The sequence below is a fragment of the Varroa jacobsoni genome, unplaced genomic scaffold (genome assembly GCF_002532875.2).
Source record: "Varroa jacobsoni isolate VJ856 unplaced genomic scaffold, vjacob_1.0 contig00558, whole genome shotgun sequence".
Lineage (NCBI taxonomy): Eukaryota > Metazoa > Arthropoda > Arachnida > Mesostigmata > Varroidae > Varroa > Varroa jacobsoni.
In genome coordinates this window covers 1-141,494 of record NW_019214487.1, presented here as the reverse complement: position 1 = coordinate 141,494, position 141,494 = coordinate 1, and the positions used below count along the sequence as shown (strand labels likewise).

The 141,494-nt window shown below is 37.7% G+C and overlaps 6 protein-coding genes across 6 annotated transcripts; 3 read left to right on the top strand and 3 right to left on the bottom strand.

Moving 5' to 3' along the window:
* Positions 1-11,711: 11,711 nt before the first annotated feature.
* Positions 11,712-17,112, top strand: LOC111271369 (cuticle protein 10.9). Its single transcript, XM_022852113.2, has 3 exons — positions 11,712-11,866; positions 14,369-14,615; positions 15,854-17,112. The coding sequence occupies exons 1-3, from the start codon at positions 11,858-11,860 to the stop codon at positions 15,997-15,999; spliced, it is 402 nt and encodes a 133-aa protein (XP_022707848.1). The 5' UTR covers positions 11,712-11,857; the 3' UTR covers positions 16,000-17,112.
* A 331-nt stretch (positions 17,113-17,443) lies between these two features.
* Positions 17,444-19,397, bottom strand: Smn (survival motor neuron). Its single transcript, XM_022852112.2, has one exon. The coding sequence runs from the start codon at positions 19,350-19,352 to the stop codon at positions 18,567-18,569; it is 786 nt and encodes a 261-aa protein (XP_022707847.1). The 5' UTR covers positions 19,353-19,397; the 3' UTR covers positions 17,444-18,566.
* A 4,242-nt stretch (positions 19,398-23,639) lies between these two features.
* Positions 23,640-38,639, top strand: LOC111271365 (ecdysone 20-monooxygenase). Its single transcript, XM_086972891.1, has 5 exons — positions 23,640-24,733; positions 36,999-37,196; positions 37,810-37,987; positions 38,115-38,241; positions 38,550-38,639. Coding segments are annotated over exons 1-5 (555 nt in total). The 5' UTR covers positions 23,640-24,683; the 3' UTR covers positions 38,552-38,639.
* Positions 38,640-41,353: 2,714 nt separating this feature from the next.
* LOC111271360 (GRAM domain-containing protein 4) lies at positions 41,354-122,423 on the top strand. Its single transcript, XM_086972890.1, has 10 exons — positions 41,354-41,436; positions 61,734-61,878; positions 92,092-92,410; positions 106,626-106,954; positions 107,279-107,403; positions 109,329-109,354; positions 111,607-111,905; positions 113,761-114,025; positions 121,271-121,547; positions 121,670-122,423. The coding sequence occupies exons 2-10, from the start codon at positions 61,792-61,794 to the stop codon at positions 121,908-121,910; spliced, it is 1,968 nt and encodes a 655-aa protein (XP_086829016.1). The 5' UTR covers positions 41,354-41,436; positions 61,734-61,791; the 3' UTR covers positions 121,911-122,423.
* On the bottom strand, positions 75,921-79,791 carry LOC111271366 (uncharacterized). The gene is made up of 3 exons (XM_022852111.2): positions 79,192-79,791; positions 76,097-77,126; positions 75,921-75,991 (listed from the first exon to the last, which is right to left on the bottom strand). Exons 1-3 carry the CDS (start codon positions 79,413-79,415, stop codon positions 75,953-75,955), a joined length of 1,293 nt encoding a protein of 430 aa, XP_022707846.2. The 5' UTR covers positions 79,416-79,791; the 3' UTR covers positions 75,921-75,952.
* A 5,559-nt stretch (positions 122,424-127,982) lies between the features above and the next one.
* LOC111271363 (angiotensin-converting enzyme) lies at positions 127,983-139,261 on the bottom strand. The gene is made up of 6 exons (XM_022852103.2): positions 139,121-139,261; positions 134,392-134,562; positions 133,590-134,018; positions 133,120-133,306; positions 130,266-130,899; positions 127,983-130,032 (listed from the first exon to the last, which is right to left on the bottom strand). The coding sequence occupies exons 1-6, from the start codon at positions 139,208-139,210 to the stop codon at positions 129,615-129,617; spliced, it is 1,929 nt and encodes a 642-aa protein (XP_022707838.1). The 5' UTR covers positions 139,211-139,261; the 3' UTR covers positions 127,983-129,614.
* Between the last annotated feature and the right edge of the window lie 2,233 nt (positions 139,262-141,494).

Sequence of the window (141,494 nt, the reverse complement as noted above, 5' to 3'; positions counted from 1 at the left end):
ATTAGGCGTTATTAAACCACATCTTTCGACGGTTTTTTTCTTAAATGTGTCTATCCGTCAAATCAACGATGTCGTTTTCTCTAAGTCCAAAATTTTATAGTTCTCGTTAAATTGTGTGCCAAATAAAAGCCAATATGATGAAGAGGTTGAAGACTGCCTAGATATAATACCTTAGAGGAATTACGCAGGGACAGCTCTAATTTTGCAAAACTCACGCGACCTTATCGGTAAGACTGAAATGGCTTGTTAGGCGCTACCCTTAGCTCACCGTTTTATAAGGTCAATAGAAAGCTGCAAAAAAAGATCGCTGATCTCTACTTCCAGACTAGGCTTCTAGCTGCAGATCTTATTCACCATATACTTCCAAGCAAGCTGGACACCTACTGCTTGACGACGGTAGACCAAAACCCTCATTGTCGTAGTCACAAGAAGCAGATGAAGCTGTAATATAAAGCACAGTTGCCGGGTTTTGGGCTTGTTGAATGCACAATGATTCGTTCAACGTTGTCAAGGACCTTAACACAACAAATAATGAATTGTTTTGGTTCAAATCTCTTGGTATTGAGGGGATAATTCCAATTCAAACGGCTGCGATAGCTGTCAATACAAGAAAAAACAGAACTACGATCAACACGGTGACAAGCCTATTATTTGTCGGATCTCAACGGAAAAGGATACGTAAACTCTGAAACAGCCTTTTTTCATTTGCAGTTGGACAATAATTATGCAATTCAAGGCGTATTTATGTTTGAAAAGTTCAATATGTAGAATCAAGTGTGTTAAATGTTTCAGATTTACTAACGAAAGATTCCTAGAATGTCGCAGTGTGCATATATATATATATATATATATATCATTGGCATGATATATCATATGGTATAATTAGATATTTGATTTAATCCAGTTATATTTAAAAAAAAACTGAAAAAAACGGTTTAGCTTACAATATGTTGCGCATTCGGTCGTACATTTCGTCTTCTGTAATGACAAGAATGAGCTTATTCATTATTCGTAGAGACACTTCATATAATAACACTGATTGATTTGGACTCGAAACTTGTTGATTCTTTTGTGACTAGACTATTGCTGAAAAAATCGTCTGTTAGATGTTTATGCTTGCGGGCTTTCTTGACTTGTGTGCGAGCCTTGTATTTTTGCCATACTGGCTTAACTGCAGAATCACGCTTCTTTTCTACACCTAAAGCTTCAGTGGGTTTAATAAAATTCGTTACGTCTGATGAATGCAAAGTCTCCAGCTTTAGGAATCAATCTTTGGCATTATGTGTCATGCTAAATTATTGCTCCATTCAAGAATCTCGAAGTCAGCCAGGAATAGTAACATTTTCATAAAGCAAAGGAATTCCGTCCAAATAATACGTTTCAGAAAAACCTGAGCAGAACTCACTGTTTTGGGGTTTAAATATACCATGTTGATTCGTAATGTAGTCCATAACCTGTTCACTAGTTTAACGTGGGCACCTTTACGCGCATCTACAAAATCTTCAGCTAGTCTATTAGGGTTTAGACGACGTAGTGAAAGAATACATTGTGTTTCGTAGAAATCCTTGAAGTACCTCGAAGTAAATCGGCTGCCGTTGTCTATAACAATACATTTGAGCATCCGAATTATGAAGAAGTTCGTTCAGATCGTTTGGTTATAATATGTTGCTATACTCTTTGGTTACTCGTTACTTCGAGTAAACATCCACAAAGAGCAGGCCCGTTTTAACTGAGATCTTTGAATTTTCATTTCGACAAATAGGACTGATTTTTTGAATGTCCGACTTTTGCGAGTAAGGTTGGTACATAACATTCTACATCATAGCTCCTTCTATTGTTACTAAACTTTGTGTCTTTACTCTGTGTGCGCATAGGAGGCTAAACGTATGTTCGATTGCGTAATCTTCCTCTAACTTCAGTATCTTTTTTGCTTGGTTGAAAATCGCATAGGCATATCCTGCACACACACCATACAACTTTCAATGGCCTTGCAAAGCCGTAGCTTTTCTAGTCCTTGAAACTCATGACAGTGAAGTCGCTACCGGTGTTAACTTGCACCTTATAATTTTTCGATTAATTGCCGTCTTTATATTGTTTGCCTACAACACCGCTTCGTATATCCTCGGCGCTTACATATACCGCGTACGTATTTTTGAGACTGGTAGTAACATGACAAGTGATGTCCGCTACATCTAGGATACAGCCTTGGCTACGTAGTAGCGATAATCCTTCTTCAAACAAGCTTATTACTCATTTCCTCCAACAAGATATTGCTCTTGGAACGTTGCTTGTTTGAGGAGATCTGAAGATAAATTCTAGCACATTATTTACGTATTGATATATTCTTCAGAACAATCGTCTCCCTTCTCATATATAACTTGGCACGATTTAGCGAATATGTTACTCTAGACTTTTAAGCCATATATCGAAATGACGCACTTGATTTCGTGAAACCAAATATTAGATATCTTTCCCAGTTTATATCTTCTATTTGCAAAGCCAGTACTTCAATTAAATCCACCACCAGTGTCGCTCTAATAGCGCTATTGAAAAAACCTGTAAGGTCGCTTGAGAAAGCTCGCTAAATCATTGAAAAATTTTCTGAGAACGTGAAAAATTTGCCAGCCTTTGGTGCAATCAGGCGTTATATTTTTCATCAATCTTTTCCATCGAAGTTTAGGATATTTTCGTAGCGATCAGACCAATGATTGAAAATGAAACAATCCTCTGCTAAATTTATGAGTCCGATATGCATTGTTTAGTCCTTACCTATGCATTGTTGTAAAGAAGCGTTTTTACCTGACTTTGTAGTCTCAGTTCCCTAAATAACGTAAAGACTCAAACTAGATAGCTAAAAGAAAATACATGTAATGTCAGTGTTTCGATGACGCGCTAGCCCACTAAACACGTGTTGATTGTGCCTTGATGATTTAGTTCAGGACAAGTAGACACTGCATACTAAAGCAAAAATCATTAAATTGAATGGAAAACTGTGCAAGCAATGGAATCATTAATAAGTCATCTCAGTAATCTAAACTATGTTTCTGTTTCGTGTATAGGATATACCAACAGTAAGTCATCTGTACAACCAAATATAATGCCCATATAGTACTTTAGACAGCGGTATACTTTAAGGTCCGCTTTGATGTTTTTGATAAAGTTGCGTGTGAGGTAACACTACTAGCATGTGGAGGTACATGCTAAACAACTATAGATTTATATTCCAGCACTAAGCAAAAACTACTAAACTTATTAAGCTTTAAGTTTACTGGCGAACACATTCATTCGTTTAAATGAAAATGTGAAACCAGCGATTCTGCATCCACGGGAATAACCTAACTCACCAATTAACATGCTTATACTAATTGTGCCGGTAGGTTTGCTGGCTTAAGCTAGCCGCATGATCTGTGTATGCACAAAAACTAAAAGGCATATTTCATCCCAGGCATTGTTCCCAAAAAATATTATTATTAACTGGATTACTAAATTGAACCCACTATCTAGTATATCAGAATTTTAATTTCTTTCACATGTTTTTAGTTACTTCATTCTTTTTAGCTTTCGAACAGGTGAATGTGTTTTAGTCAAAGTACTATTTTTGCTTCCTAGGATTCTCGCCCACTATTCAGGCAGCTGATGTGTAGTTATGGGAAGCAATTTATTCGTCGACCCATTTATGGGCTTCGGTCTGTCTTCTTCTAAATGGTTTCCCTTACAGGCTACGCTTCTTTGACCGAAATAAGAATCTAATGGACCGAATGTCCAGGCTGTAGGTCCGGGGAGGCAGGGAAATCTATTAATACTCGCCGGTTCACCAAGGCAGTGTCGGTCTGGCGTCGTTATTCAGAAACAGCTTTTTGCGTCGCCAGCTCAGGGCTTCCTCATGCCACCATATGCATAGGTGCGCTTTTTGATCACTGATATTTCTTCATGGTGCCGAAGCAGGGGACTCTTCTGGGCCTAACTAATCGGGCTTCCGTTTAGGGATGTAGTAAAAGATTCATCATTCATCGCCGTCATCGATTTTGTATAGAAATAACTTTTTCTCCAGTCGTGTAAGCAACGAGAAGCGTGTTGTCATATGCTTCGCAAAGTCATTTTTACTGGGCTTATTAAAGTCCATGTTTGTTGTTTTGGACCTTTCCTGTTGCATACATTGTTTTGTAGTAGTACACCGGCCACGATCGTTAACCTCACGTGGGTTCCAGCTTCAAAAGCTTTCTGATGCCATGACACGAAACTACTCTCTCGTAGGAACACAACAAAAATTAGCCTCAAACATTTGGCCGGAACATTTTGTTTCTAGACTTCTCTATAGGTGGCTAGCTACCAGCCTACGTTTCTTTTTATCCACACTCATTCATGAATCATTTACAAATAACTTCAAAGCGTGCGCGTATTCGGAGATATTTCTATACTACCACTGCAACCTATGTTTAAAAGTATATAAAACAAGGCCGTTTTGTCATATAAGTAACCTTAAAACTGCCGGTGCAATTTATAATGAAGCCTATTAGCTCACACGCCAAAAAAAATTGGCAAATAGAACCGCAGAAACACAATACGGTTGGTGTATTTATTGAATCCCGATGGTGCTCACCGACCATTGATAACGTAAGACATTCTGTTAAGCAATGCATCAACTAAATTCTGATAAAAATTCCACCTTGCAGAGAAGAGCTCAATAAATCCATTAATAAATCGTTAAAACCACACGATAATGAATGATGTAGCGCTCGCAATAAAAATGAAATTGCCTCACAAAAAACATTACACTGCCAGGAAGAATTTTAACAGATTTTTATAATGCAGTACGGTGCTAAACTTTTTGGATATTTCTTATTAGAGCACTAAAGTGCACACCGTTTTAACCTTCACGCGGATCAGGAAATTTCTGACGATGTAGGGATTGTACATTAGGACAATAAATAGATCATATGTTGACGATCGTGATAAACCACTCACCCATTCTTTATTCTATCGGCAGAACACGTTTGGGTGATCACCAACCTTAAATTTACGTAAACTTTCTATTAGCTATAACTACATAATGCGACGTAAGTTAGGATAATATAAGCTGATATTCGGAAACGATGGACTTTGAAGGTCCGCTGAAAGTAAATGGTAAATAATATGAAGATAATCAAGAGGTTTATTTTCAGCTGCTCTCAGATTACAACCGCGTAAATTCAAAATTCACAAAGGCAGTGATATTGATTCTGAGAACAATAAGAACTATATCCATGTATACTTTAAACTTCCTAAACAATCCAAAAAGTTTGTAAAGAATTTCAGAAGCAATATGAACCGGAGGATCATACGAGCCTAAAATCGATTTGCTCACAGTTCGTACGTTTAGATGACAGGATATTTTTGGTTCTAAGTAGACCATCTTCAAAGATATTGACAGTCCGAAAGGACACTGATTCGGCAGAAACACGAAGAAACGCAATTTTCGAGCACCCAAACGATAATCAAAAATATTTTGTTGAGTCGATCATAAGCAAACTTGATGAATTTGCTGCTAATTAGGAAAATGTGTAAAGCGTTTTTGTGGAAACCCTCCACTATATTCCATAGAAGCGAAATCGTAATGCGAGGCGCGTGGTTCTTCTCAACGTAAACGTTCCTACCCGACGGTTGCTCAGCGCTTGCGTTTAATTGGCGGGTAGGTCAACTCCAAATGGAAACAGCTGAATTCGTTTAGGTTATATTTCTCATGTGGCTAATATGCTTTCAAAATACGGGTTATACAATACGGATAAATTGTAAGTTAAATTATATTTTTTGGCAATGAGACATTTGTTTTTTGAGCGGCAATTTTTAACGATATGTACCCGTTCAGTCAAGAATTATGCGAACCAGACTGTTCGATCAACATTTCAGTAAAACAATGAACGAAAACATTAAAAAAAAACTCTTGGGGCTTTTAAAAAACATGTGGGTTGATCGAGAAAAGCTAGAACTCGCGAGACTTGTCTCCAAAACCAAACACGAATTGATTGAAAGATTAATTTAAAGAAAATAAAAAAATTAATAGACAGTACTTCCAATACTAGCTTCACTACTAAAGATTTCGGCAATTTCGGTAAAGACCATTACGGCAAGCATCTTGAATAGTGATGGGAGAACGATTGATATGTAGGTCCTTAGTAGACTATTCATGCAGTGCAAAGGTTATATAAGATCCGATTTCGCTAAAAAGTCACCACAGAGTTCTTTTGCTGAGTCATCGAAACTTTTGATTTTTGTTCATTTAAGTTTCAGTTCAATCTTAGAAGCGCCAGCATTTACGAACTTAATGGTCTATGCAGTATGCTTTGAAATAAAACCTAATACCAACCCCGAAGCAAAAGAAGGTCACTTCCTCATCCATAAAACAAAGAAAGAGCAGAGATTAAGAATCATATGCCGGAATTGTTGAATGGGTAATATTTCAAAATATCATCCACTTTTTCTGCAAACAGATTTTTATTATTTTCTTTTTGTGGCAGAATAATAGACTGTAGTGTTTACCTGACTTAGACACTTAACGATACCAGTTATAGCAATTTTCGTATCAAACAGTCAGTTTGTCGATTGTTTCTGTGTACTTTGGATTGGATAACGCTTGAGAGGAATTAGCTTTTAGATTTGCCTTTTTATTTTTTGTCGATTATCAGTCCCATTTTTAAACATAGACATGTCAAAGGCACTATAGGATCTTGGAAAAAAAAATCACATTTGCTACATGTGCATATCGCCACATTGTGGATGCATATTGTCCGCTTTACAAATGATTTGATGGCGAGGCGCCTTGGGAGATCATTTATTCGGATGTGGAGTAAAACCTAGACAAGCGGCCTTCCTAGGAAAATGCATTGCGTACTCTAGGCCAAATATAGCGTTACTTGTCGTTAATTGCTTTCAGTAAGTTGTATGACTTCTTCAGAACCCTACTAATCATCTTATTGTTAATTTCAACGGATTCTGTGTTTCGCGTTGATATTTTTTCTTAAATTGCGTTCACTCTTCTAGTTCATTGATCCTTCGCAGATTTCGCCTTCCTTACCTACGTACTCTATGGTCGCGCTTACGTTCCCCTAGAAGGAGACCGTCAGGGTAGTTTTTAAGCTTCTTCGTCACGTTGTTTACCCTAACGGCTTCTGAAACTTCATGTGATTTGTTTCAGTCTAATTATTTTTTGTCACGAACTTTACATGGCTTCGTTGCCTCAGATAATTTTGCATGGCGCAACGTATTATATTTCTTTTTTCGGTGGCATTTCTAGGCCTGTGCCACTGCGACGTTTCTCAACATGGAAGGTACTTCGTTGCTATCTTTGCTGGGATTCAACAATTCATTCGAGGCAACTGCTCCCATATGTACTTACGTCTAGCCTGCTGCAATTTTTTTGACGTTAACTCAATTGAAGCCATGAATTACTGCTAGTTGAAAAGGCACCGCCTGCGATTATTCGTCGACCTCCATCTTTACCCTCAGACTCCCATGGTCGGCCCGGCACTGTTCTATTCACCCACAGTGTCTTACTGTCATCTCCTATATTACAAATAACCTATAGACAATACTGCTAACTAGCAAATCCCTCTAGTAACGTAGTTTGTGCACTCCTCGAGTGTCAACTATTAACCGGTTGCCTTTCGTCCATCTCTGCCTTTACTTGTGTACGATTAACTTATTATGCTTATTCATATGCCCGACTTAAGTTTAAGGCTTTTACTAGCTATGCGGCGTTGATTAATACCTGGTTCCGTAGTTAGGTTTTTGTCTCAATCATAACCAGCAGGCCTTTGACCATGCGCTCAACCGAATTGTGGCCACCCGTTTTGTTGAGCATTTATAACCATGACAATTTATAGCATTATTGTACGCAACAAGGTGTCTTCATTTTCTGAAATTTAGATTCCGCCAAGCGCTTGGTCTTTCCGCCCTTTTTCCAAAAATTGAATTTAATCGCCTTGCGTTGCTTTTCGAAGACCCGCTTATGTTTGTACAGTAAAGCTTAAAGTAGTAACTCTGGGTGTCATTTTCTTCATGTAATTTCTCTTTTATGTGCACTAAGCCACCAAAAAAAGTGCACCAAGACATTATGCCTTAGACTACTTCTTCTTGCCGTCGATTTTTCTTACGTTATTAGAAGCGCCACTGATCTGGATTGTCCAGCCTACTTTTTTATATTCCGCTGCAACTCTTTAAATGGCCTAGATTGGTTTGACCAATTACCGTTGAGTGTGACCCTCGCCTCCATCGCAGTGGCTGCCTGTTTTGCATGCTGAGTGATTATCGTTAAACCATTCTTGTGCTTTAATGAAACAGCGTTCTTGCACCTACGTGAATTGACCATTCCCTACCAGGCCACGCCAAGGTTAACTAATATCACACTAACTTGGAGCTCGCACGCAAAGGAAATATAAAACTATTAGCAGGGTTAATAGCAGTTTCTATGGTGGCCTTGCCGTTTCATAAATCTTTTAGAAAACCTCAGATAGATCCAGCAAGACCACTTCGGTCAAATCCCAGGTGGAGACCAGTTCTTGGTCGGTACATACTCAGGTATGTTTTTACGCGCTGCTGGGATTTACTCATACAGAGCCACCGGCTCTGTCTTATTGACCTTCACCGGTGAGCCATATTGATTTCGATGTCCAAGCTATAAATGTTTCTAAATGTTACGTCTGATACTGCCGTTAAGCGTTGTGTTAGACGGTTGGCTTCAAGCACGAAACGAAGTGTGCTCACGCCCTGTTTCGAGGCTTACTCATCATGTGTCCTTAAATACTGTAGGCAAACAAGCCACCACTGCACCAGCAAGGGGACAGCCATGCTCGTCTGTCCTCCTGATAGTGCAGCATTATGTTTAGGTACTTGACTTAACAACACGTAAGATGGCTTAGGTTTTAAATCAGAGACAGACCCATTCTGCGCTTGAAGCCAACCGTAAAGCGATGCTTAACGGCAGAAGCGGGCACAAAACTCAAAACAGTTCAATTAGCTATGCATTGTCTAATTCCATCTCTATACCTCGAGTCTGTTCTTAAATAGCAGTTGACCAAGTGTAAAACCCACCAGACCCTGTTTAGCCAGTCTTTTTCATTGCTCCGGCGGCCACTAATCGCTACCAAACTTGGCACGCTTGTCTAATGGTGCATTTATTAATTTCGTAAGTACCACATTATTGCGTCGACTACACAAATCCAGTATAAAATACTAAGACACACCCGTTCTTGCCTGAGGCTCAGATCCTGCTAGACGATGCTTGACTTTAAGTCGAGCATCGATTTTTTCTTCATTTGCAATCAACTAGAGTCGTCTCATCTAGATTAAATGTTTTTTTTTAGATTTAAATGCCCATCAAAAGACCGGCACAGTTTATTTATTTGCATTCACTGACCAGAGAAGTTCAGTGGTCAATAATTATATGATCGGTAACATGTTCAAGAAAAGTGGCTCGTATGATATACGGAAACCTCATGCAAATTTTAAGGAAATCTCTTAGCAAGCCTCTCTGCGGGCAAGTCTGCTACTTACCGGTATCGGAGGGACATAGGCCGCTAGGAAACCAGTGTTGGGGAGTACAATTAGACGACACTAAAAGAGTCGAACATCAATATAAGAAAGGTATAAAAGGCAAAACCACATGTAGATTTACATGACGTATTAAAGCAAGTTCCCTCCAGTCAAAACTCAACACGAACAGTTATTGGCTGAGCTAACAGGTACAGTGTTGAAGACAAGCCATGCAACCAAAAGTAACGACTGTCAACTCTCAAAAAGAGAGTAGAACAGGAAAACATGCATCAACACTGGTATTAAAGGTAATGCAATGAACAGCACCTTAGTTAATAAACTTAAGTTAAGAAAGCAATCATTTTAACTTGGTTATTGTATTAAAAATGGACATAACGTCACGTAAATCAAATTACTTTTACGTGTATGGTTGAAGATAATTAATTTGAAGAAGTTCGTCATTTCTGGCAATTATTGTTTGTTGCTTGTGAACTGACAAAAACTTGATCATTTAATCGAATTATGGTGTATACATAAACGAGAGATATTTTTTTAAATAAGCACATTTGTTACTTTGGGCTGGACAGAAAACCAGGTAATGTTTGGAACTTTATTACAGACAACGCATCAATGAATCTATTTATTCAATCTTACACACGTACCAATGTGACGTAAAGTACCGTGAACCCCCCCCTCCGTTCCTGAATATTTCTAAAGTGCAGTCACTGTGGAACCCTTAAATAGGGTGAGCAGTTTCATATTGTAATTTTTTAGATGAAATAATACTACTTCACTGGCTTTGTGCGGATATAATTTTAATGAATATCCGATGCGTTCTATTCAAATAATTAGTAATTTTTCCATTACTTATTATAATCAAACAAGGTACTTTTCTAAAGTTATGTTAATAAATAACATAATTAGCTGCGAAAATTTTTTACACGAACACTACGAAACACGGATACACAGTAAATGTGGGGTGGCATTACATAGTCGTGACTCAACAGCAATCAGTGCGACCTCTCACATTCCAGAGTAAAAGCCAAACTGACTTTTGCCTTCCTTCGCCACCAGAGCGTCCCGGCCATTGTACAAATACTCGCACCAAACGACTATGAATTGACCAAGCAAGTAAACTTCTGCGCCTCTTGTGGATGCGCATCTGACAAAGAGACCTACTTGTATCAACTAGCTTCGTAAATGCAATTTGTCAAAGAAAAATCAGGTTGATTTCTAGAACAAGCAGTTTAACGTCGCCTAATATGGGACACTAGAAATTTATCAAAAGCATTATACCCAAGAATTCTCGGTCTTCTCTCACTGATGTTCTGTAGCATAACGGAAGCCCCACAAAATGATTCTCATCTTTGTGGATTCAAGGAATTCCTTGAAATCAAAAACCAGTTGGACATTTTATTGAGGATACCGCTGTTATGTAGTGAGAGCGACCCTCAACTATTTAGTGCCCAGAAATAAAGTAGAGGTAATAGCAAACGACCATGAAGAGGGTTGCGATGTAGCATAGTTATAGATTTGGCAGGTTTTGTAGGTGAGGGCTCACGCTGATGCTGTTCTTGGTATCTCTACACATCGTATAAATGTTGATATGATACTGCCTTTCTTGCTCCTCTTAACTCTTCCTTTTTTTCCAAATGTATATCTAATTCTCTCTGATTTCGTTCGCAAAAATGACTATCTACTGAGCAAAATTTTTCGTTTAAGGACGGCCTTTTTCCTCAGACTGATTTTGTTTTGACCCTTCTGGTTCTATCGCCCGGCAGGGTCTTCTTCGTTGATTCGTATGTAGTCTCCGAAAGCTTACTTGCGCAGTTGGAACGAACCACCGCATGTCTAACAGTCTCGGATACGCATCGAATGAGGGGAGGATCTCGGTTGTCTGAATTCGATTCCAGTCAAAACTATCTTTACTCAACATTAGAAACATATTTATCAGTATAAACAACGAAATAGACTATAAGTGGATACATTAGAATGCTTTTTTTATTTGATGACTGTTTAAGTCATTGTCATAGCAAGCATAGTTACCATGAAGGCAAGCTTCATCACAATGGCCGAGTTGCCGCATTCGACACTTCTGCTAAATAAATTTGAACGAAATGCATCTTCCTGAGGTGGCAGCCAATATATTCTCTTCTATTTTCCCGTCAATGGTCACCCTTTCTCTCAGAAAAGAGCTGAGTTCACTGACGGCAATAAATCCGCTGTGCAGCTTAAAGGCGTTGCTCTAAGAGGCACGTGCTTCAGTTAGTGCTTGCGTCTATGAGATTTAAAGGAAGTGAAAAAAAGATTTACGAAGGAATACGTTTTAAAAGAGAATAACTCTTTCAATATGCTCAAGGTATGTAAGTACAAGGTACTATAATTATAAAACACAGCCTACCGTTTATTAGTAGTTATTTCACACGTAATTTCTCTTTTTTTTTGACACTATAGACCACTTAGGTGAAACATAAGATAGAAGACGCTCGATTTAGTTACTGTAGGATTCTGATTGCACTTCTCGTTGAAAGCATTGAGGAAACCTCTCTGATCTAATATTAGGTCCTTGGATTAAGTGCACAATAAGAAAACGGTAAAAAATTAAAAAAAAAAAAAAAAAAGTAGTAAAAGAATGTCCGCGTTTCGAATACGCGTGTGGAATTATTTACACTTTAAGTAAGCTAAGTAAAAGGGTTATTTTTGACTGATCCCGCGGTGGCGAGATATCATGGTGACATGGATGTCCACCCGTAAACGTAGGTTTTTTAGTATTGTCAGCCCGCATTTCGACGGGATAGTTACTTAACTGAAGATAATTTTGAATATTAAAAAATTGCTCGATACTTACAAATGCTCGATACTGAAGTTGCTAGCCACAAACCGAAGTGATGGAACCAAAAGTCATATAACACTTTTTATTTCTATATTCTCTTGTCCAACTAGATTTGTGCCTGCACAAATGTGAGGCCACTCTACTGCGGAGTGCAAGCTGTATGAGAGCAGAAAAACTTTGTTTTCTCAAAAAGCTCAAGGTGTAGGCATACTCTGAGATAACGGTCGAGTGTGCTTTAATTTTGAGAGTCAACCGTAAACCTAAAAAGTGCACGGAGAGTACGTGAAAGTAAAATTTTGAAAAGTGGATGAGCGTAGATGAGCATTAAGCTATCATATAAAGGCCGAAATACTTCTGTCTCCTGTTTTCTGGTTTTTCTTGTTGCTAATTGTTGATTTTTCAGTAAACGGCTAAAAGCGAACAATTTTAAAAGATCTTGAAAAATGGTGATTCCATTTTTAAAGAACTTTTAAAATCGATTTTGTTGCTTGTGGGAGTTTCCTTTAGTCTAGCTTGACGGGCATTATAGAAACGAATGTAGTACAGTTTTAGAATCACAATTTCAATTGACAAAGTAAAGATACGGTCGTGGTATGAGAGCGTCAGTCATTCCCACACTTTATTTTGTTTCAAATGAGCTAAGTGGAAAGCACTAACCAAATTACAATATTAAGATTTTAAGCGTTTACTTCAACTACCTTTAAAATATACCGCTAATTCAGAAAATTTCAATCTTCGTTTTCTTTGGTACTTGCCAAAGTGACTGTTATTAATGAAACATTAGATATTAAACCAAAGTCCTTTTTTGTTTTACTAAGAAATACCTACATGTTTACGTAGCGTGATCATCAGAGTATTAATATTACAGTGTGATTACTTCATTGCGACTGCAATAATGAACTAGGATTAGCTGATCTATATGGCATATGAACTCCCATATAAACGCGCAGAAAAAATACTAGTTGTGGTAGGATTAGAGAAGTAAACAGTCTCTATTCCATTTTATGGCACATTCTCAAAACAGTCATATAATAAACCTATTTTGTATGGCCAATAACAACACAGAATAAAGTGATCCATATTTTAGACGACACCGACTTTTTAAGCAACGTTTTAGTTCCTCTCGGTTTTGAAGTATCTCTGAAACAACGTCAAGGATGAAACGATACCCTATCCATATATGCTAAAATAGTTGACAAAAGGCCAGCTGCAGGACATTCATCCAGTGTATGATGCTGGGTGTGCTGTGAAGTCAAATCTGTATTGAAATAGTGTTTAGAAAAATTTCTGAAAGCCGTAGTTGCCAGAGCGTGGTACATTTCAACTTCGATAGAAATATGGAGGTGTCCTAACTTCAATTTTAGACAAACATTTATGTGCAGTGATCGATGTAACCTATCAAGTGAATTTTTGTCTATATGCGGTAACGAAACCCAATTCGTTGAAATAGTAGCCTTACCGCTGTATAATCTAGGTCATGTCTGGAAAATGATAGGTATACTGCTTTCATACAAATTACAATAAGACAACGTTTAAGCCGCTTATACCTTTACCTTTATTTTTTTTGTTATTATCTAACTATAATGCACGTATAATGCGAGACCACATACATAATGACCCCGAGATAATTATAGGTGACGTGAAGATCTTCCATGCTTTACATAATGAGGACTTTTTCGAATATATTCGCATCAATCCTACAGTCAGTTCAGCGCCTGGCTTCTTATTGATTCCCTTAAATAGTGACCTAATATTAATATTTTTTTGGAGCCCTCCAGGAAGATAATTGAGTTGATAACTTGAAAAACAGTTACATCTGTTTTGCAAATACCATTTTTTAACGTACACAAGTGCACACGCGATTTGACTGCCTTCATTCTTTAAATCTATGATACTGACACTTAAACATAAGCAAAAATGAGAAAGTGCGCTATTAGAAATATTTGTTTCTAATATGTAAGTGCTTTATGCATTTTCTATTGATAATTTAAGTTTATAATGGTGTGTTGTGTTTGTATATACACGTAGGTGCTTGTAGTGACGTGTTTGGTAGCGGTTGCCTTATGTCAGAGCAACGAAGGCCCGCCGGAACCGTACAGTTTTTCTTACACATCCCAGGATAAGGAAGGCTCGTCGAGTCACGAGGAGTCCGGTGACGGCAGTGGAAAAATAACTGGAAAATACACCCTTATGCTGGCTGATGGAAGGATGCGCGTTGTAACCTATTGGGCCGACGAAACTGGCTTTCACGCGGATGTAGTTACCAATGAGCAGGGTAAGCTAACTGTAAATGTGTAACTATAATGTGTAATACAATCTTCAATGTTCCACAAGATGAGAAGTTTAGTCGTCAGGCAACAATATGGTAATTATAAAAATAAAGCAATTTCTACCTTTTCTATCCTAAAAAAGCACTTTTATATATCCGCAAGTATATCGGCAATTCATGTAAATTGTTTGGCCTTGAGTAAAACGCCTTATAATAATGCCTTAAGGTATTTGAAAGCTATTTTCATATGATACAAACTGCCTACTGAGATGGTTTTTCAAATTAGTTTTGAAAACCGTGATGCATGAAACAAATCGTACTAAACATCGATTAAGACGAACTGGAAACGTATCTGCTAGTCGATTCTAAGCAGAAATCAATACTATGCTTTTTCCTTGTAAACTTTGTATTTCTGACTCCGTAGGTTCGTTTAGTATTTGCCTTGAAATATACTACACGAAGCTTTACTTTGCTACACCTAATAGCAATTTTCGCAAGCTCAACGTAAACGCAATAGCGATGTAACATTAATGTAATGTAATAGTGTTAACAGCAGTTTTATCTATTTAGCGTTTTACGTTTTTGGAGTGTATTCAAGAACGGGTTCTTGTTTTGTATAAAAACACAAGCACAAGCTTACAATCTAATGTACAGTTAATGTATTCTATTATATTACATTAAAACGTTCATAGTAAAAAAGCATCAACATCCCTATGATTCGAAAAAAAAATACTATTTAGTTCTGAAGTGAGGTACATAGAGTAGTAGACAAATCTGATTGTAATATCGCTTTATGGGATGAATAAGGTTTTACAAGACGTTCAAACAATGCATACACATAACTAATAGCTAAAAAGAAAATAATTAAATTGTTAGGTTCAGGCATGACCGCCGCAATTGGGCGATGAAAATCTAAAACTGCTCAACAAAAATAAATCCAAAATAGCTTTTTGCTAAAACGATTCCATCCTAAGGAAGTGCTTTAAAGAACTATACAAGAAGGAGCTTGAAATAATGCGAGCGATCGGAATGATCTTTACCATTAAAGACGACTTATGGCTTTTTTTCGTATTACTGGTGTTGTTCGGAAGATCAGACTAGGACACTTCAGTATCATTGGCAGTTTGTTTTTGACAGCCATACATACGTAGCACTTGGTACGTATTTTAATTGCCATATCCAATATATAGAGGAGGAAAAAAGATTACTTAATTGTCTTTCTATATGTGTTGCGTTTTGCACAGGTACGGAATCGAAAAATCCGGCCGATGTGACAATCCAATCCACAGCCCCGACGGGAGCAGAAGCTGCGCTGGCTGCTGGCTCGGAAGTCATTGCCACCATTGTGAAAGCTCCTCGCCATATGCTGAAGCCAGTTCATGCTCGTTAACGAAAGTTGAACTTTAGAGCTTATTATTACCATTGAAATAACACTTCCGTTTTTTGATGTTGAATGTTCTACGCATTTCCGTCGTTATAGAGGATCGAGCCAATTATGTACTTTGGAGAATCTTTTCTACGGCAAGGAAATATATTATTGAGGATTCCGCCAAGGCTTTGAAAATTGGCGTTGTTGAGATCTTCACGACGAAATACACATGCTACAGATTATATTGAAATGCACGAAATGCCCATTAACCATGGAAGAAATGACATTAGTCGTTTTCGAATCTAGTGGTGTTAACTATTTGACTTACCGCGCTCGAACCTTTATTGATAATAAATAAAAGCACTTACGTAAACATATATGTACGCATATAACGATCTACCACGCATGCTGGAGATAGTCCTAATTCAAAACGCTTTATTAATTCTTATAAACCATGTGAACCAATTGAAACATTCGCCGGTATATAATTATAGCTTTTAAAACATTTAACCATTTGAAACTGCAAAACAAAAAACGAAGATGTATGTTCCAGTTTGGTGTTCTGATCGACCCATTTAGCAAGCGGCATAATGAGACTTCGACAAATGCACTGCTATCCTTGAGGATTTCACATGGAAATTTCAATAAACTATATTGCACCAATTTGAGACGAAGAAGACAGGACTGAACAAAAACCTCCCATCCATGTTAATGATAGGTAAAGGTGATACTAACTTCAGTATAGATAACCATTTCAGGTTCAAGTCATAACTGATCCGGCCAGAACTGACGCCGAAAACATGGGCAGCAGGGGTGAAACAATCTTTGGTTATGTGCGAGTTTAGATTCGCTTTCTAATTGATAATCTATCTGTAATTAACTCACCCATTCGTTCAGACCGCAACCTCGTTTTATCAGAAACAGTCACTGGCTTAGTGAGCCTGCTGATTTTATACAAAAATAAATCTGATTACCAGGCGATAGAAGTTTTTGTTAATTTTGTTAAAAATGTTTTGTTAATTTGGCTACATTCTCGAGTTTCTGTTTGCACCTAGTAAGAATTGCGTCTAATAAAAATGTTTGTACTTGCGCGAACCAAAAGGACTCAATAAAAAAAATTGCATCAGCAGTGAATTATAATCCCTTACTTGACATCGGGTCTAAGTCGAATAAAATTTCCTTCGAACTTTTACAACCAAAAAAAAAGTAGCAAATGGAAGAATAAAAGGTAGCGAGGCAGAGGATTATTCTCCAATCTCTGATAACCTAGTCGAACCTGAAGCGTTTAGAGAATGATAGTAACTTCAACTACAAAGATGGAAACACCACATATTAACTAAGATAACTAGCCCACAACTTCGTGATAAAACACACTTCGTCAAGATTCCATTTTAGTACGCTTAAAAGTAATTTGGTTATGTCTTTGAGCAAAATCTACCTACGCATACTAAAAGAACTACAAAAATTGTGCTTTATCCATATTTACTTTTTGGTGTACCTTAATTTACTAAACGTTTGTGTCGATACGTTCTGATGTAGGTGTGCTACATAATAACAAATTAATATTGGTATGAACGATATAGTCTTAAGTGCAAGCGTAGGATCAATATCAACAGGCTACTCTTTGTTGAGATCTAGGGTGGAACTTTAGGCATGTGGAGCAGTATTTCCACTTTGCACTAAGCCAACGTGCACTTTGAACTCTAACTACTTTTAAGTTATCTATTCAGATATTGCATTACAAATTTCATCATATATTTGATGCGGGTTCATGGCCAGTGCGACCTATCCTATCGACCGTAAAATAAGTACATCGTAGCAGCTATGGAAGAACAGAGGTTGAATCTGAAGCCATGCTTTTTATATAGTCCTTAGTTGATAAAATGAATCTATTTATGATTGGACAATCTGTTTATTACTTAATATTTTATTTTTTATTTCTTACTTAATAATTATTTTCCATAGTTCCCAATGTCACCTCCGATTGTTTTGCCTGAGCTTTCTGCACGTATATAATTCCAGGCTTGTTCTTATGTCCTTATACTTAAATCTAAGAAGAGAAGCATCAGTATGGGCGCGGCTACTACCGGAGGCAATTATCTGACTCTGAGTTTATAGAGAAGTATAAAGATTCACCGCCAATTGAGAAATTTTACATTCCGCGATGAACAATTAAGTGGCCTACAGGAACTTGGCAAAGCTTAAATAGAATCGAAAAAAAACATTTTGCGCATTTATTGACTGCCATCTAACAGTTCTTCGCTGTTGTAAAACGTTGAACTTCATGCTATCCACTATAGTAATTTTCGTTTGCAATTTCTTGCTAGGTTGCAGAACATTTTCTAATAGCTCTCCTAATGAAATTCCCTACGATTAGTATGAGATGAACAAGAATTAACAGGACAACGTTGAATGCAATAAATTACGCAGACGTGCATTTGCATATGTACATGTACTGTTCATGTTTAGTGAACCGTAGGTGATTTTATATCTACAGAATTCACGCCCACTTAATTTGTAAGCTTGCACCAATTCGAGAGGAACAACAGTCGCACCATGTGATGTGGCATCATAACCGCAATTCTGAATCAACTAGATCCACCACTTTGTCGCATGGCCTGATAGTATCCTGTATGATACCCGGAAATGTACCACGACATTAACATTGCAGCCAAAGCTTCATCGCTACTGCAAATTCCGTCAACGTGTGGCGGGAACGGAGGCGGTGGTGGAGGAAAAGCTATACCTGGACCACTTTCATGTAGAAAAGCTCCCCGCTTCCGTCGTTCGTGTTCGTTATCTTTTAACGATCGATACTGAAGAGAAGATGTAGCTGGTTGAGCTTCCTTCTCGTCACTGGAAATCAAGCGGTCTTTCAATCCACTTGTAGATGGTATAACGTTATCTTTAGCCTTATTGCCTAAAGCACTGGGCTTCGAGAATGGGTATCGAGATCTATTGCGATCTGTTGCTGCCTCCTTTACAACGTCCTCGAATCCGTTAGCCTCGGAAATCTGTAGTTGCCTGCTTGTGTCTCCTCGGCTCTTTCTCAAACTGTCTAAGCTTTTTTCCTCTTCATTTAGGTAACCAAGATACTGCACAGTACACAAGTCACCACAAATCGACAGAATCTTTGCTTCATACCACACTCCATCTTCGCTATATTGAGACCGGCAATACTCGCCAGTTCTCCATTTTAACGAAACACTTCCTTTCCTGGACGCCTTACGCTTGTCAAGCTCCTTATAAATGCAGCCAACAGCTCGATCATAGGCTTCGATTAGTGCTGTATCGTCCCAGTCATCCTCAGTACCAACGCCAGACTGACGGCAGAATACTACTTCACCTTCGCTACTTAAATTACTTTCTTCCATGCTGATAGAGGCCGGTTAGCACGCATTTCGAATATGTATGAACCTGTTATTGCGTCCAATCGGCCGTCTGCTTCCAGTGAGAAAGCGCAACGAAAGGGCGCCAAGTTCAAATTATGGCGCGAAGAATATCATGTTGAATATACTCTTGGAATATTATAAGAATACATGTAATTTATTAGAGGGTTTAATATAAATGCATACCTTACGACCGCGTGTTGCTATTTTTAATGTGAATTTTATGTAGATATCAAACATTATCCATTCCATCAAAAACCACACAAATAATAAAGTATTTACTCATTTGTCATTTTGGTACCAATCAATAGTCATTCACTTTTATGGTGGATTTATGCGTTTATAACTAGTCCTTACAAAAATGTTTAAGGAAAACATAAGAAAAATCAACTAACTTTGAAGATAAGTAATTACTATTAAGAAATAGACGTTTACGGCCGTAGCACTATCAGTCTGATGCTACTCGACAGTTTCGTGATCTATAAAACTAAAGTTATTTAACCGAACCGCAGCGTTTGGGTGGATCTGTTTGTGAGGTTGGTTGGACTACTTTGATAATCAACTAACTTAATCAAATAATAATATTCTTTCCAAAATCATTTAGCAATATAAGATTATAATAAAGAGTATAATAATAATAAATTGAGCCTGTTTAAACTGATTCACCAATAGAAGAGTGTCTATTAAAACTGATACAACCAATGTGTACCATAATCAAGCTTCGTATATACGAGCTAAAAATAGTCTGGCTAGAAAACACCACAAATTGAAAAGGCTGCTTCTTCTACCGATGAAACTAAAGCACAGTAAATTTCCATAATAAAATATCACTTAAAATAGCCTAACTAGTGATATGTGTATGGCTTTGGGTAAGGGCATCCGTTTCTTTCGTACACGCACACGCTTTCACCGCTTTTTTAGCCTAAATATCAGTGAGAATAATTATAAAGCATTATGTAATATTTGAATTTAGATTCTCATTATTCGAGTAATAGGTATATATGAAAACTTTTAACTACACGTTTTGTGCTTAGGGAAACAAGGGTAAGAGGCGCGTATTAAAAAAAATGATAGTATTTGAGTAAGAATTTATATTGCCCAAATATTTCGATTATCTCACAAATCGCAATAAACAATAAAAGATGAGTGCCCTGTAAGTTCGATCCTAACTACTTGATAGAAATTGGCGCTTATACCGTTTCTCAGGTGAGTTAGAAAAAACTAAGATTCTACATTTATTATGATGAATCATAGAATTAATGATTTATCAATAACGTTCAACTATATGATAGCTAATAATAACTAACCATTATAGCATGTGGAACACATAGAGCTGAACACACAGAATTCTACAAATGTGCACCCAGTGTCTATTTATCCTTCTCCATTTAATTATCTATCTGCTGATGGTTAAGTTGCCATAGGACGGTAAATAAAAGTTACTAGTTTGAGACCAAATGGGGGGCCTAAGACATTTAGCCTTGGAAATTTGATGTTGGCTTTAACAATCAACTTGTGAATCAAATAAGAAAAGTAACGCACATCATTTGCTAGCTTATATAAACATAGGTTAATCTTAAAGTACTATATCAATACATAGCAATTAAAAACGAAAAAAAGTTTACGTACAGGTTTTATGGTTTTTACTAAAGTGAGGTATGAGGCTAGGTTTAAGATACATCTGGCTAGCTATTATTGAACGATGCCTTGTTCCTAAGAGCTATCCCCTATGGCTTTAAATAGAGTTGTCCTCTGCCAAAGAAGATATGGCAGTCTATATACTGAGGGATACATATATGAGGACAACGATTCGCACGTGCTGGCACGCAAGTGGTCAGTCAATACGGCGGTATTTGAAAACATCAGTAACATTGCCGTATATATATATGTATATATATATATATATATATATATATTTTATATAGATATTAGGAAGAAATGTCATAAAGCTGGTCACGTTTGATCTACATCGAAAATTCAAAAAGACCTAAGTGATTTTATTCGTTGTATGATTTCTTATCATGTTGAGAGGACTTGCATTGACAATGTTGGGTCATTTCTTATTGAAAACATACTGTGATCCTTGTAGACTATATTATACTCGTGACTTTATATGGTTAAATCTCTAAAGAAGCGGACAAATTTTACTTGGAGATAGTTAAATATTTGCAATTTTTAAAACTAGGCTGCCAATTCGATCTTTGAAATTTGCCCTCGGAAATGTCAGTCTTTTACTATTCGTAACGAAAGGTAATTCAAAATTCAATAATAGGGTTTGGAAAAAAGTAGGCTTCTTTTTAAGAAAAATGTGTATTTTTTGTAACGGGTGTTCTTCAATTGCAAGCCTATTTCTTTCGTCAGTGTAAATTAATTATAGACAAATGTCTTAGCTAATTATAAATCTGTTCACTGAATCCTTGCTCGTACGGTTAAAGCAGATTGCACTTTGTTCTGGCAATCGGTTTGTTTAACTAAATTACAGGAAAAGTGGGCAAGGGGTGAATGCATAGGATCCACGCTGCCATTTTTCTTAAATTGTTTTTAACTGACTTTTTAAGTCTGTCTTTATCTCTTGTCTAATACTTGATCAACGCATCTACCTTAGCATCCAGTCAGCCTGATTTCGCCACAGTCGCTAGGGGATCAACTGCTCAATTTGTTGGTATATTTAGGAAGAGCGACTACCCCAGTCAGATGCACAAAGAGCATACGATGGCTCTCTGCGAGAGTTCACCACCTGGCTATCGTTGAGACTTAAAGAGAAGATCTCATTGATAGAATTCTAGGGAAAGGGTAGGCTTACGAAGATCGGCTTGTGGACGCTTACGCTCGTGCATGGAATCTGTCGGTTACTGAACTTGAGGTCTCGCAATACCGTATTAGCAGTCTTCTTGAAGATCAGTTCAACTTGGACGGTTGAACCACACTTCTATGAGTTGAATCTTATCAGAGGTGTTGTTCCGCAATACAATATAACGATTCATCTCGTTTTGATTCTATAAGGTAATTTTCGCCTGTATGAACTCAAGGAAAACTATAGACACCATACGGTTCTAATTAATTCTTGTTTTATCAAACACGTCCGTAGAACAAGTAAGTTCGTCATAAATCAAGTTTCGTAATAACATAGAGCGTTTTATTATATATATTAAAATTGTAGTATGCTCTTCTGAAATCGCAGTTTACATAAGAATAAACAATTACTAACAAAGAAAAATAATTTAAAAAATACAATAGTTATAAAAAATAGTGCATGTCGTTCTTTTATACACTGACACGTCTAGATAAAATCTTCATATTAGGTATAAAATTCTTGAAAAAACAGTTGTAGATATATTTACCGTGTTTAGACAGTAAGCTTAATTTTAATCTCACTCTTAAACAGGACAACTCTATTCCTAATATTTGTCACAATGAGATTAATTTGAAGTTTCAATAACAGTCTCTTGAATACAATTTAGCTAGCCTATGATAAGCAAAACGCTGTGCTATGTGTTTATACACTAAGACTAGCACGAATACTTCTAGAAAAAAAAAGGTAGTCCATGAAAACACTTCACAATTTATGCCTGCGTGGGATTAATTGGGTCCGGTCGCATTTTAACCGTCGACAACAACGTCGTCAACAGAACGCCATATATTCCGCCACAGATTTATTTGTGAGTGTTCTTTCATTCGCAAATACGCAATCGATGATTACGTATGGCTAGTCCAGAAGTGATTCATAAATTTAAGGCTTGCCATCACCAATAGCTTCAGTGTTCTAAGTTTGCATTGCCTAATCCAAGTCGTGCAAATACTTCTCATTCAACTTAATTTACAATGCACCACGAAGAATGAGCTTACAGCATTGGCGTCCTCGAGAACAGAAAAAAAAACAGAAAAAGAAGACAAACTGTAAGCTTATATAGTCTAAGTTTCCTTATTATAAAGGCGGCTCATACTCAAGCATGTCATCTTCTGTTCACGTCAGATATGTACACGTTTTGTGTATTAAGAGGATCTCCTCATCATATTCGAATTTATATCCATTCGCATCCAAATAGAAGCCATCCAATGAATAAGTATTGTCTAGTTGGCTGTCCGGCCCGCCGGCCGGCCGGCTGGCCGGGTGATGGTGATTGTGCTGGCTGCGCTTGGAGGGTTGCGCTCCGCTCCGCTCCGCTGTTGGTCGTAGTACTGTGCTTTTGTGTCTGCCCTCTCCCAGGGTCTCATGGCTCCTCCCTCGCGCCCGGTGCGCCACAGTTTAGGTCCATCTGTCCTCTCTACAATAGATAGCAGCAGGAGCACTCGCCTTACAAACCATCAGTCGCGGCCACTTTCAGTGTCGGTTATTACGCTACGTGTAGCATGGTCGTCTAAATGAGCGACTTCCTCTTTTGTTGCAAACATAGCACGCATATGCATCCGACCAACGATAACAACAACAACAGAACGAAAATATCACCGGGTGTCATTTAGGCAATTGCCACATTGTGCATTTGACCCTCACTCGATGCTGCTGAACACGAGACATTATGGTTTTTTGAAGTCTGAACGTTGCAGTTCTGTTTTTTCCGGAACAGAGTTAAAGTAAACGAAAGGTCGATCGGCGGAAAGCTATAAGGGCGACATCATCCAGTCGGGCACTGCGAAGGGAAAAGTCCACAGACTCATCAAAGCGCAACCGGCCGGCCGGCCGGCAGATCGGTTACCACTCCTGCGACAAATCCGGTGTTTTTTTTCTAGCAACGCGCACCTCTTGTCAAGTTAACCAGAGGAAAACAGCGGAGTGAAGTCACGCTTAAGAAACAAGGTGCATTCGCTGAATGGTGTATCAGGACTCAGAAAGCTTTAGGAGCCGTGCTGACGGTCTAGTTCCTGGAGAATAAATCGCCCAAAGCAGGGCATTTTCCTGAGAAACTCAGGAGAAATTAATAATTGCTTAATCGTTTGATATATTTATCTGAAGTATAGTGAAACTGTATTTATGATATCGCTAAACAGAAGCATTATCGCGTTGTAGGCGCGTCATTTGGTGCTCGACAGTGGCTAAGTTCGTGACAGTGACCCCCTTCTCTATCTAATTGCACGAAAGATTGACACCATCACAACTCTTTCCGCAGAACTACAAGACTACCGGACCGCTTGATGACAACGAACTATTAAGCAACCGTATTTCTTATAGCGTTACTGTGTAGAGCGTGCAAGTGTCCGTTTGCATGAATGTGTGCAACTACTCGTGTGTCTCTAAGCGATTGCTATAACACGCAAGCACACACGCCGTAGGAGGTACAGAATATCTGGGAGGACCTACACGTGACTGTTTCGGCGGCCATGGCTCAATCTGCAGCACTTCAAGCTGTCCGTAAGATTCGTCAATTTAGGTACGTGTACACTGAATAAAATTCTTTTTATTCGCGGACGAGCAGGTTAAGCATAAAGCCATTTTTATGCGTATGATTTACTAGCGTTGCTTGAATCTCCATGAGCATCACGTCGTCTTATGGCTATATGCTGTTCAAATAGCAATATTGAGAATTCAGATTTCAAGTGGCGTCTCTTGCTAATCTGTTTTTGCAGCATGATCTCGATAACAGGAAAAAGCTGATTGCAAATTGATGCATAATTTTTTTAATAACTTGATTGTGCACGGATTTAGAACTCGGGTAGAAAGTATATGATTAACATTAAAGTTAATTAATATAATAATTAAAATTAATTTATATTGCTATATAAGGAAACAAAATCGTTTGAAAATTTCAAATAAATTTTGAAAAATAAGAGCCGATCTTCGGTGTCTCAATCAGTCACGTAGCTAGCCACATATCTTATGAATTTGTTGCACCATGTGTGTACCGTCTACAACACGACGACTACAATTGTGTAAATGAGCTATTGTCTTTAGATCTTATTTCCACTCTTCTATGGCAGAAGCGATACTGTTGCCGTTGGGGCTCGTCAAAAAGCCGCTTTTCAGATTTCTTCCTTCCGATTACGAATGGGGGTCCGAGAGTTTTGCATAAGCATTCTAATTGTCGTCTAGTCATGGCAGGATAAACAGCACCACCCGTAGGAGGCGTAGTACTTCAATGATCCCGCTAGCACCGGGGCCAGAACCGTCCGTGACGTCAGATTCTTCCGACGGATGGTCGGACCCCCTTCCCTAAACGAAAATAGTTCGGATATCACTAGTGAATGAAGAAGCAGTATCATTATTTGAACTGGAGACGGTGAATAAAGATAGCGCGCTATCTATGTTCTAGCCCTTTCGCTGTAGACCCCACTCATTTCGGACAGGTGTGTCTGAAGCCATTGCTCGCCCGTCAAACATCGCAAGATGATATAAATGGTAATGGCTAGAAAACAGCGTTGTGCTGTCACAGCTTCCACAGATGGTCGAAAAAAGCAGCTCCAGAAGATTTTTCATGCACTAGCAGAACTGCATAATTGCTTCACATTACTAGCAGGTATCTTGTGGCTTGATACGGCGGCAAGTTCTATGAGAAAATATCAGCTATATGCTAATAGATAATTTTCTCCCCGACTCAATTCATTTGAAACTGAAAGGGTTGCATCATGGAAAATGATCCCGAATGGGGCTATTCGTGAAATGAAATCAATCTTCGAAAATTTATTTTTAGTGAATGTAAAGTAGCGATTATGACGCACCATTTGCTTTTTTCTAACATTATGGCCTGGGAGTTCTTGCTTTGCAATATTCAGATTATAAAAATGTATCTTAGATTCTTAAAGTTGCCTACGAAACTACGTGTGCTTGCCGAAAAATTCGAGTACAGTAAGTGATGACGTTTTAGGAACTTCAAACAGCTCCATATCTCGGCGATTGCAGCAATTCAGTGCAGTAGCGCTTGATCGAAAACTCAAGCGTTTGTCCCGAGAGGATGGATACACTTGTCTAAAAAGTTGAACCAACGCAGCTGGACGGTTTCGCGTGGAACTTGTTGAAAAGCAATATCTAAAAAATTAGGATTTTTTCGTTTTGGAAGTTAAAAGAGTGTACTGACACCTGACTTATCCAAGCTTCTCCTAGAGCCTGTAAAGAAATCTCAAAACCATTACAGTGCAGATTATTTTAATAATATCTTTACATTATACAATTTCGACCCTCAAGAGGAAAGGGTCTACATTTTACATAGAGTGCAAGCCGGGGCCCCGGATTGTGCCTTAGCAACAAAGTAGTCCTTTATGAAGATCGGTTACAGTTGGATGCTTCGTCTTATTTTCCAGCGTTAAGCTTGTTGCTTTTTAACCGTATATCCATTGAAAGTAAAATTATCAGTGGAAATAAGTTGCACAGACACCGTCCAGGATCGGACTTGTGAACTGATGAACATTTCAACAGTAGTGGGAATGGTACGGCAAAAGATTCCCGTTTTTGGACTTTGTAGAGCAAGTGCCAGTGACGACGAGCATTGTCTGGAGAAGCCCAACGTCTTTCAGGCTGCTGATAAAAATAAACGCGGCTAGACATAGGATTGATTTAAGATCAGTAGATGAGCTTAAATTATTAAAATATAATAGAATCCTGAATTCCACAACGGCTATATGCGCAAATTAACACGTTGATACAGGGTGGCCTATGTAACCTCGGGCCTCTTCGATTTAAGCTCACGAGTTGTTTCGAAGATTGAAAGACAAATAGAAGTCAAGATTAGTTTTCTATATAATCGCCATTCAAGACGATTACAGGGATCTGTCACAGGTCCATTTCGAATGTTCATTCTGCAAACATCTCTTTAATAGCACGATTGAGCGAGTCAACGTACGTCATGTTCGTACTTATGAGACCCTTGCTTAACGCTCAATATACATAATTTACCGGGTTTCAATCTGGGATGTACAGAAACCATTATGTGCCTGTTCCAGAACATGCTTACGTCCCCAAGTAATCAATCCTGCGTAAATCTCGTGTGTATCAGACAACATACCGTCTTGCTATAGGACGCATAGTTTTTCCTCAAAAACCTTAACCATCGACGATAGCACAACAATTCGTACAACATGCGAACAAACGTTCTGGGTAACACGTTCGCTTTTCTGGAAGAAGTATAATGGCATTACATTTATAAATAGACACATTTTCTGGATCACTAGCAAGCCAGCTATCGTTTTTCCAGTTGATTTTTGTATCGATACATCGCAGGGCAGCCTAATTCACGTCAAATTTCTGCGATCAGAATCTGATATAAACAAAAGCAGCTTCAAAAATGCACATTTGGACGGTATCAATTAACTTCCGAGATTTTGTAGTCGTAGATTCTCCTGTGATGTGTTGGAACCTACTCTCACTTATTCTGCAATCGCTTGATTATTTTCGATGCTGTCGATTTGGGATAACCCATTTCGTAATTTTGTGGCGGGTTCGAAAACAGCTCGAAAACACCGGATTATACTTGATCTTTGCTCAACGTTCGTAAACGAAACATGCTTTTCGATGAGCTTGTAGTGATATTCCAGAAAATACTGATGTACTTCTACTGCGAAGACGATGAGCGGATGTCCGCTTTGACAGCTCAAAGTTTGTCCGAATTTAGATAAGCCATGCTTTAGAGCTGTGCATATATAATGATGAAGACACTCCGATTAAATTTATGCTAACCTGAAAAACGCGTAACTTTAAAATCTAATGGAATTGAAGCTTAGGATGAGCAGAGTCTGTGGTATAGGTACGGATAGGCTTGTTCCACAAAAGGCATGTCGAGCATATCATATATCTCTATATTCTTCTAAAACATGTATTTATGTCAGAATTACTTGCATGTAAATTATTCCGTATATAATACTGAAGGCTTGTAAATAGCTTCATCTGTCAGCAAAAGATTTTTGTTAGTCGGAAGTACAGGCTATAGCTACCAGAGCTTCCCGCCGCGTTAAGTTAATAATCCGCCCTATTCAACGCACTACCGGAATAGAGAGCAACATTGACCTTTCCGGTAGAACGCTTTTTTCGTGGCCTCACAAGTTGGTCAGCTGAACAAGACCTTTGCTCGTTGCCCACAAGCTCTTTAAATTCAGAACATGTCAGAAATGGTAACAATATCTCTAGCTGGGGTACCGGTGCTATGAGATTTGGCTTTGAAAAAAATTTTGTACGGCTCAACTTGTAACTGCGAGAATCGTAAATGCGCTGGGTACATGTACTTGCAATCTCTTGCTTTTTTATTTTATTATGAAAGAAATAAGAAATTTTACTTGAAGGAAGCTCTATTATAGAAACAGTTTAGAGCGTATACATTTACACCAATTGGTCCATTCCCACTGCAAAACAAACTGTTGTGTATATACGCTGCTTGTTATGCATACAATGTGTGATAATTTAAGTAAAAATGAACAGATACCGGTGATTAATTGTCTTGTGTATCTCCTGCATTTGCTGTTCTGATAAGAATCTTCCGACATTCCCTGCAGTTTTATAGGGATATATCTTATAACAGACCGCCAATCTTTTGCGAATCTTTTGATTAAAGTGGAAACCACCGATTGCGCCGCTCCTTTTGGTAAAACGCCAAATGAGTTACGTCTCTCCGATTTTTAACGGTCTAAGGTTAAACGAATTGTTGTACCGTAGCACGGCTTCAGAGACTGGATACCGTCGTAAGTATTGCAACGGGCATTGAAACAGTCTATGGGAGAGAAGAACAGGTCAAGAAGCATTGAACTAATAATAAGTGAGAGCATGCAACAAACAACAGAAACAGAGTAAAAAAAAGATTAGCATCAAATGCGAAACGGTAACATCAGTTATATAGACAGACATATAGCATTGATTTCTAGATAAATATATTTCATGTCATATATACTACGTGTCTTTCCTTATCAACAAAATAACTGTTTCATTCTTACGCTAATGCAGGTAGAATGCCGACACATGGATGGCCCCCAACATAATCAAGTGGAGACTAAACGTACACGTATTCCTTTGCTATTTAGAAAGGCATAGGATAGTCGATTGTATTGATTTCAAACAAAAGGCGGATTCTGTCGCCGTTCTCCTCAGTGAAATGCTACAAAGCAGTTACATGGCAATCAGCTGGCGTATATCCTTTGACCTTGTGTACTACTCGCATGCACCTACCCGTCGGCATATGGAGATGGATACGTTAAATAGACTAGATATAATTTTTAACCTTACTACTGAGTTTTTGCTCCAGTAAAAAGGTCAGTCCTGAAACTTCAGCTCAGTAGAGCATGTCTAGCTGTCGTGTCTTTATTTAAATAATCGTTGAAAAATTAATTTCGAATAAAAGGACGGCGATTAAACAGTATGAAAACATTTGAAACAATTTTCTCTGACTTCATACGCTATTATTTTTGTATTTTAGTTTTAGATGCGTGTAATTATGATAATCATGATAAAACACAGTCAGCACTGCACAGTGTAACTTCTATTCCTATACTTATGAGATATATATGAGCTTTTTGGTGAGTAGTTTCATTGTTTCAACACCGCCTTGCTGGCTATTGAAAAACGAATAGTTGAGCCAATTACTTGGTCGCTTCATGTTAAGACACATTGTTATAATACAAAAAAATTATGTACGCTTGTACCAGTAATGTCTTCCACTCATCAATTGCAATGTTTCCTTATATGTGATACGTAATCTTTAGATAATTAGGAAAACGTAAACCATGCTGTACGTTTTTCCCATATTCAGTTATCAATATATCAAACTACTTGCTTCACAAAAAGTATACTTTCAAGCTTTTTTAAGTTAAATCATGGAAACTTAAGTGCTGGAAACTGCATGTCTATCAGGTGAGATGGTATTTTCTATACGGCAGTTTTTAGATGCGTGTAAAGGTTACACAGACAATCAATCAGATGATCTAGGATGGCCTAAAGTTATTCCGTCACCCCTGTCCTGTCGTGCGGTAAATGTCAAACATTTTTGTTTTGCTTTTCTTTTTTCAATTTTTGCAAAAAATATTTTAAGAAGTGATTCAATTTGGTGGGATCCCGCGGTGTAGTTTTATCGAGCGAAACACCAAGTTCTATAAAAGGGTCGCTTAACAGACGGAAGAGAACTACCGCGGGGGAAAAAAGCGGGGGCATACCTACATAGAGGAAAAATAGCTGACCGTTAATTAATAGTAGCAGTAATAAAGCGAATAAGATCATAACGCTATAATTTGAGAAACAGCCAACTAGTTTAGTTGATCTATTTAGTAATAATACAATGGTTGTTGAAAGCGCTTTACAAGATGCTTTGTGTTTTGACAAAAAGATGTTTAAACTTGATGGCTTATCAGTTAGACAATTAGCTTTCTACGCGGTGCAATAATTTTGAATGGGCACGTACGACGGTGCCAAAATTAGTGGAAACAGTTATATCTCGTAGACCCAAACCTGTACGGTAGATCTGATCACAGCTTTCGATAATGCGCAATGTTATTGTATCACGTTTTTGGTCGGTTTTTGCTAATTTGAACACGCTGTGGCACGCCAGCAGACGGAAGGGGAAAAAATGACTATCTCTTAAATCCTGACAATCTGATTGAAGAAGCGATCCCTTCATTTCGCGCAAGTAGTTCTGAGTCCCTCAGTAGCTACTAGGAGGAATGGCAGGTTCTCCTTTAGGTGTTTGTTTCATTTTCTATAATAACGCGAAAAAGATGATTTTATGAAAATAAAATCATCTTTTTCACACAGTAGATGATTTAGCAAATTACGAAGTGGAAGAATGGAAACGTTGCGGCGTGAAGAATGCTTCTTATTTTTCTGTCTTATTTTTTACTCGTTTTGTATGTATAAACGTTTTTCTGCATGAACTGTGAAACAGCCCGTATATATAAAGCAACATAGTGATAGCGTCAAGTAAAGGTCTGTGCTGGAGATGAAACTTTTATCGGTTGACTATTATTAGATTTACATTTTCACTATCGCATAACTACTGTCCTTGCAAAAATAGTTAAATGAGAAAAAGTATCTGCGTGTCGCAAAGAGCATGTGGTCCCAGGGCAGTTACATTAAATATATGTCAATGCGACCACATAAGAAACTGCAATAGCAACTGTAACAATAATCACGAAATTGTGGACTTACTGTTAACTTATTTTGTATTAAAAATAAACACTTATTAGTGTTTAGACATCTGGTATAACAGTAACGCCAGTTGACGCCGTTGCTATCGTCAGTTTGATTCTATGGTTGTTTTCGCTTTCACGGGCAAGGTCAAAGAAGCCTGACGAATGTCTATTATCGTCAAGCTAGCGAAGTTGTCTCTCAGTCTAGATCGAGTGCCACAGACGGTGTTAGCTTTGAATTACGCCCATGTTGAAAGACTTTTCGATCGCTTCGGGCATAGTTCTATCGGATTATTCAAAGAAACAACTCTCGACAAAGAAATGTACCACGATCTTGCCTCGCAGTTCTTTATACTGTTATTGGGCATATTTTGTAGATATATTTAACGGGTGTGATGTACTATTATCACTCGGCAAATCTTCGAGCGCTCATTCTCCAATGATTTTTAGCCTGTCAAAGTGAAGTAAGCATTGTATCGGTGCCATTCATTTATTCGATGCGTTATTAATTACATTTGCAGCTGTGAGATCGGACATCTGTGTTTTAATTTATATTGATCGATCTTTTATGTCCGACATTTAGGTCTGCTTGACTTTAACAAGCCATTATTATTATTACAGTTATATCTCATATTATGTAATACATGATATATCAAGTTATTCTCCAACGGACCTATGAAACGGCATGGCAAAAAGCTACAATAACAATTTGCTATTTGCTAACGCGGAGATCTGAACCAGCGATGGCCGCATATTCATTGCCATAAGGCCAACAAAAGGCTCTGTATAATTAGTGCATATAATAAAAGCTCCTAATAATTCTGCAATTTTGTAAGGTATAGCAGCGATATCTTGATTTACGTTAGATACGTTCCCCTTTTTTTGCTTGCGCATTATAGCCAGCGCCCTGGGAGTTTTTCAGTAGATGTGCACTTCGATCTATACTACCATATTGAATTTAGTCACGAATGGCTCGTTTAGAAGGATGGTCGGCAGGACACGCTACATCGTTCACCTCTCACCTCACTACGCTTAGTTATCACCCTCCTGAAAACTTGAATCTGAAGTATATGCGGGCTGAAATCATCGCTCGACTCCGCTTCCTTCGACATGATCGGAGTGTGACAATGAGGTCATACGTTATCCTCGAGTGACCACAAGATATGCTGCCGACTGTTAGTCCATAAGACTCTGCAAAAATCAGAGATGTTTGGAAAGGTCGCTTTCGTTTCTAGCAAAGTCTCGAAACATCTCATGATTCTTATATCCATTGAAACTGTCAGCTTGTGCCCAAATCTAATCGATATTATCACCGAAGTCTGTTTCTAGTATATCCGCTGGGTTGGTTTATTTTTGCTGGGTAGTGCAGATTGACACATGTCTCATTAATGACGACGATACTCTCCGGGTATACTTTTTGCGGTAATGTCGTCTGACATCTGTCCCGGACTCAGTTCCAATTGTCTGTTTTTCTTTTTTTTCGTCCGTACCTTCGCTGCGATTTCTTAGGGTACGCATATTCTAATTTGCTTTGAAGCATCCGTGCTTACAGAAATTTGTTTTTTCGTTCGAAATGTGGTCATCTTTTCCGTGGTTTTCAGTTTTCCAATTTCCGTATATGAAATGATTGTAGTAATAATAAACCGATATTTCGCATCATTGCCCCTATTTGGGTCAGTCTTAAGTAGATTTAACTAGCGCTTACATCTTAGAAACAGACTTCACCACCGAGCGTCGATTATTAGCGTGAAAGGCTAAATTTAGATTAAATTTATCCTTTTACGCTAATAATTTAGCTTAGGGTGAAACTTTTTTTTTTTTTTTTGGTAACTCTGAAAATACTAAATTTAGTTTTATAACGGTGCATAGTTTTAATTATCTGAGAAGTTCGCAACAGACTAATAATTCAAAAATTTTTTAAATTAAAAAAAAAAATTTTAATAATTTTTAATAGAGTAGAAGGAAAACATACTTGGCGATTAAACGTAAATTAAAGGATGCATAATGGGCCTTCTCACGACTTTTAGAAAAGCAAAAAGAATTTAGGTAGCGCAAAGCTGATGCGCATATTTAAAATAATTTTTTTTTAATTTTAAAGAGAATGATTTTATTTATTGTGAGTTTTGACTCAAAACGACATATGATGTAAATTATATCACCATGCATTTAGCTGTCGCTTACGTATCGCGACCACGGTTATGGATAATGATAACAAAAACATATTGGATATGGAAAGGCTGCTGATGTTACTAGCCTGTGAATCGAAAAGGGTCTGATGAATCAGCATGTTTGAACGGCCGTAAAACTATAATAAAGTTGAGTTGATGCACGAAGTGTAAATACACAGGTATTACTACAGATGTAAATCTTTTCTGGGGCTTGCAAAGAATGTATAATAATCCGAGGGTAACATCAAAACAGAAAATTTTTAAAACATTCTAGTTAATTTTTTAGCATTTTGCGTCCTAAAATGGCGTCTCTGACACATCGCGTGTCACTCAATTGACCCGATTCGTCCGAGTTATCCTCTTTAAAAATTGATTTCAGTTGAATATTTTCAGTCGGTTTAGAGAACATAGCTATTTAACACTTTGGTAAATATTTTTGGGTTTCTCAAAACGTATTGCCAAAAAAGCAACAAGGGTGAGCAGCTTATAGCAAAGTAGATTTCAACAAATCCCTTCCCTGCTTAACATAACGGAATATGTGGAGAAGAGTCAAATATTTTCCTTTTCTGAGGCCTGATTAATCTATTGAACTTAAGACGCTCTTACACATGAGTATTTATAGCTGAATTTTATTATTTCATAACTTTTTCGTTGCCTTTTTGAGTTTATCTCAATTTTAGAACCAGGACTAAAAGTCAGGTTTAGGAATCAAATTCACATGTCACCGTTAGCTATCGCTATTGCCTATTGGGGCAGACGATCTCTTAGCTTCCACCTTTCTCTTCAGGTTTATTTTCTAAATAATTATATTTTTTATACTCAGCATACGCAGTTCACTGGCTAAGTGGCTACTTGTCGCGTCGACTAAGTAGGCACTAGTCGCGCGATGGCCTATCAAAGCAAATGGTAAGTTCAAAATCCACATACCTGGGAGATCTGCGTTCTGGCAGTTCTCCGTGTTTCTGGGCGTGTGGGCTGTACGCCATTAGATGACATCAAGGTCAAATGTTTTGAAGACCGTTTTCAAAATCTAAAAATTGCTGCAAAACGCTATTCGATATCAGCACGTCTCAACCCTTAGGGTCTCCTATTTTCATAATAAAGAGTATAATTACGGTATAGTCTTCTGAGACTACGCTAGTTCAATATGCACTAAAAATAATGCGAGAAAAAGGACAGTATGCTCTTACAGAGTTGCACCGCACAATATAAGAATCAATCCAACGATCTTTCATTTAGAACACTCCTAAAGCCAGTGATTCTCAGTGGCACACCGCGCAACAGAAATGCAAGGGGTGTTACTGAATCATTTAGTGTTGAAGTAAAAGCAAACAAATATGGTTAATCAATATAGTTTATTCGAATGTTTTTGTTATTGGTATCATTATATTAGTTCATTTTGTATAATAGCTAAATTTGCATTCGAAAAAATAATTTTTAATATTACGAAACATGTTGCAGAGAGACAATGCAAAGATCAATTGGTATCTTGGAGTCTTCTGGGCAAAGGAGCGCGGTTTTTTGAGCAATTTGAGACTCGAATGGCAAGAAGTTGCTCTTGCTCCTGTGACTGTCACCTGGAGGCGCCTGATTCAAATCAATATAGCAGCGTTTTCCAGTGCACTTCTCACAATGAATACTATATTTAATAGCCAGCTTTGAAGGCCTAGATGAAAAGGTCCAGTGAAAAACACGAGGCATCATCTCTTGACGGTACCAAGTGCAAACGCAATCCACACAAGTATGTTCTTAACCCAAAAGTATTTCTAAAGGCCTACCAGTTGGCAGGAGTACGTTGTGTAGTTATGAATGTATCTTTACGAAGCATGCACAAGATGTTTGATTTCGACAGACGACAACCTATCGAATGGAACAAACACTCATTTCATAGATGTGCTAGCTCGTCGGAGAAGCACTCGTGTGCATTTGATTTATTCAGTTGAACAGTTATTCAGTGGATAATCCGAGCTGCAAGATATATAGCTCGTTGCCGGCCAACAACAATTCGAAGATAGCTAATGTGTAAATGATGTGAGCTCTAAAGGTTTGTCGCCATTAAGATCAGTTAATAGAAAATTCTTCATGGATATTCTTAGATGTGTCCTCATTAATATAACTAAAGAAAGGCCACGCACTCCACTTGACGCTGAGGTAATTTTTGCCATTTTTCCATTATTGTGCTGTGAGTAGATAATTGATTTATTGATTCACAACTATACAATTGTGGGTTACTCCGTGTGCATTCCATATATTGGAGAATTAAGTATAAGGACCGATATCATACTTTTTTTTTATTGGAAAGCATACAAAAAAATAAGCAATCTAACGGTCGTTATTAGGCACAACAAGGAGATAGCGCGAATTTATAAAAAAACTCTTCCGACATCTTATGTCACTATGCATAGACTGCAAGTACGTGTCTGGTTGAAGATCTGGAAGAAAATCTCTAATCGCACACGTACTTTCTTGCAGTCATGTTTTTTCGCGTTTTTTTTTTTTTCCTTAGGAATTGACGCCCACTGCTCAGAGGCCGTAATTCGTCGATAAGTAGGTGGCGTTTATTACGGACATCTAACAAAAAGTCGAATCACACGTTTCTGTAAACGGTTCGGCTTTACTTAAATATAATAGCGCTATTATCTATGAGAAAATTCCCTAACGGAACGGAAAAAAATAAGCTTACTCTTGATATAACTATTGCATCTTATAGCGGGGTTCTAACAGAACCTTCAAGTATATATAGATATAGATATATATGTATGTAGTTATAAATGAAATTGAGATGTGAACGAACGCCCTGCACGGATGCAGCTTGTCGAACAAAACGTAATGAATAAAGAAGTTTACGTGCATTATTACTTTTATTAGTTCATTATTTATTATATTATGATATTATATTTAGTATTCTACTTAAGGTAAAGAGAACACTAGTTAGAGCTTGTAGCCAAGTGATCGTAGGGCTTTTCACTTTCTGCCTCCGTACGAGAGTGCAACTGCTTTACAGGCAGACATGACAGACTTGCCAGAAATGTCTTGTTGCACAAGCAACCATCTTGGTAATAAACTCGTTCTTGATCATTTTCTTTTACGCTTATGCTTCTGGTTCTATAGCTTCATTAATATAGGTAACGTTCGACAACTCCCTTGTCAATAATTGAATAACGATAGTAATAATTCTGTTTCAATCAACTATATACAACAACGAAATCATTTTTTGAACCTAGCAAAAAGTATGCCTGAATGTTCTTTTAAGTGAAACTGTAATCCAATCGTGTGGATAATAGTAGTAAACGTCGCAAAATTAGCTTTCAGTATATATTAACTGTCGTTATAAAGTTTTAGAACAACTTCAACAATGAGCAGCTTTGTCAGCCAAGTCACTTTTAGAGTATTAATTGTGTGATTTCACATTTATTTTCGTACTATCCGTTTTCAGCGAAATTCCAGGTCCATGGCCATCGTTACCAGTTGTCGGCACCAATTGGCAATACTGGGGCCATAAGCAGGACTCCCAATTGCATAAGGCTTTTGAAGACAAATTACAAAAGTACGGGCCCATTTGTAAAGAGGAGTACCAATTTAGAAGGCCCGTCGTTCATCTGTTTGATGCGGAAGATTTTCCCGCTTTATTCAGGTAGGCTTATTTCAATTTGTGCGAATATTGTAATATATATATATATATATATATATATATATATACGGGGAGTTTACCTAACCTCATACTTGTTAGAATTGTTTGAGAAAATATATTTCAAATAAGTTGTATGTGCTCAAAATGTCATTTCCACATTCATTTTTATTTTACTTAACTACGATTTACCGCTATTACAATTTCATTTCCGAACCTAACCACTCACTATGCATTTCTAAAGATTGTTTGTTTAATCTGGAACTACTAAAATAATACTAGTAGGTATAAACTCAATGTAAGTATCGCTCAAATGCGCGCAGTACAAAAAAAATTCCAGTAAAATTAAATTTTTAAGTCAATAACAATCCAAAAGACAAAAAGATGCGGAAGGCGCAAAGTTAAAGAAGGTAACCGTTAAAGCTTATCTGAACAATTTAATTGGTATTCTCCTATTCAATATGGCCGTAAGTTTGTCTCAAAACCAAAATGTAGATCAAAAATAATTTTTTGAGCCTTTTGAATTAGCCCTAATTTTATTATCCCTTAGTTTACTTATAGTCCTGTACATTGGCCAATTTTTCTATTTTTCGTTTGATTTCTATAAAAAAAAATCTAGAGCTCAGGGAAGCTGCCCGATTCGTCCTCCCGTAGAGTTCGTTTGTAAATACCGTCGTGAAAATTCGGATCGCTATCCGGGGGTCGGCCTCAGTAATGCACTCGGCGAGGAATGGCACCTTCTTCGATCAACATTGGCTCCTGTTCTTAAACAAATTGGAGATAAAGCGACCGTCAAGGTTAAATTTTGACACGCATTTTATACATTCACAATGTCAGACAGATTTTCTACGACGGCCAAAATCAGCTAATGGAAAACTGAAGTAAGCTGTCTTAGTTAAGTACTGTCCATGTCCTTATCTGCAGGATACTTACGGCGCGCTTCAATGGGAAATTTGTCAAGATTGGGTACGGCACCTTGAAGATCAAGCTTCTAATAGTGGAGGAATCGTAGCAGATATACAAGACTCGTTATACATGCTTACACTCGAATGTTCGTAACCCCACTCAGATGTCTATTCCAAAATCTTTAAGTAACCGTTGCACGCACAAATGGCTGTTTGAAATTTTATTTTTACCTAATAATTTCTAGCTTCATTATTATGATGTTCATCGTACAACTAAACGTTAGTCCCACGACAGCATATGAGAATATATTCAAGATTTAGTTTAAAAATTTGAGAAGACCGAAAAGCCCATCAAAAATGAGCTGCAACACAAAATATTGAGGTACATGTAATCACGTGGCATTTCCTCGTGTTTTTTACTTGCTAATTTCAGCTATATTTGCTATGTGTTTAGAACGTCGATTGGGGTGCCTTGCTGGTGACACGAGAGCAGTAGAGCTCGTTGAAGCCACTAAGAAGCTGTTCAGTTCATATCAAAAGCTCACCTATGGAAGTCCGCTCTGGAAAAAAGTGCCCTCTTATCGGTATGAAGAGTACACAAACACCGAGGATACGATCTACGGGTAGGTGTTGCTTATGATTTTCTGTCCGTGAATCAGATACACTCTCACTCAACCTAAGGGCGTCACAATATATATATAACAGTATATACATATAATAATAAATGTATATATAAACGTAATAACGCAATATTATTTAAAATTAGGATATTTAGGGCCTTAGGTTCATGATACCTTTGTCCTAGTCCTTGCGCCAATAAGTTTTTGAAAGCCAGATTGAAAGTTGTTTGACAAATGCGCTTTTAAAATATTTTCTTTTCAATGTTTTAAATTATATTAAAAAAAAAAAAAAATAATATTCCACTGAAAACTCAAGGAAAGTAACCGCATGAATAAAAATAAATGTAAACATTCAAGTAGGATAAATAGGACGCAATACGGATCAACCGTCAGCCTTTGGTTGAATTGAAAGGCCAACTTCAAGCACAGAACAGAGGTAGAATCACATCAGGACTGGTCGAACTTCAGGCCGATTTAAGCGGTGCTCTATTGTTGTGGTGGTAGAACAATATGAGAACGTGTCTTTTGTGTTGTTTTATTTAAGCTAATTCCGGTACTCCTAGTTTTTCTTTATTATAGCTAGTCACCAGGAGATGATACAATTATCTGTCCCAGTAATAATAGTACAGGGATGTTTTGTCAATAAACATTACGTACATACTAAATGTGGGTCATAGAGGTGGCTTAGGTTTCAGTCCTGGCGTAAACATACGTCGATCCTTAAACAATTGGAAGAACCATGAACATAATTGTCCCTTTTTTTGCTTCGTCCCTTCTGATTGCCTCTATAGAGCAAGCTACCCAGACAGAATTTTATGGCAATATATAGTCTAGCATATATCTATGCTTCGATTGAAAGAAACCGCGAAAAGTCAGCTATGGAAATTTCCTTTTTACCGAGGTCGCGGTTATTGAGTAATGTAATAATAATCAAGTAATGGATGTATTTTAGAGACAAGTTGAGTTTTAAGCACTGTGATACTCTACCAATTTCGATATGCTTGAAACTATGTGTATGTTAATAACATATCACTTCAGTCTAATCAACCCAAGCAACAACTGAGCTATAACAATTCAAGACTTGCTCTATTAATATAGCTAGCGCAGAATGTAAGTTAAGCCGCCGCATCCGTACGTAAAAGTATTTAAGGTAATGCACACTTTACGTGTAGAGGACGTACAAGTCGAAGAATTTATTGATTTAATCTGTTAATATTCGAAGGTAAGCTTTTGCTATGAACCAATAGAAATATGGCATGTCATTTAGAAGAGTAGTAATCTGAATTGAAACTACTGTTATTAATAGACGTTCAACAACAGTACTTTTGCTGACTCTAGGTATTTCTTTTCCTGAGAAAAATGATGTTAGCTTTTGTACAGCATAGTTTTGTAAGATGAAAGAAGATAGGTACCTCTAAAAATGGATAGGTATCTTAGTTACTGTACTTTGCAATATGCTGACAATGAGAGGTAAATAGTAACAATGGCGCAGCGGGGCGGTGCAGTCGTCCAATCGGCCAGTGATTGGAGGCAGCGAAGCGATATTTTGCTGTGATTGTTGAGGATCAGTGGCATATTGCGATACAGGGACCTCCGTTGGACGGGGTCTTTTTCAGGAATCATAGCTACGTAAGATAATGCTGAGAACAATAAGTCCGGAAACGTCGGATTAGTGTTAAAAACCTGTCCCATCGACGCCAACACTGCTAAATTTTGTTACTATCACAGGTTGTCGAGTGCCGACAGGCACTTGATGACTCTAACGCGGATAACATTCATCGCTATCACAGGTCGCGCTGATGTCAATCACTTGGTCGCTGTACTAAGGATGATATAAATCTCAAGATTATGATTAAAATATATATTACGTCTTTGCGTCTCATATATGTTAGCCAGAAAGTATTTAGAATTAAAACCCAATCAGAATACTGTAGCTCATAATCCTATGTCTATATCTAAGCTTTTGTAGTTATATTACTAATAGAAAGCACGAGATATTGGATTGGGCGCCATTGTACACCAGTTTAATATCCCACTTTCAACTTCTTCCAGGTTGACATCGGAATTACTGGCGGAATGTTCTGCTTCGGCAGAGCAAAGTCTACTCCTAAAATCATTAATGTCCCTGCCGAGTTTTACATGGAAAGATATACAGTTGACGGTCATGGACTTCATAGTCGGGGGCATTTTCTCCATGACCCAAACCTTAACTTTTTTCATACATCAGATAGCCGTGCATGAAAATGTGCAAGCGACAATCTACGATGCTTTACAGGACCAAGAAAATAAGCCAGGGGAGTCACTTGCTAGCCACCCTTATATAAAGGTATTAACGACAAAGATGCATTTTGTATTTGAGGCAAATGTACTGATTCGCCTAGCCATTAAAATCATTAGAGAGATACAAAATGTTTACATTTTACATTACAAGACTTCATCCGGTTATATTGGTATGATTAGATAATTCAACGTTAAGTTTATCTGAGCAAAATACGATATCAAAAGAATTACCACTATTGGGAAGCTTCCCTAACAAAAGTTTTTTTTTTTATTTGATGTGTATTTTGTGACCCATAGGCTTGCTTGAAAGAAACGTTTCGACTTTCGCCGTCCGTGCCCGGTCTGATGAGGATTCTTCCACAGGATACCGTACTCTGCGATTATCATATCCCCGCTGGAACAGCCGTCTTTGCAAATTCAATGGTCGCCTGTCGTAGTGAGGTATGTCAGCTTAATAACCGGTAGACTAAAATTCTTTTAGCTGTCAATTTTTGTTAAATGGTGCAGTAAAGCGCCATCGAGACAGTAAGCATTGACAAGAACGATAAATATTAGCTTTATTAAGTGGCAGTTATATATCATTTGTACCGCTTATATATCCTTCGTTGAAAAATGATTTGAGTCATTTATTCGAGGTTGATAAGTATTTATCTAACGGTTTTCATTGAAATTATCGCGTTTAAAACGATCTCCGCTGAACTCAACACACTTGTACAACCTTACTGTTTGTTCCTGTCCTCAAAACACTTTAGATTCGATCGTTGGGATTGACCTTGACTTAGTCCGCAATTTTCCTTTAATTTTTTTTTCTATGAAGTAAAGACGTTTCCGGCTCAGGCTTTCTTCAAATATTGGAATAGGAAAAAAAAAGCCGTGGGCGACAATGTCCAGCAAATACGGGGTTTGGTAACATATACACCGAATTTTTCTCTAGCAAAACCTGATGTACGAGTAGTAGAAGTACAGGCCAATGCATTGTCGTGTTGACCGCAGTTCTGGTCTTTTGCGTCAGATAGACTCGCGAAATCTTCCTAAAGCTTCTCGATAAAACTCTTCGCTGATAACGGAACCGGAGCATGAGGCGTAGCGTTCAGCTAATTTCTATCCATATAGTTTAAGATGCTTCGGTAAGGTATCTAAAAGAGGACGCGGGCCTCATCCTAATCTTTCACTTTTCATACATTTTTTTGGTTGGACGAATCTTCTGGATAATTTATTAAATTGAAGACGGTACAGAGCAGTTGGAATGTTTTACTCTGATCTGCGTAATGAAATCGGTGAACGAAGGAGGACGCACGTTTAATATAACGTCAACATCTATATATAAAAATGAAAATCAAACGTCCGATTTGCGTCTACAGTAATACAGTAGTACAGGCAAAATTCACGTTGATTTTACTTCACTTTGGATCTTTTTTTATTCGTTTGAACCGTTTTTGGGCCTTATGTTTTTCGATCATAGATCCAGCGATTATAGCGTTACCTCGATAGGATGATTTTGTTCTGTCAGACCCGTAATGAATCTGTCTACTATTTTTTAAAGAAGAGTAGCGAGATTTTGTCTAATGAGTCTGTTATACCGATATAGATATTTGGGTGCATTGATTGTTAACAGTGCCTGAGACTTCGACGTTTATTTTCCAATCAGCTTCGGCAATGTCTATGGTAACACAATATTTATATAAGATACTAAAAATATAATTTGACATCTGGATGGCTTATGGTGATCTTCCAAAATTTCATTCAAACCCGCTGAACAATCCGCACACTACTTTATCTCCTTCGTTTTTTTGGTACTACCACCGTTTGAAGTCGCGCGTTCAGTAAGTGTAACTTATTACGAACTGTTTTGCGAGTGATTTTACAATATAATACTTGCATCTAATTTGGAATGTTGTCTAAGGATAACTACTTAATTCCGTATAAAAAGAGCCCTATTATTTCTATCACAGCTATCCCTGTTATTTAATTCTAGCTGCCGCTTTTGAGCTACAGGACCTGGATCATTGGGTGCTTTTCCATGTTATTTCCCTGTTGGAGCCGTTGAAACGGATTATTGCCTGCATTGCTTAGATATTCAACTATTAGGTTTTGGCGGCTCTCTTGACCCGTTGCATATTGCAATTCTCACAGTCGTTGTAGACGTTAATTTTTAAAATCCCATTTAAGTAGTAGATCGTTTGAGGAACCAATTAGGACAGCAACGTAAAAGCACCGCTGAAATTTCTCCATATCTCTCAAGCACTGCGCTGGACTAATTACGTACAATACCTTTTCTACTTTATGGCAAAAAATTAAAAATATCAATTTTCGGTCCAATCAATCTGAAATCAATTATGCAATTAGTATGTGGAACTTTGATCTCAAAACGTTTCGCAAAGCCTTAACGATGGTCGAACATATTGTCCAAAAGATCACCTTTTTCTAGATGTTTACAGACTTTCACACGATTGTGTACAGTCAATGTTGCCCTACGAGTGTCTCAATAGGCGTGGAAAACGTCATGAGAAAAAAAGAACGCGTACTTTAATGAAGAAAAAAATGCAAACGGTGAATATCGACATTACTGAATAGACGTGCTTTTATGCAGGCAAAATCGCAAGCCTTGTTCCTTCAGCCAGAACAGAAGCGCTATTGACAAAAGAGGGAACTATCAGAACTCATACAGTCGATCACATGTGAAAACCTCCAGAACGACGCATGTAAAGTGTTGCAAACGTGAGCGTGGTAAATGCAGTTAAAGCTGTTTCAAATGGTTGCGATAACATCAGTTCAGTCGCCTAATTTCGTAGTACGATGCCAAGCTCCGATCGAATTATACCTCTGTATGTTTGTTACAGTACCTCTAATGTACTATAACATACAACTGGAGTTCTTTTTCGGCGACATTATTGAATCCCGACCAAGTATGATAGCTTTAACAAAAGTCGTAGACGTATTCCGTTTCATGCTGGGCTCAGCTCGTTTTACGGTTATTACCTTTTAAGAACAATGCTACCAATATGTAGCAGTTATAAATTGCTTGAAAAATGTTTAAAGCCTCCACGTAGAATGAAATAGTCCAGTTAATATAAAATAATAATTCTATTTTATTTACTTTTTGTTAACAAATGTTATTTTACATGGAAAAATAAATGCACTTGAAATCGCAATGCAGCCCAAAAGTCTGCCGTCTAATAGAGTAATGCATAGACTGAATAGAGCATCGGCTTATTTAAATAGATCCCCATATAGTATAAAGCATATAGACTGTAAGTTGTCTGTCGAACGCTTTTCATTACAATGCATGGACTAGGTACGCAGTCACCTGATGGAATCTCTATAATTAAGAAATTAATTCTTTCGTTCTGCCATAACGCATTCTCTTCTTAGTAGAGAATCTTGGTAGGGAAGTGCGCAAGCTATCAAGACGCGCTTTGCATATTTTTTTTTTTGAAGATAACTGTTTTGGCAGTTAATACCACTACTTGGATCTCTGGCCCGAATTATCTTCGTACAGACAAAGCTCAAGTGGCGTCTAGACTGGCATACAGGTAGAATAATCATTTAGATACTTATAAGAGGCTGCTAAGGGCACCTCATTAAGGGTGATTGGTAACATTGGATTGTCTTCCCACTTTTGTATAGGGTAATATTAGGTCTCAACATCTCAACAACAACAACAACAACAATAACAACACCAAATTGATGGGCACGCATCTAAGTGCCGAGACACAATACCGACTGTTTTAGCACTGATTTTCTCTTACATCCTATGGAAAGTGTTCGGATTTTGTCTGCTTGCGGCGATCGTTCAGCCAACTGACTCGAGGCCAAGGCTGTAGACGGCACAGTCATATATCTAAGAGCTTTTAGATGCCTCTAGATTTGGAGGGATTATAGATAAAAAGGGCATAGGTGGTTTGAGTAGGATAAAACTGAAAACCATGCACACAACGGTCGGTTTTCTTTTCTATTATTATGTTAAAACGCCTGCCAAGTATAAATCGAGAGTACGTTGTTATTATTATTATTATTATTATTATTAATCAACTTTTTATAACGCTCTACAGTCGGTGATCTGAGTATCTGTACATTGTATATTATTGTTAAGTTTCTAAAATTCAACTTCCTTCGTTAATTTATTAAAGGATAAAAGAAAAGGTTGTTTTGGACGCATTGCGCTTTTCGTTTATCTAAAGCGATTTTGATGTGAGCTGGAGCACCACTTGATGAAATAACAGCTTTACGTTATACGTGCGGTACCCATGCGTAGTCAAGGTGGAACACCACCAAAATCGGTAGTTAAAAGGACTTGACAAGATTTATATAAATAAGAAAAGGTCTTACGGGAACGCAGAATGCTTCTGTACATGAAACGACATAAGTGTTCATTTATATCGAATTTAGTGAAAACCTAGCGAGTTTCGAAAGCGGTAGGTCTTTCAAAATGAGTTTTATATTGCCCATTGTTAGGTCTGAATACGATCTTTTCGGTGTGCGCGTACATGAGAGCAGAGAAAGCTCACTGTCCATGGTGCACAGGATTCAGAAGCCTTTTCGGTTCCAAAAACTACGGCTCGTGATTAAATTAGATCATGTGTTTGTTCGGCTATTTGGAGTACTTTGTGTATAATAGTAAGACGTTTCTGGATTCTCGCATTCGCGAAGTATTGAGTTTTTCTAGCAAGACTGTAAAAAATCTTCTGCAGGAGGTTTTACCTTCTTTTTCGTGACAATTTTAGTTTACTATAAATTAACATGATAAAGATTCGAATTAATTTTCAAACCCAAGGCCCCTTGTCTCTTGCATATCATATGTGAAACTTATCACCTACGACTTTGTACTTGTTTTATATACGACACCATTGGATCGTGTAACTTATTATTGGTGTTGTCATGGTGTTGCTAGAAGTTGCTGGGCATGTTGGACACATGATCAGCTTAATGTTAAATGTTATATTATTATCAGCGGTCATATTGGGCATCAATAAATTCAATGCGTTAACAATTTTACAAGCCTGCATTTGTGCTCACGCAATGTACGCTCGTTAGGCTTTATCCGTTTTTACATTGTATTGCTAGTTCATCGATTAAGCCATTTAAGGGATGAGTTTGGACGAATGTAAAAAAGATTACTGCCCATTTGAAGTCGAGCGACCTCCAGCCCCTCTTAACCTGCTAGGTGTGAACTCACGTTGCTCATGTACTCCGGAAAGCGGTGAACTCCCATAACGCGTAGCTAGAATATATATAATATACATGCAGCCAGTAAGGACGCAGACCTTAAACGAATCAACAACCGCTTGTAGAGTGACGTTCAGTCATGGCGCCAGGCGGGCGCCGGCATTTCGAGACAAGCTTGCCAAGGTAGGATGGTGTGCTATGACTCGCCGTAACAGCCACAACCTTAGACAGAACAACTGTAGGTTTGCAGTGCGCCCTGACGCCTTCTCTCCCGAAGATGCACAGTTTGCCATCGCCGACAGTACTTCGACAGGCTATAAGTACAACTACGCAGCCCGCATGCGGCACCAAAACAGTGAGGCAATTTAGTGTGATGTGAAGTGCTAAAGCGTAGCTAGGAACTTGCAAACAAACACATTTTTTCAATTACCGTGGACTTCAGAATGGCCTTCGCTATTCCTATTGTAAAACAAAACTACGCACTCTATGGAAATAGCTCAGCTGGAAGCAGCGGAGTCAATTCAGCCTCCAGCAGTCCGGTTGGATCACCTCCAAAGGTTCCTGTCCATGCCGTCCCTGTCAAGCGCCCATTGCTGGCCCGCTCTGCGTCTGCCCGGACCGCTACTGCATCCGAAACAAAGTTCAAAAAAGACCTGACCCGTAGCTCCAATAGCTTCAATTCATTTCATGAGGCGCCCGTCGTTAAGTTATCCAAGGCTGTTCGTAAAATTAGCCGTTGACATTTTCTATACAACGAGACAAGAATGTACTATTTGCGTCGAACAATATTCTATAAGCGTGCCGGTTGGTGAGATCCTAAACCTCTCTGTTTAGGTGATCGCTGTAAAATCAGGTGAAGGTTTGAGACTTAACTTTAAGTCCAGACCTGTTCGGACTAAACGAAACTAGTCCGAACAGAGGCGACCGATTCAAATATAAAAGATCACGCGGTAATTCAACAAATGGCCTGCAGTTCTAGTAAAACTGTGGCCGGTGGCGTACTAATCACAGCTCAAAGGATACGGAAGTCTTATATGCTGTGTAATTCTAGTGCGAACAGCGGCACCAGTACTAAGTGAGCGTATTTGTTAGACAAGCAAAAAAAAAACGTTTTATCAATAATCTGAATGATTTGCGGGACCGTGGCATACTTGCAAGAACGAAGCTGCGTAGAGAATAACCAGCAGACGACCGAAAGAGCATATTGAGCAGACTGAAATTCAGGAATAAATGACGATTTCTAAAACGTTATTGATGTTTTTATTTAGTTTTCTTTATTATAAGATTATATATTTATTATTATAAGGGACTGCAAGTTTTCGTCTTAATGATATGCAGTATATCAATTATTTGCATTTTTATAACTTTTATGCCATTGTTACCGATAGTGCAACATGTAAAATCCAATCATTGACCTGATCCTTATTTGTAATGAAACTGACCTCGTCAAGGAAGTCTTCCAGCTTTAATTAAACAAGTAGCCCGTTGGAGTTTAACTACAGATGCTACATCAAGCGTAATTCATAGCTAGAGCGCCACAATAATGTGTGACGCTATTAACTAGCTAAAAACATTGTCCGCTTATCGGCATAAGTACCAGGCATAAGTCACGAAAAAGCCATGTTTGTTGGAATAGGAATAAGATATCTAGTACGGGCTTGAATTGGGTCTGTCGCTTGCTCAGGGTTAGCATCTTATGTACCAGTTACCGATAATTCATTGGCATCGAGGACTGCGACCACAGACCACAGTGAGCACGCTTGCCAGAAACTTGGCCCGCTATGCTGGCGCTCTTTGCGAGCTTTCATCTCCAACACCTGACTACCAGCAAGAATCCGAATGCGCATCACGTTATCCCATTACAGTTAGTCGCGTCTAGATGGGTTTCAGTGTTGTATACGGGGAATATCGTCGCTTCTGAATCTTTGTGCCTCGGTAGTGAAGGGTAGCTGAACCATTTACTAGATCTCCCGGTTGGACCCGGTTAAGAGTTCTGAATGGTTCTGACTGTTTCGGGGCTTCAAAACATCGCATACCTTTGTTACGAACATGCGTTCAGTGGTTTATTCAGTTATTTAAAAGCGTAGTTTTAAGTTTATTGAGTTAATTTATTTTTCTTTTAATGGATTTTATGTCGATTGGATGCTCTCACATCATGAAGTTCTTTTATGTTGGTAACGGATTATCAGAGTTCAACTAGCATGAACTTATATTCCCGTAAATGTTTTTGTTGATACTTCAATGTCAATTCATTTGAATAAGCTGCAGGCAATTTTAAGAAGGCAGAGTTTCAATCGACCACGACTGTGAGAATCGAAGGCATTCGTTAGAAGGAAACCGCAAACTACAGATATAGTCTCAAATGGAAAAGCTATGACCTCTAGATTAGAAAAACGTTTACCCGTAGCTAGAAAATATTTACATTTTTCTTTTAGCTGTTCACGTTTATTGCCACAGCAGACTATTACTGGTTATCGCAGTTTTCTTGTTAATGTGTGACTTCAAAATGAATTTCCACGTATTTATGCTGAGGCTAATTTACAGATGTATTTTTTATTTTAACATAAACAAACCCTTGACATAAACATTTATTTTCTTAATTATTTAAGCCCTAAAAAGCAGTCATGTTGTATTGAATATTATGGTTATATAAGGGTGCCAAAAGGCGTTTTTCTTGTGGAACTCGTATCATAAATTTAAAAAAAAGCGAAAGCATAATTCTGCACTTGCGGACCGATATGCTTTATCAAGTAGATCAAGCTCTAATGTAGACCTTACGGATGAATCGAATAATGATGATTCTAAATGAACGCTTAGTTATAACTAAGTGGACAGCTAAATCATACACGGCGGCGCCTTGCAAACGTGAAAACCAAAATTTTAAAAAGATACCATTATTCGATTGAAATCGATAATTCCTTTGTTGATGCAAACCCCATCAATAGCGTTTGTTAACCCAAAAGCTACTAGCGCGCACCTCAAATAAAGAGCATGTAAACGTCTCTATCTACATGAGATCTGGCGACTTGAACAACTAAGCCTCTAGTTAAAAGAAATTGAATTTCGAGTCCAGCCAACGATACACACAATGTCATTTGTATAAATAACGGAAGCTTTTTTAACGTTCTAAGGTTAAAGGAATAAATTCAACAGTTAGGTGTCAACGGCATGTTGTTGATTAAATGTCGGATCATCCGAGCAAGGGATGGAATCTTCAGAGTGCTGCAGAGACGGCAATCTGAAGTAATAGCGCTGAACGTTTTAATCTCTTTGAACAATGTTTTGAAATCGATAAGTGGCAGAAGCCTCGTCAAAGGTTGCGCATTAGAGTTAAATATAGCTATGGCTGTATAATTCGAAATGAAGGAAGTTGTCTTTCTGGATTCACCATAGACAAGATCTATTGGCGTGGCCAGGTGATATAATACTTTAAATGGTGCCTTGCAAACAGAAAAATCAAGGATATTTTGCATCGAAAAGTCACTGTGATAAATACTAGTCCTCAGGGCTACTCACTTACTCCATTGCGGACTGCTAGTGCGTCCTGCCAAGCACATAGTGTGGGTTTATTTTTAGGCGCTCTATTATACTACGCGTTTTCGAACTGATGCAGATCGCCGTGCGCTGAGTGTGCTCAATGCTTTCGTTTTCGCAAATGATTTTTTAAGGCATGCTTACATATTGCTAATAAACTATAGAATACAAATTGCGTGCTCATTATTAATTAATCGTTGTTCATATAAAAATAATGATTGGCATTATGACCATGTAAAAATTGCCAATACATGTGAATGTCAGCTTTTTATGTTTTAAGACCAATCCTAGTGTTTCCCACCAATGTTGTGTTCTACTTTCCAAGTGAATTTTGCACAAATACTTCTACACGTCTCGGTAGGTACGGACGTAGTTTCCTAACAGTATAAAAGTAGTCCGTCTCACTCTGTCTGAATAGTATACAATCCGTTCCCGAAATAGGCGTGGCTTCTGAAGATGCACTATATAAAGCTACGAGATTAAATTATGCTCATTGCCTGTTTGATTGATTCACTTCACGAGAATATCTGTAATATCGAAGCTGTACGCTGTAACTAACTTCTTGTCCGCGATTCTCCGAGTACCTGTTGTAGCTGCTGTAGTCGATTTGTTGACAACATCTTTCTTGAGCGGTAGTAGCGGTTTGTCCCAGCAGCTTGTGCTGTTTAGGTCCTTGAGCTTTTTTCTGCTCTTCCGAAAAATTAGATATGCCTAAATATACATCTAGTACAGTGTTAGTTACCATCCGTAGCTACTTTAGGAGAACATACATGTTCCCATTCAGTTCAGCTGTTTTGTCCAACGTCAGGTATATCGGTCCTATTCATCAGGCCACGTCGCGGGAATATTGTAGGTCTTTATGCTGTCGAACATTCGAGAAAGTCTTGCTGCATTTATTGTTGAAGTGATCTTGTGACCGAAGGAAGCAGCGTTTTGCTATGCGGCAATTTTTTGAAAAAGAGCTCAAAAGGGATTATTCGGATTTCTCTTTCATCCGTTGAGAGACAGTATCGTATAATTTCTGCAACAGGTTCTTCATGCTTAAGTCGGCGAATACATATGAGCTTCGTAGTGTAAGTGTGTATAACTGGTGGGAGCAGTCACCTCGCAGTCAGATTCATCTTCCCCAAGCAGACCTATTTGTCATGCCTTGGTGTTAATATGTGATAGTTTTAGTAAACGCCCTGCTGGTCAATCACAAGTATTGTCTATTGAAGATAGGTGCCAACGCTTTGAGAAATTTCAACAAATAGAAGCCTTTTTGGATAATAACATAGACAAACAAGTTTTGAGTAGCTGGTCTAAAAGGTCAAGCAGTCCATATACAGTTCGTCTCTATGTAGGAAATTCGGGAAATCCGATTACAGACTGTATAGTGCATTCAGACACGTTTCTACGAACAACCCGACATGAAGTCCAAATGTGAGACCGCCATTAAGCTCGAAAAGCACTCATCCTCCCCAGTGTTGTCGAGGGTCTTATAGGGTGAAAATTGCCCACCCATTAACAGCACTCCGTCGGTAAGGTCCACGCACCGCACGCAGTCTGAAAAGCGTGATACGACTCTTGATTCAACTGGATGGAATATATATACATTACACCATGTTAGGTAATCTACGCTCTAGGTGCAAAAACTTAATTCCAACAAAGTTGCACAGCCAGTTTATGCCAGCTTTGTTTTAGTAATTAAATTAAAAAAAGACATAATAAAAACAAAAGCACAATCTTGTTTTATTAATCAGTTGATTCATTACAGTGTAGTGTATTTCAGTATAGTTAAATCTAAGTAGCGGTAACAAATGCAAATAAATTTGGAGATTAGATCAATAGAGGGGTAGATCTCTATTTTACTCTAGTTTTTGTGCTCTAGGTACTCTAGTCTTACGCTTGGTATCACCGTCAATCATTTCATCAGATGGTAGATTTCCAGCATGAAACAAAGTGCACTTATGACCATGTTAGAACTTAGGCCATAACATGTCCCAAATATTAGCAGGCAAATACGTTACCTGCTAAACTATCACGTGGACAGAGGCGGATCTGAGCCAGTCGTAGAGTACAGATCTTCCTTTAATACATTAGAGACGCCATATAGGTCAGCCTTAGCTATGTAAACGAAAGTGTTATTGCTATCGTAATAAACACCTAAAGGTATAAGAAGATCATTTTTATAGCATCCCGAGATAAAACTTATGTTGAAGAAGATAAACACAAACAGTTATCCTATTAATAACAAAATAATCGTTAAATCCTCTAGTTGTTGCTAGTTCAGGGTGGCTGCAGTTATAGAAACGAGGCTCGTTTCTACTACAGTTCCAGCAGTCGATAGAACAGTACGTTTATCGATAAATAGCAATTTAAATATCCACTGGTGGAATCAGGAGGTCTATAGTTATTGTTCGGAGTGCGTGGTTTTAATTTGTTGGCGTAGTTGGTCCATATCTTGTCAATGCACAGGACTTTATAAAGATTGTTTTCAAACTTTGTATCTTTCAAGATCATGCTTGACGGCCGTGCAGAATTATTCAGGTAGGTGTAAACTATCACGAATACGAAACTGGGTGATGGAAAATTTGACTTCTAGAAGCCCTGATGCTTATCAAACTGACATTCCGATTGCTACATAAATATAAAACATGGATCACTTAGTGTGAAACCTTCTTCCCTGGATCACCTCAGCTGAAATTTTATCATCTGGTGCCGTTTTAAAGGGAATGCTGCGATAGGAAATTTCATAAAGTGTCTTTCACCTGCCCCATCAGTCCCGTAAGGACACGCTTCAGCATGTAGAGAAACTACTGGCTTTGACCGAAATAAATGGAAGCCTTAACTAAGTAGCATATAGAAGCTATCGAAGCCAACATCAACGTCTCGATTTCAGACTGCTTCAAGCAAACTGTTGATGATAAAGAATTATTTTGCCCTAAGGTAAAAAATTAATATTTTGTTGTCCTGTAATCGGCGTGTGCTCTGATGGTCCTACTCAGCTATAGAGCTGATATTTGATAGAATTTTTTTAATACGGTGGCCCAGCTTTCCTACGTTCACCGCCTATGCGTCCCCAGCCAGTTTTTGTTTGAGATTGCCAATTTTTCAGACAGGCGATGATAACCGATCAACAGTCACCCAGGGTCTACTGTAGCGAGGCTGTTCGATTAGTCACAGCATTCTCGTACCAACCCTGAAACAGTAGTTGTTTGCTCAGCTTCTGGGGTAACGTCCGTTGATAAAATTGACTGCTGGTCAAGGCTTTTCGACTATGGGCAATTTTGCTTCAAATGAATGTATCCTTTTTTCTATGCCGCGTTGATCTGTCGTAAATGGCAGCTTTACTGCTACGACACCTGGCTCGAAAATGCTTCGATACACCACGGTAAACATATATCTCTCACTATTTGGCATTAAGATGGTCATACTGCTCTTAACTTCAGTTTTGCAAAACTCTTTTCTAGATGCACGGTTATTGCCCCTTAAAATTCTGCCTCTTGGGTAACTTCGTTCTATGAAGACCGCTTAAACAGACTAGCCTTACATTGATCTCACGTTCTCGTGCTGCCCACACGAGTGTCAAGTCGATGTTGGGCCAGGTCTAGTAAAAGTTCATAAACCAGGCCGAGCAAGCATAAGACCAACTATAAGCGTCCACTGTCGTGCCTCAAAATATTAACCCATATATTATACAGGCCCATGAGTAGTTAAGAAATGGCAGATTAAACGCTTCGCGATATCTGTATCTACATACATATATGTGTACGCGATCCTTTATACAGGTATGCAGGCAGTTCAACTGAGCTCTGTTAATGAGTAGAATGGTGAATGTATGTAGTGTATATGTAATAATATGTTCTTTATGCATAGCTCAAAACGTTTATTGCTAATTACGTCTCTTTATTCGGATCCAGTATTCAGAACAATATTTCCTATAAACTATATTTCATACCAAAGGTTCGCTTCGAGAATGCGCATGAGCGGAATGCGGGCCTATAACGTTTACTCAACTAAAACAATTCAAATCGGTTTGCCGTAGAAAAAAGGCAAAGAAAAGATATACATATAGCGTTTCCTAATATGCAAGTTAGCATTTCTAAAAATATGAACTTCTACTTAAATGTGATCCTACTTATTTTCCATAATATTTTTCCTACGTCTTGGAGTGAGACCTAAACATCCATCAGCCACGTTTACAATCTATTTTCAACTGAATTTCAGAAGGTATTTCCGCGTGCGTTGGAATACTTGCCTGAGCGGTGGTTGCAGGGCCGTCCGCGATATCCCTTCGCAGTATTACCATTTGGATTCGGCGCTCGCATGTGCGTAGGTCGTCATTTCGCGGAACTGGAAATATGTTCAGCTATCGCAGCTGTTATTAGCAGATCTCAGATTTCAAGTCCACTCCATCGAATCCCCCTAAAATGGAGTTATATAATTGTGCCTGATGGCCCCGTTCCAATCCAAATGCGGACAAGGGAAGTTCAAGGTTCTAACTAGAAGCGAACGGTTATAAATGAAATACAAAGTGCTCCATATATCTGTACGCAAACGTTTCGGACTTACTAAATGTGAATAGAAAATAAAATCTTCCAAACTGCGTATGACTGTTAGGTGTAGAACCGGCAGAAAACTTCGGCAGAACAACAGCTACAATATGAACATTCTACAATGTGAACAAATGGCTTCAGATACCCAACGAGTGAAACATCTATTTATTGTAACTTTTTATACTATAAATTAGTCCAATGTTAATGTTTAAATTCATGCGCTTTGAAAAAAACGGCCACTACGATTAGCCCATAATAGAGAGAAGAAGTAACAAATTTACTCTGTTCATTTAATGAGAACAACCAATGCTCAAGTATATATATGTGGCTACTCAAAAACACGTAAACGGAATGTTTTGGAAAAATGCAATGTAAGACGGTGACCCATAATAGGTAAACACATATATAACGAATACTTTGTATGATAGGTTCCTATTTTTCGTCACGTCAGATCAAACCTTCGACGCGAATCCAAGTCGACTACGAAGTGCAGAGCAAGCAAGTAGCCAGGACATTAAACAAATGTGCATTCTAATAATATTCAGGACTTTTAAGCTAGGTTTGCATATATTATGGATGTTCAATAGCCGCAACTTGGCTATCATTGTTAAAACATTGTTTTTGCGTAGACTGTAAGATATTTTGGACAACCGCATTTAATCATTGTGAAGGGTATTTTCATAGGAGAATCTTTGTATGTATGTATGTATGTATGTATGTGTCGAAATAAAATACTGAATGGAGTTCGTTTGCATTTTCCCTTAATCATAGAAAGTATAATAGTTCTAAGTCTATTCGCCATCTCACGAACGAAGATGCAAACAACTCTGTTTGCCAGTATTGATATTTCCTTTCTGAGATAGTCCGTAAACTATTTTGAGGTGTTAAGAAGAACGGTAATGATAAATGTTCGGGACCTAGTGGTTCTAAGAAATATTCTAGCGTATGTGTCGCAAGGGGCAATCGTTCAGATTCCAATTGTACTCTGTACATGTACGTATGTTACTCACTGTTATTGTTTGAAAATATATAATCAAATGTAAAATATCAAGGACAAAAAGCGATTACTTAGGCAACGAATGACAGCTTTTTGGCTCATATCCTTTTCGGGATCCAGGGGAGCTATCAAGCATCCTTGGCCAGGTCAAGCCTTGTGCCTCTTAACGCTGACTTTTCGCCAAAAGAAATTAGGCAGCTTTAACAGGTCGTTAGAGTTGAACATTTCGGCCCTTTAATGGATCATCAAAATAACAGAATTACAAAGGTTTTGCTTCAATAACTTTCCTTAACTTTTCGATCTAGAGTCGTCAAGATGGTATGTTTGTGCTTTTTACACCTTCTATCGTGCAGTCTTTTTCATGGTGTGTTAAGAACTGAATAATGCTTACACCATCAGTGAGTGTTTCATTTTGAAATTTATTCCCGTAATGGAGAAAGCAGCATATAGAGAATACGATAACCCACGTTACCCACAAAAACAACGCGATAACCTTCGGCTGTGCAAAATACGGCCAATATGGAAACCATAGACCTAGAATCTAGTTGCAATATGACAACTATTAGAAAATTCGAAAAATACTTGTGATTTCAAGCTTGTAAGATCTAAATAGGGCGAACCGATACGATCAACAAAGCAACAAGGTCGAATTATATGTAACACGGCATAGATTCTTCGTTTTCGTTTCGATTAATCCCAACACTGACCAGTACCATTTAGCGTGTCGTCCGCGAAGCGTCGTTAAATCACAAAATCAGTATCTAACAAAGTAAGCATAATACATACCAAGATGAAAAGTCATGGAAAGTGCCTTCCGTTTTCTATATATCAATAGTAGTTTCATCATGCAGTGAACGGTATTTATGTTGCGTTCGGGCACTCAAAGCTAAGGTTCCAGGTTGAAAGTGCATTTTCGACACTTACTCTGTTTTGCCTTTCGCTGAGATCAAAACCGGACGAAAAAACTTGGGTCATACCATGCGCAGCGAGGCCTTTGCAACTGAGAGGACTGCTCGAAAGGGCTTTCTTTGTTTAAGGATGGAATCTTAGAGTTGGCCATCTTAGATCGATGAGAAGCTTGGATGGAAGCAGATATTTGGATGATTTTTGGCACATGAGAATAAGTTTCAATAGGCGTATTTGTTCGATGGAACTGCCGTTCGCTTCGGTCAGGATTTCAATTCGGAGCTTAAATCGGTGACCAATTATTTTTGAAGATTTATTTTTTAAATTGACTTATAATTTCTTAATAGAATCCGTGAGTAAATCAATATTTATATGCTTAAGCTGATTGAAGTAACATTCAAACACGTTACACAAAAAATCAGGCGTACGTAGAATGAAAGAAAAAGCAATCGCCCGAATTCATTTGCATGATACAATAAAACAAAATAATTCCGATCCAAAGCGACCGCTAACTTATGTTTTGACATTCTAGGATCATTGGCAATGGCTTTTTACGTTTTACGGAGATCTCCCTCGTGTTTACCGAAATTCGCGTAAGACTGGTAACGATGTTGATCGTCGATTTCAAGCAACCGGGCAAAACAAGGCTTACAATCTCGGTAAGAATTCGTTCGGTGTGAAGGAACAGGAACCATTTGATCTTCGTCTACATAATGCGTACTAAAGATATACACTGGATGCTACTTACCACTATCTTGTTACTCTTTCTAATCTAGGCAAAAGCGATTTGAGCCTGTTCGGACTGAATTCGTGTTCTGAATCCATGTTTTAGCTAAATCAATACATTACTCGAATCATTACGGTATTTTGCTGCGTTGTCGCACTACCATGTTTTAGGGATTCGATTGTATTAACTTAATTATTCCGATATCTTTTTTCGATGATTCGACAATAAATCTGACAAAAATATTCCGGATGGAGGTGTCCTAACGATCTCGTGACTCTGAAGCAGGTGGCTATTGAGGCATTACTGTAAAATTGCTCACAAAGTGACCCGTTCCGGTTGTTCCATGATTTAAGGTGCAACCGCCATATTGGAGATTCTGCGTACATTAGACCGTTCAAGAAACCAATCAAACAAGCAATATGAAAAACAGTCATATATTTTTTATGATATCTCAGTTGGTAAGTGGAGTTAACCACTTGCAGATTTTATGGCAGAAAGATAGATTTTTTGAAAATTTAGTTTCATCTCTTTTGGGCAAGGTCCGTGAACCAACATTTAGATTCGGAAGTTTTAAAAAAAAGACTAACAAGGGCTCTGGGAAACCTATGCAAGGAGGTAATTTTATTTTCAGTTTCTATTTTTTCCATATTTATCCTATAAAAATTATAAAACTAAAAAAATTATTTTTTCTTCAATTATTTTAAATTTTTCTGTCGAGTTAAGACTATAAGCAAAAACGACAAATTCTGCTAAGGGTCGTTTTGAGACGCTCAGCACATATACTACCACCTGACTCGTCGATGAATATATATATATATATATAAAGACAAATTTTTTTCTCAGTACTTCGTTTTTGGAAATCTTAATAACTTGGATACGTTAGAAGAGTCTAAATTTACCTCAATTAATAGATCTATCAATTCCAGACAAAAATAATATTTTTCTAACAATGGTTAACAATGGCCGAAATGTTTTTCATTTATTTGTGAACACACAATAATAACAATCGTAATTTTAAATGTTCCACTTTTTGGTTATCTTTCTGTATATAAACATTTTTTGTATATAAACATCACTGAACATTTTAGATAGTTTTTCTAAGTTTTACTGATATTTGATAGCCTTTTGATATATTAAGTATGTTATAACTCATTTTAAATTTTAGGTAAATAATATTACGGCACAATAAAAACTGAAATATTTTTTTACAACGAGTGTACAAGAATGTACAAAGAAAGAAAGAAAGAAAGAAAGAAACTAAAAGTTCCGTATCACTATTGCTTCTTAACTATACATGAATAGAATTTAACTACCAAGTTAAATAATGACGAAATTTCAGAGTAAACATACTTGGATAGCTACGATTAATTATAAAATGTAAAGTAATAAAAAAAAAAATACTGTTGGTATTCATTTTATAACTCGGGTGATACGTTACTTTTGGTAAAGAAAAACATGTTTTGAACTTACACACTAACCAATTATGTTCAATTTTTTTGTTCCCAACTCAAGTGCATGGATTGGCAAGAGCCTGCACTTTGCCGCTATGTAGCCTAGAGAAAGACCTTTGTAAAAAAATGATAAAATTGCCTGGAATCTTGATCGGTACGTCGCCATAGTCGATCGACATTTTAGAGTCTGACTTAAAAGGGTATGGCGACCACATTTACTTGGCCCTAATGGGCAAGACCGCAGGTGGCTCTTCTCTAAGTTAAAGTTCTTATAGTTTAATTTATCAAATGCTTTCTTCGCTCGTGTTGACCATCAAAACTATTTGGTATAGTAAACTTTAAAAGCATGTTTGTAAAACGCTTTCCTTGTGAAATATGCATAGGTTTTTTTACGTAACAACCTCTTCTACTCTAGAATACGTTCTAGATGAATAAATAGTTACCGTATTTGTGTGATGTTGTTACCCTTAGAAGTTGGAAAAAGCTACACTTTTTTGTCTCCCACTTGACAACAAGCGTACTTATTACTGCAACCGTTCATTACTTGGTTTTCGCTGAAAGCTCTTTTCACTAGTAAAATATGATTTCAATGATTACCAAACGAAACAAATCGCCGATATGGATGACTTACTCTTGTGCATTCCTAATGAATTTCACTTGTTATTTTATTTGTTCAAGTCTTCATCTTTTGTGATAGAGCCTGGCTAGTCATGCGGCTTTCTATATTAGAAACTATAATGACTCTTTGATTACTGGAGCAGAAACCAAAGTGATTTAAAGTTGGCTCACGCAAACAGCTATGTTCCTGAAGAGGAAACGTAGTTGACAAAAGCTTCTAAGAGCAAGCAAATGCTCAGTGCATTTGTTCAATAAAACAAAAGGCAAGGACTTACACTACATCTTACCTTCAATTAGCCAACAGAGAAGCCAGAACATTTCTTTGTCGCTTTGTTTCCTAACTGTCAAATTTAGCTTGTTATTGTGCTCACACGACTTGTATAACCGTACATCATCAATTTCTATGTCCAGCTAAGCCTATTTTAATTACAAGATACGCTTAGCGCATACTACAGATAGACAGAAACTAAACTAACCAAAGTTGGCTAGTGCTGTATCAAAGTTCGTTTACAAAGTACATATATCCTATGCGTGGGGATGCAACTCGTCACAATAGGAACAATTTGCATATTTGTAATAGTACTCGTAGCAGTTGTGCGTTGAGATCGTAGCTGCATCGCCTTTTAGAGGAAGTGCTGACCAATGAGGTTGCGAGGGCTTCCGACGACATCGCCGCTTCTTTAAACAGTTTCGACGTCAACTGGAGTAAATACTACAGCAGCCGGCGCTGATCATCTCTGCTCAGGAATTTCTAACGACGATAGGCAATGCGATATGCCCATCAGATCGAACTGCTTTCTTCTACTATCTGTGGTTGAAAATGAAACTTACCTATTACACACTAACAATCGACTAATGCATCAGACAAGTGAAGTGCTTTTCTCATATGGTTTTCAGTTTGTCGGCCATCGGCGTAGCTTGCCATATTTTTTGTGACAATGAAATGAGAGCACCATTTTAGTTACTTGAAAGTACAAATTCTTCAATTTTTTTTAATCAGGTGAGCTGTTTTGGTGATACGTGATATGAGTGAAAAGTACGCATTAAATTATTGGGTAGGCAGTGTATTGATGTTAGAAACGTGTCATGTAAAGGTCGAATATGCAACCTGTTTTTTTTTTTTAAATTTTCAGATAAAAATATACACGTTTTTGCCTGCCGTGGCTGTTCTTCTACCATTTCCAAGAACGTTCAATTGGACCCTTAATTGATGATAAAAAAACAATACATTTACGTCGATTAGATTTGAATGATAACAAATGATACCGCAATGTTCTTGGAGAAAACGTGATCTTACTTGATAACTCATTTGAAAACGCAAAGGTACCGCAAACCCATAGGGTATTTTAGTATTTGCAAATTTCACTAGATGTTCTAGATCCGAGCTTGGCTAGTGTGGTGTGACCTTAATGCCTTGCCAGCTAGAGATGTTAATACATGGGTGCAGTCACATCTTGTATGTTATTTATTTAAAGTATTTCAATACATATTGAGCATTTACACCAACCGTGTGAAATAAATAAGCAGCTTAGATAACCATTTTAAGACAACAGTGTGCATCACCCTGCTCTATGTATTTGCCCGACTACCAACGGCTTAAAATATATTTAGTACTAGTATTGAGTAAGCTAACTTTATCCGATAGCTTGCAGAACGAATATCTGATAGCTGGTGGAAAAACGCTGTTTTTTTTTTTAATAATGAGGATTAAAAAATATCATACTGATGATAATGAATTAATAATATAATGATGATAAAGTACTGGTGACAGCTCGCCTGGAAAAATTGTTAAGAAAACTAGGCCTTACGTTCCAATGGATTATGAAGAAACAATTGATACGTGTGTAGACAGATGCATTTTTTAGCTAGTACTCCAATTACTTTTCACTTTGTTGTACTTGCACAAAACAAAAACTATTGTATTATATTTAAAATAGTCTTCCGCACCAAGTTGTCCCGCATTTTTCAAGTTAGCATGTGAAACGCGATTTGAACAGTGGAGTATGCAAAAGCCCGAACGGGGGTTCTGTCTTTTCTCTCCGAATAATTCACCTTAAAAGTTGTGATTTTATATTGAAGTGCCCGGTCAACAGCAGCTTGTTTGTAAAATATGCTACATTGGGTTTATGTTATAATGGCAAGCTGAAAATATAGTGTCTAGATAGATACTAACTCTTTTTTTGGGAAAGAAATCTCCACCCTAGATTAATAGACAGGCAAATAAATTCAACACAAATGACATTTTTGGCATTGGTAACAATTCGAGGTTCTTGGGAAACGTATCTATTCGGTGCTGTGCCAGTATATGTCTGCCAATATGAAACAGATATACCCATATGAGGCGCTATTAGAAATCTACAAAACTACACCATACTTATTTATACTATACTTATGTTCGTTTAAATTAGCTTATTATAAGGTTTTCTACGTTTTTTTCAATTACATATTAAAAACTGACATTAAGGATGCAAAATGCGCTCGATACGAATCTCTTTTTTTAAATATTATTAGTTGGCAATAGTGCCCTACTTCTTAACATATGTATTAGCAGATGGCAAGAATATTAGTGATCACTCAGGTTGGCACATCGCTTTTCAATTAGGCTGTCATTCAAATGTTCTCGTTCGTTTTAGAGCTGGGAAAATCTACTACGCTATACTAAATTGTACTCATATTTGCCTGTCTTGACAAAAACACCTATAAGTACTTATTTTTATGCTCGATTCTAACTGTCCTTTTCTGCAGTTACTGTTTCCCCAGTTAATTACTGTTATGATACTATTAACTGTTAATGTTTTCAGCAAAAAGTACAGCACTATTTACCTTCTCAGCTCGGATTGCCCACCTACCAATACGGAGATGTCCCTTGAAAGCGTCGAGGATCCCGCAATATGGCGAGTTTTAAACGACTTCCCTAGAAAGGGCCGTGACTTTATCAGCAGCACGGTGAGTTCTATATCGTATCTTTAGATGATCTCGTCGTTGGTCGTCTTGTCCGAGCCTTTCAGAATTTTAGAAGATGACGGTAGTGTCTGAAGATTTTCCAAAACAATTTGTTGGACAGTACACATGGAAGTAATGCAACACTATGTATTTGTGAAATAGCCCGCAGAATCAGGCAGTTTCCTTATTTGTGTTTTTATTCTTGCCAAAGTGTATAGATACGGCTAAATGAGACAGGTCCTACATAAGACAGAAAACAAACGTCAGTTTTCGAAATAACAACAAGGATGTTCGTCCGCATTAATATATCGTCCTTTCTAATGTGACGTTTTCTAACGTCACATTGTTGAAATACGGGTAAAGTAGGATATTCAGCTTAGAATTCCGTTCGTAATACATTTACGTGTATGCATATTTAAGAATCGTATCCCTCCACCAGGGTATAGCAGTTAGCGCGATTATAGGAGAAGGGAAATATCAAAAGATCCGATATTTCTCCCATCTTTATTCAATCATTTTCACAGCTGTCACAACGACCATTTCAACTTAATCAAAATCCTCTTTTATTTTCAGTAAAAATTATGCTTGTAAAACCTATTCTAAGATTTTAATGATCATTTCTGTATGATTACTCACCTTATTAGAAAAACTAAAACTAGATGTTTTCTCATACTACAAACCAATTGAAATTTCATTATGACATGAACTGTCTGTCCTTGCAATTTCAAGCGGTTTCAAAAATGCCCATATAAATTGCTTATTTCAACTAAAAAAATTTAGATTAAATCTAAGTTCCAACAATTTTTTCAAAAACAATATGCTTATATTATAGATTCATAAAAAGGTTCATAACAAAAAATGTCTTGTTATTTAACATCTTTATGGCCATGAAACTTGACCTTTGACTAAACTAAAGAAAATATTCACCGAATAACAGCTATAGCGAAGTTCTGCAGTCAGCACTCTTTGAAATATTGTAGTCAAACACATTCTAATAAGAATAATAATGATATAAACTGTAAAAGGACATTTTTCAATATTTGATAAGCAGATTTAACAGTTTCTTTGAATGGAAAAAAGTCAAAGTTAGTGTCGAGAGTATTTGAGAGCACCGGATGATCCAAAAGCATCGAATAAGTAATCACGTACGATACTGCTCTCTTTAACTGCTATTTTTTAAAAGCTTGTAAACTTTTGGCCATCCGGTTGGTAATTTTGTGGAGTGATTTTGCTACATTCCTAGTTTTACATAAAAGTAGGGGACACTTATTAACTTCAGTATCAAATGCAGTAAATCTTGTGAGAATGAACTCACACAAAACATTTAAATTCAATATTTCCACGTATCATTTGAATCACCCACAACTGGACTTTATATATATAAGACGACTTATTAAGACTGTTACAAACATCATCTATTAGCACGATATTTCGCTATTATGTTGCATCCATCGTCTCGTATTATTCTTAGACGACCAATGAAGGAATACGCGTTTCCTACCTCTAGCTTGCAGATGTCAGAAACCTATGCACTGGGACACCTTCTTAATCTGTGGCGAGCACCATTACGGGCTTTGCAAACGGTAGTTTGTTCCATGCCACGTTAGTGCATCGGATTTAACTGCTGTAAGTGTTGAAATAAATGGCTTGATGTATGACAGCGTTCACAGATACTTTATCTGTTATAAGCGCTACTGGGCCCTGCCAGTGGCTCGGTTTTAGCCAGTCATTAACGCACTCGACAGTCGCGTGAAAGCTTCGTAAAAGCCTTAAAGCTCGGTAGCGATGTTGCACTATGGGGGGTCATACTGACGTCGTTCCTTAACGTCTTTTCGGATTCAGATAAAGACTTGATGCACTCTAATTGAAATTCGTTTTCCTGAGTGGACATGAGCAAGCCGTGTAATCATTTCACACGTGTTTGTAGGGCCGTTCTTTATGGGCTGGTGTTTTCTGTGGGAATTGCTCAAACAAGCGAGCTCTGAACCCATTCCACTCTCTCGTGGTGTTTACAACCGAATCGAATCATCTTAGTCTATGCCTTTCAGGATTCCATTGGCAAACCATAGGGCAAAAGAAAATTAAGGGTGCTCGCGTAAAGCGAAAAGCAAATGTCCATCTTTGGGTATAACTTCTAGCACGCGTACGATCAGTCAGTTTCGATAGAGCTCGGCAGGCGTAACGTTAATAATCATTTCAGCGAAAAAATTTTAGAACACAGACGTTTGTGGAGACTTAGCGGTTTTCGCAGGCGAACAATTTACCCATTTGGTCATAAGGTTAGCTGTCAATCATTAACGTAATAGAAAAAAACTGGTTTTAGCACTTGCATTTGAATGCAAGTTGGAAACCTATATATTTTCAACGCTAGCTTTTCCCAATTCCATTATATTCAGGAGTACCTGCAGGTGGCTACTTAGTAAACTATGATCGCATATACTGCTCGGCTGAACACGTGTTTTTGCTGGTCTGAACAGCTTTGTCTCCCAGGCAATACATTAGTACTGTTTGCGAAAATAGCAGACATAACCGTCGTCTAAAATGTTGGAAAGGCCTTCATATACTAGCTTAAGCATCCTAACTGATCCTGTCAGCACTTCATTAACTATACCAAGCACTGGTACGTTCGTGCCAGCATCCTAACGTTTTCAACTGTGGCTATAAAATTTCTAAGATGTAAGTCGTCATTGGATCCCAGCCTAAAAGTCCGCCCATTTTGATATTTAATAGCAGAAAGTACATGATTTAAACGAAAAATTGTTGCAATATAAGAAAACAAAAGGCAAGTAAAAAATACCAACTAGATACGTACTTTGGTAAAAACGATTGTTGTTTTTCTTTTAATAGAAAAGGCGCTTTGTTGTCTTATATTTTTCCATTATTTCACCGATCGACTAATAGATGGATTTATGCCAATATGCGCATATTTTAACTGATACATAAGTAATAGCTATTTAGCTTCAGCGTTCTCCCTCTCCTTCTCTTTTCCAATGTCTGTCCACTTCTATATAAAATTGCGCTCTCTCATTCGGAAGTTTGTTGTTATTTCATTATTTTATATTCGGCTCAGGTTCCTAAGTTAAAAACTCCAGGTTAGAAAAAAAGACGTTTTCGATATCTATCCCAGTCCGCCTTTTGCAAAAGTGAAAAGCCGTTGAACCTTTTCATGATCTTTGCTCGTGTACAGTGAGGATCCTATAACTAAGAGGACTGCTAGATAGGGCGTATTTAGTTCAAAGGTAAAATCTTGAGTCTGGAAGGTTGCCTCACCTCGGCCGGCCACCCAAGTTCGAAGAAAACCCTGGGACTGGGAAGATAAACTACAGATACGGCACTTTGAATGTATGAAATTTTCTGGTAAATTAAGCTCTGAGGTGTACTATAGCCTGGGTACAACGCACAAGGAAATACGGCTACTCATTGAGTCTCGACATCTCGTTCAACACTGGATAATGTCCGGTCTCTGTACAAATTGTTATTAGTAAAAAGTGGTGTTTTCACGTCAATATGACATGGAAAAAGAAAAAGTGAATATTTGCATTAGAAATGCGTAAGTTCGAATTCAGCGAGATCTATATCTCTAAGAGACCCTGGTTTGGTGGGATAACTTGATCGAGGAGGGGAAGCTGGTAAAAAAAGTGTTGCAGAACATATAATACATGAAATTATTGATAAAATTCGAGCGGAACGGAATCCGCGCTGTTTGTCAAGGTAAAAATTGCCATCAGCTCCAATCAGTTTCAAAATGGCATAAGTTCCTAACACTTGACGTTAAAATCCTATGTTATATTTTTACTTTCATTCTGTATGCGAAATAAGATTCCGCCCTTTACGTTAAATTTAAATCTTTTTTTTTATTTAAGCCATCCAAAATATGACTGGCTGTAATATATTCTGCTCTATCTAATCTTGCATCACCTTCTCCGCCTTCTCTCATAAGGCATGTGCAAGTCACCTTTCCTTCAGACTGAATACTTTTGGTGTCGATTAAAAAATTTACGAAATTCCTTAAAGGATGGTGGTGATTTTCCAGGTGACGTTATTTTTTGACAAGTGTACTGAACTTTTAAAAAAGTTGGTATCGACATCGAAAATATTCTAGTAGCTGTATCTACAACTGTTGGTACTGGCATTTAGCTCATAAATACGGTTTTAGCGGTACTTCTAGTGGTAAATGAAGATTATCTCTCAAGATTAATTTTTGAATTACCACCGAACGCGTCTAAATCCTAAGAATCTTTCTACTTCCAATTCGCCTCACTCCTCTTTCTTGAAATGAGTATACACGACATTTATATGAGTATGTGGTTTACGGTTATGCTGGTAGTATCTTTAAACCTTTTTTATTGAATGATTCCGAACTTTGTTATCGCAGATTTTAGCACTGGTTTCCCCAGTCGCGCACTTTACTTTTGACTGCATGTTATAATCGATATTTTGTGAAAAGTTGCTTTTATCTGTTTTGGGCCAACTTCTAATTTTGCATTTACCAAAATGTTAATTCGACCATTTTGTTACTAGTTAAAGGACTTTTTGTACAAATGAAAGCCTTGTACAAATGTTTCAGTAAGACCATTAGTCTAATGTGTATAAACTTTCATTTTCGCGCATAATTTTCTAAATTGACAAGAAAATCACTAATACATTTACTGGGTTATTGTCGAAGGAGCCTAACTTCACATATCTCAAGAAATTGGTTTGGCGCTTATTTTCATCAAGTATTTTAGCAAGCGAAAAATCTGTTTTTGGTTTCAATTAAGGGTGTAAACAAACCGTTTTGCATTCTACTATGCCCCGATGTATAGCTATCGCTTGTGCTGGTAGGTCTTGAAGATATTGTTGCATTTTTGATGATATACCTAATCATACCCTGTATAAGTTCTATCGTCATCAAATATGGAGAGCATACACTAGACCGTTCTTATAGCGAACGTATTATCGATAATGTGATTTCTGAACAATGGTTGCAGCATTTCTGTAGTGAGTGATGATCAAATCGTCCGCGTATTACTTTTAATCTTAGTTCTTTTCCTTTTTCTACCGCCAAGTTAATCAGAATTTCTCGAGTTCATTTAGAGCTTAATGAACTGGTATAGGAGAAGCTACACTTTTATCGCCGCTATTTATGCGCTAATTTAGATTCGAGTGTTTTATTTTGAACGTTTTCTTAACCTTATCAGAATTAGATATGAAAGCCGTGTCCAGAACCTTACCGAACAGAGCCGGGTATGCACATGCATTATACACCCCAGTTGCCAGTTTCTTAAACCGTTCTTTCGAATTTTAACGTTTATCGTTATTCTTACACTTCTGCCCTATCTATTAAAGTCACTCTATTTATTAATTTATCACTAAGCAAACTTGTCGGGTATTGATCTTGATAGTTCGAAAGGTAGCAGATTTTTTTGTAATTGAGGAGCACGTGTACGGTTCATGGGTGACCAGTAGCAGTGGCATGTTTAGGTCTCTCAAGTGCTTATCGTATTGACTAGACTAAGCTTGGTGCAAAAGCTCGATTGCAAACTAATTCGTAACGATGTACTATTGTTTTGCTTTAGCTAATTTTAATTAACTTCAAATAGAAGGTGCTCATTTGTAGAATGTTCCTGGCTTTCCTTTTGCAGAAATATAAACTGCTTTTACGAGAAACTGGACATTCTTTTATTAGATAAACTACATATCGGGGTTCAGACTTTTCAGTATATCAACAGTAAACCTACCAACATTTTTTGCCTTTGAAAAGTATATTGAAAATTAAATGTAGACTGTCTATGAAAAAATTCAATAGCGGTGAGATAATTTTTACGACGAATGAACGACTAACTTGACTGCTATTTGTATTAATGCTAACTAGTCGGCTGCCCTGAAATGGTTTAGAATTGCACGGTCGATGGAATTTATTATGTATTTCCAAACAATTCTAATAGCTAACATTGTGCCGGATTCATGCATTGTATAACAAACCCAGTAATTGGGTTTGAATATTAACTGCCTCGTTTAAGCCTTGTGCAATTTAAAGAATGCAAAATATCTGTTGAAATATAGTAAATATCTATTTTTCATATTCCACCAAAAAATCATTGTATCAGAACGCACAGCGGTACTACACGCAGGATTATCTTGATTTATAAGGAAAGTTTCGGTTACATCATCGTGGAAATGTTACGGTTTTCTCCATACGTTATTCAGAAACCCTGTTAGTATTGTAGTTTTCGCGCCACATAGTGTCTTGACCACATGCATGCAAAGCCTTGCAACTTAAAAGGCTTTCGTTACAATCGTGATACAAAAAGATTGTTACCTTTTTGTATAACGATTGTAAATTTATAAATAACACTATTATACCCCATGATATACTCATATCCGTTGTAGCGGTACTTAACTGTATAATTATTCGAAATAAAAAGTTTGCTAGTTGAGTTGCTAACAGCCGTCAGGCTAATAGGCTTTATGCAATACATCAAACACTAATTTCTAGTAAATCACTCATAACATTTTCCATAGATAATTCGTATTTTATAGTTTCTGCCTGATATATTAGTATTAAAAAAACACCTTTAATACACTGTTGATTAGCTGACTCTACCTAGCCTAATTATCTAGCAGTACTCAACGATTAATTCAAAGATGGAACATCCAATATACAGTATATTTCAGATTATTAGAATTATTTCATCCTACGAATTTTATCCTTACTTTCAAGTTCTCATCAGTTTTTCAAAAATGATTATACTCTTTTTAAAAACTCAAGCTCAAAACGTGATTTGTGCTTTTACCGTTAGCAACATTACCGCGCTTGCGTAAAGGTTAAAGTGTTTATGTAATTGAATTTCATTAGACTTTCAATTTTCGTAGATCTTATGTAGGTCTGCTAGTAACACTATTGTTTTCATTTATTAACGTAACTGTACCAGTACATTGTTCGTTTGACTTTTTCGTGGCCCCAAGAAGGCCATTTTGGCTCTGAAGTAACTTGAAATAACATTGTTTCTAAATATTCAGCTACGATAATAAGCTCAGATAATGATAATAGCGATAAATGAAAATCGTTATTGCAAAAAGGCCTCAAGTTCCTTGTTGTAACGAACCTCATGCTTCAGCAGTTAATTGATTCCTGCCGAAATGTAAAGACGAGTATGGCATTATCCAGCACGAAAACAATTCGACAATCCCAAATAGATCGTCATATTTATTACGGACGCGCGTCCGAGTATAATCAGACTGTTCAAGTATTTGGACTAGGTCAATCAGATCCTTTCGCCCTCGCCTCCACTCGCCGTTATTACGCTTTCTCTGTCCAACTAGGTTGAAAAGAAGCTTGATACCTCAAAAGTCATTAAAAAAACCGACCTTATTGCACGCCTCTACACAAACATCTTACAGTGGATTGGCGGTAACGTTTACTCAGTCCTTGCTCAATAGAAATCTATGAGAGAATCGTATTATAATTTCATATTAGTACACAGCTAACCAATTGATACGTAGTTCGTCGCCAAGGATTGGAAAGCGAGTTTTGGAAGCACTCAGCATTTAAATGAATCGTTTATCGTAGACTTGAAGGCTGCTATTGGTATATGTCATTAAGGTTGTCCATCTTATATTAGCCATTCATTATAAATTTCTGAATTTCTATTATTATTGCATCACTATAATGTATCAGAGCTATTTAACTATACTGCATCGTCGACACTGATAAAAAAGCAATCTACAATAGTCGTAGTAAATATTTTCTGGAACATGTGCCAGACCAACAGATTAATATGTTACGGGATATTATACGGTCTTAAATAACAAAGCGTGCTGATGGCATCATCTGTAAACGCTATCTATATTTTGTTTCTTTCTTAGACACGTGGATACAAGGCACTGCATAGATCTAAAGAAGTCAGCGGAAGTTCTCAAGACCAATACGGTCAGCTATTTACTAGCAGATTAACAAATTAAGATGAAAAAAGATTTTGAAGTTTACATCTTGATTTGGTAGTGGCAGCGCAAGGACTTTGTCCAGTAGTAGAAATCAGCAGACACAATAAATTTGTTTTTCGGTTTTTTTGGTAGTAGTAGTAGTAGTAGTTTCGCCTACTGCCTTGTATTATGCTGGCTTTGCGAATTTTATAATAATAATTAAGTAGGATCGAGCTGTGATGTACACTTATCCTAACTAATCGTTTTTGAAAACAAGTAACTATTACAGAATCAACTATTAATATAACAAAAACATTTTAAATTTCCTTATTATCGGCGTAGGTTAGAGCAATGCGTGCCCATTAGAAAAGGTAATTTACAGAATTTCGAAGCGCACGGAAATCTTTTATTTTTACGTCATTAACACAAATGGCTACACGAAATCTGTTTTCAATATTCATACGTGTTTACCCCAAAGGCTGTAGCCAACTAAACGAATAATGATTTTTTTTTAATTTCAATTTTGTAACCGAAATTTAACGAAAAATGCTTCAGTGGCCACAACTCGAACTTGCATCGTTGTCTTATCATAGGAAGTTTAAATATTCACTAGGCGATTGGCGATGATTTGCAGATGCTTCCCAATTCGGAAATTCAAACAAAAAATATAATAAATGTAAACTTATTGCACACTTTCTTTTTGCTTGGGACTAAAACCTTTTACCCGTACAAGAATAAACACCATTAAGAGCATATAATGGGTAGTAATATATACGCTGGTTAAATGCAACAGTGCTGAAATGATATCATTTTATCGGAATTAAGCACCTAGCTAGGAATCGACCTCGGCGCCTCTATACTCTGTTAGGCCGTAATTAAATTTAGGATCTTTTCAATTACTAATATCTAATTCCAACTGTGTCACGTATGAAATATTTTTTGTATAATAAACAGGCAAAAATAAAAATTAGAAACTAGTAGTTTAGTTAGTTTGGAAACGGTACCTCGGTGTCACAACCGGAGAGCCACGGGTTCAAGTGCACAGACTCATTTTATTAAACTAAAAATTCTGCTATAGGCGTGTACATAAATACGTCGAGATATTCAAAGGATAAGAAAAAGTCTTGTATAGCGTCAAATTATTTTGCAGTAGAGCAGTCTATTACAGAGTAATCTACCCGAATATAATTCACGTCCGCACTGTGTAAAGTAGATTTTTTTATTTCACAAAATTGAGCTTATACTGTCGCTGTTATAATGATAGGAAGAACACGTACCAAGCGTATTAAGCTAGTCACCCATAAATAATAAACCTTTTTAGAAAGTTATAGAAATTTACAGACTGGAATTTTACCAGTTCTTTGTGTAAGAACAGAGCAATTATTAGGACACTAATAGAATTTATATTAATGTCCTGAGCATAAAAATCTTGTCTCAGTAGCTGAATAAGGGATTTTATAATGAACTGCATTCAGCGGCGACCTCCCACCGAGACAATGTGGCCATCGTTGCCGTCTACAAGGTGGCGATCAGGTAAGGGTCGTTATTACTTTATCTGGTAATAATCTTGTGAGATCACGGCCACCGGAAACGACGATCAGAAATTCATTACTTCATACAACGACTCGTTTGGAGAGAGAAAACAGAATCAAAGACGCTTTTATTAAACTGGTACACAAAAACGCCGGCGCTGAGAGAGAGCACTAGCCGATTTATTACTTGAAAATATTGCCCCGCTGTGCTATGTCCAAGATACGCAGTTTGCGAAATGGTTCTTAGAACCACTCTCTCAGCAATATGTATGGGTAGAACCAGTCGTGAGTGTAACGAGTGCAGAGCCAGCGGCGCTTGCTGATTTATCCTAAGGCTGTTCTGTATTTAATGAGCAAATGTCTGCGTATGAATTGTGTGAATACATATAAATACATTCATATGAATTGAGCGTATTATTTTAGTCGACGATGCAAGTGATGTTATTTAGCAAGGTGCTCGAATGCTACACTGAAAGTAACCAACATGCACACAACTAGTGCATTGTTTTACCTATCACAATATTAATAACTTTTTCGTAATACAGTAGGCCTCCTAAAGCTCTAAAACGAGGAAGTTTTCTAAACTAGGCATCATGTATAATCGAATGGGACAAACTAAAAGTAGAAGTTGGTTCGATATAAGCCACCATACTCGATATCGTATCGGTACCTTCCAATTTTTGATCAATGGCTTTTCTGATGACGGAGTTATTTGTCGTGCAAATTACTTCACATATGTGGTATCCATTCTATCAAATATGATTATAGCGGGAAACGTCAACTTGGCTGGGTCATGTCGGGCTAGTTACGAACCTATGCATTGTCACATCAGCCTAGCTGGTGCGTCTGAAGCGCTCTCGCTACACTCTTACTCTAGCGCCATAATATAACTACATTAGAGCTTTTTTCCTGAAACGTCACGATTCGACGGAGTGCAGAATCTATCAAACCCTCACATTCTCAAACCAGAATTTTCCTACGCGAAGAAGAGCGAAGTTTTGGCATACTCTTAATCTGTAGGGAGGTGTCAATTAGCAAATATACAAGTAGACTGATTCGATCCTTTTTTTGAAGCGAGATATATTGAAGCTGCGAACATTTTTTCTGTACTTCGGCGACTAAGTCCAAACTGGTTTGTTTTTGTGTGCTTTTGGAAATACTTGGATGCCATCAAAATGCCAATCGAACATCTAGAACAACGTGTAGTATATTTTTTGCTGCAACTTCTTTGCGGTATATGCAGTGGAACTTTTTTTTAACTAAAAAGAAATTATTTTGTAAATTAAACAAAATTCGACCAGGTGGTTATATTGAAATTAAGCTGGCATAAACTGTCGTCCACCCTCAGTTTAACAAAAATGATTAATTTTTACTAAAGAAACTGCGTGCAACTACCTAGAGAACTTCGTTCACCAGATGGTACAAAACGTCACGCTGGTAACATAGTTGCAAAACTTTTCCTTTAATTACCTACGGTAAGAGCTGTACAGTGCCATAGTTTACTAAATTCATTTCCTGCTCTTGAACTTGCTTTACATTTAATATGGAAAAATATACTAACAAGGTAGGCGGGCAATGTTAGTCCCACTATTTTCAGCAACCGCTGAACGTTTCATAAATACGTGAGACCTGTATATACTAGAGTACTATTGACTTTCTGTGTAATAAGTAACACAAGTACAACCTTTCTATGTAGAACCGTGTTAGTTTGTCTGAACAAAACTTGCAAAGCTGATTAACTGCATCTATGTGATCTTCTCTAATGATTCAATTAGCCAGCTTCGGCAGCAGCTACTAGCGCATTTTTGCAAGCACTAGAATTTTCGGTAGTCTTCATAGTAGTCAACGGATAAATGAATTTTTCTTTTTTAAAATTTCTTTTATAAAAAAGAAATTTGTGGTTGTTGTTATGTCATTGTACCGATCTAAGATAGCCATGGTGAATAAATTTCATTATGGTAACCACAGAATGGAAAGAGCTTTAAAAACGTAACAAAATACATATATATATATATATATATATATATATAGACTGCGAAAAACCGAATAAATAAATAGTTTATACATTAGAGACATGGGCTTTAGTTCTCGGTAGTAGTTCTATGGTACATACAGAGTCCCAGGTTCCGTTCAGTCTGAATAAACCAAGACTGCGCGAAATAGGACTGCGCGACTAGGAGGCCAACCGCCTACGATGCATGTTCTCCTTTAACAGTGCTTACAAGCTGCCTCCAGTGAGATATACCTGAAACACACTACTCTAATAGGATATTAACTTGACCAAGCTCACAGGATCACTGAGTCACGATTTTTGAGACGTAAGCCGGCGAAGCATAAATACCGTAGTAAAATAGTTAAAACGGGATATTTGATTGGGTGTAAAACGAACCAAATTGTTTCTCTTAGAACAATTGGCCAAGTTGTTGCATAAATCTATTAGGGAGCGCGATACCTGCAAAAGTACAAGTGCATAAACGGAACAGTGATAACTATTGGTGTACACACGTGCTGTAGTGCTTGTTGAACTTGATTCAACATCAGCCATCAGATTAGTTAAATTAACATCAAAGCAGTATAGGATCTTGACAATTGGACACATCCTTCATTGCTACGGGAAACAAATTAGAAAATAGTAGAATAGGATCTACGCTGTCGCCTACTTCACCGGTCCCAGATGTTATTGCTACGGATGTAGTATTGATGATAGGCACTAGGTCTGCTTATTTAGTCGGCACTGTTGCGTGTGTATAATATTCACATTATTAAAGTTTGCTACAGAATTTAGCCTATTTTTATTCTTCTTTAATAAGCCCATAGACTATGTTATGAGAATGGTTGTCTGGCATTAAAAACGAAATCTTGCTGTTCGTACATAGAACAAGTTGAAATATACTGCAAAATAAATGCAGGTGACATCATTCTTTAATGCGTGGCACATGATGATCTTGTTCTACCGTGAGCATAAATACATCCTTGAAGAAATGTCAGAATTGAAATCTGGTATTCTTCTAACCTACGTTTATACTGAAAGTTTTAATCAGTGCGAGCCTTAAAGGAATATGCGTACTCTAAAATACAGCAAACATTTGATTAATAATACATTAGTTACACGGTAGCTGCCAAAACTAGGAAACTCCGTATTTTCACTAAGTTTTCACTTAACTCTTCTATTTAGCTAGACATTAAATAACCAGTTGATTGCACCAATAACACCAATACACGTGTTAATAAATAGGTTTTTCAAGCCAGTTATTTTTGATTCGTATATTTCACAGGGTCCATGTTGTTTCTACGAAATCAACGTGATGTACTTAGTTTACTTTGATAGCAAGCTTAAGTAATCTACCTATATGAGTCATGATTCTGGAACAAATCGCAGTGAGTGAACCAGCTTCAGCTGGTATTGCGCTTGTACCAGCCGGCCGGCCGGCAGCGTTAATATGATTACTAATAGCATGTAAGCTAATTTATTAGACCTTTTTCACATCGATGTTCCGTCGAACCTTCTAATTTCTTTACATTTCACGTCTTCAGCCGAATATCTGTGATAGATACGAGGCAAGTGTACAGTGTCATTGCAGTTTGGATTTCGATAGGATGCCTACTGCTGAATTGTCTTGCCTAATAAGTAAACTGATTCTTAGAAATCAGATTACGAGGTTGTACTCATTTTGAAATTGTCCAGAAACTGGCGTTGGGAAAGAGGACCGTATCTCTGCTCTCATTTGCATATTGGTTGCAGATGACTTTGGCTTTGAAGGCAGAGCCAATGAAATACAGCCTTTGTATCTTTATTTGCTATTTAAAACGCGACTGCGGCGAAGTTACATCGGAAGATATCATGCGCAAGCACAAAATTAGCCATCTGAAAAGCTGCAGGCTGTGAGTATCTAGCTAAACGAGTATCTGAAAACATCACATTATCCCAAAAACCAGACATGCCTTGAAAAGATAAAACAAGTAACAATCCGTTTAAATCATTAGACGGGTTGTTATTCGTTCGACTTTACACCTATAACAATATCACAGGTTCAGGTGCTACGAACATTTTTATTTCGAATCAAGGTAGTAGCATAGTGTATATGTAAAATCGAATGGTATCCGTTTTAGGTCAAATTAACCTTTTTCTAGAGCCACCTACCTGTAACAGAGTTCCTATAAATAATTATATAGGTTATGTACGATAACTATTACATCTGATTAAATGTCAATCAATTTTTCAACAATTTTGTTAAAACATAGATGTCTAAGCAGTTCCTACGGTTTACGAATTTCTTTCTGTTGTGTGTGATACGTATATCTTGTACGATGTCTTACGATATTGACTTCTACATTTCTGATTTCCTGGGATTGTAGTATTCAATAGAGATAATATGTCAATAAAACAATCGTTTGTGCCAAACCTACGCTTGAAATACGGGACTCCACGCCTCACCTGTAGAATGCCTATTTTTCATATATATATATATATGTGACACCTTATTGTAATGCTTTTTAGGTTAGCTACCTTAAAACATGCTCACATGTAGAATAGTAGTAAGCTGGAACCGTCAAAAACATGCAGGACCATTATTCCACGACACAGCCGATATAATAAATATACATATGAGCATAGCTTTATGTTTATTACAATTTTATGTTTATTGCACTCCAAAAAAACGCATCGCAGCACCGACGGACTGAAAGCAAATTTAAGAAAGATCAATCTAAATGTGCTTTTATGGAAGATAATTAGATAATTAGAAATGTTAGACAAACAATGCTCAAGAGATCGTTTTACATACCTTTGCACCCGAGGTATCTGTCTTGAGAATTCGTTTAGTTGTAACATTTGGATTAAAGGCATCCTCAGTTTCATTTGTCGATGTGACTTTCATTAGATCTGCTACTTCGAGGTCGTTTATCCCCGTTCCATTAGTAAAATCTCCAGTTGTCTTACTAAATGACTTTTGGGCAGCATCAACGCATGGACTGCTTATTTTTCCCTGAGCTGTGTTAACTGTGCTATGCTGGCGCGATTCTCTACACGAGTTAATAGCGGCAGCTAATAATTCGATGAATTTCGTGTTTTCTTTCTCCACCAGTCTTAAATCGAACAGTGGTACCATATGGCAACTAATGATGGTATATACAACAAGTAGCGAAGATATCGCGATTGACGAAAAAATGTAGGATTGTAATGCTAACTTTATATCAACAAAAATGAAGCATGCACCGATCATAAAATTGATAAGCCAAGAAGAAAGGCTAAGACCTTTACCACAGATGTGGCTTCGAATCGAGGCCTTTTCGTCAAGCTTGTCACACACAAGAAGACCCAGCACACTACCCAATGGTCGCACAACACTAGAAATCCCTCCTTGAAATTTATGTGCTCCATTGGCCGTTAGATAACAAGGCCGAAAGCCCACAAGCAGTGTGCATATCATTACTGCAGCCACACAGAGCCAAATCTTCGATAAATGCATCTCATACCATTCCACAAGTGTGCACCGGAATTCAATTGCAGTAAGTGCAAGTAGGTAAGACAGAATAAAGGATAGGATCATGCAGTTACCGAATGGGCAGTCCAGCAGAAAAGAGACAAATGCAAAGATGATTGTACACACATTGCGACGAGCCGAATCAAACCAGAGGGGCTCATAATCTAACAATACATGCCAGAAGCAAACAGTAGTAACAGCGGGAACTGAAATTGACGTCCTTCGACGACAAGGAGATCCTTGTGGTGATCTGTGTAGAACATCAGAATCCAGGGCGTTCTTGATTAGCGAGGATGCCATTAATGCTGTGCAAGTCACGAACATTAGGTATCTGGTAAACCATACAAAAATTTTACACGGGTTCTAAATGGCCCTTTTTAAAAATAGGTAGATTGGTGATTAACGAATGCAATATAGTCAAATGGTTCGATTTTATGACAAGTTAATATCACCAAAATAGTCAACAAATTCAATGACTATTTTTTTTTTATTAGATCAGATCTGTTATCGTCTCTACATAGATATATTAATGTTATATATAGCGATTGTTTTATGCGTTTAGTGAGGACAATAAGATGAATATGACTAAATGACTGCGGCCAAAAAAACGTCTTTATCGGAGATAGGCCAATGTACTTTTTCTAACAAATAAGAATTTATTTGGTACGTCACACTGGCCTCTGTTGGAATTCTTATTACTATCCTCAATAATCGATGTATTTTTGAAAGTAGCTTGTCATTTGTTATCATTTCAAGACGTTTTACAATTCTGTTCTGTTGCAAATGGCGATCTTAGAAACACTGTTGAAAAAGCGTCTTTAAAAATGATGCGTAATAAATACATTCTGGGGACTGGGTCTCGGCTACCGCTCAGTTTGTGACAGCTCAGCGTAGTTAGAAGTGGTTGTTTGGTTTTGCTATATATATATATAAAATTATTTTTCTTTTATTACTTACTAGTTAATTTACTCTAGCACTTTCTCAAGTTTTTCTTTCCATTCAAGTATGATGCTTACTCATGATAAATAAAGGCAAAAAAAACAGAAGCAGGCTCACAGTTTGGTAATTCTCAAGGCTACAATTAGAAGTAAATAGACTTTCAACAAGAAAAAAATAATTTTATCTATCGAAAAAAAAAGATCGGTGTCAACTTTGAACCTTTTCATTTTATAACTATAAAGTTTAACAGGTTATAGGTTCATTAGCGCTCCCCCACGTTCCTTTTAGGTGTAGTCGTCCAGACCATGATTTCATAGAATTGTTTATATTGTCAAAGAAATCACTTGTTTATGAATAATTTTGTCATTACTTCAAAAACCGAGAGGGTACATAGAGATGTTAAGGTCTTACAAACCCTTGTAGCGTGTTATTGTCCTAGATATAATTACATATCGTGACACCAACATACGGTGGCAAGCAAGCCCGTGGCAGAGCATTAGACCTGTGGTCAACGTAATTTTGATCTTAAGTGGCATTATAGCCAAGTGTACATAGTGGCAGAAATTCTCAAGGAATACGGTTCGTTTGAATAAGTAGAGCCATCAAGGCGTACAAACTGATCGAATCAACGAAACTGTGTGCAAGTACGGTGTTGCTTCGAAAGTCATGGTACCATTCATTGTTATAAGATCCGCATTACCGTTCTAAGTAATGTGATAAAGCTCGACACACTACAAAATTGTTGGACCCGGTATTCGACTAATCCGGGTGAAAATACGAGAAGTCTGAATTGGAGACCTAAGGGAATGCTTACATACTGCAAACCTAGGTGGTCTCAATGCCGATGATTTGTAGGCAAATGAAAATTGTTTTAGAAGTAATAACTACGGTGAAACAACCGAAATTTAACAAGTAACTGCTTAAATTAACTAGACCGTTATCCTATTCCTAAGAGTACTGAGTCGACGGTAACAGATAATATCTTATTGTAAAAAAATACACCACGATAGTTTCTCGACAGATGAGTTATGACGGCCCATTAGATATTTATGTATGAAAGAACATTGGCCTAGAAGGAATATTTAGACTTTGAACATCTTTTGAGTTTGTTTTAGGAAATTTTAGCTTGAGTTACATTTTTCTCAGCATTTTCACCTTTTTATATATAAACATCACTGTAACTAGCCTATCTTCCGAAGAAATTTTTGAAGATCTTGATATTGAGGAAATACGAAAAACTGGTGGATTATAAGTCGGGTAAAAACAACTACTCGTCTACAACATTTTTTTAATCAAATATCGCCACTGTATTTGGGAACTGTCTATTTTATTACAGAATAAATAACGACAGACGCGATAAAGCTATCAGATTTATTCGTTAAATGTGCAGAGACAGACTATTTAAATCTGCAGTATCTATGTACAGCTGGTGCTCCCCGAATATAAAGTATACTTACCTGCCTCTAACAGCATTCCAGTAGAAGATGAGGGGTAGAATATACGGAGCGCACATAAAAAGCCGTGAGAACCACCATGAAATCTCACGAAGCGCGCTTTCAGGGTAAGCAGTGATCTCAAGTAAGATATCATCTATCCAGGAAAACCCGTTCGAAATTCGTCTCACCAAGAGGCTCATCTCCCTAACGTGGACGTATTTCGTTGTTCTAAGTTGATAATGCATTTCTATATTTTCTGTTTTTGTTAATTTATTAAAAGGCAGGCTACAAATCTTACAGCAGTTACGACTATTAGCATACAGGTGGAAGGATAATCGTTTTTACAGGCGACTTTGGGCTGTAAAAAGGCCATCTTTATTCCAAGGCGACAAGATCGCAAACGCAATCTCTTTGCTTTTGTAAGCACTAATTTAACATCACCGATCGACTCCAATAGCGTCATTTGGTTTGACCACTTATTACAAAAGAAAAGAATTCTTCAAAAATGGAGAAGACGTAATCTACGGGTACAAAAAAAGAAAACTCTATTAATCTAAATGTGCACTTATGTTTTGTGGTAACAAGCGCCGTTTATATATGTCAGCAAAGCTAGCAAGTAAGCTGATGATGCATTCCCAAAAACAGTTGTCGAGAATAGACATAATACACCAATTTGGCTTCGAATAATCAAAGTGGTACCAAGTGGTATGAGCACTTTATAGCCCATATTTGCGCGGTTGGAAAGCTTGAGGCTCTGGCTTATACTAAGGTATGACTCTAATCTAAGCTTAACAGCTTGCGTGAATTTGAAGGTATGGAATTGGTGCGCCTGTGCAAGACACCGGAACACAGATGGATGCCGTGTCTGTTTCGGCATTTGGAACACCTCAACATGTGGCCCTCAATTTGGACCGCAAACCAGACTCCTTAAAACTCAGTAAGGGCTCCTGAATGTTGTGTGGAATGTTGATTTGAACAATAGCGAAGGCTAGCTTTTCCGTTGTTACTGGCATCATGGCGTAACTTCCACTTCGGTGAGCTCTTTCTGAAGGATAATTATGTGCCAAGCAATAAACAAAAAGGTATATATCGATACTAACCGGGTTGATGTTACGACCCTAAGCTAGGAAAGGCTGGTTTGTTCTCTCTAAATTGTCAGATTTTAACACTGGCCCTATTCAGTTTACAAAAAGCAAGGATCCGGAACCTCTTAGTAGATACATTAGCAGCGCCGTACAATACGATGACCACGAATCCAGAAGGCAAGGTTGTCGTAAACATTCTCGAAAAGCAGCTTCTCTACATGAAAAGCGGCATCAAAGTGCGTTGGCCTGAAAGATACACGACGATAGGCATACCGAAGCTTTCTAATGCACCCACTTGTCATCCTCAAGGTTCGCCTTAAATTGAAGTAGGTATACATGGGCCTGATTCGACTTACCTGTTATAGTGATTGCTCGACGAATATGGGAACCTGTCTGAGAAACTAAAAAAGTATCCAGACCGCATCTTTTCCTTTACACGGTTTCGACCGGCAATCAAGCCCTATTGTATGCACGTTTCTGATAGAATATTTTGGCGTTGAAGGGCACTAACTGCTGGACGACGATGTAGTAAAGCCGTCTTCTGGCTTTAATGTTTACCTACCGTTCTCTTATGAATGGATCGATTTAGGTTGTGCCTAGATTATCGGAGATTGGTGGTCACCAAAAAAAAAACGGCTTTCTTGCCACAAAGCGATGATACACTCGACATGCTAGGGAAGTTTAAATATATGTTATCCTTGACCCAAAAAATAATTGTCAACGGATGTTCATGGCGCCTAAGGGTTGAAAAGACCTTCATAGTCCTAACGACTTCTCTCGATTTAAGAATGTTTTTACCTAGCTAGTGAATGCCCCAACAACTAATAAATCGTATTCTGAATAAATTAAACGTTTAATGTCCGATGATATTGTAGTGGTATAGTGGGATTTGCAACTTTTCGGCTGGTGCTTTCTGTTTTCTTTGTTGCGACAAAAGCCGACCCCATCCTTCGTATGAGTCCAAGACCATGTCGTTTTTTTGAACTCTCAGAGTGGCGGCCAGCATTGAACACCTAGTCGCGGCGTGATCAAATTCCGCAGGATTCCCTGCGGAATTTGATCACGACGACGCTTCCAACAAAGACAGCTCCTTGAAACTACACCCCTCTTGCACCAGCTGTTTAATCCAGAGAGCTCATCTTTCTACGCCATCCTCGTCAACAGCCGAAAACGTTACCAAAGTTGCTGGATGCGAACGTGGATGGAACGTAGGAAAAGCGAATCCTGTGGGATATTCGGCGTTAATGCAGGCCGACACTGGTGCCTCCTACTGAACATCAGGAACAACTGGGCGTGAAATGGAGATAGCCCAACTTGATGTATATTGGCTTTAGCGTTTAGGCGGTCCACTCAATCTTCTAATAAGCAATTCAAAGCAATACATTTCCTGCATATGCGTTTTCAATGCAGGTGAATCTCGAAACCGGTCAGCAAGCCCTAATAGACGTTTGGGCCAGTCGTGGGCATGGACACCGCTTCTTTATTATTTTTAGCAATTCTTACAGCAATCATAATAATTAGGTTCATTGCTAGTTTGCACTCAAACGGCAATAATTATACTCAGCTCGCACGAAATATGAAGTCTTACGGCCATCTGTCGAATTACGATATATCGAGATATAGACGATTATATATAAATAACATTAATAACAGTAACAATAACTGTAAAAATAACCATGAGGATACTAACAATAAAGAGTACAGAATATCGCACTGACTGAACAGATCGTGTTAACAAGACAACTTTGCCACGTCGATAATCTGCTGTGCGGGTCTTTGCGGCATTGCCAAGGGGCGGGCGGCCTTTAAGAGTTAAGCGAAATGCCACACGAGGGGCAATTCTAACTGATCACTGTACCAAAAAGGCCACTGCTCTTGCGTACTCGAATAAAAAGAAATTTCGACGAGAATCAAAATGACGCACACTGCGCTTCGCTTGACGAGAGGTTACAACAATGTAAGTCATTCGTATACGTCGCGTACGAATGACTTGCATTACTACAACAGTGACCGAACTTTGCATCGCCAAACAAAAAACGCACCGGAAACGAAATTGAGCTACGTCGCCTAAAACTGTAGCAATGCCTCTAACTGACTACTAAAGAAAAGTGTGCAATGTCGCTTTGCACTTATATGCAGTTATGAAGGCTAGTGGTTCAGCTTACTTGCTTTATATGCGTCAATCAACGCGGAAATGTATAAATTTGTTATTCTTTATGCATAGATCTGGATTGTCTGAAAACTATGGACACAGCGCAGCTCGGTGGGCATTGTTGTTACTCAAGCCGAGCGGCATCACCTGCGGTATGCTGGTTTTAGTATATAGTGGAGGTGGTTAACTTTTCCTCTGCAGAATAAACACCTCTTCAGACCGATGTGCTTATCGGGGGGCTGAAATCGGATGGTGGCGATCAGTATTGACAGTATTACGTTTAGTAATTGTAGTAACACCCAAGTTGATTAGACATACGAGACAAGGTTAAATCGAAAAATCAACTGACTTTCAGTTGAAGAACAAATTTATAGTATTGCTTGGGGTTCTGGTTTTTTTTTTTAAGTTATCCATCGAAACAAATATTAAATAGCCTGCTGCTTGATATGTATCAACGTTGATTTAGCAAAAGAACTAATAGTGTTTGCTCAATGCTTAACTGGAACCTTCATACTACGGTTTAAAGCTAACAAAAAAGACGTAGAAGCTCAATAAGCTTTACAATGCTGTCTATACAAACGTATATGATTGTTTACAATAGAAGCTCGTAATATATATGAGCATGGCTGATCTATTTTGAATCATCTAGCAACAAATACTATTCAGTGATTGCTAAGTACTGTTGCTTTGATGCTCCGGTTGTCAACATAACGCCGCGTTAGCAAAATCCATCAAAAATTCTATAATAGAATGTTTATTGAATTCAAATTACTGATTTCGTAATTCAAAGTTGCTTGAAGTTATGTTTGAGCACTAATCTTGTCTATCTACAGCACTGTGAAAGTCGTTTTTACGACTACGTAATAGAAAACATTTGACCTTGCCGATCCCTAGGTGATATTTGAATGAATGGTTGATCCAAAATACGAGCTACCGTAAGCCAGTATTTATTAAACGGTAAGTATCCACGTCCATTGGAATCGACCGGTTTGAAAGCAAAATATATCATGCATTGCAATGTTGCGTTTGTTCACTACGTAACTTAAAAGTTAAGCTACTGAGAAGTTTCTTACAAAAATTGTTTTCATTGCGACAATATCGTTTCTAAATGACAGGCACATCTGCTTGTTGTGATGATGGTGGAATTTATGGGAGAAATGTAAAAACAAAAAAATTGTTGACTCACTCATAACACTTCTACAAGGAGGGTCTGCCAGAAGCGTTACCCTTTTCGGAACAACGACACGAACTCTCTACGAAGGGCAAATCTGCCACCTACTTCAATTGACAGGTACCTCAATTAAAAAAAAAATAATTTTTGCTTTCCTTCGTTTTTTCACACAGAGTAACATATTTGATTACGTTGTGTTTCTCTGCTAGTTTCAACCAATGGGTGCTAATAGTTATCTCGACGTATATTCATCTGGAAATCCCACCGCGGCTAAATTCGGAAGGGTTTTAATGCTTAAGTGACTGCGAATAGCAAGCTCTTACCTGTTTTATGTACGTTATTTTTTGGTATAAAATGTTTCATAATCCAACTTTTATTTACTATTCATTTGCTAAATAAATAACAACCATAAAATGATTTCACAAATATTATTAAAAAAAAATAATGTACTTATTGAAATTTAGAATATTTCGAAATATATTGGGATTTTATCACATATTTAGCGGAATTTTCTACAGAAAAGTTATTCGGTATAAGTGTGCGCATTGTTTGATTATGTCGAGTGTAACTGTAATAAAGGTTCTACATGAAATTCATGAAAAACATAAAGACAATGTTAGCCAAACATTTTTTAGTAGTCGAAAAATATAAACGATAACAGAAACGTGTAAGATTTCTTTGCGTAAAACAAAAGTATCTATTATCGACCAGAACAGCCTTTAGTAGTCTACCCGTAAAAACGTGAGGTTACTTTTGAAAAAGTTTTCACGATTTCTTTAAACTCGGCTGTTTGCGTTGTAAGTGAGAAAAACTATTCGTAAAGCGCGTTATGTTCTGTCTCTCCTATCAGCCGAACCAGGAAAATTGAGACCCTTCCCCGCTGACTCAATCAGTGTTTGGTCAGTCAGGTGGCTTCTTACCAGCTCTCAATGCGTTGGTGTTCTTTGCGAAATGTTGAGCGATGCATTGGATCGCTAGGCGTGACACCCGATATCTAATTTGTTTGGTGTATTGAACACGTATGTTTAAGCTTAAAGCTTTTCTAAACTAATTAATTATTATTATTTTATGAATTTCTTTATTATTTACTTGAGCCTAACGTTTGACGTAATTTATAGTCATCCATACGAAACTTGACGTTCACGATGTGATCTATGATAACTTGTGAAACTGATGGAATACTCTCATGACGCTGATGACAGTCAATATTTATTTAAGCTACTTGGGATCAGCAAGGCCTGGTAAGTAGGCGATTCGATGGATGCATTATATAATTAGTTAACCTTATTCGTTAAATCTGCTGTTGCATACAATATTAATTGGTACTCATTGAGAGAAACGCTGTTAGTAGGAGTCGTGGCTAAAATCGCTGCGACTGACTATTATTGATGACCTTTTTGGGACAACAATTAAATGACGACAGAGCTCTAACCGAAAAGGTCTCGAGCCTTATCACACCCGAGCCCGCGCGTCGCTGCCCCTGTTAAATGACCTAGTTCGACTACATTACGCTTTTTAAGGTTCGTGTTTCTTATTATACCGTGTAAAAAAACTGGCTAAGTTCATAGAAACTATTTATAACAAAGATACAACCAAATCAAATTGCACACCATACGAAACGCGGAAGGCAACGTCTACAAGCATTTCGCAAGTGCTATTTAAGTTTTTCTCCGTTCGATCACGTGATGTTACGAGCTCACTTCTAACGCTAACAAGTTGTGCATTTTTCCATTCGAAGACCAGATCTTTTTGAAGAAAATATCTAATTTGATGTAAATAAGGCTTTTTTTTTTAGTGTAAGTAAATCGAGCTAAATTCTATAGCTATTTCATAGACGTCCGTAAAATTCGGCTCAATCTATTATGCCTAAACTCACTCTAACGAAAGTTACAATGTGGTAATCGCGCACATGTGTAACTGTGATAGAAAGCTACGCAAGTATTCAGTTAACATTCTCTGCTCTTTTTCCGACAATAAAGTCAAAACTTGGCGGTTCCTCCTTGCCAGATTACTTAATTTGCAAGTAAGATATCCAAAGATTTTGGGCTTCTGGACGGATTTGAACGCGATAAGCTGAAAAAAAGTCGATTTTCTTAGACAATGGAGCATACGCATCTGTACTGCACAAATTAACTATGAGATAAGTACAGTTAAACACGACCTATGTGCGTTAAGCTAATGGCTGTTGTTTGCGCTCTCCGTACGAAATAAACGGCTTAATGTAGGAAAAAAAAGTTTTTTTCTTTTACTGCCGTGCCGTGAAACTGTTTAAGCATTTATGATAATCAAGTTACGCCACGAAGGCACTAAGAAACGTTTTCTTCATCCAAAAATTATTCTTTATTGGTATGTGTCGTTAGCGGGACTTAATACAACATCTCTGAGTTTGTTTCAAACAGAAGCTAAATAGTAAACATTTACATCATAATTAAATTATATGATTTTCATAGCTTCTACGCTTGAAAAACATCCGACACATGTCTAAACGGTATATATACTATCTATGAGACGGCTGACTGAAGTGCGCAGCCTTCTTTGATTTTGGAATGGGGAAGCCTCCGTTGATTGCGATCAACGCTCCGCTTATATACTGAATTGGGCAACAACTATAATCTATCCCCAAATAAAACACTGGCGCCATCAGTGCACCTTTCCAGAATCAGAATTCCTCGTCGATGTAATTGGGACTGGTAGCTCAAGACGAGAGTGGTGAGAGGTTTGGTGACGTGATTGGTCACCGCTGTTCAAAGCGATGCCAGCCAAGTAGTCCAGTGGAAACAAATGTATATAGAAACGTCGATCCAATCTTCAATCTGATTGGCTAAGAATCGCGGCAATGCGCTTGCTGATACCAGAGCCACGCAAAATATCGTAGAATTTTATACTGTCTTGAGATTCTATTTCTCTTTCGTTTTGGCATTTTTACTTACAATATGATCAACTGTATAACTTTGCTCCCAATGGCTTTCTAATTGTAGCTATACTATATCTATGACAACAGTCCAGTTTTAATAACAATAGCACAAATAATTTATATACGCATTCAGATGCCACGATTCATTAACAGTCAACATTTTATGTGTGTGTATTAAAAAACAATTCAATAAAAGACGTGGTATTATTGATATTTTTATTCAATACTTTCTTTGAATTAAAGCAGATGCTGCCACCAGTCGTTGATGCCAAGACAATTCATCCTGATCGGAATCTCAATCAGAGTATCAGTGAATATTATTAGTGAATTTGGTGAACCCACTTCATACGAAGAGGACGAACTTCCCATACATACACACGTGATCGGATCAGTATCCTGCGATATGTCTAGATCATTATTACGAATTATGCATGTGGAAATCATATGTTTTCGCTTTTGACTGATACCATCTATCTTTACATCGTGATAAATGTTTGAAAAAATATCTTGGAAGGGATTCTCGTAAACATTAAAGGTGATTGCGTGACTAGAAGCAGAATCGTATCGAAACGCCATTTGTTCTTAAAGACACCAACCTGTATGCGTCTTAGTGTACCGAAAGAAAACAATTGTGATATGATCCTGTTGCAGTTCTGCGTAAATGCACATTGGGCTGGTAATGCCTCTAGTTAATCTGTTGTGCTACTACTGTGTTAAAAGGCGCCTGATGCAGACCCAATTGAAGTAAAGTGAAGTTACCTACGTTCCTGTAAGAAGACATACAAGGCGTCTCAAGACAGTGTATGAACTCCGTAGCACCGATATTTAAAATTACTGCCCGTTGTGTCGCGAACCAATCGTTTATCACAACGGAACAAATTCAGGGATTAAGTGCATTCAAAGGTGATCGTAGGTCTATCGAGATGTTCGCTACAAAATACTATAGGAGCACCGAAACCCTGGTAATGCTGATCGTTACAAGTACAGTTAAGAAAATAATGAATATGTTGGGCAGAAAAAAGCTATTTTAAATAATAACTATTTCATAAGTAAAAAATTATGCGGGCTTTTACTACAATCACGTACTGTAGGCCTAATGAAGATTTACATGCATAGATTTGTACTTCATATACGCAAGCCTATATCGCCGTCTTCAAAATTGCTTCTTGAGCTCATTTTTCATTATCAGCTCTATTCTAACTGTCTGCTGATAATACTAGATATATGTACAAGTAAACTGCAAGGAGTGTTCTCTAAATTGTTGAGAACGATATAGTACATACCTATGACTATTCAAAATCGATGATGATAGTAAACAATTCATAATCAGTTATCTTAGAATTGTTTCGCTTGCTGATGTAGACGAAAGGAGGAAAACTCGTTTTATGAGGGCTGGAAGCTTAAAAATACTACACCTATAATGGCAACATCAACCAATCAGCTTGTTAAAATTGTGACCTATTATCAATATTGCCTAACAGCGGCTACTCTTATGTAGATTAAGGCCTTTTATATGACCAAGCGAACTGCACAACACAAACGTCTAAAAAAATATTATGAGACTGGAGTATGTTGATGTTCAATTCAGCAAAACGCAGCTGCAAGGCAAGCTGAAATCAAGACTCCAAATAGAGTTTGAAGAATCTCTGAGCCTCGTTAGGGAATCGAACGCAGGATTATACGATTGTATGTGCAGTTCTCCATTCACCTCATGCCGCGTCGTTTTACCTAAAACAACCTTTATCCATTTTCAACTTATAAATCAAGTAGGTTATGCTATTATAGCGCAAAGACGGACTCAATCCATCCCATCATTGACATCAAATCAAAAAACAAGGTTGAAAATTACGAAAATGATTGCTATAGCAGAGAAGTTTCTTTCGTTGTTTCAATTAACTATGAAGCTAGAATATGTGTATCTAATTGCACAACCACACGTTAACTCAGAGTATTAGTTCGCAGCGCTGAGTGAACTTCCCAGGGGGAGTTCAGCTATTCTGTAAAATGGTCGATCCTGTGGAAGAGGCAAAACAAAGCCTCGTTACTGGAAAGAAAATTTGTTCAGATGACCTAACTTCAGAATTGCCTATACACGAAAGATAATAATAATAATTTATACATCTAATCAGACATTGATACCAACCAACAAACGAAGCCGTAGCGCACTGAGAATACTAATTTACTGTTATCGACATATTGTACCGCGATGCTCCGAGTATCAATGGTAGTTTCCACAATCTCACTCTTTCTCATACATGTATATACATATATATGTAGTTGGTTCAACAACAACAGAGAGATTTTTAAACGAGAGCTGACAAAATTTAGGCACGATTTCGTGAACTTAATGAAACGAAATTATCTTAAAATATACATCTTAAATAATATATGAAATATTTAGAACTTGTAGATAATACATAATTACAAATATCTAACATTTAAAACAATATCAAAAACAAAAATACCTAATAATAATAATAATAAATATCTTAAATATTTAAAATATCTAATAATCTACTAAATTAATCGTAAGTGTATATTAACCAAACCATGAAATTATTAGTGTACGGGTAAACAAATAAGCGTCCTCGCTCAAATATTACAGAATAGCTATGTATGGTAGGTGCATCTCCGCACATCCATACTGAACCGAAGGCAATCCTATATGTATATATATATATATATACATATAGGGAGAGCGAGATCCCATTTAAGCTACGAAATAAAACTAAAAGCATTGTTGTTTTGCATACTGTGGCGATACCAAAATGACAGCAAAGTAAAGAGCGTTTCCCTATTGTCTCAACTATAGCAACAAGTTTTACCTAAATCGAGCTGTACGAACTTCAAAAGTATTACCGTATGTTTTCTACAAAGTAATATCTTTTGCCGAAGAGCAATACGTTTATTCTGGTCTTCGCTTTCGTGTAGACGACATTATTTGCTACGTTTGTACGACAGTGTGTCGACCATCCTCGTGGCATGTTATAGTGTTGGACCGCAAGAGCGAGTATGTGAATTTTCTGACAAAAGCAAATTTTCTGTTTCTTTTTAGATTTAGCTTCAATATAATATACTGAAATCGATAATCTTCTTCACAATGTGTTGAAAATGGAATAAGATCTTGTTTGAAAAAAATCGATCGATATACGGGTAGCATGGCATTGCTGCTTGCGTATTGCAGCGGCTGTTCCTGATGATATGTCGTATGAATGTAACCTGAAAATAAGACAACGCACTATTTATGACAACCGGGCACTTGCATTTTGTAACAATGTAAGTTGCATTTTGTTGGAGGCAGACGATTATTATTATTATACTTTAGAACAATTTTTTTTTCGAATTTTATAAATAGAGGCCTGTACTGAATGCAAATTCATACCTGTGGCTTCGCCTGTCTTTAGCACCGACAGCTGTTATCTATAATCTCAGGATGACGCCAAAGCTGTGCACTGCGTAGTTAGATTTCGATGTAAAGTTTAGATGGATGACATTTAGCTAAATCATTAGAGGGCACGTAGGTTGAAGCGATTATAATTGGTCTCTCTATACCAGGCGCTAGATTTGTGAAACAGGCTAAACTCGGTGGGTACTCTACTTCTATTGTCTGTTGCGTAGTTAGAGCCGTTATTTCGTGGAAGCCTTCTTTGATTTAACCACATACGTCTATTTGTTATACACTTTTAGTAACTAGGTAAAAAGAAACAGGCAGCCTTCAAAAGGAGCTTTTTTAATCTTATTTTAAATTCCAATATTCATAACGTATCTCGAAGAAATTTTAACTTTTACTGTTTTTAATAACAACATGTTCCAGCATAAAAATGCCTGATCAGATGGTAACGATTCTGTTCGAGCAATTAGGTACCGAACACTGAAGCACGTTTGCTGAACCACTTTTTAGAACAAAATTAATCATTTGGTGGGTAAACCCAAAGTGAACGAAAGGAGCCAATATTTGTATGTGTATATGTATGATAATAATGATACTTAATCTAAAAGAAAGCCAATACATTCATCTGGTTGTATTGTAATTTTTTTGTGGTTATGTATTCAATACGTGATACATAGAAAAAAAAAGAATAGGTATAATCGATTATGCACAAACATCACTGAATTATTGCCAGGTGACCTTTTGAATCGCGTCTGTCGATACCCCTTCTCATGCAATAATAAGTTGTAACATTTTAGGTAGCTACATAGGTGACAGGATTCTTTCATTCTCCTAAATTGCTATTGTTCTTAGAATATCAGTCTACGCTAAGAATAATGTATGATGAAAACCCGAGCAAAACAATAACAATGAGCTACTAATTACTAAAGTTTTGTAATGCATTATTCCACAGAAAATTTTACTTTCACAATATAGATCTAAAAAGTCACCGCGCAAGAGAGAAAAGAGTGGGTTGGCAGTAACTGATGCGTTTCCTTCTCATATATTTATTCGCAAAGGTAGCAAATAAAGATACGGGAGTAATAAAGGCACGGTGAAGCCTGATAGTTCTGTAAGCGTGACAAGTACTAGGGTTAAAAATGGTTTGCTGTGGATTTATTTCTTTAGCTTAACCTGTGTGCTAGTAATAATAAAACTGATTCTAAAGCTACACGTTCCAATTGTATTGTGTCTTCTTTAAGCGGTACTACTTTGTGCTACGAACACTAACTGCAAGGCACGTATTTGACAGCTCTAGCAACAACATGCATAGAAAATCAAATTTGACGATAAGCCTAGTCATTTTAAAGCTTTGCACTGCCCTTTGTTGTAATATTATTGTTGTTAAGCTAAATAGTAGGTTCCCTCACTCGTGTTACTGCTCGTTCCTTAAAACTAAAAATCGTGACTTTTCGCACATATTCTAAAAACATCTAATATAATCTCTTACGGAATTCTTGATATTAATCTAGGATTTATTTGTAGTGCATATTTTACTTGTTTCTTGACTTATGGCAAATAAAACCAACATATTTAGGAAAGATTTTGACGTTCAATTGGGCTTGGCAGTTGTAAAAGGAAAAAAAGGAAAGAAAAATTATAATGCTACAGGCACTACACAGATCTATCTGGTCTTTTATCTGCAAATTAATTGCTGAAGCTTATTATTAATATTAGTTTTTTTAGTATAGTATACCACAGTTATATGCGAACCTAAAACGCAGATAGGTCAGTCCAAGCAGAAAAGCGAAATTTGTGAAGTGTTTTTTTAACAGACAAACACTCCCCTTCCTTCAAAATGAAACTTAAGTTGCAGCTAATTTAGCTGCAGTCCTCCAGAACCCTTATTTCCGATGTGGCACGACCCCTATTTACATTTAGCTGAGGTATAGCGGCGCGCACGATCATGGACGAGGCTTTTGCTCTCCCTCGTTCTTCTTCTTGAATAAGGTTGCTCAGCTTTAGCTAGCGAGTTTCGAAATAAATAAGGAAACAAGAAGATTTCAGCGTTAGCAAATAGAAGTATGCGTCTCATGATTAACTCAGCGTATTGAATTCAATGTACTTCGGTTAAGGCGATTTAGGCCACGAATGTGACAAATATTCTAAGAACCGACAGTATCTAAACTACCTTAAACGTTAATGTACGGCCTCTCCTCTTTATTGCAGTTGGCTATACCTCTTCTGATTGGGCGCAATGTATCTTGCCCTGATCTCCGACAAGAGCTGGAGCGGCAAGAGCGCGAAGAGCAAGCACAGCAACAGCAACTGCTAACTTATAAAAGTTTAAACGACTCATCTTCGGATATGGTCGACCTCGTCAGCACGGCAGCCGACAGAGACATTGAGGACAACGAATTCAGAGGGAGTTTTGGAGTGCGACTACCTGAGTTAGGCGTCGACATAGGCTCAATGGAATGTCTTCTAGCGGACGATGAGCTCGCCCCGTCACCCACCCCTCTTGAAGACTGTAACAAGAACTCTTCCGGTTAGTCTGAACACTATCACACAATGAAAACAAATAGCAAAGGTGAATATGGAAACGGATAGCTGTTCTTTATTTAGACGGATTTAATAAGCTTCTGCATAGCCGTGTAAGTGTACGACAATTTTATTGCAAGAATAATATTCTGTATTATTTATCTGAATTACAGTAAATTATGTTAATGGTTTACTGTCGAAATCCTGAAATGTTTTCAGTTCCTTGGTAGAAGCTGTCAAAGGCAAATGCAAGCCTGTCTTCGGGCTATATTTATTATAAATATTTGACTGGGTTTATTTTGTTTGAACAAAATACATTTAGTACTACGACAGGTCAGTTGACTAACAGCACTTAATTTCATCGAGAAGGAAGCAATACCAGGCGCAGTTTTAGATCAAGGACCTAGTGAATTAAGTAACATGTGATTTCCTATGTAGTTCATTGTACAATCTTCCAAGTAATAATAGTGGGTAGTCAATGGTAAAAATAATAAACCGATTATTTGAATGGTTTTCGTGCAAAGTTGCAAAGAAGTCCATTTTGATTGAGAGCAAGAAAACCAACCAAAATAAGTAATCCAGTTAATTAACTATGGAAATAGCTAATGGAACTACTGGTGGATCTAAGCTTTATTTTAAGCTGTTTGTAACAAACCTCGGTATTGTAGTTTTTGCGATAGCGGTGCGAACTGAAACATAGTAAGTTTACAACTAAGGATTATGAATACGGGTATAATTGGCTACATGTATATATATGTGCATAAGAAAATCAATAATCAAACAATAATTTTGACATATAGAGTTCGATTAACGGTCAAATTAAAATTTTTATCATGTAGTGCGATATCAGTTGGTAACTAACATTACGGCCCTAAACGAAACTGTTTAGTACATCATGGTTAAGGAGGAAGGATCGAGCCTTTTATACGAACAAAAGACCGCCGTAGTCGAAAATCATTGGGCTCAGCGTGTCTAAGTTAATGGAGTCATCTGATCCGGCAGAGTTGGCATATATCTACATTAATCGTCAGCCATACACACTTTTTGTTTTTGCTCTCGATATAGACTCGATATAGTCTTGATAATTTTTTTTTAAAATTTTTATTCCGTATGTCTGCTTGTTTTTTATATCTGTCTACAGTTTCCTTAACTGCAAAAACTATTGCTTGTCTGACAGATTAAGCTCATCCCGTATGTGGCAACAGGAGCAACTTTGGAGATGAAAAGTCGCAAACCACTTAAGAGGGTAATCTTTGAAAGTTAAGTATTGAGAACGAAATTCTCAAAGCCGTTTTGTACCATCGGCCATAAGGATATAGCGTTTCACGCGCCTCAACTCTGTCTAAATTTCATTGTCGCGGTTCTAATTTGCTTAATAGTCGGTCCCAATTCTAAGAACCTGGCCAAGACCTCCTGCATGTGAATGCTACTGCTTCTGTAAGTAACTGAATCGTTTGCACAGAAGGTATTTACTTCTCGGACCACGTATCTTGTCAGGAATCCCCTTGAAAAGACCTAAAAGAGGAAGGGGCTTAGGTTGTTACCTCGGCCCATACTTGTAGTCCGGAAAAACACTAGCGGCTCTAAAACAGCATCATCGAATGTTACCCTTTTCTCTTGGATTGTCTGTGTTATTGGGTTAAGCGCTTCCATAAAAACTCCGACATCAACGAGGATGTTTAGAACTTAATTGATAGGGCCGGAGTCGAAGACAGTTTCAAAGATTATAAACATTGCGTAAATATACTGCCGAGGGATACTTGAAATTCGTTTGATATTTGAATTGCTTTTTGAGTATCGCTTTCACAGTCTCCAAGAACACGTTTAGTCTCCTTACTAGCAGATAAAGAAAACTCATAGTAGGCGTTTTTCTTCGCGATCCCGCGCCACGGAATCGGTTGGCTTGAGTCGCTTTTGCTTTCTGAAATAACGAGAAGCATTGCATTCTGCTACGGAAGAAGAACCAGTTCGGAACGAAGACATTTGCTGAACAAAGCCGTCCACGAAATTATGCGAGTAAACTTTAACGTCAGCTGACCCGAGGCGTCTCTTCGAGTCCGACTTACGCAATAAAGGTTTATTCCTTCAGGTCCTGAAGCAGAGATCTAATCCGAAGCGAAGGTTTAATATGACAGAAAGGAACTGTCTTTTTTACTGAAGAAATTATTCTCTCCTATGTATTTGATTTTATCTCTACTTTGTTCGATGGAAAGACGTCTACGATAGAACTTTCTGCAGGATCGATAAATATTGGCGCCGTATTAGGGTTGATTTTCCAGCAACGATTCTCCATTAGGACCATTCCCATAGGATTAGAACCCTGCTCAAGGTGGGCTGGTCTAGGCGCACGTTGAAACTTCTTGCCACGATAATGGTGGCGCGAGAAGTATTGTCTGCTATAGCTTGTATGCCGTCGACAAACTTCTCTGTCAGGGTCAGAATGCACTTGTTGACACCTGCTCACGCAGATATTGCTTGCATCTCTCTGTGCAAATTAATGGATAACATAAAATTCCGGTAATACAAATGGGCCAGTTGCCGACGCTTTTGTCAATACGAAAATATTGACTGTATCTCAGGCTTCCGATACGAGTTGCGCTAAGCCAAAGGCACCCCATAGTTTCACTAGATAATCTTTAGCGTCACCTCTACTCTGAGAATGTGCTGGCGATCGACTGCGAAATTCGAAGCTGCGATCAGGACCTGGTTCAGAAAGTCATTCGTCGTCGGTGATAGCGGGAGCTGCGGCACTTCCATAGTGGTTGCTAGCATGTCATTGAATCGATTTCGACGACAAGGATTCCTTTTTGAAAATCTGGAGCGGCGATGATCTGCCGGTGCGTCCCCTACAAAACTCACAGATGTTCCGGGCTGTTGCGTCTAGGTCGGCAGACTGCACTGTCGAATCTCACTGCGGCGGGCCACCGGCGCTAAAGACATATCCCTGCAGCCCGTCTGCAAGCCTCCTTTAGTATCCTCTTAATCCTCAGCATTAAAAAGATGTTTAGTTGCTTTAAGAGGCGTTCACAGAAACAACCGGTAACGTGAAGGCAGTATATGAGTCTGGTTAATTGTTCTTCAGTGGTTTGCTATTAATATCTGAGTTAGAGTGAAACGCCGCTTGCCATGGTGAATACTTGCTAAGCTAACAGATTTGATAGTTAAATACATTATACTATTAGAAGGCTTCGCATCATTATTATATTTTGTCTGCGAATACATTACTTCAAATGTCTATTATTAACGTTGACTAACGGTAACAGGAACAATGCCATTCACTAGGATAAAGAAGGATTTGTTGTAACTGAAAGTAATGCAGGAGCGTTCTTTCTCTGTAACTAGCTAAACGTGTTTGGCACGTTCGGCTAATAATGATGTCATCAATTCTTATATTTTTTAAGGTTTCTTTAAACCGACAGCGACGTTAAGACGCTTCATAGCTATATAGATGCTATTACAGGTCTTTCTTGTCAACAAGAGTAGTATATGTCTCTTAGGACATTTACGTCCTAAGAGACATATACTTTCATTGCACGTCCATTAGGACAACAATTTAGCGTTTTGTTTCGAGTAAGATCGATGCTGCCGATTACATAAGCCTTGTGAAATCAGCGCAGTACGTATCACATTAAGATACTTTGTTGTAGTTTTATTTACATTATCTCTCTATAAATAATTTCTATCCGTAGATGTTAAAGTCAAACGACGAAAAATTACGCGAAATCATGAAAAATGTTATTATTATTATGTTCGATATTATTAAGTGTTCACCGCAATTCCTCATTATAAATATAGAAATTTGCAGAATCGCCAGTCTAATTTTGCTGAGAGCTGTTGGCTGTTACATAAATAATGTTATTAACAAACTTATACAGCTTTTTCAATTTTAAGAGTACACTCTAAGACTTTGGCTTCGCCTGCATGCTTTATAAAAACTAAATTAAACGAGGCTTAAATTTACGTTGGTAACTTTCACGCGATACTTATTTACATTTTGAATGCATTTGTCTAAAACTAACAGAGTACAATTAACATTAAAAACGTTGAGCATTTAATGCCGCGCTTATCCGCATTTATACTTATTTGACATGTAACATTTTACAGAGTCTCACTGCAGGTAGAGTGCTCTATTCGTTCTACTATAGCGAGTCAACTGACGCTTGTAATTCACAAGGTTCGCAGATAACTGTTACTGCATTTGCGAAGGTTATCGCGCTCCTTCAAACATATAGTAATTCAGCTCCTAGCAAGTAACTTTCGATACTCATGAAACGTCAGCAATCGGATTATACAAAAAAAAAAAAAGAAAAAGATTGTCTGTATACAATTTTAGATAAATAAATTCAACTAGGACATTTAGCATGGCCGAGTCCGTGATTGACCTGCATCACCGATACGCAATTGACAATCTAGTGCTAAAAACCTTTTAATGTTTTTGAAAGACTTTTATTTGCTACATGAGACTGGCATTATCTGGATGGAGATTGACTTAATTTGGATAAATCTTTTATGCCTATGCTATCACCAAATGATTAATTCGTCTTACGTCAACCTATGACATCCATTATTGTTACAGGTTTTTCCTACAATCAACTTTTTTGGTGCAATGGGCCATTAACAAAACTCGTACAGTCACCTGAAGAGAAATCAACGGTCTTGTGACATAGTAAAGCTATACAAAATGGGGCATAAACGACATTGTATGTAATGTAACGTAATTTTGTCTAGGCGCATTATTCGACCATGCAGGTCTCATACTCGGTGACGTGAGTATGCTTGCTATACTTCTGCTGCAGACTCTTGGGTAGCAAGTTTAAAGAGCTTGCATGGAGAGCATGCCGAACAAATAGGCGCATACTAATTAAGCCAGGCCTTGATCACGCCAAACGATACGACAACAAAGTGAACTAACACATTATTGACAGCCTAAAAACTACGTCATAATGACGGTGTTAAACTTATCGTGCTCATGTAATCTGTATATTATTACTGGCAGTAAGTAACACATTACCACTGCATCATCACAGAGACATTTTCTCTAATACTGCATTCATTCAACAAGCAACGCTCGTTGCTAACTAACAAGCTAAAATTCAATAATTAAATTCATATCTTTGAGGTTGTGTCATTGATCCAAATACACAACATAACTTCTAAACAACTATTAAAATTTCTAATAATAAATTTCATAACTAACACAAATGACTATGATTAAGCCGTGGTTGAAGCGTGATAGTTTAGTTGAACACTTTTGCGATTTTTCATCAAACAAGCAAAACCACAAGACCAGCTTAAGAGTGACCTGTGTCGTTCGCCATATGCGTCCATAACTAAACGGGCTTTTCTCAAGCTTCCGAAACGTTTCCGCATTATCATTTTGGTCCGTTTTGCTTGACTTGCATTAATGGAAATCATTTAACACATCTCACTGTATCGACTGCAACCTTCTATCACAAAATGGGGATTGTGACTGAACTGGAAGATTTAGCTAACACGATACAAGCGTTGTTATGGCGTCTACCTGTAGCAACGCGCGGACTTCATAGTTGAATAACAAACTAGTAGGCGAAATACACATACTAATAGAGCAAGTCGAGCTACTATCTTGTTCTCACGCAGCAGTTCATGAGAGACGCCGGCGTGTGTATGACGACAGGCCTACACCACTCCACCAAGTACTGTACGATGCTCGGCGCCTTACGTATTTGCAGCGGACCTCTCAATAGCACCAATAAGCAGCTCAGTACAAGGCAATCCCAATTAGACTTAAAGGAGACGCTGACATAATGCTGGGTCTCGGCGTTTTATGCGCATAAACAAATCTTCTTACCCATTTTTAAAGATTTTGTCGAAAATATATCGCACAGCTTGATGATTGAACCGGTTCAGACGAGCAGTAGTATAATACGCTTGACAAAGCAGACTATTTTGTTTTTTTGAGGAAACGACATCTTAGAGACCGGCTTAAGGATAATTGCCTTGTGCCTGTCGGACCTTCATGATCAAGACCATTACGTTTGAGTCGGATGAAGGCATGAGTGCCTCTGAGGTTCCTTATGATTCGTGTTTAAGCTCCGTCTTTTATGCAATTTTCACGCAAAACCCAGGCGTGCACTTTCAACAGCCACACGTTACATTCAAGATATACGTTAATGATATCAAAATATACAGGAGGCCCCGCAATTGCAAAAACATACTGAACATTTAGAACGGAATTAACTTGATTTTATTTTTATGAGTGTCAAATAAATGAAAACCCCAGTCCTGAACTGCTCTTCAAACCGCTCCTGATAGCACGGTATACAACTTGTATTATTAGGCTATTAGCGGAATAGTTCTACAAAAACTTGAAGTTCGTTAAGCAACTGAAATTCCGAAATCATATTATGACTAAATCTAAAGCCGTCTCCTGGACTAGCAACGTGATCCTCACGGTGTTTCAAGTGTTAGAAAAATTTAAGTACTCACAAACATAGGACTTCTTAGTTCACTTAAATGGACATTTCAAGCCCCCATAGAGACGCCTCATCATTACAAATGCATTACTGCTTCGACGCATAATGCTACTTCGACATCAGATAGAGCTGTAGGGCATGTTTATTGACGGAAAGACATTTCCCAAGGCCAAACATTCTTTTTAACCTGCTTAGCTATAACGTAGTATCTATACTCAATTTCTGAAAATGGTTAACTTACGGACGTTTCACAATTCGAGAAAAACAATCTGCAAAGCGAGTTTTCAATTCAGATATTGGAGGTGACAGTCGTTCTCTCGTTTGGTACCTGGCTTGCCATGTACATACGCCAGGCCACAGCAATTGTACCATATATTTCCCTCAGTAATAAAACGACCCTTTCCATTACTATACAGTTATTGGAGCTCATAAGCCAGATAGTAGGAACAGTCAATTATGTATTAAAAAAAGCTACTAGCAAACATACAGAGCAATAATCAAGCCACTCCGGTTGATGCGTTGTATCGTGTTGCAATACGTTGCTCAATATTTACTTAGAATAAAACTAGTCAGAGTTAAGACTCCTAAACGCAAACAAATGATTTGAGTGATGCTAATAATAATGTTATTTAAGATCATATATTTATTCAACTTCTTCTAATATAGTCTCTATTCAACGTTAGACGCTTTTCAACTATTTTACGAAGCAAGTGCACACGTTATACAGGTTGATTTGTTAATTAGATTAGGCAATACGAATTTTCTTTCACTGTTTTTAGCCATCACAGCCGAGAGAGGTCTAAGATTGCACACTGCCGAAGTGAACAGTATGTTTTTTTGGCTACTTGAGACCATTTGGCGTTAACGACTGCTCAATCTGCTTGGTGTTATGAGCTCTCGGTAGGCATTTATAATTCGTATTCTAGAGCCAGTCTCGATGACCTTTTCGGTAAAAGGGAATCTCTTTTGACCAGCTTTAGGTTATTTGCCTTCTTTGAAAGCAATTTGGCACCAATGGCTTCCAAAAGTATTGTGATGAGTCCAAGTTTCATTAAAGACAATATATAAGCGGCTAATATAGTAATGTCCTTTTATATTTCGTCCGTAGCGGTTTCAAAAGACTGCCTGATTGTCCTGAACCGCTATGGACTAATATGAACTAACAAACTAACCGTCTCTATCTAATCTAACCAATAATTTCCCTCAGAACTACTTTGTTTCGGCATATGAGGCCACCGAATTTTTAGCTTATAGCTGGATGAATAAATACATGATTAAGTGGAAATAGATAAATGATAGAAGACTGCAGGGAGATTGGCTCCATTTTTACTTTTGTGGCATTTCCACTTAGGCCTTTTAAACAGGAGCATTTAATTATGATGTGAATCTTTGCTCTACGTACATTACTAGAAACGCGTCAGAAACTACCACGTGCGGAGCTGGTCAGCCGCAACCAGGGAAATAATAGGGAAAACCGTGGCATACCTACACTGCATTATTAAGGTGGAGGCCACTTCGAAGCCGACAGCTAGAACTTGGACCATGGAGTCACGCGCGGTGAACTTTTGCAGTGCAGCTTTTTCTTTAACACAGGTATCCAGCTCTTGTAAAGGTTATTCTTATACATCGCAATTCTCTTCATGTCCACTCCATTTGAATTGTTGTTCACATCATCTGTCATATATTTCTATCTATATCTATAATATATGACATGGGCTGTGACAAATCTATATGCCTGCCACGCGTTACAGTTTTTCCATGTTTCAAATCTTAGCAATATGTTATAATTAATGTAGACTATAGATAAAGTTTATTGGTTAGAAATCAAGGCGATTCCATTTTGGGAATTTATTATTTTTGTTCTCCGATGACGAAGTGAGTGGCACAGCTGCTTCGAAGTGTATAAGATGTCACCGAGTACCATTGAATTCAGTTAAATCTGAAAAGCATCCTCCACCTCTCTACGAACGTCCCACCACATTCTAAGTTAGCTGCATGGGGGCCTTGAGGGTTTAAAACTGGAAAAGCTTGCGTCCGCTGAGGTAACGTTGATTCAAGAGGCATTTGCAGTTGATATTATGCATAATGCCGAATTGGTATGATTGTCGTTTTTTCTCTATAGATATAAGCGAAGTAACTATTTTGGTACATTTTCTTTGGGATTCCACCTATATTTGGCCGGTAAGGAATAAAGCCTGCATTTTATATTCTACTGAATTGCGATTTTTTTCAAATTTGTAAGCGGATAAAACACACACGCCAAGACAAACTTAAGTGCGTTCAATCATTTCTTTATTATTTATGTCCCAAATACTACGCTAGTTGCAACTTATTTCGAATACTGCTATGTAGCTTTCGCGCGCTTTATAAGCAGAGAAGACAAGCACTACTACTCCGTGCGTTAGTCCGCGGGTTAGTTAGCGGCGGGTACGTCGAATGGCGTTTTTCAATTTCTGTTTCAGTTTTCAGACGGAGTTTGGCAATTTTTCCTGTCATATCCTGTCATAATCCTGTGGAGGTCTATGTTGGTGGCTTCGGTGGTGCGCACGTGCGACCTTTCCAGTGTGCATTGTTGGATCTTTTTACTTTAATTATCGAAGTCCCGTATGTAAGGGGCTAATTATTACTATCTGAGAATTGACGGTCGGTAGATTTTAACGCAGTAAACTCTCGGTATTGCGGTTTTATTATGCCCTATTTTTAAAGTATCTGTTTCTTTATTTGCTTCGTTTTTATGATTCCTCAGATATGACCGTCCAGAATAATACCTGTAGGACTGGACGAAGTTATTCTTTACGATTTTACTTTTAGCTATTTTGAGCCCGAAAACGTCGTCAAAAAGCAAAGTGACAACAGGGGTTCTTTTTATTACAACTAGTGAACAAATGAAAGAAAGTTTTCTTTCCACTTACATGGCAAACATGTTCTTTGTCAAGTAATGATCCCGTTGCTCAAGTTGAGTGAAATCAACAAGTTCAGTACATTATTGTTGTGACATGTTGGTTAGCAGGTATTAATAAAGCAGAACTTGGCTTGGTGATATTATCGCATTAGATATTTAAAGTTTTAAATATCTAATGCGATAATAGTAAGTGATAAATAAGTTAAAATAGATTTGTATTGGGGGGATTGTTTTGCATTAAACTAACCAAATTGTTTATTTATTGTCAAGTATTTATTTCAACGGCAAAATATGTCATGCACATTTTCAGAGTAGATATATTAAATATTAGACTTTACTGTTTCGTAATATCACATTAATACACACAAACATCTCGAAATTGCCAATTAACATACAGTTATTAAACAAACGTTCAGCGTCAAAGGCAGCATAGTTAAAGGTGCAGCTAATTACGTAGAATTTATCAAATACCAGTTATTGCTAAACAACCTTGTCGAGTAGATTTAACAGTCTTTATGCCGAGTGATACTGTATATATATATTTACACAGAATACCGACAGTACAGATCACTCGATATTCTCTTTATGAATAAAATAAATAAATAAGCTTTTTTCCTTTTACATTGCCGCTATGTTCCTAAATCTAAATGTTCTTTTTATAAATCAAATATGCATATTCATTTTTAAGCTATTTGGGGTTCGACAGACTATGTTATGGTAGAAATTTGTCTGATTCCATTGTTTCCTAACATCTGTTACGTGTCGACTCTGTCCTATCCCCGTGGCGTATCAGCAACTAATAAGCTCTATTTTCTGGAGGTGGCTTAGTCAATACGAAATATTACTTATTTTGCTCAAACGAACTTGCCATTTTCAGGCGCTACTCAGGTATAACCTTGAATAGAACCATTCCACTATGGCAGCAAAGCCGTTGCATTCGGCGGAAACCACTCGGCGGCGACAAGAGAGAGCATAAATAATTGTTGGCTTTTCACTTGTTTCCATTCCCATGTCGGTGTTGCCTTAGCTGAGTCACAAATCACTCACTCTGTAATGCGATCCTGCGCAAAACCAAGGCATATTATGGAATAGTGTAGTTGTGTTCAGGCTACGTTGTAATTGAAGCTGTTGTGAAGCGCAACGCTAGATTGTTAACAATATGAAAGTTGCACCCGAAGTTTTAATTACCGATCTACGACCAACCGTTTTAAGAAACAACCGCTGCCACAAAGATGACCCCGGCAGGGTATGAGCATGATTATATACAAAATTTTGCTGGCCACAGATAGCTGTCACACTTAAAAGCAGGCATATGGAAAGAAATTTACACTACTGTGCCGTTTAGATTCGATTACGGAGATTCGTCGGACGTACTAATCAAGCGCCTGTTTGTGATCTTTAGTGAGCCCGCCTGCCGAGCATCGACAGAGTCCTATACTGTCCATACGCTAGCCATTGCTATGCAGTGCAATATTCATCTGCATACTTATCAAGCGCGTAAGTAAACACGCTGCATACTTTATGTAAATATAACGTCTACTGTATTAGCCAATGTAAGCGAGTTATAAGCTGAAATTTCGTTTACTTTAGATTTTCACAAATGTCAAGTACTTACAAGTGTCGTTGGAGTACGTGGTACGGTGAAATGGAAATAGAAGTATGTGTACCAAAGTTTTCTATTCTTGCACTTATAAAAGCACCACTGCATCTGCGAGGGCACGATTTTTATAGCTCTATATATATATATATATATATATATACGTTATATATTACGTTTCTATTCGAACGAGATACAAACAGGCAAATAGATTTTATTAAGAAAATTTTTCGTTTATGAATTCATTCCAACCCGTACCGAAAAGCAATATCAGTTACGACTGACATCAGCTCAATTAATGCTTGCTAACTGGTAATATATGTTTACATACTTTATATGTGGATGTAACGATTAACTTCCTAAACGAAAAACAAGAAAACAAGAAAATATAATTTTCAGAGACATTTGAATAGAAAGTTATTTTCTGTTACTTAAATTAGCGGTGTGGCTATGTTAATGAAATAGCCAAGTGACGATGGATTTATCAAAAATTGCTAGAACGTCGTTCTAGCAATTTTTGTGGCAAGGATTTAGTGAAGAGAAATACACTATAATCATGCGAAACAAATATTACATTGTGGCAGACATTTATCTGTGTTCGACGATTTTGGATTAGTGCCGGATGATCTTGCATTCCTAAAGTACAACCCTTGCACTTTGAAGTTATATACTATTTAGTGCAAACATGTTTCACGTATAGAGACAACGTAACAGGAGCCATTTATTTACGTATACACATAATTCATCACCCTTACTGCTCTACGAACGTTTGTTTGCTTACTACGAGTGTTTTCCACGAACACGCTCATATAGTGAATGAAGAAATTGTCAGCTAGGTGAAGTCACATGCTTACAATAAGATCTAGGCAGCACTCCATGGTGGCCACTTCTTTTATCAAAACAGGTCTGATCTCTTGGAGTAATCTGTTTCACCGATACTTCTAATAATTTTCTAACCATTTATTAAGCTTCCCGAATTATAATATTGTCTGCTTACTATGAGGGCAACAGGTAAAGAAAAAAAATTGCCAGTAAGACGGGTTGTCTGTAGTAAGTCTGTCTACCGTTATACAGACTTCTTAGTTGTCTTACCATTGTTGTCCTTCGACAGGGAATTGAAGAATCAAACCTTCAAGGTCAGTAGCAAAACTCAGCATAGTCCGGGTTTTGCGCAAGTTAGCTTGAGTGGAAAAATTCGAAGAACTGAAATACATTGAAATAAAGAGTTCAGTGTAGGTAACAGTATGTTCTGAGGAAGGCTAATGAACCGTAACAATGCTAAATGCAATTGAAGAACTAACATAAAATTGCAAGAAAGCAATTTTAGTAAATGGTTGTTTATATAATGATGTAGGGATATACGCATATATATGCACCCGAAAGTATTGCGAGACTAAAAAGACCGACGTGTAATACTTTTCAATCTGAAGAATGAAATTCAATTACTGAAAAACGACGGCCGTAACCTAAGTTCTAGCTGAATCGACGTGAGTTCAGAATTTTTTATTTTTAGAGTAAATCTAACTAGCCGCAGTATTCGATAATTCGTTTTAGATATAAATATATTCTCCTACTTTAAGCACGACTTAAACAACTTAGATTTTAAAACGTGTTAAAGAAGAAGATGGGACGTGACGAAGGGAATTCAATCTTATTCATTTATGCAATTTGCGCAATATATAAAACTAGTGACTCATACAAAAAAAGCAGCCAAAGAAATTATTTTCTTTTGGCGCATCCAAAGGATTCCTTTTTATCATCCTTTTCTATCCATGCACGGGACCGGCTTTTCTTCGACTGGCTGTTCTTCGACTGGCACACTTACCTATAAATTGACCCTGCGCACTACAGCACACACCAAGTAGGCAGACTCTGCTGACAGCTCGACCTTAGATACACTCCGATTCACCCGGTAGTCGCGTGCAAGGATCGCGAGAACCGTAAATCAGGCGGCAACGGTACGGCTACGTATGATTCTTTGATGCACTCCAGCAACGCCTGGAACTGAAATAGAGATACGGCACACTCCATTAGAGACTGCTTCTTCCGAGTGGAAGTGAACAGCCTTCAAACTCACGCATATACTCCTGTCTAAGGTGGGGCCGTTTGTGAAAACCGCTAGAAGGGGGCAACATTGAGCTTATCCCTGTATCGCCTTGCTGCCCACAGTGGATTCGAACCGGGACTGAGCTAGACCTAAAAGAAAAATCCATAAACAACTCCAAACATATTTTTATACGATCAGTAATAGACACCGTATGCTGTCTCTAAAACTCTATTCGATCGTTCATACCTCCAACACTAAAAGAAAAAAGTTTGAAAAACAGAAGAAAAAGCAGTTTTGGCGCCTTTCACATTCGCTGTCAAAGGCTCCACAAAAGACTGTAGCCTTGCAGCTTGGTCGACCACTTAGCACATTCTCCTGAGAAGTCGCTTTCGCTCATTTCCTGTTGCAATGATGACGCACTAGTCACAGAATGAATGTATACTCAATCCTATGCATTTCGTCCTTATGTAGCAACAGCAAGAGGGAATACATACTAATGTATATATTCTCCTTTTTCACTGTGGTCATATTCTTCATAGATGTACTTAACATGACCTTCAGAGGTTCTTTTTTGACATCTTGCTACAAGGCATCTTCTACTATTATATCAAACGCGACAGCTCATATGAATCAGCACCATAACCATGCTTGAATGAAAGAAAAGCAACAATGTACCATATTTGTACTTCTAAGTTATCAATAATATTTAAATAATATTGAGATGCCTTTTGTGAACGGAAGCAGCTCCTAGTTTATTTGGTACTCGCTTAACTCCTGAAATTTACATGTGCGTTTCCAATACATGTAGACATTCTAGAGATAGGTAGACTATACCTAATAGTGCTTATATTGCTTCACAGGGCTGTTATAAGCGTTGCTGACAAACGCTAATTGTTGTGGTCCATGTGCGATGCCCCTCTGTTGATCCTTTTTATTTTTAGGCAATACAGTCTTAGACTATAAACTGCTACCCTGAATTCCTTTAGACAACGTCTCATAATGTATATCGTTCGTTTATGTAAATTCTAATATTATCTGACTATATAATTATTAAGAAGGAAACCAATTATAAAATTAAATGCTCTGTTTATATTAAATTATCGCTCTTTGTGATCATATAACCGGGCTACGTAACAGAAAATAGTGTTTAGAATATTATCATTTTTCAAAAATAAAGCTTATATCTTATTTATAATAGTGAGGTGCTTTGATTGATTTCAGAGTTAAGCATTCGCAAACTCGGCAATGAAGATAGTCTGTTGCGCACGTCGCTTCGACGTCGCCGAGACTCAAATTCGATATCTTCAGTGGCGTCTTTGGCAGTACCAAAAATCACTGTTAGTGATCATTCGAAGAAGCGATCGTCCATGTCATCATTTACTGCTTCGGTACCATCTTCCAAAGCACCCATCATGTTATCCTCTAGCTTTAGCTTTACAGAGACGGGTATTGGAATGAAAACAGCAGACAAGACAGGCAATCATTTGAAAGATATTACAGCCGCTAATGTCAGCAGCGCGGACCCGCATAGCGGCGAGCAAGTGAAATTAGTGAGTGCTTAGGCGAAAAAAATTCCAACACCTTTAGAAATAGATTGAGATGCCGAACTTCAGCGTTTCTACATTATATATTCTGCTTTAGTAGCGATCAGCAGCACCTGGCACAAATATCGCTAAGTTGTCATCTTACGACAAGCGAAAATAACAGGAACCTTTGCTAAAAGAACGTATGTAATAAATATGTAATGCATATGATACAGTTATTTAGGTAACGCTAGCAGTTACCACGCTAGCAGTTACGCTAGCAGCGGTTTGATAGCACTTGACTAGAGTAATTTATTAATGATACTTCGATGATCTGGTTTTCGATTTTAGCTTTGGAAGTTAAGTAAACTGGCTAAAAGATGGTACTGCCAGTTGAAAGAAGATTTTTCGGAGATGCGACCCTTCGAGATCGAAGATAAGCCATTATTCGAAGTCGACGAATTTTCTATAAAAAAGTAAGTTCTCGAACGGAATTGTTTGTGAATAAGCTACAGGAGAGGTCGCAAAATTATAATTGGTTAACTAAAGTCGTGAATTACCTGTTTTGAACAACCTATTTCTGAGACCGTGAATCATAGCTGTAAGAGACAATTTGCCCTGAAAAGTCTTCGAGAGACAAGAAAGTCGACAAAACTTCGATACAATGAAGTGGTTTTGGTTCAGCGCATGCAAATTTCGAAACATTTATCCAGGTAATAACTTACGAATCATATTCAGCTTTATGTGGAATTTGAGATTCACAAATCTATTTTAAAATGTAGCATAGACAATGATAGGCTTATTGTTTAAATCGGAATGTCGCCTAAAAATGTTAAAGTCAGTAGTTTTATCTGTCTAGATGGGGTTGTCAAAGAACTATTTACAGTTTCTAAGCCCAGACTAAGCCTAATATCTGTTTCCATTTCAAGCAATACGAAATATATGCGACTTTCACAGATTTTTTTTTGCTATTTATCTATTAACACCATAATTCCATTACTGTAGGACTTCTGTATTTTTAGAATGAAAAATAGGGTAATTTTTGCGTGTTCACAAGAATACATGATCACATACGACAAGAATGTGCGAAAAAGTGTAATATAGAATTTATGACAAAACGCAAACTGACGCAAGAAGATGATGCTATGTGTTTGGTGGGATCAGAAGAGATTCGATAAGTTGCTGCCGCCTGGCAAAACGATTGTAACAACTATTTTAGGTACAATAAGCCATTGAAAAAGTCGACTGGAGCTAGTAAAGGGAAGCAGTGCCGCTTTCCATCGAGATAATACCAGACCACACACACATCTTTAGCAATGCAGAGAAAATTATGAGAACTTGAATCGAAGGGCCATAAACAAGCTTAGAGTTGAAGCAAAACTAAAAGCCGAGTAGTTTTACCGAATATCCGTAACTGTATGCGTAAAATATACAAATTATAAGCGTGGGTTAACTGACCTACAATTACAATGTTATGGAAAGTTATTTACTGTCACAGGTGATAATTAGCTGGTGAGTTACGGAGAGTTGCTTGTTATTTTGTAAATGATATTTGTGTTTGATGATGAAGGCAAAAGAAGGCATGGTTCAGCATTGTGATCTACGGGTTATATTTTATTGTATAGCGAGTAAAGCTGATTTTATCAATTTATAATGCTCATCTAAAATCTTGTGTGGGATTATCGCAGGCCGACAAAACTCCATTTTCATAGGCTCTTTGTAAGTGGGGCTCGACTGCTCTGCTAAAAAAATTCAATAATAAGAAATAAAAGAAATGCAGTAAATGTTAATACTTTTGACGGAAGTAGATTCATAAAGAAATGGTTGGTCGACAAGAAGGGATCGACGATTATTGGGTCACTCAACAAACAACGTTTAAAACAATTCTTTGGTAATTTTAGCTCTTTGAACGTAATTATTAATAGTTTAGGTAGCTTCAGTTAGGATACAAATTAAATCCAGCACCTTTAATCCCTCAGACAAGATAATTACGTGTAGATAGCTCTTATCATTGTGCTTAATCTAATCGAAATATGTAGTCATAATACCGTACATATGGTATACTATCTTCACTTTAAATCAGATATTTTTTTAAATTAAACTAAATATTTTGCAAATCAAGCTGGATACTTTTCAAGCCAAAATAAATGAGCGGTCATTGCGTTGCGGATCTGGTCTGAACCTAGAGAATATCTTTCTCCAATTGGAGATCATAAGCAATTATAATTTTCGATCAAAAATGCTTGCAAGCAACCTTTGGCCACATCGCTCTATCACAAATAGTATTTATGGTGCTTCAAACAAAAAAGTTATGCCTTGTATACTCTGTTGTCCTAAACCGTGTCCTTTCCGACAATACGCTGCACCAACTAACCACTATATCTGTTTACTTCGTTCACAGTACAACGGATGCACTCAACCGCTTCGGTAAGTAATAGCTTCAGATGATATCTTACCGTATGTGTTTTCCTATCTGCACACGCACTAAAACTCAAACATGTTGCCGTTAAAAATCACCATAGTGCAATTCGATTGATATGCACCAATTTTGTACAATTGTAAATTAGCTTATTTGCTAATATGACACGTTTCAATACCGTAACGATGATATACCGTCTCCAATTCAAGACTGATATAGGACTCATACTTTGGTCGCGGATTTCCAGTCGAATAGGTCTTAATCTCATGTCACTTTGCAGCACGTTTAGTGACTCCTCCCTAGATGAGTCTGCGATTCCCGAAACAGATAGGCAAAGCGTGTCGGCGAAGCTTTGAACGACTGTTAAATTTCGTTGCGATACTCCGCCCACACTACTAGAGCTTTTATTGAAATTATCAGCCCCTTATTGAGGCGACTGTTTCTGATAATTTTACCTGATTATATGCTGTCCAGTCTTTTCCTATTTTTCTTTATTCCGGTTCAAAATTATATCTTTGGTTTTAGGAATGACGAGTAAAAGTATTGTCAAATTCTTAGGACTTGGAATCCAGATCTGGCAATATGCCTTGAATAACCGATTTCAATTATGGCTTATACGATTCTCCACCTATATAGCCGACATTTAGAAACCTGCTGGCACGTATGCTCTTTTTTATATAAAGCAAAAGGGTATAGCACATAATAGCTGCAATTGTTCATCACTGTACTGTAGTAAATACATGTATATATGCAGGTCCGCCCACTAAAAGGCCCTGGAACGAATAATTTAGTGTCCTTTGTGACCTTGGATAGCGCATGCCTCTCTATTGTACCGAGCCAGTGATCGTCAAGGTCTATCTATGGGAACGTGACTCGCTACTGGGCTTCGCCCAGAGCCATGACCCGAAAATATCGCGTCGCAAACTATAGGCCACTACCATTCCAACTACCAAGCACTCCTTGAATACCAAATATGTCAACAAAATAATAGCAGTTAAAGTAGTAAGGGATCTGACTTAATTTATAGTAGCTGATCTTGTTTCAACCGATTACACTGTCTAGACATTTATTCGTGTTTTAGAAATTTTTCTCTTAGTAAATGAATATACTAGAATTGGCCAGACTGGCCAAAAGTCTTTCGGTACACGTTGACGTTCTGGGTAAACGGGGAGAGAAACACAGCCAATTCGTTGACACCGTAACACTTCTTTAGTTGAATCAGCTGCGAATTAGAACGCCTAGAGTCCACATTTTTCAACAGAACCGTCGCGACTCCCAAGCGACGATTCTTTAGAAGAGATAGGGCAAAACAGGCGACAGGCTTTAATTCCGCTATTTCTACTTGACACTCTAAATTTAAACACACCTGTCAAATAGGAGATGGATGTATTCTATTTATCGTTGGCATTATTATTGCTCTGCATAATAATCCACCTGTATAATAATCTGTATAATCTGTATAATAATCGGAGTACAATATCGAATTCCCTATTTTTTAATGTTGCCGCTTGGATTAGTCCTTTTGTTTGTGATACAACCATAGGATATAGAGTAAACGAAATTATGATGCATTTAAAGACCATTTAGTGTTCTTTTCTTAAAAACTTTTCTTATTATTATTAACAAAGTATTAATAAGATCGCAATAACAAACTAAGATCGGGCTCAGCCCTACGAAATATGCAAATGCTTGTTCTAAATAGCCTTATTTTTGACCCATCGGTAACTTGTATGCAACGCTACCGTATACAAACTGCACACAGTACTTTGCCATGGCTAAATGATAAACCCAGGTAAGGAATATACATATGGATTAAAGTTTGTCCAAGGACCGCCATGAACTTATAAGTATCATGCAATATGCGCAATTCAGATATTTAAATAAGATGATGGTTAATATATAACATTAATAGATCGATGCACTAATATAGGTTAAATGAATAAACTATTACACTTTATTGAAAAATGTCTTGAAAAATGACTGATGAAATAAATTTCTCGCCTATTGCGATAAATATAGGCGAATATTATTACCTTGCGCTATTACATGGTACTTATCCTTTCGCTTCTAGTTTATAAAGTCTGTATATTAGGTTCAAGTTGCGTCAAGTGATTGGTAAGTGCGGCTGGCGGTTCATGTTTATTTTTCGTAAAGTGTACTTTTAAATCAGGGTATTATAATTTCTTTCAAGCTAACAGGAAGCTTCATGGAGTAGTGTAATAATCTCTTTAGAACTTATATCCTATCGCTGCTATTTCAGATGATCTGTTTGCTGCTCTGGTTGACGGTCCTCTGCGTGATTCATATAATGAGGCACTTCGTGTCACACAGTGGACGTACCCTTTACAGACACTTCTTACCCTCATAGTGCTTTTACATTCCCTTTGGATGGATTACCTTGTCGCATTAGTTTTGGTCTCTCTGTGCGTATCTTTGATTCGCAACTACATGATCGCTCAGGGCTGGATAATTGAGAAGGACCGTATGGATGTCGATACTCGCCGAAGAACCAACGCCGTTCGAGTGACCAAGCTGTTCCAACTAAATCTCCGTGTAGTGGTATGTTGGAACTGTAAAAATATGCCTATGGAAAGAAACTGAAAAAGGTACATTGTACTTTTGCAACCATCACTCTTTTTTTCTACATAAACCATTGTAAAAGAGTTTCAGTAATAAATTTCGCTTAGGTACATTGAATACATTTGGTTGCTTTATGCAAGCTCGTGAAGGGAAATGAAGGTATCCGGTGTTTTAATCTTCGTCTGTTCTGTGTGCACTTAAATTTATTTTCATCATCCCAGCTCGCCAGGTCTTGTTTCATGCATACTAGAGCGGTTCGTGCAAACAATACATTTTTAAGCAAATTACATACAATTAATTTGCGACACTATTTTCAAGGATAATATGAAGCAAATCATGGAATATTTTAATCGAAACGCCCACCGTAACTATTGCTATTTCAAAATTTCATATAATATGTAGTCACGAAAGCTTCATTTGCGATTTGATTTCCTAATTAAATTCGTTTGTAAAGTTATTAACAACTTCGCTAGCAAATGTCTACGACTGTTCTAAATGCTCGTACGTCTATTTTAAAAAATACTATAAAGTTATAGTAGAGAGCTGACATATATCTAATTTACTTTTGAAGGTCGATATTAATCAGTATTCTCACAAGTAGAGTAAATACATAACGACGCATACAAGGAGTGTAGTTCACTTTATTACCTAATGTTCCACGCCCACACTCCGTATAAACCCATCATTTACCAACTGGATTCGATTCAGTTGTTCCAGCGGACCTAATAGTCAGATCATTCCTGCGATACTTAAAACATGATCAGATGATTATAAGTTAAAGTCACATATGCGTATATATATGCATCTTCACGTGTGGTACAAAGGTCAGAGCAAGGGTTTTTATAGATATTGCTTAATTTTTGATTAAGGTGTATCTTTCATGCAGTACATGTAAATATGGATATAGATATAGAAACCTAAGGCAAGTGTTATGATGATACCAGATACACGTTGATTTAATCCCGGGAACAATGTTTCCTTTAAGAGTGTACCGATGCTCATCCTATGGGAACCATAATAACTATATCGTTTTGTCCATTGAAACATACTGTTATCGTTGGCTATATGTAAGGTTTGTCGTTTTTGAAGCGTATTAAGAGGTTCGGATAGTTTGAACTCGTAACGGTAATAGGGGAAATATTTCGTACTTTATAGAAAACGGAATCTATCTGAACTAACTGATATCCGAACTAAGAATAGAAAGTAAAATTTGTCTCAAGCATATAATACTTTGCTTTCGCGAAAATATCAGGTATACGTTTATGGTCGTCCTTCAAACACCAGATAGGTTTCCTTCCTCTCAAGTATTTATTTACATACCCAAAACAGTTTAGCGTTTAAAATTACTCTGAGTTTTCTTCCGCCTTCCATAGCTTCTGTACAACTGATTTGGGTCGAATTCCATTATGACTTTCAATTAAAGGACATACGCTATCAATTTGTTTTTTAAAGGTTGCATTTTAGTACGTGCGTATTAACAAAACTATGCATAGAATTCACAAAGCTGTCGCACGTGTCCCTAATCCTAAATCAGTTCGAAAGCAAAAATTTATTTTATTTTCTCTTATATATATATATGTATGTATATATATGTATATACGAATTCTCAGTGAAAAAAATCTGATACCTCACCTTCATACATCAAACACCTAGGCGAATATCCCAACTTGGACTTAGATTGCTTATTGCGGGTCAGTTATCTTTAACAATTATATTCACGAACAATAGAATTCTAGATTTAACTGATTTACCTAGAAACAAAGTTATAATGCCTGTGACAAATTTGTTTTCAAGACAAATTCTTTACGATGTGTTTTTTGTGTGTCACTTATAGAAAGTGTTCCAGCTCTTGACGGATGGAATGGATAAAGGGTTGGCCTTGTGGACCTGGAAAAGGCCTGAAATAACCGGGATCTTGTTTGGGACACTAGCTGGTGGTGCCCTCTTATCGGTTCTTGCCCCGGCAGGCCTCCTCATTAAATTCGTTGGGACCGGGCTTCTGGCGAAGTTATTTTTGTTCGACTATATCTTTTTCCGATTTCCTCGAGTGCGTGCGAAATATGACCTACTCTACAATTGGTTTAAGGAGTTGCCTACCAGTAAGTACCTTCCCTAATATAGTTGCAAACCAGCCCGAAAAAATTGTTATAAGAATTGACGTGGGCAGTTGCTGAATCGACGTTTTAAATTTATCTCAGGAGTAGTAAGGTACAAAATAAAAAAAACTAGCTGTACTCAGTATCACCCTAAAAGCAATATTGTGGATTCTAATGTTTAACTAAAGGAATAATAAACATTTATTTACGAAAAATTTCTCATGTCTAATTATGAAATCCGGAAACTCAATTTCTAAGGCACTGTACTGTACATGACCAAGCCTAGAAGAGTTTAACTGGACGAAAGATTTAATTATAAACCTAATTAAATACTAACATAGCATGCGCTTACTGTAATTGATTGCAAATAGTTAATACGCAGGCATATTTTTTATTAGACTTATCTTTTTATATTCTAGGATTTATGTTCTTACCGAATAATCTAATAGCAACTATTAGGTAAATCTTCACGTGTATTTCAAGATAATTATATACTGTTATGGTGCTATAGTTAGCGTATGCAGTTGACCAAGTATTAAAAGTAAGGCTGTAGATTTAATTTGTAATGTAACCTTAAACGCTTTATGGGTGTTCAGAGTGAATATGGGATGTATGTTTGTAGGAAAAATGTCGTTCAAAGGACTAAGATCAGAAATAATACTGCCTCATATTAGTTACATAGGTAATTTATTAACCATACAGCATAACACAATATTCATCTGAATCGTAATATACTGGAGACACCGGACAAAGTTTTTGGGTATTCACATATTTATGAAAAATCAGAAACACCGAACTGCGAATATTTACACTAATATGTACACGCGCGTAGTCACCTTGATATACTGCATGCCGAGAAATCTGCATCGTTAGCATCTGAATTAGCAAAGCATGATTTTGCTGACAGGAAATGTAGTCCTGCCGGCCAACACTTCACACCTTACGCGGTTCTTATATATATCTGCAACCATACGATTCGATTTTTTCTTTTTCTCAAGACTATTTTGTTTTTTAGGTCGCCTTTTACGAATTCTCTGTAGCTGGCTTTGGTTTCCATTATAATCGATGAAAACTTTATTCTTATCGAGTTTCAGCTTTTGGTGCGCCGGCAGCATATTAATATATTGTTCAAAAATACGATCACGATCATAACGCAACATTTTGATTTGAGCCACCTTTTCTAAGCGAGAGAGCGAGCGCTCCTTAACACCCCTGCAGTGCGCATCAAATGCCTCCTGCAGGGTCATATGATCTTGGGTGTCAGCGCTTTTCAATAGTATTTCCCAAGCGATTCCCCGTTCTTCCGAACGAGACCGTTGAGAAATATTTTTTTGCGCCTCTCTGCTGTTATCATAACAATTGTAGCTTGAATTTTGAGCATGCAGATTGCAGAATGCCTGATCTGGCCCTATTCCTTTGTCGCTTGTATTTGGCATCGAGTCTTCCGAGGAACCCTCGTTGCTGTTTTCTTCTAAGGAGCAGCCTCTTGGTCTTCGTAGATCGTTAAATATATGTGCTTTTTGTCCTGCCCGAAACTCGGCAAAAAGCGGTACCGCTTGGCCGTAGGAGGCCATCTCCCACAAAACGCCAATTGGTTCTACTCGAAATAGGGTTTGACTATGCGAATTTTTAAAAAGTGGTCCTCTAACTTCCTGCACCACCCTTCTCTTTGAGTGTATATACTTGTGCGAATTGCTATTAAGGTCATTACAGCTGCGACTTGTTTTTAATACTTCAATAGCCGCCGATCTTTTGAAGTGAGACGGAGGGCAATGCAATGATTGTGTCCCTTCTGAAAGGATACACTCACCACCGTCAGAAGTAGTTCGAGTTCGCGTAGCTCCTGGTGATATCGATAAGAGGTTTCGCAACGGCCCGGACTCTTTCTTTATTTCTACCTGTTTGACCGGCTTGATAGGCTTCAAGTCGGCGGAGCCCTCAAAGCTTACACTGCTTAACGCCTTAATGATTTCATTGATAACTGCTGTTTTTGACTGAACCATTTCTGGCGCTTCTCTACAAAAGCTGGAGCTAATTGAAGAAACACTATCACTCCTCACTGTTAGGCTATTGAGTGAATCACTGTCGTCGTTGTCGGCTTCGATGTCTGGCCGGGCTGGTTTTATTGGCTTGCCATTACCGTCGAAACATAAGTTGCATTGATTCGGTACTATAATTTTCTGTCGAATATTTTTTTCCAAAGACTCTCCTTGGTCTGTCTCGTACGAGAAAAAAACGTTACCGTTACCATCAAACTTTGTTGTAGAAACATTTAATGTAGTTAAGACAATTTCGTCATTAGAATAAAGTTTAAGATCACTTAAACGATCAAGTTCTTTTAGATCCAGTTTATTATCATGTGCTGCAGATTCAACCTCGGTACTGATGTCATTCATACTACTAGATCTTCCGGGTACTGGTCGCTGCTCGACCACTCGTTTTCCTTTAGCGGTGCCCAAAGGTTGTATTTTTTGTTGATAACTAATATTTTTGCTAAAAAGTCTTGATGGTAATGATCGCACACGTGCACGTCCCCATAGAAGAGCACTGTCATCACGAGTAATTTTCTCGACACGATTCGGAGGTACAACACGCGCCCTTAGCGTTCCACTGAGGATATCCCCAATTTGGTAAATAGGTCGTTTATGCTTCTCCAGACTAAAACGCTGGTCCATACTTTCCCAATGAATTATATCGTTAACAGTGGGTGTCCAAGTCTTATTGTGTGATAAATCTGTATCAGCAGTTTCGTCCGCTGCGCTCAGCTCCATAGCATTAAGTAGAAGTCCAATAGTCACATCTCACAAAAGCACTGATGTCCTTCGCTCGATGCAAGCAAGTGGCTATGCCAACCGTCGCCTTATTTCCGATGTAGAATAATAACGGTATATCTCACACTTGTGCGATCGAAAAGCAGTTCCCGACTGTGGCAGAGTTTCGTCTATTGTTGTAAACACGGACTCAAAAGCGGCACAAGCGGTCAGACTAGCTGCGCTTTTCTGACGGAGTCTGTACCGTTATAACCCGGACTGGATGTGCGTATGTCTCTCTATGTCACCTTCTGTCCCTTCGGCGCCCTGGTCACAAGCTGCAGTGTGATATTTTTATCACAGACTGGGTGAAATTGAGGGTCGCGCTCATAGTAAGCGGCTTTCAGTGAGCAAACTTCCAGCAGCTGTGCACATTAATAAAAACAGCTGACGAAGCAGGTGACAACATTGGAGCCATTGTTCTTGTCGTTCGTGACAGGATGTCTCACTATCGCCTTGAACTGAAGATTTTTTTGAGAGAAATTTTCGTTTTTAAGGTTGATTCTTACAAATGGCTTCTCCGCCTGTGAGCAGCGACTAGTAACTAGAAACATTCGCACATAAAAAAAAGAAGGTTATTTTTATTGCGTGGTTTATGACTAAAGGGAAACTGAACAAAAAGTCTAGAAAGCATTTTTTTCGTAAATATTTGGACAGGCGAGTAAGTACACTTGAGAAAATTTTCGACTATGTAGGCAAATGGTTTCTGCTATGAATTCGATTGCGATAGGAATCATCGTCTATGATGCTCGGATTGCGATACAGTCGGTTACTGCGACTTTTAATTTTTGTATTTTCGCTCCGTTCCCATTTCTATTAAGCTGATATTATGGTGACGATTGCTTAGTGCCTTAAGTATGTTAAGCCTTACCAGCGTGAGCTTGGTTTGAAGCGCTGTGGCTCTACGAAGGTGTAAACATTTACTTTAAATGTGTTTTGTTATCTGCAGTTAATCATGAATCACTACATTTTTATCCCAGGTTTTAGTACCACTTTTTCCTACGCGCATTCACTGGACTTTCACTCCATTTTGTTCGTCTTCGTAATTAATTTGTTTTGAAGGTGCCGCAGTTCATCGTAAACCTGTCTCTCTCGTTTTGGCGAGCTGTGTATAAGCTGATCGCCGCCCTCGTTCGTGTTCCATTCCAATTCGCGTGCAATTTTCTGAAAGCTTCGTTGATTTTTGAAATCGTCTGCAATCACCGTACTCGTCTACTACAACCCCTGTAACCACTACTGCGTTAAGCATGATAACTTTAATGCAGGTTTGTACCCCGCATATGGCTCGCTGTCTTTGTCCCGCTACCGTTGCCAGGCCTCACAGACAGGTCTCCTTTCGAGTTTGTCTTCTGTGCGTCGCTTTCCTTGTTCAATATTTGCGCTACTCGTACAGAGAGTTCATTTTTAGTTGTGCGCCGATATTGCTATCGTCAGTACCACCTCGATCAGCAGAAGTCTATCTGCTGAAAACTGGCGCGCTACTACCGAACTACTTGGTGAGTGTATGGGTAGATACGCCTGTCATCTTTGATGCATGGCCATCGCAGAGCCCTGTAATAGGAAAGGGCCAAGTGTGTGATGGACTCGCCCGCTCTCAAGGGTGAAAGAGAGAATCCCCACGTCAGGATGTAAGAGTTTAAGGTGTGTTGGTCACGCATCAATTTAGGCACTTTTGCGCACTTTTTGAATAATTTTCTGTACGCTGAATAGCTCTAACTGTACACGGTAATCGGTTTGATGTGTCTTTAGGGAATAACAAAAGCAAGGGCCTGGATCCGCATACTAGGGCTTTTGACAAGAAAAGATACATCTATCTAGATTTTAGCTTATTCGAAATCGTACCTGTGTTCTATTTACTGACTATAGGGATTATGCATTAGGTGCGTTTTTTAATTCGTAAAATTATGCTCGACATATATTATAACTAATATGTGATTTCCACATAAAAACAAGTGATTTTTGTCCCAAGTAGAAGAGAAATAAGGTTGCTGGAAATCATGTGCGTATGCGCGCTAGGAGAGAAGCATTTGAATAGCTTCTGCATTTGTTGTTGCGTAACTAATCAAGGGTATGTCAAATGTCTTATTTGTGCGATTTAAAAGAGAAATAATCAGTCTATCAGTATAATATAAATATACTAAAACTGTATTTTTCACTTTTGATGAATGTCTGCGATTATTGAAGCATTTTTCACAATCAGCAGCTTTTGATACTTTCTTGAAAACTTTATCATTAAGATTGTCTGTGGCAAATTGAGCGCAAATTTCTGCTATATTTTACTTTCCCTATTGAAAAGCCGGACTGTCAGTGAAAATTAGTCTAATTTTCACTGACAGTCCGGCTCCAAAATGTACATTTTGAAAAACTTTAAATATTTACCATTCGCATAAGGCTAAAATTTAATTTGCTTCTTCTATTAATCTGGCGGTAGACTTATAGTGTAAAAATAAACCGTGGCGTAGGTTCAAAGCTTACTTCTATTTCGCAACAATAATTACGGTTAAAATAGCATCTCTCTCAATTGTCAACCTGCTTTTTTTCCTTTATTCGTTTGCTAATTGCGAAATGATATCTTACTCAAGTAATTTCCTGCTGCTTTCCTCCCCTACTGTATATATATCTTGCCAATTTTTCACATGAGAATATTGCATGACAATTAGCTACATTCATTATCCCAAATTACGTTTTTGCTACCTTCATCTATCTTTGTCGAATTTAGCATAACTATTAAAAAGCGAAAAAGCACAACCTTTCTATATAGCGCTCTCTATGCCTTTGTTTGTCAGCAGGCTATTTCTTTGGGCTGAATAAAAATTCTCCTCACATTATTCGGTACAATATTAGAAAAGTGCTCTTTGAGTTTGCTCAAATGCACGTGCACTTTGCTATATCAGCGTGAGGCAATAAGTGACAAAACGCCAAAAAAGAACGCCAATAATATTTAAAAAAAAAAGCGTCTGAACATTTAAAAAAGATATATCATTTTTTAGGTCGGGCGCCCAAACCGGAAACAATATAGTAGCTTCAATAAAACAGTTTATTTGTACAAAGGAACAATTCATATTGATGTTGACGCAAATGTTGGCCCTACAGCCAGATCGCCACTGCAGACGAGACACTGTGCCCAAAAAGTGGAGAGACTCGCTCTGAATATGAACTTCAACTGGACTGGAAGTTTTCCGAGGCACAACAAAAAAGGTGATATAGTACAGCGCATAATGGATGATGCACCTCCTAGGATTGTTTCTGACCATTCTGTAAGAATGCTTCCATCAACTAAATTTGTTGCCTCTGGACGAACCGAAGATGGCCCAGTGTATCTCATAGGCGTTTTAGCATATGACATCTTCAGTTAAAGTGCCGCATATGGACGTAAAGGAATCATCATGTCATGACGACTTTATGGTACGGCGCAAACTATAGGTGCCTATCGGATAAGTTTTATTTTATTCAGCTGTTAGTGGCTTTGGCTACATAACCAGAATTAAAAATCTTCTTACGCTTACATGAATTTTACTTAGACAGTACTCGTTTCCAATACAACAGTGCATAAAAACGGTGGGATTGTACTACCATCGAAAGACTGAACTTATCGAAGGAGAGCTCCAGTGAATACTCTGTTCCCCGGACGCATCCATGGCTTACCTGGACCACACATGTGAACTCAAGGCACTAGATTTTTTAAGAGTTTTTTTTAAAAGCAAAGCTTTTAAGTCCAGGCCTCGCCTACTTTGGAGAGAAAATATCCAGCAAGAAACTATACTCACCACTCGATTTAGGTAAATAACTATCGAAAATTGTGTACCTCTATTTTGGCTTATAAGAAATCCCGAAGCCATCGTCAAAGTAACCTGAAGTGCAAAAAATACCAAAAAATTGAATCGTTTATTATATACGATATCAAAGTATCGTGCACATTCAACAAGGTGATGTTATCAGATCTGGAAATGGGCACACCGTACGTGGATGATCCTATACACTGTTAGACTGACGGAGACTAAAAGGTTCCAATTGTGTGCATACCATACCTTATTCGTTACCATACCCACGATAGGGCAGTAAACTACTGGGCCAAATACTGCATGGTCATGCCCTGACGCTGTCTCTTCGCGTTTAGATTCCAAGGTTATTGCAAGGTCACCTAGGCCAGTAGCGAGATTTCTCTATTGTGAGGACACTACAGGTTGATAGGAACGTGGCATGGATCGTCGCGTTTAAGGGTACGACAAAAACGATCTTCGGGTTATCGCTGGTCGGTTAGTCGAAGGTTTATATTTGAATAAATGAAAAACTGTTTAGCGCAGTTTTACCTTTTTAGGCCATCAACTAATAAATCTCTTTTGTATTAACTGTAAAATTGAAGATTCTTTTTATAATATTATATAAGATATACGCCGGCTGTTACACACTATTTAGAAAAGAGATGTCTGTGTTTTAGGCAAAGATTTGGAGCGCCAGCGCAAGTTCCATAAATCATTGAAGATCTCAAAGAGCACAAATGATTTGGCTTTGGCGCGAGCTGCTTTCGATCCTTCCGTTCTACGTAAATTAGAAGAAAAACTAAGCAACCTCTTCGAGCTGGATCGTATTGAAAGCCTCGTTACCGGGTGGGAGCTTGGAAAGCGATGCACATTGATTAATAAAGACAAAGCGCTCACTGGCGCTTTCAAGAGTGGACGCCTATTTCTTACTGAAGGCCATCTTCTTTTTATGAGGTACGTAAATGCTCAACTAGCACAGTTATCACTTATTGCCCTGACGAATAAATGCGCTCAAATCTATTTTCAACAAGTGTTTATTTACTACGCTCTAACAGAACCTTTATACTTATGTAAAGGTATAAGGCGCAATCGCCGAAAAATATCTCTATTGCACTGGGAAACATCGTTCGTGTCGAAAAAGGCAAACACTCCGGCTGGCTTCCGGGAGACGCACAGACGGTTGAAATTACTATTGATCAGGGCATTACATTCAGCTTTGGAGCACTCGCCAATCGCGACGACGTGCATCGTGAGATTTTAGTACATGCAGCACAACATGCATACAAAAGAAAAATGTGTAATCGGTCCACATATTAAGCGTTCCTTATTTCCTTGTGGGAACCCAATGTAAAGTTATACTGCTAATAGATGGCATTATATCACACCTCACTTTTTATAAGAAATATTCGAATTCTGTCACTACTATATCTTTCCAATACATAGCCACTTACTGAGTGAATCTCTATAACATGGACAAATTGGAAAGAACTATCTGTGAAAAAGTGTTATATTGAGTGAACGTGAGTTAACTATTATTTATATAAAAATACCTACATATTTTATGTACCCGTGACTAGAGGAAGATGTCAGAGTGGTGGGGATAGCACTCAGTATGCGAACTGTAAATATAGATCTTTACTCATTGGGCTTAGACAAAGAGAGAGTTATTTGGGTACGACTGCATAGGACAATTCAATGCGCATAAATAATAAAGGTTTGTGTTTAGTTTTGTTGAAAGCTGACATCTATTTCTTAACCTCCTGATTACCTATAATTTATGACACATAAGTAAAAAAAGCCAAATAAACTAAAAATATTGCCCTAAAGTAACGATTTCGTCATCATTACGCAAAATCCAGTTTTTAGAACGATGAAATCGGTTTTTTAACGGCCATAACGACTTTTCCAACATAAGCAATTGCACAGTCGCCGATAAAATGCGTGTTAGTTGGGTGGCACATACAATTTTTTGAGTGCTGTGTTGGTGCTAACGGCTGGGAAATGATAGATTTCCGTGAATACATTTATAAAAATAATACAAAGACAACTTAATTGTAATTGGGGTCTGTTAAAAATTCATATTCGAATTCCGGCTTCTATCTCTATGCACAAGAAGGTTATAAGGGCGTCTTTGCACGCGCTTTCAAAAAAAATAGCGGGCTTATGTATGCAATACGCTAGTGGAAACACAGTCACATTTTTATATGTGTTAAATTTATAGAAACAGTTATACTGAAGCTAACCAATAGAACCAATTTACAAATGACATAGCTAAAACATGTTTTGCTCTAAACAGGACCGTCGACTAACATTGAGAATCGCTTGCTTTGGAAAATTACTGTTACTCCCATTTTTAGTGATTAAGATAATATCGACCAAATCTGGTGGTGCTTATAGAAAGCCTAAAATATTATGATAAATGAAGACACTAATAACACAGAATATATACATTTTATTTGTCGTCCTCTACTGAATCCATCCACACCGTCCTTACTATTTACATTTCTATTGTTAGATCTATTACCGCAATATCAATATAGCAACCGTCGTCGATCGCAGTATATGATAACGTCTGTCTTTCGCAGTGTTCAGAAGCATCTTCTTTCCGGGTTTATCTTCATTGTTGGTCTAGTTAACTCAGCCGATTAGCCTTAGTATTATGTAGGTTAAAAAAATTAAACAAGATATAATTAGAAGATAATAATAACAAGATAAGATTTCAGCAGGATAAATATGATTTTAAGGTATCAGCAGAAACTCTATAACCCGCGGGGCCAACGGTGTATGACCAATCGTAAAGCTCCTTTCGAGCCTGCACCGCTCGATGCGCAGGGCTTAATTAAGAGCATCTTCACTATAGTTCCGATACATTTTTTACCACTATCACATTTGTAATCGTTCGACGTTGCAATGGAGTCATTAACAGCATAGGCACTAATTTCAAAAAGTCAAAAACTACTTTCCACCCGTATTATTGCTATTGATCTTAGTATAAATTTCTTGTTGAGTGAATCTTCTGAGTTGATTATACTCATATGGACGCTAGATATAATATATATATATATATATATATATATATAACATAGATATAGACGCAGTAATGTCGCTTTTGATAGTCACAGCCAGTTTGCTACAATATATGAAACCATATTTAAGTTGGCTTTTAAGGCCATCACCCCCATCGGATGTGGCAAAGTTATTTAGGTTTATTATGCTTTACATGTTTGAAATTAAAATAGTAGTCATTCTTATGGCGTACAAACGTAATTTTTACATTTAGTCAGCTCTGAAAACCGTAATTATGTACTATTGTGGCAAATCAACGACGTTTCTTGCTTGTTTGTTATATATATATATATAAATATATTCATTTCAAGACGTATTTTGAAATTACCATATTGACTTTAGTTGGGGGAATATTTCAAACATAAAAAAAAACTTTATGCAATTGGTCGATTTCGTACAGCTTTTATTTTTGAGTTTCAATTAACATTTTTGTTTGTTCTAGACTTTCCCGCTGAATGCTACTTATACTGAATGTTTGAGTGTAGTCTATAAGTTTCCTGTTCGTACAAACATGGGTGGCCGAAACGGGCCGCCATTTTGAGGGATATGAAACATTCAAGAGTTTGAGTCTGTTTCCACAATGAAACCGTTCACGGTGACAGAACGAATAGTATTTTGGTGTTTTTTTACCGTCAAAATTAGGACAAACATTTTTAACAGTGCTTGCTGGAAAGTTTATGACGCAGCTGCGGAGTACCTGTGACCTGAAGACTCTCAGTTACTTGAGGGTTCTGTGAAAGATAAAATTTACGCGGACAAGCTAGCAGTTTAGGAAGTAGAAGCCAAGGCTCCAACGGTAGTGGGCTCGATAGACTGTGAACAGCTTGGACCTATCATCATGTCAGCTTCCCACGTGGCACCGTAACTTCCAAAGCTACTTAGCCAAGGTTAAATTACACGAATAGAGAAAAAAGACTCAAGATGGAAGCAAAATGAACCAAGCTTAATACATTAAATTTTTCTACAAGTGCCAAGTAAATTAGTGAGAAGGTTGAATTACCCTATTTGTAAGACTTCTATCTATGCTGTTTATGCTACTTTGTCTCTGGACCTGATTTAAAACTGTACACTCCCAAATAGTTGGGGATAGCACCTTGCCAAATAATGTTGCTCATATAAAAATCCTGTTTCGCATAGCGAGTAAGCATGCACAAAACGAGGAAGCTGCGATTGTCTATTGATATTATGTGCTAGATATCCAGCAAATGACGTTAGCGTAAGTTTAACGTATATGTGGAATCTTATTTAATTTACATCGTACAGATGCTATACCAATGATAAGTCTAGTACCTTTGTGCATAGAGAAATGCATGTAGGGTCAACAACAACAAATATCTAAATTCATGACAAAGCAACTCTAGGGTTCTTAAAAAAAATTGGTTAATAACAAGCTGTGGATTCAATATGTCTCCATGTGCCACTATATTCGTAGAATATGTATTAAAACTTTTCATTATTTCATTGGAAAATTTCAGGTCAGATTGCCATTATATTGTGAAAATTTGATTTATAACAATATAATATGGGTGGTGCCTCTGTTACTGAAACAACAGATTATTTCAGTAACGTATTGCAATTCCAGAGGAATAGTGTTGACTTAAGTGCTTTTAATATCACCTTTTGATGCCGTAATTCTAGCCAGTCTCAAAAAGATTTGGAATATTAAATATCAACCGTAGCGCTTCCCAATCAGCCCACAGCACAACTAGTGATGATGCTTGTTCCAGCTCATCTATAGACAACTATTCTAACGCTGGCTCGTGCCGCTACTCCTATTCGAGGCGCTAGTTTGGTTCGGACCTGACATCTACACCATCAATTTTGAACTTTTCAGCATCAGAACTTATCCTAGGTTCTTGTGACGCAAATTTTCAGGCTCCTCAACCTCTTATCACTAGTACACCAATACGATACCTATTGGCATAGACTTTTAACTTTTTTAGCTTTAAATTTTTAACTTTAAGGTCCCGGCGCACGACCCGCTTCCCATCCTCACCCACGTCCGCTAACTTAGCTGCCCGTAATCTTGTTGTATTATGATTCTACCTTTGAACGCTGCAATCTCTTACTCAACTGATTTCGCCTACTCCACGTTGTCTATTTTCAAATTGACTGAATTGGTTAATAGTGCTTCGTAAGACTACGACGTCGGATATATCCCATATTCTTCTCAAAGATCCTGTATTAAAACTTAACCATGATGGTTTCTAGAAGACATACGATGATATCGTGAAGCGCACGGCTTTTGCGACTAAGGTTATGTTAGAAGGATTAACTCTTCCGGGATGGAACGGAAGGAATAATAGCCTAGCTGAACGGACTAATTCTGAATTTATACAGATACAATACAATCTTAAGCATCTTAAGGATCTCAAGTCACCGATTGATAATCGCAGTGGCCTCCGAACAATTACCGTTAAATACTTCAATAGGAAGATACGGAAACATCTCGTAGAGTTTGTTATTGCTGCCGAGACAGACAGCTGACCCTTGCATCATTAATGACAGACCTTGTCAAAGGCTACTTAATATCGATACCCTCTTTCCGCTTGAGGTTCCCTATTTTTTCTACCCTTGTCGTCACCTTATCAAAAAGCATCCTAGCCAAACACCGATCTTCTGCAAGGTAATGCTATGCGTTCTACAACTGCATCATCGAGAAGCATGACCTCATCAGCCCACACCTAATGCCCGACCAGTTTTATTTTTGGTTACCTATAAATAATAAGTGACCATCTGTTTCCTCCGGCAGCATGAATTAGGAATTAGTAATAAGTAGATTTAAAAGGATGTTAACAGTGCTGCAAAAGCTATTTAATAAGCTTTTCTATGGTAATAATTAATGCAATGAATGCTCCGAGTAAGTCAAAGAGAAATAAGTGTACGTGCATATATATCTATTTAAATATTTGTATGTGTGAGTGTACAAAGCACCACTAGGTTTACTTGTAAATATCTATCAAAGCAAGCCGCAGGTTTTATTTGCTTTAAAAGCGTTGTAGACTCTTCGTGCAAGGCAACAGAAATTGTCGAACCGAAGTATATGTTTGCTGGGCGTAGCGAATCGGACAAATGACTGTAGAACTTTGACGAGGTAATGCACGTAGTCCTTTATCTAAATGGCATGAGGTGCTTAGACTACTTCCATGTGCTCTTTAGGATGCTTTCTGATCCCCAGACGATGCTGCACGACTTGATCACTAACAGTCAGGGACAATGCTACTGGCACCACGTGATTTGTGTCAATAAAAATGTCCGTTCATATATGTTCGTATAGCTTATTCCATTCAAGGAAACTAAATTGATCTGGTGTAGCATTTGTCTCTAATACATCAATAGCCGCACTACCGGCGTGTCTCTCAAATATCTGTATCAAGCTTTGTTTGATAATCCCGCGCCACAATCCGCAATCTGCTTGGGAGCGCTGATGTGCAATTTCAGTCAGATCTATCCACGCGAGCGTTAAACACAGCAGTTATGGTTTGGCTGCCGAGAGAAGCACCCTGGGAGCTCTATAGCTGCAAGAATATAACTGGCAAAATCTTCCACCGTCGAGCTCGATAATAAAGAGGGCAACTGTTTAATGCCACTGATACGTAGGTGGGTGCCATGTACAGACGACGGATGTTCGAAGCAGCTCGAAGTTGCAGCTAGCCGGTTTCGACAAAGCCGACCTGGCGATTTCTACATCGAATAACGGAAAATCTTTGCAAATTGCAAATATTTCTGTAGGTCGATTATTAAAAAAATTAGTAATTGAAAGCATTTCCTATTAATACAGCACTAACGATTTACTAATATTCGTTCCAAATATGTCGGAATAGTATTAAATTTAAAAACTCTTTCATAGACGTCAATTATGCGCCAAAGAGCTTTGTTAGGTACTTACGTAATATAGTAGCTCGACTGTTATTTTATCACCCTCACAGCTAACTAAGCAAATTAATTATGTATTACTATTTCTCAGATATTCAAAATACCTCATGTTTCTTTTGTTCGTTAGTACTGAAATTATACTGAAGGTACAATAACTTGGTGGGAGGAAGGAGGTGGGTAATAAATATAACATAAGATCATATTTAGGACCACTTGGGGCGAATCATTTGGCATAAAAGCATGCATATGTATATACAAGAGTGGATAATTCTGATACAGCACCGTTCTTCTGCTATACTTCGACGATCGAGCCATTATGGCACAACAGCACATTCCTATTGTTCAACATTATTTCATATGAGTGAAAGCTTAACTGCTACGACCTAAAAGTTACGTTTAATTTTTGGTAGATAAAGTATTTCAAATGCAAAAAGAATAATCGAAAGATTCGAACAGGCTGGGTCGATTTATTGGCTTGTTTAGCAAAAAATATCATGGCTGTTTGCAAGATTGTAGGAGCGAGTTCAGGAACATCCATTTGATATCGTGCTCAAAAATGCAACATGTAAGAAGAACTATGCAGCGTGTTCTCGAAGCAAATTTACATCTTCATACTTCCAAAATACAAATAACTCAAAACCTCAATATACAGGCCACACAGAGCGAAGAAAGTGCTAGTAACTGAACAAAAATAACAACAAGTAAATGAGTGATTTTTCCAACCGAAGAATCTTCAGTGATAAAACCCACTTCCATGTCAATGGCTTTGTAAATAAGCAAAATTGTCGCATCTGTGTTTCGTTGAAGGAAATTTACTCTTAACCGTGCCACTCTGTTTGAATTTTGGCTATGAAGTGCTATTAAGCCGTTTTTCTTCGAACATGCTACCGGAAACACATGAACAATTAATGGTAGGCGGTATTGGGGCATGATTTTCTAGTTTTTTGTCCTTTGAGTGCCTGATATGAATCTCAAAGATATGTTTCAAGAGGATAGTTCTGCTTGCCACACATCACTTAAAACAATGCCTTTAGAGATCGAGACATTCCTTCGTCGCGCAGTATCTTGTTTGGGCTACGAAATTGACTGTTTGGATCGTACAATTTATGTTTTTGCGCTTCTTTCTTCAAGATTTTTTCGAGTTAAAATTTTATGTCAACGAACCCATGATGACACGGAATTCAAAGAATGAGGTTAGTCTCTGCATAACCGAGATTCAGCCACAACTATGCCGAATTGATTTGAAATTCAGTCAAAAAGACAAAAATATTTTTATTTATTATGCTTTACATGATTATTTTATGATGAAATCAAAATTAAGATACACAAGCAAATGAACCATTTTTTTATTCGAAATAAAAATGTTCGCTTTTGATGAAGTACGTATAGTTGTACAATAAATGCTTCAATGTTTCATCCATAATAATATGGAGGATGTCATATAGTTCCCAAGTATGACCACCGTATCTGAGAGGGAACATTTTAGCAATTAAGAAAGTATGTAACAAGTTAAAAGCTGCTGCTCGCTGTAATATTATTCCAGGTAATAAAGGACAGTATTGTAAGGCCATCGATTGTTGACCTATGCAAGGCTGTTGATTTTAAACTATACAACAGGTTGCACATACTGGGTTTAACTAATTAGATATTTTCATTGTTTGCGCTTTGGCACGATCTCAGAAGTGATTTTAAAAACATCTAACTTAGTTGGGAATCCATAAAATTCGCGGAAAAATTGAGCTCTTCGAGACCAAATGTACTTATAATATATAATCTAAAAGATCTATATAATGAATATTTCATCAAAATACTATTTATTTACTTTAGCATTTATCTTTGCCTACGCGTGTGCCGTGTAGCTCCAATTAGCTTTATACACTGACTATTTTATTAGTTGACCACTTAAATTATGAATTATGTACACGACCGGCGCCTCTGTGTATTTAATTTTACAACTCAAACAACATCTGCTGCTTTTTGAGGATAAATGTACTGCATTATTAAGCCTGCAACCTTACACAAACGTGTCTTGAGACATGAGTGCGTTTTGAAAATTGTCTTTCCGTAGCCAGAGGGCAGTCATGGCTTCGGACAGATATTGGGATCGGGCGATGTCCAACCTACAGGTTTGCCCATGTTATATTTGATAAGCCAGTCATATAGTGGTTGGAAATACCGTAGAATGGGCCGAGCGTCCATTTTACCTGTTTTTCCGTTCGTGATCGCTTTGAGTGCCTCAGGCCAAGGCTTGGACGAACCGAGCGCAAGCATATCTCCCATCAGCTTACCTGCCTCTTTCGACCGATAAAAATCGCATTCGTGCAACAATCCGCGATGGCCTGCTGCGTCACACAGTGCTTCGTAGAACTGAAACTGCAGAATATTGGCTACAAAGTATCGAATATATGGCGTTCCAGAGGAAATGTGATATTTCGAAGCGGGATCAAAATCATCCTTGCTGCGACGAACTGCCGGGCAGTAACCGGCATACTCGAGCCTATAGAGGTAAATTAATCAAGCTGATTAGTTACTTGATTCTTCGACCATTATGAGAATTATTGAGAGGTGTTACAACCAAAGTTTGAAACATGTGATAAAAATAGCTATAACATGTTTTGTAGATTACGAAAGCGCGCTTTACTAAAAAATAATTAATGGTAAATAGCTTATGGATATTAGTATGGATAAATATGAGAACTTTGAAAAATTAACTAGATATATTATACTTACTGTAGTTTCCACCATTCGTCATTTAATCTCTCCGGTGCATAATTGCCTCGGTAAACGTTCCATCTCCAATTATCGAAGAAATATGCCGAAGGTAATATGGCTATCTTGTCGAGTGCAATGCTCATTAGGTAGTTAAGAGTATCTTCTTCAGTCATTTCGCTTTCTTCAAGTAAGTTTATAGCCTGCAAATGTTTTGGTGTAGACACTGATAGTGCCAACGTATCACCTACGGCCTCATGAAAGCCTGGATTCGCGCCTGATTGGTAGTATGATGGCAATTTTTGATATTGCAAATAATACTCAATATGCCCCATCTCGTGGTGTGCTACTATTAGGTCTGACATTTTCACTCGCGTACATTGCTTGATACGAACCAGGTTTGTACCACAACCGTCCCATGCACTCGCATGGCACACCAGTTCTCGGCCATCGCTGGGCTTTTCGAGAAGAGAACGATTCCAGAACTCGTCTGTCATAGGTTTAAGGCCAAGCGAATTAAAAAACTCTTCTGACAATTTAAACAAATCGCGCGGTTTCATGCCTTTTCTTACCATTGCGTCGGTTACGTCTACTGTGGGTCGACCCTTAAATGGTTCCAAACCTTTGATTGAGATGTGTTGCGCATGAATGTGACCTGTAAAAGTAATAAAATAGTATTCGTTTACACCAGTTGTTACAACCCGTCGAACTTCATTATAGGCGTTTGCAACCTGCAGCATGGCTTTATTTTCTACGTAAGAGTTCATTTACTTCTAGAGAGTCTTTAAAATGTAGACGCAGTCAAAATTCATCTATCAATGAAAATGAAAATGCTATTAAATTGCGTTTCTTTTTTATCGCATATATAGTTTAGTACATATGTGTATAATGGGAATGCTAGTACAAATAAAGAAATATGTGACGGATTTCAACACAAAGGTATCTGGTCTTTCCGCCGACTGTAAAGCTGGATTGCCGCATACAAATATTGTAGAAGCAAAATGTAACATAAATAGAAGTAATATGAGTAGGCCAGGCGACAAGAAAGAAGAAACGATAGAACGTATTATTGGAATAAGGGGAATAAGAAAAAAATACTCCTTGTAGTAAGATGAGTGGAATGAAATTGTTAAGAGCGAGACAAGAAGACCGTTAATATGAGCATAGTGGATTGGTACACTGGTGTAAGTGATAAAATCAGTGGTGTTTATGATCGCAATAAGTATTAAAATTACAATAAAAATAATTGTAAGACGCCTCAGTGAACATGTAAAGTATGATATACAAGGCGTGTCTGATTTCAGAGAACTTCTGAGTAGTCACTTCCTTATGTGTCTATATGTAAATATTTTTTCATTTATTCATACCAAAAAAATGAGACAAACGTCCCTTAAAATTTGAAAATAAAATGTTTTATTTATACCAAGAACTCTTATTTAAGTTCGGATCATTGTGAGCAGAATTACGGGCCAACCAAAGAGGATAAATTGGCTTCATTACTTCGGAGTCATCCTCCGGATTCAACACCTACTTTGACGCACTATGTCCCATATGTAGCTGTAGCGTCTACGATAAATCGAACTCTCCTTATCTGTTCGAGGCGTCCTTTCTCTTTCACACCTGTATTCCAGTTGCTGATTCAATTCTTCAGTCATCCGTGGTGCTGCATATGAAGCCTACAGATTGGTATTTGTCCTCCAATTGGCTCATTGGTAGAATTCGGCTTCTCGCGTTGCAACCTAAAATTTTTGCTTCACCTTCTTGTTGCGTTCCTGGTTTCCTCAAATACCGGACAAATCAGCAAGGTACGGGTTGGGTCGTCGTTTGGCCGGAGGCCACAAAAAAGGTGCCGCTTGTCTTACATGCGTTTTCCTTTTTTGATTTTTAGATCTCAGAGTGGGGTCTCAGCAAGTACCAGTACTATATAGGTGCTAATTGTACGACAGACTTGTGTGGTGTGGAGGGCAGTCATTCTTTAACTTTTATGAGGCACATAGTTCCCTGCTCTATCTCGTGCTTGATGCCTTCTTTATCCACACCAAGATCCCAAATGAAACAATAAATTTCGTAACCGGCATTAGGAGCTCGCGTCTGTTGTTCCGGGGATGTTTAGGAATGTCTTTCCTTTCAAAGCCGCTTTTTTTACTGCTTTAGCTGAAGCTCTTCACATATGTAATCTACCATTTAGTATTTGTCCCAATATACTTTTAAGTATCCTGCACTATTTTTCAAATCGAACCTGTTTACCGTTTAGACGAAAATTTGTTTTTTTTTCCAGCAGGTAGAATCCCTTCACTTTTCTCTGGGGTATCTTTCAGACCTGTTTTCTGTTCGATAGTATATCCAGTTGGTATGCACGCATGACGAAACGGCATGCGCAATCTTGTTTCTTTGAAGTTCGATTTCCAAGGCAGAACAGGCTTGGACGGTGGTAGATAAATCGCCTCTGTACGTCAGCATCTTCAATCTCCTGGAAGTATTTTGGAGACGAAGGCCACTGTCGTACGCTCTGTTTCACGGCCCGAAAGTAGACTTTTTGCGACATCTGTCTTCGAATCCATGCAGGTCTTTTTATTCGTGACTTTTCTATCATGTAAATAACTAGACATTATTCAAACCAGATATAAAGGGCTTTTTCGCTAATTGCCTTCCACAGAAAATTATTTAAAGCGTTTCCGATAACAGAAAGTACTGCTAAATGTCTCTCGCGTATCCTTGAAATGGAACTGTGTGCTAATCTAGTTTTTTGAAGCACGGACTCATATATAAATATATAAGGACTATTTTTAACTTCGCAGTTAAAACAACAAATTTTGCGGAGCGGGGCCTTAATAACTTATCTTTAACACTTAGCCGAGGGTTATTGTCAACTTACCGACAAGATGAGCAGGAATAGGCCCATCTTCCTTAATTTTTCCAGGGTACATGATAATTAATTTACTTCTAACATAAGCATGCAGTTGTTGATACAGCGGTTTCAACGTAATCCACAGATCCTCGAGGTCTTTTTCAAAATTGGGCGACTGTTCGTAATACGTCTCAAGTAAATCCTCGGTGTAGTCCTGAGTCACAAAAATAAGTTGAATGAGTTTTATAGAACAGTTCAGAAGTTCTAGAATATCGCATAGCAGCTAACGCTTGTCACTCTGGCAGATCTTTTTAGGCTTAAGGTTATCACCAAGAAATCTTTGAGGGTATTTTTCAAATTTCTAGATAATTAAATTACTTAATTAACTTGACAAATGCCAAGAAAGGCCTCCTATTTTCCAATGAGTATGTTGAAAAAAGTGTAAAGTAATCTGGACGTCTATTATAGTTTTAATAAGTGAAGTGTTAAAGCAGTACCTTCCTGCCGTTGGCCCGTGAACCTTCGTTTAGTATGCTTGCAACCTTCAACCATTTGTTCTTGACAGGTTTACCTGCTTTGTCACGGAACTGTGACCATACATGAAGAAGCTCATCATAGTCTTGTGATTGCTCAAGGATTTCTTTTATTTCGGGCTCAAGCCCTAAAGTACATTCTTCTGGGCTAGCGGGCGGCTCATTTGGCTTTCGATAAGGGCAAACCTTTGTTTTCGCGTGATTTGATTCCATCTCCTGCCTCAGTCTTATCATCTCTGCAGTTTTTTCTTGCGGTAATGCGGCGACGCCCAAATTACTAAGTGATTTGAAAATACGTTTCAACTCCGGATCTTTAAACTGCTTCCATGCAAATTTTTGGGCTTCGCGACCCTTGTTGCCGGTAAACTTAACCATTTTTTGTGATGCCTCGGCCTATAAGTGAAGATATACACGCAATAAAAAAATATACGTCTATATAACTAAAAGGACTGCTTTATGGTAAGTACGCAGCGATATCACGACAAGTGCGTCTAAACTTATAATCTTTAAAGTACCATCTAACAATTTTATTATAAAACTATTAAATTAAAATACTTTAACGTGTAAAAAGCTAAGCTACAAGGCTATTTCAACATACGCATAGTCTAAAGGGTAAAAGCGGTGTTTACGTCTCTGTACTGGGGCACCAAAAATGCATTCGTCAAAAGTATTAGCATAATTCCTGAAGTAAATCATTTGACGTGGAACATGTCGAACAAAAGCTCAGTTATAGTTATCTCGATAAACAGAACAAGGCAGAACCTACATTTTTCATGGAGTTGTAGTCAGTAATGTTGCTTGCTTGTTCCCAGGCTGCTTCTGTCGCTTCTAAGCAGAGCGGGAGATACTCCGTCTCGTACAAGTTCAGCCACTTACGAGCCTCCAATTGTTGTGTTGAGATCGTTTCATCGTTCAAAGTTATTTTGCCGTCGCATTCCTGATATTCCGAAATAGTATATTTTATGCTGTTAGTGTTCATTATGCTTAAGCAGAAAATTAATTGTGCATGATGTAATTTATACATGACGTTTAAGCAGCGCATTATTTAAGCCATATACGTTACTCAGTTAATGCTTAATGGAAACTGAAATTGCTCAATATAACTTTTGTGGGAATTTTTTTTATAGCGAAATCTGCTGGTTGTATGTTAGGCACTATAACATGTTAAAAATGAACACTTCTTTAATAGGCTTCTATTCGATAGGAGTAGATATAAATAACGCCCATCATTTACACATGAAGTACTTACATCTAATTAGCAAAACGCAAAAGATTCATATATAGTAGATATCTATAAACAAGAAACTATGTGCACCTCCGCTGGATGCGCTATTATCGGCTATCAAGGATTTGTCTGAAATTCGCTTATATGCGCGTGTATGTAATGAGATTTGGTTAAGCCATCGAAGTCAGCACATATTCTGTATACAACACATTCTTTTGATTTTTTTTTGGCATTAATACTAATTTGATTATCTAGATACGAAGAAATTTTTAACATTGGGGTACTTTAGTTTTTAAGTATCTAGATGAACTTACACGTGGCATACCGTAACATCGTCTGAAAGATGTCCTTATAATAAATCTTCCCGTCGACTGAAAAGGCGCAAAGTTCAATACAAAACACCTACTGGAAATAATCCATTCTAATGCAGATGCTGATCAAATAGTCAAGGCTAATACCAGGTATTTTTAAGGTGACATAAGTTTTCGGTATAAGTGTATAACAACTAACTCCATCTACCTGTTCATGAAGTTTGGAGCCTACTCCAAAGACATGGCGTCATACGGTGGTACGGCCTTTTTGATGTGCTTTCTGATGCTGCATCTAACAACAGAATGAATAACTAACTGATGTTTCTAAACATAAACGTTCGACTCCACGTTTGAGCGCGACCGATTAATTGAACGCTCGAAACAGAATTTCCGTATTCATATATCGATGGGTGCACGTTTAGTTTCATCGACATATATATTTAAATCGGTTCTGAGCAACTGTATAAATAGCAGTCAATCGCTTTTAAATGTACTTTTTACAAGAGTATCATAGGCATGATTAATAATCGCCACACGTGACTAACCTAAGCAGTTAAAGAAACTACTTCAGGACACCTTAATCCGTCTTTCTGATATCCATTCTCAACCGTTCCTGGCGGAAAGCAACACGGCTACCTAGAATCGCCAAATAGTCTTTATAGTCATGCGAGTATCACTTTAGAGTACTTCTATTCTTAAATCCGAACTGCATCAGCATACATAGGCTTCCAATGTTTTAAAGCAAAATTGCCATGCGAATCTTCGACTCAGCTCAAAACATTATAACTTTCGATCTTTGGCAAAAATTAATGACGTAAAAGGGACAACGAATGTAAGCAGTGTTTTGTAAATCAAAGTTTTTAAACTTTGCGATAGTGATTTCCCGTTGCTGTAACGCCACGCAAGTACGGATGTGTTGTGAGTGATCCATTTGCTTTAGGCGAGGTTTTGTGAGCTGTTAGTTTTTCGCACTGCGAGATTTAATATGCATTGTTACGTTCTTGGTATTTGTTACTGCTCTTAGACTAACGGTGACGGATCAGTGTCCCTTAGATACAGAATCGTGTCTATTTGGTTAAATTATTTCCTTAAAAAAAGTAAACAAAAAACGTTATTGTGGAAAAATCAAATAACGAAACCTTAAGTTTGACTTTACCGGTCCTACGAGTTGCACTACGTAATATGGATAAATAGTATAGATGTTCAAGGTATGAATAACGAAGAAGGTTATAATAAAACATTTATTCCGCTGCCGTGAGACTTGGCCAATTCTACTCCCCACTGCTATAGTGGCTAATGACTTAGACTCCACTGGAAGATGAAATAGCAATTTTCCTGTACTACAAAGTGGTTTCATTTCCAAAAGCATTGTAATATCGCTATAGAAAAATATTACTCAATATTACATAAGAAATACCATACACAAAGAAAATTATGCGAAATCATTTTCTTGGTATGTTTTGGTCGTCACAAACAAATGCGTATTAATAACTACAAAGCCAAAGACTGTTAATAATACGTTGGAGCTTCTGTTGTCAGAATTGCGAATCTTCGCATTCTGCGAATCTGAATAGCCCAGAGATGCCTCAAAGATTAAGTAATTGTCGATCATTCTGGGGTACTGGATTCTGCATGTGCCTTTAAAAAATGGGAATTTTCGAAAATACGCGACAAATAAATTAAACTGCATTTAAGGAAATTTATATTACTGTTTAATAGTGATACGTCTACCTTCAGCTGTATATATGTCGAGACACGGAGCCATATATATAAAACGATTAAAAAACATGACAAATCTATTAAAGCATTTTCCTCATGGATGAACGTTGTGATGTCCGAAGTCGAACTGCGATTTATAAAGGATCTAAACCCATTTCTAAACCTCAATTCCAGCTCACACTATAGCTCTCGTTCAGAATAATGGTTCAGAAATATACCTATTAAAACACTTTGTTTTGTCACAGATATTTCAGAGTTGATTATAGCTGCGTTGCAGAATTACCGTTCGCTTACGTTTGATCAAACTTTTTCTTCTTAGAATTAATTTAAATAGATTTTCATATTCTGATGTTAATTGTATTGGTTGCTAGCTGCTGTTGCCGAGATTGTTGCCGAAGTTGTTGACTGAAATGCGCAACGAAACTGCTTGCTGTGTCCCAAAATAAACTAACGTACCTAACTACAAAGTACATTATGAGAAGAGAATCGGTTTTGTTCTATATCGCATGGTGTTAGGGTTAACTCATAAAAGTTACCAAATAACAGCAGAGTCGTGATATTTGGCTATACAAATGCCTGTTACTAAATGTAAATATATAGTATCGTATTTCTAAAGTGATTATACATACTGCGATGGGTGACAAAATATGCCACTGATGAAACCCCACGCCAGCGATTTCAGCTAGTCACGCCGGGCCCCGCTTAGCTCGTTTGACAGTATTCTTTGCATATCTTAAGTTAGCGTGATATATTTCAATTCAAAGAAAGATCGAAGATCATCATTCTCATCTTCATCAGAGTCTTGTCAACTATCCAACCGGCAGTTTGCCAGATGTATTTTTCATTCACTTGCCTTCTAAAAGCTTCCTGGCCGCAAATATATATAAATATCCCGAGACAGACATAGAATATCATATATATTATTGAAGACAGGTAGTAATACAAAATAGTAAGCTTTTCAGTGATTCTGCTAGCCCAACGTTGCAGGCGTACTAAGCATGTGCAGTTTTGCTATACACATCGGACAAGACAGAGGTCTACACAGTGACTGACTAATGTTCTACGATCGGCACTACCCGAAGAAGACAATCCGTAAACACATCCAATATATGTTTCGAAATACGCTTGTCTCCTTTATTTTCATGGCCATGTGGCCACGCCCATCCCCATTGTTATTCGATAACTACAAAGAAAATGCTCTGCGCATCGCTTGCATTATAACTATACCATTAAATGCCTATATACGTCACCTCGATTTCTATAAAATTTTCCAACATAAAAATTTCAAATGAAACGTGAGGGTCTCAAAATGTCGAAGCGGATTGACCGAAACGGGTCCACAGCGGCCAACAACGCTTGGAACAAAAGTAAAGCTTCTGGTGACTTTTCAGCGGCTTGTGTGCAACGAACATACTTTTGTTACTTTCTTTGCTGTATCATTAGTTGCGACTGAATTTTGTACTAAATATATACTTTTTGTCTTATACATTATCTCATGTCGCATCAAAACGGACTTCAAGCAATTTATAGTATGAGAATACGAACAGTTTATTTGAATACGTTCTTGTACCTAGTAACATCTTTAGTTGATATAAACAAAAGCGAACCGGCAAGTAAAAAAGAGTACAGCTGTGGATTTAGGGACACGTGTACACGCGGGCAAGTAAGGCGATCGACGATAAGAGCTAACGATGGAAAAGACCAGGGAAGCACGAGTATGACGTGAAACCACTGTATAAACTTGCAGCATTTTCTCGGGTTACACAACGGCTGTCACGGTTGGCTTTCTTTTGCAATTAATAGTACAAAAAAAGCTAGTCAAATTTCAGAATTCGCATGCTTGAGCCGTTTAACCGGATGGGCTGCTTACCAGTCTGAAGTCAACCACTTCCATGGCTCATTCATGAATACATATACATATTTTGCACAAAAATAGATCGGCTTTCAAGAGTGTGCGCAGATATTCGCACTTCAATGGTCTTTGCTGTTTTTCTCTTCTCCTGTTTTCATGCAACAGCAACCTACTACAACTAATTACTGCATCGCAGATTCTACATCACGGAACGGAGCTGTACCTTTCGACAGCCGTTACACTGCGGCAAAAGGTACATTAAAATGAATATAATTTCGTAACGGAGATATGGTTCGTAACACAATTTAAATAAAGCGATTTCCTTTTCTTCTCATTACTTAAATAACGACGAAGGAGGAAGATTGAACTCAGTTTCGTAAACACTCACGTCTTGTGTTTTTTGTGATTCTCCGACTAGAGCACCGACTGTGCAGCCGATGCAGACAACGTAGCAACACACTAAAATAGTGGCCTGCATTTTGGACGCACCAGGAGTCAACCAGCGACTGACACAGTTCGGTCAATGTTACTCCCTTATAGCACCGCTATCTGGAGAGGGCACACGGTGTTCGCCTCGCCCCACAAAAACGTGCTATCTAGACATCACCACGAAGCCATGAGCGAGAAGCTCAGCAATGAATTCGATAGTTCTGAAGCAACTTCTGGTGCAGTTGGTCAGATATACTTTCTGTTTGATATATGGGAATTGGTAAGCATTAGGTTTTTGTAGCTCCCATTCCAACCATTTGTCAGCTTTCCTAGTCTAATCCTGCCCAACAAAGAGTCGGCAGGAATCATATTTAGCGATTACTGACTTAGTTTCATAATTCATTTTCGAAGATTCAAAATATTTTCAGGAACCAAGTACCTACCCAAAATGTAAACGTTACTTTGATTAGATACTACCACTCACTTTTGAACTTCCTGCAACGTCTTAGGAGAACGATATTTAGGTTTTACATTGACGCAGAAATTTGATTTTTATGTTAAAAATACAACCTGCGCGTTTTCAAGCGTTTTTAGCTTGAATTATACTATTAACCGATCACCTCAAGTCAAAACGAGTCGACTATGTAAAATAGACAACTGGCAAGTATATTTGATTTAGATTATCCCTATTGGAACGTAATAATTTCATGGTTAGCTTTCTCAGTAAAATTGCTTCATATGGAAAACGAGTCAATGTTTGAAAAGTATCACGGCTACCATAATCTACCATTTCCAACTGCCCGAAGCCATATGTATTTCAACTTTTATTCGTAATTTTTTTTGGCTGGATCCCTCATATTTATGGAGTAATCACCTATTGCTATTTCTACAGCTACAGACACATAGGACATCTTCAAGCTCATATAACCAATTAACATGACGAAGAAATTTTACTTTTGCCCATTTTGCTATGCGAGGGCACAGAACGATTTTTGGCTATATTCTATCCCTAGAATATCGACATGGTGCCATACATCTTCCTTAGATCTCAGCGGCTTCATCAAAACACACATGCATAACGATTGAACAACAGGCCTTCGAGAGGAGCTGGCAGACATCGAAACAACTGGGTAACAACTCTAAAATACTTTAACTTTTCTTTTGAGCGAGTTGGAAACCGAATTAAACTTTAATCATCTCTTGATTGCACCCGAATAGTACCCAGAGTGTTTACAGCCTTTATAAACATCTTTATATTTCGCCCATTTTGTTTTCTAGGTTTGTACTACCCAATGTTAGCCATGACTCGCTATTTTCGTCCATGGCCGTCAGTTCAAGGCAAAAACAATTCTTGCACAGTCTGTTAACCCCTTAGTTTCTGATTAGTTAGTTTCTGATTGTCCTACCTACAGCAAATGTGCACATATGTGATTTATACTAAATTTACTAATTAGACTAGATGGCAACTAATTGGAATAACCTTGTTCTAAATAATAATAATAATGTTCGAGCAGAGCCTTAAGAAATAGGGGGTAAACAATGATGCTACGAGAAAAAAATGTTACCTTGTACTTGTAACATGCTTAACTGAGATTGAATAAATTTATTACTTGTTTAACCTTTTGAACCAGTCTATATTTTTGTAAGGTTTTTAGCCTTTAGGTACTATTTTACGCTACGAGATTAGGGAGTCCTGGTTTATGCCGGTAGGGAAATATAAAAGAACCGCACACTGTCAACAACTACCAGGTCAAGATTATGGAAGCTCCGGTGTTTCCGCGTTCCTTCTCAAAGACGTCCGTCTGCAAACAACATGTGGATGCAGAATTCTCCACGGCTAGCTGCATGGACTTTAATCTGAAATTTCGTTGCAGTGTCAAGAAATGCTTCTAAAAATGTTTAACCTTTCGTTTTCGGTTGTGTTCCTAGCTTTCCTTGGTGCGTATTAGGTGCTCCCCTTGCTAATACTGCTTAACTTAAATCCTAACTTTAAGCTAAGCTGTATACTTTAGAAGCCAAAATTACACACACCTGTCGATTTAGGCATGGTTTTCGATTAAAGAGATATTCAAGTAAAGAATATATGCTATTCGGAATAGATTTAGATTCCATGTTTTCATCCGTAGGGGCCTTTCAGCGAGCGTATGTTATAGCTTCAGCACTTGGGCACGTTGCGAAAATCCAGCAAATACCGTTTCCATAACAGCTGCTTATTGTATACAATATTATATAAAGGAGGAGCAGACACTAGATTACAGTAAGCAACCGCTGCATTATAATTCTTATAAGTATATTCGATATATGAGTATACTTTGAGAAAAAATATATATAGT

What these genes read in the sequence shown, in the direction of transcription:
- LOC111271360 (XM_086972890.1), top strand. Translation starts at nt 61,792, where the DNA reads ATGTCCCTTGAAAGCGTCGAGGATCCCGCAATATGGCGAGTTTTAAAC. An exon ending in GTTTAAGGAGTTGCCTACCA is followed by an intron (nt 114,026 to 121,270) that starts GTAAGTACCTTC and finishes TCTGTGTTTTAG; the next exon opens with GCAAAGATTTGGAGCGCCAG. An exon ending in GGCCATCTTCTTTTTATGAG is followed by an intron (nt 121,548 to 121,669) that starts GTACGTAAATGC and finishes ACTTATGTAAAG; the next exon opens with GTATAAGGCGCAATCGCCGA.
- LOC111271365 (XM_086972891.1), top strand. Translation starts at nt 24,684, where the DNA reads ATGGCTCAATCTGCAGCACTTCAAGCTGTCCGTAAGATTCGTCAATTT. An exon ending in GATTTTCCCGCTTTATTCAG is followed by an intron (nt 37,197 to 37,809) that starts GTAGGCTTATTT and finishes AAAAAAATCTAG; the next exon opens with AGCTCAGGGAAGCTGCCCGA. An exon ending in GAGATAAAGCGACCGTCAAG is followed by an intron (nt 37,988 to 38,114) that starts GTTAAATTTTGA and finishes CCTTATCTGCAG; the next exon opens with GATACTTACGGCGCGCTTCA.
- LOC111271366 (XM_022852111.2), bottom strand. Translation starts at nt 79,415, where the DNA reads ATGCATTATCAACTTAGAACAACGAAATACGTCCACGTTAGGGAGATG. An exon ending in TGGAATGCTGTTAGAGGCAG is followed by an intron (nt 77,127 to 79,191) that starts GTAAGTATACTT and finishes ATGGTTTACCAG; the next exon opens with ATACCTAATGTTCGTGACTT. An exon ending in CAGATACCTCGGGTGCAAAG is followed by an intron (nt 75,992 to 76,096) that starts GTATGTAAAACG and finishes ATTTGCTTTCAG; the next exon opens with TCCGTCGGTGCTGCGATGCG.
- Smn (XM_022852112.2), bottom strand. Translation starts at nt 19,352, where the DNA reads ATGGAAGAAAGTAATTTAAGTAGCGAAGGTGAAGTAGTATTCTGCCGT.
- LOC111271369 (XM_022852113.2), top strand. An exon ending in TGTAGTTACCAATGAGCAGG is followed by an intron (nt 14,616 to 15,853) that starts GTAAGCTAACTG and finishes CGTTTTGCACAG; the next exon opens with GTACGGAATCGAAAAATCCG.
- LOC111271363 (XM_022852103.2), bottom strand. Translation starts at nt 139,210, where the DNA reads ATGCAGGCCACTATTTTAGTGTGTTGCTACGTTGTCTGCATCGGCTGC. An exon ending in AATCACAAAAAACACAAGAC is followed by an intron (nt 134,563 to 139,120) that starts GTGAGTGTTTAC and finishes TCGGAATATCAG; the next exon opens with GAATGCGACGGCAAAATAAC. An exon ending in ACTACAACTCCATGAAAAAT is followed by an intron (nt 134,019 to 134,391) that starts GTAGGTTCTGCC and finishes CTTCACTTATAG; the next exon opens with GCCGAGGCATCACAAAAAAT.